This window comes from Martes martes, assembly GCF_963455335.1.
Source record: "Martes martes genome assembly, chromosome: 15".
NCBI lineage: Eukaryota > Metazoa > Chordata > Mammalia > Carnivora > Mustelidae > Martes > Martes martes.
The window spans coordinates 59,239,719-59,383,897 of record NC_137903.1 but is presented as its reverse complement, the minus strand read 5'-3'; the positions used below and the strand labels follow the sequence as shown (position 1 = coordinate 59,383,897).

The 144,179-nt window shown below is 42.6% G+C and overlaps 1 protein-coding gene across 8 annotated transcripts; it reads left to right on the top strand.

Moving 5' to 3' along the window:
• The first annotated feature begins 36,416 nt into the window (after positions 1 to 36,416).
• On the top strand, positions 36,417 to 143,805 carry DRC8 (dynein regulatory complex subunit 8). Of its 8 annotated transcripts, XM_080824352.1 has the most exons (7): positions 37,204 to 37,436; positions 90,251 to 90,335; positions 121,791 to 121,863; positions 138,243 to 138,322; positions 138,909 to 138,951; positions 139,055 to 139,121; positions 142,995 to 143,805. In XM_080824352.1, exons 1-7 carry the CDS (start codon positions 37,406 to 37,408, stop codon positions 143,108 to 143,110), a joined length of 495 nt encoding a protein of 164 aa, XP_080680478.1. In that variant the 5' UTR covers positions 37,204 to 37,405; the 3' UTR covers positions 143,111 to 143,805. The 8 variants fall into 8 exon arrangements, 3 of the variants coding, with proteins under 3 accessions (XP_080680477.1, XP_080680478.1, XP_080680479.1); XM_080824353.1 differs by lacking the exons at positions 37,204 to 37,436; positions 90,251 to 90,335 and adding an exon at positions 120,305 to 120,485 and having other exon boundaries at positions 142,995 to 143,770; XR_013968014.1 differs by lacking the exons at positions 121,791 to 121,863; positions 138,243 to 138,322; positions 138,909 to 138,951; positions 139,055 to 139,121; positions 142,995 to 143,805 and adding exons at positions 102,613 to 102,748; positions 104,798 to 105,475 and having other exon boundaries at positions 36,417 to 37,436.
• Positions 143,806 to 144,179: the final 374 nt, after the last annotated feature.

The window sequence follows — 144,179 nt, the reverse complement described above, 5'->3', positions numbered from 1 at the left end:
GGAATCATTGCTAACAATTTTAGAGGTAGTAATATGACCAGATATGGCTCTGTTAGAACTCTGTATTTTAGAGATACGGTGCTAAAGTGTCTGTGGATGAAATTATTGGACACCTGAAATTTGTTTCCAAATGATCTCGTTGAGCTGGTGGGAGAAGGTAGATGTAACACAGATGGAGTGAGACTGGTCTCCTGCTGGTAATTATGGAGGTTGGGTGATGGGCACCTGGCGGTGGGTGGGGGTCCCTGTGTTAGTCTCTCCAGCTTTATACCTGTTTGAAAATTGCATAACAAATACTTGGAAATTTATTTTAAAATGGAAAGCACCCTAGAAGGGAGGAGCCGAAGGGGAACGGATTATGGAAAAGCTACGGCAACTCCGTAGATGAAGTCTTGCCCAATTCAGAAATGCGCTCGCCACCTGCCAGAGGCTAGTAGCAGAGTGAGAGGGAGGACCTGGAGTGCTAAGCAAGAATGTTACTACCTTAGTAGTAGGAGTATCGTGTTGTTTGTATTGGATTGTGACTGAGGCACACTGCGGGCCTGTGCCAGGTGCTCGAGTGCATTGACGTCCTGTGATCCTTATTTATAACTTAATGAGAGCCAGACTTGAGGGGAGGGGAGACTGACAGCTGTTCTGCGCAGGGTCATCCTTCCTCCTCTGGTCCGTAAGCATCTACTGAGCATGCGCAAGAGGCTCTCACTCTCCTCTATCTCTCTCACTCTCTCTCTCTCTCTCTCTCTCTCTCTCTCAGAGGTGCTGGGGTATGGTGAGGAGCAAGACACGTTTTTTTAACCTTCTGGTAGCTTATAGCCTCCTGGTGCCTGACACTCTGTGGGGTTCGGGAGGCTATTTAGGAGATAACGGGTTCAAACTCAGAAGCTCATGGAACCTTGGTGACACTTCCTTGTTTAATGCCGAATTGGAAAGAGCAGGGAAGCAGCAACCCCAAGAAGGGGCCCTCCTGATGCTAGAGTTTCCGAGGTGAGCCTCTGAAGGAAGTTGCCTTGTGGATCCTGTGACTTCACAGGATGACCCTCCACAGTGGGGCCAGTTGGTTCCCGTCCCTCAGGACGCCATTGCTCATCGCTGGGCTAGAATATTCTCTCTCTCCTGCTGGGTTCTGTTCACCCTTTACCTCATCTCTGTCTAGGCTCTCAGTGATCTCCTCTTCTCTGAAATCTCTTATGGGTCGCCCTCGTCAATTGAGGACTTAATTCTGTAATTCTATTCTTAATTCTATACAAGGCATAATTCCGTACCTCGCTTGCTGCTTACCAGCTGCCTGTGTACGTTGTGCATCTTTGTTTAAATTGTAAATATTTGGAAGACAGAGACTAGGTCCTGTACTTCATTGATATTCCCCCAGCCAACCCCAAACCGTGGAGTGGGTACTCACTAAATATTATTTAAACGAATAAATTCTGTTTACAACGGTCCAGTGTATGTTAGATGGCAATATGTGGAATGATTAAGAGAACAAGCTCTCTCTCTCTCTCTTCTTAGCTGTGTGCCTTGAAGCAAATCTTACATTCTTTATGCCTTAGTTTTTTCCCTGTGAAATAACGAGGACAGTATCTTCTTCGTGCATGTAAATGCTTAGCACCGTGCCTGGCACACAACAAATATACAGTATATATCAGACCCAATATATGTATTATAAGTAAGGTTTTATTACCTAACTAGAGCACTTTTTTCTACATGTGAGGTCAAATTAAATCAGAAGTAGTCTGCATGGTTTAGTTGGCCGGGGAAGTTGGGGGTGTAGTGGAACCAGAAGGGGCGCTAAAGCTCACCAGAATTCATAGCTCACCTTTGACCCTGGCTGTGAGACCTTGATATTTACAAGGCTCAAATATAAAGAACCTCTCCCAGAGCTTAACACAAAATGGATCTTAGATAAACCATTCTGTTAATATCATCAAATCTATAGTGTCCCCTCTCTATAGACACTATGTCTGCTTAGTAGCTGAGACATTTGTGGTTGTTCACTGACCCCTCTTTTCTAGAAAGTTCTAATCCTCTAGACTGTTATATCTCTCTCCCCCTGAATTCTTGGTATTTAACTATACCACTTATTGCTATGTACTCCCAGGACACTTGATAGATGTAGGCACTTATTGAATTTACATTGAGTGACTTAGAAATTTCCTTTTTCCAGATGCATGTAGACCATCCCCCCTCAACCTCTCAGACCCTCAATCTACCGATGACTAAACTCATCCATTATGTTTTTGTGCTTCTTAATTTTGTTCTCAAGGGGGTAACCTTCATATCTGTGTTCCTTTGTTCCAACCACAGGTAAGATTTTAGATCAGATAGGAGAGAGCATCCCAGGCTGGGGTGAATGATGTTTTGAAGACCAAGTGAATAGTACCTGGAACCAAGAGTACAAAAGGGAAAGAAATTTGGAGAGAGATAAGATAGGGAGGGTGGAGAGAGGTCATGGAGAGACTTCATGGTCAGGCTGAAGAATGTGACTTGACACATTAGGCTATTAGAAAAGCCAGGTGATTTGTTTACATAAGTTATAATGATTTTTTAAAAAAATATTTTATTTATTTATTAGAGAGAGAGTGGAAGAGAGCATGAGATGGGAGAAGGTCAGAGGGAGAAGCAGACTCTCCATGGAGCTGGAAGCCCGATGCAGGACTTGATCCCAGGACTCCGTGAACATGACCTGAGCTGAAGGCAGTCACCTAACCAACTGAGCCACCCAGGTGCCCAATAATGATTTTTAAATTTAATGTTTCTACTTTTGTTTAAAGAGTCAAAAATGCTATTGACTTAGAGGGGCACCTGGGTGGCTCAGTGGGTTAAAGCCTCTGCCTTCGGCTCAGGTCATGATCCCAGGGTCCTGGGATCGAGCCCCGCATCGGGCTCTCTGCTCAGCAGGGAGCCTGCTTCCCCCTCTCTCTCTCTGCCTGCCTCTCTGCCTACTTGTGATCTCTCTCTGTGTGTCAAATAAATAAATAAAATCTTTTTTTAAAAAATGCTATTGACTTATAATGAAAACAGCAGTCTCCTGCCCCACCTCTCCCAACCCCCTGCTCCCTCTCCACAGAGGCAACCACGTTTGAGTCCTATACCTGTCTCTTTTGGTTATTTGAATTGATTTGGTTTCTTGTATGAGGGATGATTCCTGACTCTTGCTGCATCACCTTCCCTCCATCTTCCTAATATATTCATGTCATAATTTATGCTAAACCAGTATTTACCATTTACATCACTCTGACTATATAAACACTGTTCACAACTAATTAAATTTTTTCCTATATAGTTTTTTTTTTGTTTTTTCCTAGTGTTAATTATTGCCTATTGATTTGGGCAGATACTTTGCCCACTTTGCAAATACTTTGCCCAATTAAGCTGATAAACAAGCTAGGATGGTGAATGCAGGAGCATATAGAAGGACATCAGGATGTTGTTGGCTGTTGAAGCAGTTAGGGGCTAACATTAAATTACACCCCCCAAATAAAGTGGAATCATTTCTGCAGTATACCTGTTCTATTCCTCTCCTGTGCCCTAGCACATAGGCCACTATTCGGTTCCCTACAGGCAATGGATAAACAGTTCTTAGCAATGTTCCTGACACAAAGTGACTAGTAAATAGCACTTCTCTATTTGTGTAACACCCATCATCTACTCGGAAAAGTTAATTTTCATTCCAGCTTTCTAATGACCTTTGTTACGGGGAGAGTTTGTATGCAATTGCTAATTTTTGCAAATATTTTCATATTCATTATCTTCATTGAATCCTCAAAGTGTCCAAACTATTAGACCAACTGTTTTGAAGCCTGCCGGAGTGTTTACTAAGCTGTGTGTAAGTCACCTAATTTCTCGTTTTTGTCAAAGCAATTGGGGATCACCTCATGGGATAGTTGCAAGAATTAAATGAGATAATCTATGTAAAGTGCCACATACATATATTGACTATTGTTATTGAGGTAAAGCATTATAACCTGTTTGATGGCGAGACAAACCAGTACAAAGAAGCTGAGCGACTTGCACCGTTTGCAGAGTGCTTTAGTAGTGGCAGCCCTGGGCCTAAAGATCAGCCCTGACTGAATCACAGTGCAGTTGTCAGGGAAGAACTGATTTAACGTCTTGGTCACTGCTGCATCCCAGTGTCAGAAATAGTGTCTGGCAAATGATAGGCACTCCTAAACATGATGAATACATTAATGTAAACACAAAGTTTTAGGCCTGGAAACAGTTCAGAGATCATTTATTTATTTATTTATTTATTAAGATTTTATTTATTTATTTGACAGAGAGAGATCACAAGTAGGCAGAGAGGCAGGCAGAGAGAGAGAGAGAGGAGGAAGCAGGCTCCCTGCTGAGCAGAGAGCCCGATGCGGTGCTCAATCCCAGGACCCTGAGATCATGACCTGAGCTGAAGGCAGAGGCTTAACTCACTGAGCCACCCAGGTGCCCCGCAGAGATCATTTATTTAAATGAACTGATTTTTGGGGTGCCCACGTGGCTCAGTCAGCTAAAGTGTCCGACTCTTGGTTTCAGCTCAGATCGTGATCTCAGGGTTGTGAGATCAAGCCCTGGGTTGGAACCTGCTTAAAATTGTCTGTCTTCCTCTCCCCCTGCCTCTGCCCCTCCCCCTCCTCTCTTAAAACAAAAACAAAAACAACAACTGATTTTTCAAGTAGGGCAACTAAGGCCCAGACATTTTAAATGAACCAGGGGCATGTTTTATTTTTTTGTTTTGTTTTGTTTCTTTGTGTCTGCACAGTGTTTTTAAGAAAAATTGAAGTAGTTGCTAAATTAAGTTTGGCCGCGTATGAATAGAAAACCCGAATTAGTGGCTTAAATACAATAAAGGTTTTTCTTTCATGAAAAAGAAAAACTAAAGACAGGAAGTTCAAGATGATAAGTCCAAGACACAAGGCACCTGTCTTTCTGCTCCACTCTTCTTAACACAGGGCTTCCATCCTCATTACACTGTTAAGATACAAAGTGGCTGCTGGGGCTCCAGCCATTTGGAAGGGAGAGCCAGAGGAAATAGAGGAGGCCCACAAAGGCTGGATTGAGGAGAAAGAAGGGAGTCGATGTCCCCAGACGTGAGGAGTGATGTGGAGTTTGGCATTCTGGTCTGATAAAATTCATGGTTTGCAGTCTGGTAATAGTGTGGAGGATGGGGTACACTGGAGGAATGCAGAAAGAACAGGTAGGAAGCTATCGCAGAGATGCGGCACCATATGATGAGGATCCGGAGCAGCAAAATCCATAGAAACGTAATGTGTAAGTGCCACGTGTAACTTTTAAATTCCTAGTAGCCACATTAGAAAGGGAAAAAGAAACAGGTGAAACTGACTTTCATAGCAGATTTCACTTTTTATTTTTTTAAATTTTTAAATTTTATTTTTTAAAAATTAAAAAAGGAAGATTTTATTTTTTTAAGGAATCTCTAACCCAACGTTGGGCTTGGACTTAAAACCCTGAGATCAATAGTCTTCTGTCTGAGCCAGCCAGGCACCCCTGGATTTCACTTTTCCCATATGTCCACAATATTATTATCTGAACATGTAATTAATATAAAAATTGTCAATACGACGTTTCACATTCTTTTCCTGTCTTTGAACTCCAGGGTATATTTTGCCCTGACAGCACATCTCAAGTCAGATGCCAAATTTTCATCAGTAACAACGTGGCGCACAAAATAAGAGGACACAAAACTTACAACTGAAAAATTACATTCACATACCCAATTTATCCCAGATATATTGAACAATTTTTCTGACAACTGAATTGAGTGTTTTAAAATTTATGTTAATTAAAATTAAATGCAGGTAAAAATTCGGTTCCTTGATCACACTCACCTTCTTCCAACTCTCAATGGCCACCTGCAGCCAGTAGCCCCATATTGGAGAGAGAAAAAGAACCCACTTTGAAACATCTGGCTCATAAAAGTTCTCGTCAACAGGAACTTCTGGACAGACCCATAATATCGTCTTACGAAGCGTTAAGCAAAGCGTCACCATTTTGCCCATTCCCTAGACTTGCCAGCTTCTTTTACGTCTCCTGTCCCTCCATCTAGAATGCTTTTCTCTTTCTTTTTCCTCTGGAAAATGTCCACTTATCTCTTAAGTCTCCATTCAGACATCATCTCTGTGAAATCTACCCCAAGTCCCTCAGGCCCTGTTAGTTGTCCCATCCGATTTTATGCCTTTGTGGATCTGTAACGTTCTTGCAGTAGGGAACCATTTCTTGATTGTCTCTGAATCGCTACTACAGAGCAAGGACCTTCTAGATTCTCGGTAAAGGTTCCCGAATCAGGGCGCCTGGGTGGCTCAGTGGGTGAAGCATCCCAAGCATCCCTTGGTTTCAGCTCAGGTCATGATCTCATGGGTCATGAATCGAGACCCAAGTCGGGCTCCCTGCTCAGCATGGAGTCTGCTTGAGATTCTCTCCCTCTGCTCCCCCCCCCCACTGACTCTCTCTATCAAACAAATAAATAACCTTAGGAAAAAAAAAAAAAAGGTGGGGCTCCTGGGTGGCTCAGTCCATTAAGCGTCTGCCTTCACTCAGGTCATGATCTCAGGGTCCTGGGATCAAGCCCCATGTCAGGCTCCCTGCTCAGCAGGGAGGCTGCTTCTACCTCTCTCTCTGCCCCTCCCCCCATTCATGCTCTCTTTCTCTCAAATAAATAAATAAAATCTTTAAAAAAAAAAAAACTCACTGAATGAGGAAAACCTTGTGTTTAGTCTGTACCTTGCTTCCCTGTTGGTACTTTGGTCTGCTAGATTTTTTGAAAACTAATCCCTATGCCCAATGTGGGGCTGGAACTCACAACCCTGAGATCAAGAGTTGGGTGTGCCATCCACTGAGCTGGCCCAGGGCCCCTTTGTTCTGATACCTTTTGAAAGGACACGCTCAGCCTTCTTAATTCAGTTTTTGCTTTGTCAACCTGAATTATCACTGGACGTGACCCTTCCAGATAGCACAAAGGATGATGTCTAACTTTATGCTTCCATACATAAAATCTGCGCGGCGCGGGTTTGTGTAAAACTTTCATTTTTTAAGGCTTAACATCAGTGCATACGGCTGCACTAAATAATGCATTTGAACTTAATACGAGTGTCTTTATGACTCTCGCCTTTTATGCGGACAGACTGTAGCACACAGCAGCTCTAGACGACAACCGCAGGGACTTCTCCAAATGTACAAGGGATTGATTCTGGTGTAACCTGCTTGAGCAAGGCTCCCGATCCAGGGCCAGCATGACGAGACACACCTTCACGCCCCTGCTGATGGGGAATAGGTTCCATCAGATATTACGAACTTGGGCACAGTCGGCCTCACAGCAATGGAATGACCCACCTTCAGTGCAGCCAAATCCACACTGCCATTCTTTTGATAACAAGAGACGTGAGCCCCAGATGATCTCAATGGATAGGGAAGCAATTTGGCCACGTCTATTAAAATTTTAAGTTCAAGGACATCTGGGTGGATCAGTTGTTAAGTATCCGCCTTTGGCTGCCTTTGGCTCAGGTCATGATCCCAGGGTCCTGGAATCGGGCCCTGCATCAGGCTCCCCGCTCTGCGGGAAACCTGCTTCTCCCTCTCTCACTCCCCCTGCTTGTGTTCCCTCTCTGTGTCTCTCTCTGTCAAATAAATAGATCAAATGTTTAAAATAAAATAAAACAAAATAAAATTTTAAGTGCATGTTCCCTTTGACCCTCCAAATTCTACTTTTAGGAATTTATTATACAGGAATATTTGCATAAATATATTATCATGTGTGGAAGAAAGGAGACTGTTGGACTGTTGTATTGTTCTTTGTTATTTTGAAAATTTGAAACAGTCCCCACATCCATTGGTATTAGATGGTTAAATAAAATGTACTCTATCCATACAATGGATTACTATGCAGCTGTTGGAAAGAACAATCTTTCTCTATATATAAATAAACAGATATATCTTTCTCTTTCCCTCTATATATATTTTAAGCATTTATTCATTTATTTTAGAGGTGGGGGGCAGAGGGAGTGGGAAAGAATCCTCAGGGAGACCCTCTGCTGAGCAGGGAGCCTGATGTAGGGCTCAACTCCAGGACCTTGAGATCACGACCTGAGCCAAAATAGTCAGATGCTCAACCGATTGAGCCACCCAGGTGCGCCCTCTCTATGTATTTCAAAAAAACACTTTTTAACTAAACTCTACATAACACATGGGGCTCAAACTCATGACCCCAAAATCACACTCTACCGACTGAGACAGCCAGGTGCCCTCTCTCTGTCTACTTTTTTTTTAAACATGGAGAACTATTCATGATTTATTGCTGAATAAAGAAAGTTCGAGAATATACTATACTAAAATAAATAAGCAAGAATATTACACTGACAATTTTAACTGTGGTTTTCTTTGGGGTATTAAAATGGGAGAAAGGATGGGTTTTCTCTCATGCAAACATTTGTTTTTATTGTTTGAGGTTTGTTCAATATGTACATACCATATCTACAACATTAAAATATATTTTTAAATATATCAGGATACCAGGAAAGTAAAGAAACAAGAAAATGTCTCCACAGCAGAAAATCCAGGCAAGCCTGCCAGGAAACCATGACCGCTGTAACGGCCTGGTCGTCTCATTCCCTCCTCAGGAGTGAAAGCCTTGACACCCTGCTTTAGTGACATGCTCATACTACTAATCCACTTTCTTAGATTCATTTTCTTTCCTTTTTTTTTTTTTTCCAGATTGTGTTTATTTGTTTTGAGAGAAAGAGAGAGAGCAGGGGGAGAGGCAGAGAGCCCGATGTGGGGTGCGATCCCAGGACCCCGAGATCATGACCTGAGCCAAAGGCAGACACCTAACCGACTAAGCCACCCAGGTGCCCCTCTGATTCATTTTCTAATGCCTTCTCTCCAGTTTACATAAAAAATTCCCCAAGATAAATGCTCCTAATTGCTGTTAATCTGGATTATCCCGTTGGGTGTAATTCTCGCACTCGGCCACCTCCTGGGCCCGTAGTCTCCCTTGATAGCTCACTAGCTTTCGCTAGAGCTGTTTCACAGTTGGTCGTGGCCAAGTTTGCAGGGTTATATGACACAAAGCAAGGTGACAAGCACAAAGCATACCTACATTTTGGAAGAAGAATGTGAGCAAGACATATGTCTTGTACGTCTATACACGTAGCATACCATGGACCACCCAGTGTACACTCCCTCTGGCTTCATACAAGCAAAGACAGAGAGCATAAGCGGAATCAGCAGTCATCTATGTTGTTAGGAAAGCCAGCCAAGAACCCCTTTTAAAGATGTCCTTGTCAGTTGGGAGGAAGCTCGTCTCCCTCGGATTTTCCTGGTGGGTCAGCGTGTGTTCCTTGGACGGCCAGTTTGCACTATGCCTGCTTATGACCAACAGCAGATTCCAGAAGCAAGCTTTCTGCACTACTTGGAGTTCTCTTTGCACTCGAAGATTGATTGAGTGATGGAAGGTAAGCAAAGAAAAAAGGAACGAAAAAGAAAAAAGAGAAACAGAAGAAAAAGAAAAACCCAAAATCAGTGTTACTGCTTCTGAAGGGATGACAAAAGTCGCAGTGTTCGTAGAGATGAAAATGCAGATAGGATTTTTATAGAATCTGGGATTCCTGTAATGCTGTATTCTGGAAATATTTCAAAGCCCAGTCTGAGCATCTATTTTTAAACTTTAAACGGCAGGTCATTCAAACCTTCCAGAATAAGGGAAAGAAAGCAAAAGAATCGACATGTCCTAGAAGACTGTAGGGGCAAACACTTCCTTCATGATATTTAATCTAAAAGTAGACATCTTCAGGCCACTAGGAATATTGTTAGTCTTTTCTTGCTGGCAAAAGGGCCATCTGTCTTTGAAAACCTCTATAAGCTATATATGTATTTATGATACTTAAAGGCAAGTAAGTTTCCTATCTCTTACGGAATGTGGTGGCAATTATGGAAGACAGCCTGCCCCGGAGCAGGGAGACCGATTTGCCAAGGTACACTTGGTGGAACGGTTGGCTCAGTGAAGTTTTATTATACAGAGTCTGTCGCACATTCTTCATTCCTAGTGGACCAACACCCCTCCCCCCACCCCCGCCGCCGAGTGTCTAATATGATCTTGCATGAGGATTTCAATTTATTTTTATTTTCTTTAATTTTCTTTATTTATTTGACACAGAGAGAGAGTGAGTGCACAAGCAGGGGAAGTGTTAGGCAGAGGGAGAAGCAGGCTCCCCGCTGAGCAGGGAGCCCGCTGTGGGACTCGATCCCAGGACCCTGGGATCATGACCTGAGCTGAAGGCAGAGGCTTAACCAACTGAGCCACCCAGGCGTCCTAAGGATTTCAATTTATATCAAGCAACTGACTACTGAACATCTATCTTGGACCAAATGCCGTGTTGGGTGCTGGGACGCCAGAGGAAGAAAGATATATTTCCTACCCTAAAGTTACTCATATCTAGCAGGGAGAGCAGCCCTGTTAACAACCAAATAGGAGGCGATACAATGTGTTTCCTGCAGGAATGCACAGCCAGCTACCCAAGGCCAGGGAAGGGAGCAGGTACCTTGGTCCACCAGTTTAAAGGTGAGCACTAACATTTCTGCAACCAAGATGCCTCTTGTGATTCATGGTGTCTCACAATTACTATTTTTTTTTTACAGCTGCTCTTTTTAAATTAAATTAAATTTAGTTTAACTTTATTGTTTATTGACATATAATGTATAATTTGTTTCAGGGATACAAGTCTGTGAATCATTAGTCTTACACATTTCATAACACTCACTATAGCACATACTCTCCCCAGTGTCCATAACCCAGCCCTACCCCCCCAGCAAACCTCAGTTTGCTTCCTAAGATTAAGAGTCTCTTATGGTTTGTCTCCGTCCTGGTCCCATTTTGTTCCATTTTTTTTCCCTTCCTACCCTCCAGAACCCCCCACTCTGTCTCTCAAATTCCTCATTTCCGAGCGATCATATGATAATTATCTTTCTCTGATTAACTTATTTTGCTTAGCATAATACCCTCTAGTTTCATCCACATCATTGCAAATGGTGAGATTTGGGGGTTTTTTTGATGGTTGCATAGTATTCCATCACATATATATCTATCCTACATCTTCTTTATCCATTCATCTGTTGATGGACATCTAGGCTCTTTCCATAGTTTGGCTATTGGCTGTCTCACAATTATTATTGGCAGGTGTTGCTTCTTTGTTTTTCCTTCATGACATACAAAATGACGGCCCATCTTACAATCTATGGCACCCTCAATACTTGTGGGTATCCTTGGGTCACACCGAAGTGAAAGAGATTCTTGAATTAGATCTGTGAAGAATGAGCAGGATTCTTGCTACGTGGAAAAGCAACACACGAGGGCAAAATCCACTGATTGTGAGCTTTTGAGTCGGAAGAACGAAGTCCTAATTTCCGAGGCTTGGGGCTGTTTCTTGGTTAACAGCAGGAGTGTTACGAAGACAGTAAATACAGCCGACCCTTGCTAAGTGTGTGCTGTGTGTCTGGCGACATTCTAAGGGTTTTAAATAAATTAACTTCTTTAATCCTCAGCACAAGTCTGGGAGGTAAGATACTGCTATTAACTCATTTTTTAAAATGAGGACTCAGGGCACCTGGGTGGCTCAGTCAGTATAGTGTCTGACTCTTGGTTTTGGCTTAGGTCATGATCTCAGTGTCGTGAGACGGAGTCCCGTGTTGGGCTCTGTGCTCGGTGCAGAGCCGGCTTGTCCCTCTCCCTCTGTTCTTCCCCTCCACCCCACTCTTGCACAAGCTCTCTCTTTCTCTCTCAAGTAAATAAATAAAATCTTTAAAAATAAGTCAAAATGAGGAAGCTGTAGCAGTTAAATGAATGGCCGGGATTACACAGTCTGGCTACAGCTCTCCATCACTGACACTCTCAGCCCAGTGTTGGCCAGAATGTTGCACAAATGTTAGTCATTATTTAATGCAACGAAGAGGGCTTTTCAGGTTAAGGGGACAATAGGAGCAGAAGCCACAAGATGTTAAAGCATTTAGGCATTCCTTTTGGCTGAAGGTTTGGTGGGGAGGAAGGGTTGAGGCAGGCTGGGGTAAAGTATCTCTAGACAGGAAGCTAGAAAGTTCTACTAATGTCAGATTATAGCAGGCTTCATGGAGCACTTGGGCTGTGGGACTTAATCTATAGACTACAGAGCACTGTTACATATATTTTTTAAAGATTTTATTTTATTTTTTTAAAGATTTTAGTTATTTGAGAAACAGAGATGAGAGAGAGCGAGCGGGAGCAGGGGGAGGGGCAGTGGGAGAGGGAGGAGCAGACTCCCCGCTGAGTAGGAGCCCGATGCAGGGCTTGATCCCAGGACCCTGGGATCATGACCTGAGCCTAAGGCAGACGCTTAACCAACTGAGCCAACCAGGCGCCCCATCACTGTTAAATATTTTTGAGCTGGGGAGTGACTCAACCCTATCTGTGATTTAGAAAAACAGGCAGCCCTGGGGAAGATGCACTCACGTGGGGCAGGACGAAGGGCAGAGCCGTGTTAGGAGGCTGAGCGTTGGGTGTGGGCCAGTCAACAGACAACGGCACTCGGGTGGCAGCCGTGGGCAGGCCGAGCAGGGGCCGGCTGAGACACAGTTCGGATGGAGGGCTGAGCCGACTCTGACGAAGATGCGAGTAGCTCTCCTCAACCAGCTCATGGGAGGGCAGGTGCCTATCATGGGAGGCAGGCCAACCAGCCAACACAGTGTCGCAGGGCAGGGGTTTGGAAACCATGTCCTGGTGGGTGAAACTGACTCCTTCATCGTGACATCCCACAGAGATTGTTTAAAGTTTGGTTTGGCTTTGGTTTGCTTCTTAACAAGCAAACTCTTGTTTGCTGTGGGACACAAAGCAAAGCTTTCATCATGACCATACGTTGCCTTGCGTGTTTCTCAAGCCAGCTGGTGTGCTCATGGGGAGCTCATGGCTACCGGGGACCCGAAAGCGATGGAGGGGACTGGCCCGAGTTGGTGGCAAAGACCTCCATTTCCAGAGGGGTCTGGTGAGAAGAGATTCCACTGACAGTCAACAGCACTGAGTGTCCGCCGTGCCCGGGACACGAGCGAGCAGACCGAAGTCCTGAGGAACAAGGTAAGCTTCTTGGTCAGCAGGGAGGTCAGAAAGGGAACACCTGGAAAAGCGCTTTAATCAGCAGATCAAACAATGGGAGGAAAAAATGATCAGTGATGTCAAGCTGCGCATGCCGAGCGAGGCCACAGAATGCTCTCGGGCCAGCTCAAGCTTCATGGAGGCTAAGTGGCCGTGGGAGTGGGTTGGGGCCAGAGCACCTTCCCGAGATCTGCCTCAAGGTTTGGTCCAATGCTCATACTCCCAACAAGAAAGAACACGACAGTGTCCTTCAGAAGCTCTGAATTTGGGAATGTCTCTCTCCAGCCCTGTGCTTCTATTCATTAAGTTCTGTTCCACCCGCCAGGAGCTGGGCTCTTCCCCCCCTGGAGAGCCCTTCCCCCACCCTCTGACCTCATGGGGCGGTGAGATGATGTCATTCTGTATCAACCTGGACACGCGCCTGCCCTCGGATTACCCCCAGAAGCCTAATGGGAGTTCTAGAAATGCCCCATCAGGGATGAGACACGCACCACCAGGGGAAGGGTACCAGCCAGGCAGGACGGGAACGGGACTCCAGGTAGTGCTGGGCAGACTCCCAGGAAGGGGACTGACCTGCAGACGCCCCAGGGGGTGGGGCAGGCAGGGTCCCTCCCCAAACCCACACCTCAATTTTAAGTAGTTTTTTTTTTTTTAATTTTTAAAGATGTTTATTTTAGAGAAGGAAACAAGGTGAATGAGGAGAGAGGCAGAGGGAAAGAGAGAGAGGGGGGAGAGAATCTCAGGCTGACTCCCTGTGGAGTCGAGAGCCCAGTGTGGGGCTTGATCCGAGGACCCAGAGACCATGACCTGAGCTGAAATCAAGAGTCAGATGCTCAACCGACTGAGCCACTCGGGCACCCCAATTTTCCAAGTAGTTCTAGGAGCTTGCTGAATTATAAGAGCAGAGGGGAGGGAGGGCATGGCGTTTTCTGGGGAAGTTGCTTTGCTTCAACCAGAGACATCTCATGGAAATACAGTTTCAGACATGGAGGTCATCCAATCAACGTTAGCGGCCGTGTTATTAAAAAGTTAAACGAAACACGCAAAAGTATTATCATTTTAACAAGTAATCAATATAAAATCTTATTAATCAGGTATTTTACTGAGTTCTTTTGCATGAGTCTTCAAATTCCAGCACTCGTTTTACTCTTCTATCTCAGCTTGGAATAGCTACATTGGAAACACGAGCCAGGCGCGCATGGGCACGCGTAGGTCTAGACACCACCACTCGGGGTAGCTGAGTGAAAGCACTGGACACGTTTTGTCTGGTTCCCCAGGGCAGGGGCTGGATTCTTCACTTCCCCATGTCTCCTTCAGCTTAGGGGGGCTCCTGGACGTTGGATGGTCTACATCCCTCTCCTGGGGTTTCCCTCCACTCCATGTTTACCAGATTTGGAAAACTTTCTTGGAAGACTGAGTGGGATTTGATTTGATTTGATTTACTACTACATATTATATTATATTATATTATATTATATTATATTATATTAATTATATTATATATTGCATATAATTTTTAAAAAACTTTTCCACACTTGGCATATCCAGGTCCTTCCCTGCAGGATTCAGGGTAGGGGCTCCTCTTCCTCTGGTCTAAGGCTGGCACTGGAGCTTGGTAACATTATTTCAACCCCTGGATCAAGCAAAGCCAAAATCCAGTTCTGCTTATAGACACTTGCGGTCTGTCCTCTCTTCTCATTGAGGCAGTTTAAGAAGGGCTCCTGGTCAAGTACAACGGAAAGAGTGCTAAGGGGATACAAGGTCCAAAGTCTCCCTTCAAAGGCCTAGGGTGGGATGATCATTGAGGGCCTCGTCAAAACCCTCCTGCTGTTGGGGCTATGCAGACAAGCTCCTTTCCAAATGTCAATGATCCTGTGATTTCTCTAATTGTAGGTAAACCGACAAATTGGACCACATCCAGTAGGAAGTCCCAAGTTTGTTCAGCTTTTTAGACAAATGCATATGTTACCAACATTCTGATTTTCACAGCATTCTTCACGTCCTCCAGATGCCTGTTAAACCCATAAAACAGTTCCTCTGAAGCACTGGTTAAAAAAAAAAAAAAAAAAACAGTTATCTCAGGAATATGAAAATTCCTGAACAGAAAGAGCACATTACTGTTTTATTAAAATTAGTTAATTAATTAATTATTTTCCAAAGATTTTATTCATTTGACACAGAGAGAGAGAGAGAGAGAGAGACAGTGAGAGCAGGGGAAGCGGGAGAGGGAAAGCAGGCTTCCTGTGAAGCAGGGAGCCCGATGCGGGGCTCAATCCCAGGACCCTGAGATCATGACCTGAGCCGAAGGCAGACACTTAACGACTGAGCCACCCAGGGGCCCCTGTTACCTTTTTTTTTTTTTTCTTCAAATGGAATGTTTCTATACACTAACAGTGAACAATTAAAAAAGGAAATTAAAAAATTTTTACTTACGGTAGCATCAAAAAGATTAAAATATTTAAGAGTAAACCCAACCAAAGAGGTGAAAGACTTATATGATGGAAACTATAAAACATTGCTGAAAGAATTTAAACAAGACACAAAGAAGTTGGAAGGAAACCTTGTGTTCATAGATTAAAAACTTAATCATGTTAAGATGTCCATATTACCCAAAGCAATCTAGAGATTCAATGCAATGCCCATCAAAATCTCAATGAGATGTTTTCCAGAAATAGAAAAAAATCCTAAAATTCATGGGGAATTGCAAGGGACTCTGAAGAGCCAAAGCAATTTTGAAAAAGAACAAAATTGAAGGATTCAACTTTCTTATATCAAAACTTATTACAGAGCTACATGTTACACATCGCAACAGTGTGGTCCTGGCATAGGACAAATACGGACCGATGGCATGGGACAGAGAGCCCAGAAATAAACGCTCACATATACGGTCAAATGATCTTCAACAGGATGTCAAGTCCACTCAAAGGGAAAAGAGCAGTCTTCGACAACTGGTGTTGGGAAAACTGGCCATCCATCTAGGAAAGAATGAATTGGAGTCTTGTGTCAACTGGGAATGACCAGTTGTTGTTTAATGGATATAGAGTTTCACTTCTACAAGATGCAAAGTTCTGGAGATCTGTTGCACAACAATGGGAACATCCTTAGTACTATTGAACTTATGCTTAAAAATGGTTAAGATGGTAAATTAAAAAAAAAAAATGATGTACTCTGGCCCTCTTCCTTCCTTGATGCATCTATGGTTCATTCAGATACAGATTCTCCCATGAACAATGTTACCTCCTATTCCAGCAGCAGAGATACCCAGTGTCCTCAATTCGTGGTCATGATCTGAGATTGTTTAATAACCATAATTGTCAATAACCAAAATCTCTGAAAGGAGATCACACTGAAAGGGAAGGGGAGGGATGACACAGGATGTGACTAAGAGACGGAGGAGATCATCGAGGAGCATCTTAGAGGCTGGACCCATCTTCTAAAACGGCAGCTCTAAGCACTCATGATCGTCATGCTCTTTACCAGAGCTTTTATGAGAGACTTCAAATAGCCAGTTCATAAGGTTCTTACCACTCACAGCTCAGTGTATTATGTAATTTGTTCAGGGTCACAGAACAATAACCATAATTAGATCTCATAAGTCTTAACCTCCTAGGTGTTCTATCCGACAGGGTTTGTTTTTTTTTTTTTTAAACTATTACATGCAAATCATCTTCTTATTTCACATTTATGGAAAATCAGCGATGTGCTTTATGGCACCATGTAGATTAACGGGCTTGGTAGCAACTGTTTTCTTTTCATATTTTTCCATACGTGTAGTCTTCTTCATATGCCAAATTGGTTTGTTGGAGTCAAAACCCAAACAAAACACACATATTACATTTGGTGGTTACATCTCTTTGGTTTCTTTGGGTATAGAGTGATCTTCTTCCCTCCTCCATACCTTTTTCTCAATACCATTGAGTTATGGAAGACACTGGTCTATTTGTCCAGTACAATAGTCCACATTTGGGATTTTCCCTCTAGTGCCATTTAACTCACTGTTCCATTGCCTCTCCTGCTCCCTACTCCCATTCCCTGTAAATAAAAGCTAGCTCTAGAAGCTTGATTAGAGCCGGGTTCAATTTCTTGGGTGACAATATTTCATATCTGGGTGATATAGTCATTGGTGATTTAAGAAAAATTCCTACAAAATCAAGCAATGTTGGATTATTCCAGGAGGCACTCGAGATCTCTTCTGAAGACACAGTGTCGTTGGGCATAAGAACCCCCAAAGTCCAGCCACTGACTTCATTTTTTTCTGCTCCTTGCTAATGTTTGCTAGCATTGAATACCTAGTTTTGTCATTGTCTAAAGCAGAGAAAACAATCCAAGGGCCTCATTGAATATGGAACGTGCTGGGAATGAGCAGGTATGAATCCTTCCGGTTCTGGGTTGGAAGCCACAGAAATGAACTCTGCCTAACTCATTAAAAGTACTGTATTCAAAGATACAAGACAGATTATAGAATCTGTAGATAAGCTGGAGAACCAGGTTCAAAAGAAGGACAGAACTCTCGGGAAATGAGGCAAAAGCACCCACAACCAAGGTCATCCCACAGGAACCTTTTGGATGGCCACTGCCCCTAGATCTTACTCAATGAAGGATTCTTAATGATCTCTTTATCTTTGTGTCACATGTTCAAGATCCAGAGTTCTGGGCAGGGGGACAACTAATTTGCCATCCTGGCTCACGTGTCCATTCCCTGCTCCCGAAGCGTTGGAAGAGGAAGCATCTGAACACTTAGGCATACATAGGGGAACACTTTGTCTCCCCCTTACTACTTCTAAAATGGGAGATCAATCTTCATTGGAAACTGTAGCCAGAAAACTAGCAAATATCAAAATGGATTGGATGAACGGTTGGATATGTTCAAAGGATAGCTGAACGGAATCACTGAGAAGAAGGAAGGTTTCCAAACCTAATGGCAATCGAGATTTTAGGCCAAATACATCTGATCACCTGCAGTGGTCATCGTGTTTGAGTGTGCATTAGAATCACCTGGAGGGCTATCGAACAACAGAATGCTGGGCCCCACCTCTGCGGTTTCTGATTCTGTAGATCTGGGAAGGGGTCCAAAGGCTTTATATTTCTGACAGATCCCAGGTAGTGCTGGTGCCACTGGTCTTGAGTCCGCATCCTGAAAACCACAAGTTTAGCTTCCAGATCAATAACTCTGGGTTTTGCTCTGGTTTGGATATGTGTAAAAGAGATCATCTGTAATTCGAGCTGCAGAAGGATGGGTGGAGGAGGATTCTTCCAACTGTGACTCTCTGGTCCAGGAATAAGCTGCAAATATGATTTCTTTCCCATACACTATTCAAGTTCTCGAAGCTAGCCATCATGTTTCCCCAAATTATCGGTTTCTGGACTAAAATCCCTGGTTCCATCACTATTCATCATGTGTCACAGACTTAATTCTGCTCAGTGACCCTTGTCACTTTCCTGTGGATTTTTTTCAGGTCCCTATTGTTTCTTTTTAACACGAGGGACCCAGAGTTTGAAACATATTCCAGATGGAGACTGACCATTGTAGAGCAAACCCAAGAAGTACCCTCCCTTATGTTGCTCCCTAACTGTCTATTAATTTCATTCAGTAGCTGAATCTTTTGAGGGTTTTTTTTAAAAAGAAGATTTTATTTATTTATTTTATTTTAGGGAGAGAGAGAGCACAGGAGCAGGCGGGGGGAGGGGCAAAGGGATAGGGAGAGAGAGAGTCTCAAGCAGACGCCACATGAGCCTGCTGTGGGGCTCAAACCCATGACCCTGAGATCATGACCTGATCTGTGATCAAGAGTCGGATGCTTAACTGACTGAGCCACCCAAGTGCCCTCATGTTGAGATTTTTATCCATGAAAATACAAACCACCTCCCTTCCCTCTTTCCTTCCCTCTCTCCTTCCTTCCTTCCACATTTCAAGGCTCAATGCCCATGTCTTCTCATCCAAAATTCTTCTCATTGTGAAATTGATTATGGAAGTCTAAGTTTAAGATTTAACATTTATCTCTATTAAATTTTATGGTTTTGCCTTGACCTATCACATTTGCCTATTATATTTTAATCTTAAATTTCCTGTTTGATATGATTCTTGTGGCTTGAAACTTTGTGACAGCTAAAGTGATGATCAGCACAGTACAAAAATGTATTCATTCATTTATTCAATAAGTTTACCTATCCTACCATATTATAGTCACTGCTCTGCTCCCAACCATTAATAAAATGTTGATCAGGACAAGGCCAAGGATAGAACCCTATTGTTCTATCTAGAATAATACATTGGCTGCTAATCCACAGTTTGAAGGTTTTGGCCATTTTATCCGTTCTCACTTTACCTAAATCTATTTTCACCGAGTTTCCCTGGCCATAATTTGTTTACAAATGGATCTTCAGGTTTCCAGCACATACTTCGATGAAATGAGATCTACACCAAACAATGCGTCCTTTTTCCAGACTAGGAGATTCTGTGTTTCCAACACCGTTGTGGGCGGTGACTTGGGTCATTAGGGCAAGGTGTGCACCCCAGGTCTGTGCTTAGCACTGTGAACCAGTGGCAAGTCTTTTCGACCCTTGCCTTTCCCATCTCCACAAAGGGCAACAAAGCTGACCTCACAGGGTTGTTATGAGGATTAGACATGACGTATTTATTTATTTATTTTTAAAAGATTTTATTTATTTATTTGAGAGACAGAGAGAGAGAGCATAAGTGGGGGGAGGGGCAGAGCAGATTCCCCGCTGAACAGGGAACCTGACGTGGGACTCGATCCCAGGACTGGGACCTGAGTCAAAGGCAGATGCTTAGCTGACTGAGCCACCCAGGCGCCCCCAGACATAATGTATTTAAAGTGTCCAACACATACTACTTTTTTGAATGTGGTATCTAAAAAAAAAAAAAAATTATAGGAAGAGAAGATTTTCCGGTGAGGGGAAATTAGATTTTTTCAAATCCTATATAAATTCATGGAAAGCTTTGGTTCAAGGATTTGTAAGTCAGAATACAAAGCAGTATATACAAAACTTAAATTATCAAATAATCTAAAAATATTTTATTGCTATCTTTAGCTTGAATGAACTCATTTTCTACTTAGTTAAAATATATAGTATAGTCATTTGGTTCTTTCTCTCATCATCTGTGACAGGGTTTACTTCATTGTCATCATATTACTCTGCAATAGAAGACTTTCCCCAGGCTCAGAGAAAATAAGCAAATTATTTTCTCTGGGCTTCGCATGTAAAATAAAGGCTTCGTGTAGAATTTTGGAAGGATTATATGCTATGACATTTTCCTGGTTTCCTAGTTATTCTAGAAGGAAGGTAACAAGACATTCATTAAATAATATAAATATTTGCGTGTGGTTTTTAAAAAGTAGACAAACACAAAAAACCTGCTAACCATATCTAGAGGGAGATTTTAGGCGGGTGGAAAACAGGGAGGGAGACTTTCTTTTCACTATACAGCCTTTGTACCTTTTGAATTTTGTGCTCCATGCATATATTACTGATTCAAAAAATAGTTAATCCTTTTTAAGGAGTGGAAAAAGAATTTTAAATAACACTATCCTTTTCACTGAAAGCTTCTTTTTATAAAATCTCAAAGCTGAGATAACAAAGAAACCAAAGTCCCTGAAAAGTCCCATTAAAGTCTGATAACATGTATGCGTTAAGCCAGTTACATGAACCACATTAAAATAGATTTACTTTATAACGACCTCTAAACACGGCCTCCCAGCCATTCCAATTAACAATAAATTATTTCTAAAAAGGTGCCTGACCCATTGCAAAAACTTTACTGAGAACATCAAATTTTAAAACACGGACACTTTAAAAATATAATGAACAGGATAGTAAGCTCAATTGAGATGTTGAGGTATCAAAATCTAGTTTTTCAAAATATTTTGGGCAAATGTATAACTTTTATATATAAGATATTATTGTGGTTTTATATTTGATTTTTGTTGACAAGATTGTATTCAATGAACAATCAACAATTCACATGAATCCTGACTACCTGTTTAAGATAAATAAAACAAGAGTGTTCCAAAGAAAATTGTGCACAAGAGGGAGACGTTAAAAATATCAACCGTCCCCACGGCACCAGGCCAGCTCAGTTGGTGGAGGGAGCAACTCTCCATCTCAGGGTGGTGGTGAGTTCAGGCCCCACGCTGGGAGCAGAAATTACTTAAAAATGCAATCCTGAGGGGCACCTGGGTGGCTCAGTTGGTGAAATGTCTGCCTCCAGCTCAGGTCTTGATCCCAGAGTCCTGAGATCGTGTCCCATATCAGGCTTCCTGCTCAGGGGGGAGTCTGCTTCTCCCTCTGCCTCTGCTTCTCCCCCTGCTTGTGCTCTCTCTCTGTCAAAAGAATAAATAAAATCTTAAAAAAAAAAAAGTACAATCCAAGAAAAAAAAAATCCACCATCTCCAAGGATGACTCATAAAGTTTTATAACACAAAATGAGAGCCCTTCAGTCTGTGAAATTTTATGCAAAAATAGTTGCATAGAAAATGTTTCCGTCTCGGGATGCCGGGTTGGCTCAGTTGGGTAAGCGTCTGCCTTCGGCTCAGGTCATGGTCGCAGGGTCCTGGGATCGAGTCCTGCATCGGATGCCCTGCTCACCTGGGAGTCTGCTTCTCTCTCTGCCTGCTGTCCCCCCTGCTTGTGCTCTCTCTCTCTCTCTGACAAATAAATAAATAAAATCTTTAAAAAAAACAAGAAAGAAAATGTCTTTACGTATGAGCCAGTATCATGGAAATGTCCCTTGTCACAGCAACTGCCAGTAAAGCAGACATTATGACAGAGCCCTGTATTAGGTGATTTGGCAAATGCCAGAAAAATGAAAACTGAAATCCTTGTGCTGGAGGAGTAGATAAGCACCCGGGGATGTAATAACTGCTTGAGAAAGTCTGCTAAGACGTGCAAAGCACTAGGGTTGCCTGGGTGGCTCAGTCATTAAGCATCTGTCTTCGGCTCAGGTCATGATCCCGGGGTCCTGGGACCGAGTCCCACATCAGGCTCCCTGCTCAGCAGACAGTCTGCTTCTCCCTCTCCCTCTGCCTCTCCCCCTGCTTGTGCAAGCACTCGCTCGCTCTCTGTCACAAACAAATAAACAAAATCTTAAAAAAAAAAAAAAACTTTGCTTTTCTTTTTCTTTCCTTTTTTGAAGATTTTCTTTTTAAGCAATCCCTACACCCAGGGTGGGGCTTGGACTCATGACCCTGAGATCAAGAGTCCCATGGTCCAATGACTGAGCCAGGCCAGGGGCCCCCAAGAATGTGCTTTTGCAGTACAAGAGGTTTCATGCTCAGCAAACACAGTGGGAGGAAAATCTTCCCCTTAATGTACCTGGTGCCACGGTGTTATCTCCCTTGTGAAATCCCTGGCAGAATGGTAGGTTCTCAAAATGCAAGACCTCTTGCCTCCTTCCTCACCAAACTCCGCAGCGTGTCTCCTAACGCACCTGCCCAAAACTAGAGGAGCTCTATCAGTGTCTCCTAACAGGACGGTCCAGTCGCAGACAGTAGAGGAGACCATTCATAAGGGGGTCCGGGAGCAGGAATAGGCAAACCACGGCTGTTGTCTCAAAATCACCGGGTGTAGCCGCAGCCCACTGAGCAAAGCTCCACCGGCCCTTGACCCAGAAAGCATCCCGTCGGTCTCCCAGAAGACATGACAGGGATTCCGAAATCTCGATTCTGGAAACCGAGTGGTTTTAACCCAGACCCAGTGGGGTGTAGACACAGGAGGCCAGGATTTTCCCCTATTGGTGTGGGCGTACATGGCTGTTTCTTTCTGAGCTGTATTGAGACCAAGCAGGCCAAGAGACACCTGCTCAAAGCTAATATTCTGTTAAACAATTACCAGGACTCCCTCGTAAGGTTCCAGCAGATGTCCGAGGACTCCCAGGGGCAAAAGGCCCCAACTGAAAGGGCTGGCGGTTGTTCAAATGCTGAATGGGGTGATCACAGCACCTTCCTGCCCCGCGGATGGAGACTGCCCAGTCAAAGAGCCCCAGAGGCCGCTCAGTGAGCATTTAACGGATGTGTTTTCTGAGCTCTTTGATCTTTTCTCTTCTAGGATGAAAAGGAACTCAGAGTAATAGAAAGCAACAATGCCCACATTTTAGGGTGCTGCCGTTTTGTGTCAGACACTATCCAAGTGGCTGATACACTACACCACCCCGGGATTTCTTCACAACTCCTGGGCTCTTTTCCCATTTGGCAAATGAAAAGGCTGAGACTCAGGCTGCGGAATTTGCTCAAGTCACAGAGCGAACAAGTGACAGAGACAGAATTTGAACTCCGGACCGCCAGGCATCAATCCCCGTGCTCATTCCACTCAGTACACAGCTTTGCGATTACACAATGTGCTTGGGAAGGCAAGAAGTCTCTCGTAACACAGGATTTTTTTTTTTCTTGAGTATCACATGAGAAAACATTTGAAAGCAGCAGCCTGTTGCCTCTCTTACAGCAGGAATTCAGTAAAAAAAAAAAAATTTTTTTATATCATTATCTTACATCCCAGAACATGTACGGTGTGGTGGGGTAAGCATGCAATGGTCTTCTCTGGGGCTTTAAATGGGTTGCAGGGACAGATATTATATATTTAAATTTAGCAACACTCACATGGCTCTATAGTAAATCAGTTGGCCAAGTTAAAAATAGATTCTAAACATAGCAGGAGTAGAAATTCAATCTAATACCAAGTCACTGAAAGCAGTGACAGTGTTTGCAACAGAAAAAGAATAGGAGGCCTAAACCGATTAAGCATTTGTAGGCGATTCTCCACTTCCATTTCAAATTCCGTCTAGCCCTTCTGCCGCAGAAAACACGTACACGCGCACACATGCATGTAAATACACACATATGCAAATACACGAAGAGGACCCACCCCTCCTTATTTATCTGTAATGGCATCCTTTGCAAAACCGTCATTCTGAGGCTTTGGTCCTTATTAACACATCCCAGATACACTACAACCCTATGCCTTTCCTTAAGCTTTTCAAGTGGAGGAGAGAGGACTGTTCGTGTCTAAAATGCATGGGGCGCAGGGGCACAGCATGGCAAGACTGGTAGGTAACTAGAAAGGTTGGGGCGCAGAAGCCACATTGAGAACTATTCCCTCTGCGTTCAGCGAATTTACAGTGGCAGGCTTAGAAAGTTGGGTTCCTGCTCTGTTGCTGTCATTTGAAACCCTGGGAGCTGGTATGTCAGATGAAAACTTCAGTTTCTGTGCCAAGGATTCCTTCCCCAGAAGCACAAATGACTTTCAGAAGGCCGGAGCTTTGGTTCCTCTTCAGTCCCCTACTCTAAAGATGTTTCGAGCACATAATTTGCTTCCTTGCAGTTGCCAGAACGTCCCAGCTGTGTGCGTGATTGTTCAGGGAGGAAGCCATGAAACGTGTGTCCTTAACTCACATAATCTTCTTCCGTGAACAGCAAGAGGGGAATGACAGATGGGTGTGTGTTATCACTTGAAATAGAGCATCCCATCAAGCAGAACTTCCCATAAAAATACAGATGTAAAGATACATTTGAGAACTGAATTCTGGGGCGCCTGGGTGGCTCAGTGGGTTAAAGCCTCTGCCTTCGGCTCAGGTCATGATCCCAGCGTCCTGGGATCAAGCCCCGCATCGGGCTCTCTGCTCAGCGGGAAGCCTGCTTCCGCCTCTCTTTCTGCCTGCCTCTCTGCCTACTTGTGATCTGTCAAATAAATAAAATAAATCTTAAAAAAAAAAAAAAGAAAACTGAATTCTTGGGGTACCATATAAAGGATTAAAAAAAAACTTACAGAAGGACTCACCATTATATTGACTTATCAATTAAGGGACAGTAACCCTTTTCCTTAAGAAAAGGTTTGAGAGAGGTTTATCTGTAAAACATGAAACAAAATAGGATTACTAAGAGCAAAAACACAGGAAAGTGGTGAATTGTGTGGATTTTGAACACAGACTAGCTGGGTTCATAACTCACTTTAGTCAATACAAGCTCTGACTTTGCTTCTTTGGATAAGAAATCTCACTTCACTAGGCCACTGTTTCTTAGAATGTCAGGAGGGAATAATCATAGTTTATACCTCATAAGGTCAGTGTGAGGGTTAAAAGTCCTATATGGAGTTTTTGGCCTAGCACATAGGATTCTAAATATTAGTTATTATTTTATAAAAGTACCACTAAGTACCTGGGATAAGCTGTTTACCACAATCAAGGACTGATTTTTCCCAGAAGCTAAAGGAAAAAAAAAAAAAAGGTTTTTTTTTTTTTGGCAAAGAAGCCAATAGGCATTTGTCAAGGAAGTCAACCCAAACTTAAAGAGGAGATTATTGTTATTATTATTTTTTAAAATTTTTTATTTATTTGAGAGAATGAGAGAGAGTGAACAGGGGGAGGGGCAGAGGGAGGGAGAGAATCTCAAGGAGGCTCCACGATGAACGCCGAGCCGGAGGCGGGTCTCGATCTCGTGACCATGAGATGACGGCCTGAGCTGAAATCCAGAGGCGGATGCTCCACGGAGGCAGCCACTCAGGCGCCCCTTAAAGAGCAGAACATTAACTGAAACTTGGAATACAGGACGTTGCGTGGACCAGCAGATATCCTCCAGGACCAGCTTTGCACACCGCGGAAACAGTCGTTCGAGGCAGGCGCCTCCTGACGGCGCTCGGAAAGGACTCCAGCACCAGCCTGTGACTCTAGCGGAGAAAGGAGACACGCTCCAAATTCTTCCCCTTACAACTCACGGACGTAGGACAGGGACAGTCTTAAAAAAAAGGGGGGGGGGGACATGACATTTCAGAATACTGGTGCCTGAAGCATGCCTTTAGCAGAAGTGGATCACGGTTCATTCATAACTTACCTACCTATATCTTTGGTCCAACAAGTATTGGTTTCAGGCATTGGGTTATGAAGACCAGTGAGATGCATTACCCTTTTTGGACTTAGCTGTTCCACATGTGGATTAAAGAAAGAGCCACAGGCTTTGGCTACTGGAAAATTCATGTACACATGAGTCAAATGTCTCCTCTCCTCCTCCCCAAGGGAAGCCCAGTGGGGTTGGTGCCCTGGGGATGATGAGGCTGCCTCCAGCCACATCCCTGACGGCATTTGACTGGAGAAAGCTATGAATGAGCTCAAACCCCAGGATAGCTTCGGCAAGTGAGTACGGCAAGTTACCGGCCCTAGAAGACGAGGAAGTGATTATGGCCTGAAAAACTTTAAGACAGGTTTATTTATTTATTTTTAAAGATTTTCTTTATTTATTTGACAGACAGAGATCACAAGTAGGCAGAGAGGCAGGTAGAGAGAGAGAGAGGAGGGGAAGCAGGCTCCCGGCGGAGCAGAGAGCCCGATGTGGGACTCGATCCCAGGACCCTGAGATCATGACCTGAGCCCGAAGGCAGAGGCTTTAACCCACTGAGCCACCCAGGCGCCCCTAAGGCAGGTTTAATCAGTCCTTCTCTCTACTCAGAGGTTGGCCCTGTAGACTTTGTCTAATTTCCAGAAATATCAACGGTGTTTTGGATTTAGATTTAATTGCTCTGCTCCCGCACCTCTGGGCATTTCTCCATTCTAGTACCTTTCTTATTGTACTGTTTCCCCCCTGCCAGTGCTGAGGTACTGCTCATTAATTGAGCCCAATTATCTAGAGGGCGCAGATTCAAGAAGAGCTCAGGGACGAGGCTAGCTTTGACACAGTTTCTTGAATGGGTTCATTCATTGGTGAATCCAGTGTTCCCAAACTTTATTCGCTTCTGGTTTTTGTCATACCCATGTTACTGGTACAATTAGGTAATATTTCCTCTAATTTGACACCAATTGAATAATTTTTAAAATTCAGTTTCATCTTAAGCCATTTTTGGGAAATCATGGGTTTGAGGTACTAGACTTTAAAGTACATATTTAAAAAACCCAACTATGTAAATGAAAAAAAAAAATTATGAGCCACCTGACATAGTCTGCCACTCATTTGGGCAATAGGGGATTAATAAACTAATGAAATTTTGGACTTGAAAGTCCTCTTTTGGCTTTTCTAATCCAACCAAGAGTTCCATGGAGGTTAAGAGATTTGGTCAAAGCCACCTGCCAAGGGGACAGTTAAGAACAGAACCTTGGGGGGCGCCTGGGTGGCTTAGTTGTTAAGCCTCTGCCTTTGGCTCAGGTCATGATCCCACAGTCCTGGGATTGTGCCCCACATCAGGCTTCCCGCTCCGCAGGAAGCCTGCTTCTCCCTCTCCCACCCCTGCTTGTGTTCCCTCTCTCATTGTATCTCTGTCAAATAAATAAAATCATTAAAAAAAAAAAAAAAGGACAGAACATTGGTCTGTAGTTTAATGTTGCAAATTTAGTACTTTCTTTGTCATGTTTGGTTGCAAATTGTGCCCCCAAACCACCTGATTAGCTATTTAAATATGGGAGTTTCCTCTAAAAAGATAATCTCAGTCTCGGTATAAATGGTATAAAAGTACTTCCTCCGTAGTAGCTAATGGGTCCAACTGATTACGATCACCAATACTTTTCCTATTTGCCAAAGCAATAACTGTCTCCAATTTTTAAAATATCAGAAAATTAAAAAAAATAGGATTACATTAACAGAAAATTTTAATGATGGGGAAATGGTGGGGGAGCCGAAAAGAGGTCTATGGGAACTCTGCTTAATTTTTTTGCTCTAAAAAATAGTGTAGGGAGGGGCACCTGGGTGGCTCAGTGGGTTAAGCCTCTGCCTTCGGCTCAGGTCATGATCTCAGGGTCCTGGGATCGAGCCCCACATTGGGCTCCTTGTTCAGCAGGGAGCCTGCTTCCCCCTCTTTCTCTTCCTACCTCTCTGCCTCCTTGTGATCTCTCTCTCTCTCTGTCAAAAAAATAAATAAAATCTTTAAAATAAATAAATGAAAATAAAGTCTATTAATAAAAACAAACAAAGAATGCTATTGAGGCTTAATTCTCTTAAAAAAAATTTTTTTTTAATTTAGGGGCACCAGGATGGCTCAGTCAGTTAAGTGTCTATCTTTGGGTCACATCATGATCCCACGGTCCTGGCATCGAGCCCCATGTTGGGCTCCTTGCTCAGCAGGGAGTCTGCTCCTCCCTCTGCTTGTGCTTTCTCTCTGACTCTGTCAAATAAATAAGTAAAATCTTTAAAAAAATAAAAATTTTTATTTATTTATTTGAGAGAGAGAGACAGAGCCCAAGCAGGGGGAGGGGCAGAGGGAGAAGGACGAGCAGACTCCCTGCTGAGCAGGGAGCCTGTCATGACTTGGGGCTCCATCCCAGGACCCTGAGATCATGACCTGAGCCAAAATCAGATGCTTAACTGATTGAGCCACCCAAGTGTCCCAAGGCTTAGCCCTAGTTAAAACTGGGATTTTATGGGGCACCTGGGTGGCTCAATCAGTTGCAACCGACTTGATTTTGGCTCAGGTCACGATCTCAGGGTCATGAGTTCAAGCCCCACGTTGGGCTCACACTGGGTGTGGAGCCTGATCAAGATTCTCTCTCTCCCTCTTCCTCTGCCCCCCCACCCCTACTCACTCTCTCTAAAATAAATAAACAAATAATATAAAAATAAAAATTCATTAAAAAAAATAAAACTGGTATTATATCTAACTGACACTATTCTTTTTTAAAATTTTTATTTTTTTAAGTTTCTTTTCAGTGTTCCAGAATTCATTGCTAACTGATATTATTCTTGTTTGCTTTATTTTTTTTCTTGATTGCTTTAATGTGGGGTTTTGTTATGGACCATGAAGAAGTATTAATTGTCGGCATAGCTCAAGGTTGGACAGACAAGAGTGTAACAGTCTTGGATGTCATGTAGGTGTGTAGACCCTGGACTGGATATGAAATTTGCCTTTAACATTATCAATATCCTGATCCTAACATGTGTTTTTTTTGTTTGTTTGTTTTGTTTTTTTTTTTCTGATCCTAACATGTTTGATCATCAAATTCTATTTGTGTTGTCACTAGGTAAGTGATACTTCATGGAAAAGATAATAATTATCATCTTAAGACTTCAAAGCATACACGTAATCAAGTGGGAAAGATACTGTACCCATTTTAAAGACACAAAGGTACAGAGGTCTGGTAAATATTCCACAGCCATTCCAGCAGTAGATATTCCTGAATAACATCAGAGAAAAAAAGAAATGGAATTCAGGATTCTAGAGCTCTGGCTTTCTCATTATGCTGTTCATTGTTAAAGTGATCATTTTAAAAAAAAATTAACAGAAAGAAAGACAGGGTCACAGTTTTTGGGTGCTCACAGGTTGAAGACAAGGGCATTAAAAAGAGATATACATAAGCCTTCATTCTGTGCAGTTATAGTTATTTAAGATTCAGGGAAGGTTTTATGTTTGTGGGCATTAATTTTAAAAGTATTTATTATATTCTCCGGGTTTTTTTTGGCACATTGTTGTGTGATTAGAGCAAATACAATACATAGCCCTCTCCACTATGAGATAACTATAATTAGTATTATGTTTCTACTTAATATTCTACTCAGTTAAAGGTCAATGAATTCAAAGGCCTTAAGACCCATTTGAGGCACTGTAATAAAACCATCTAGTGAACAGATTTTGTCAAATTAAATTCACAATCTCCTGCTCTTCACGTGGAGGTTTAATTCACCTCTTACCTCCTGGAGAAGGACACCATTAGTCTAATCTAATGACATCCTTTTTTTCCCCCTCCCCACAATGACACACTTTTTTTTTTTTTTAAGATTTTATTTATTTATTTGACCAAGAGAGAGACCCCAATAGGCAGAGAGGCCGGCAGAGAGAGGGGAAGGAGGCTCCCTGCTGAGCAGAGAGCCCAATGTGGGGCTCAATTCCAGGACCCTGAGATCATGACCTGAGCCGAAGGCAGAGGCTTAACCCACTGAGCCACCCAGGCGCCCCACAATGACACACTTCTATGGTGTTCTGGATAATTAAGAATTGATCACACACTACAGATACAAGCCACTATGGCCGCGGTAAGGGTATAATATACACTATGCATCATTTGAAGGAGGAAGTAGCTGTGCTGGGTGAATATTTCAGTTTTGTGGGTCAATAATAATAAATTTGAGACAAACAAACAAACCAACAACCCAGCCATGGGATGTCTGGGTGGCTCAGTCAGTTAAGCAGCTGACTTTGATTTAGGTCATGATCTCAGGGTCCTGGGATGGAATCCCTCATCGGGCTCCCCACTCAGTGGGGAGGCTGCTTTCCCTCTCCCTTGGCCCTACCCCCCACTCATGCTGTCTCTGTCTCTCAAATAAATAAATCTAAAAAAAAAAAAAAATCCAAATTCAAACCAAAACCCAAACAAAAAACCGCTAGCTTCAAATTACCAGGTCAAAAGGGTATCTCAGCAAACAGAGAGCAGGTATCAGCTGTCACGCTGGTGAAATCCCCATTGTGCCTAACAGACTGTCCTGCACACAGTAGGCCCTTGTGTTTTCTACAGTGAGTGAATCTTCCTCCTCTAAGAATGGAGAGGAAAAGTAAGGTGAACGAGACGATGCCCTTGGCCTACATCACCCCCCACCTCCCACCCCAAGCATTTGGGCCAACTTTTCTGGCTTGGTGGAAAAGGATTAGGAGTATGTGAGAAGACATAAGTGGGACTAAAGGAGTAGTCAGCCATTACCCAGGTAGTCAGCCCTCCCTTGGTGCAGGCTGCACCTGTCCCCTCTTCCCTCGTGTGTGTGTGTGTGTGTGTGTGTGTGTGAGAGAGAGAGAGAGAGAGAGAGAGAGAGACAGAGACAGAGACTTTCCCTTCCCACCCAAGCCTTCCTAAAAATAACTTCCTCTCTAACCTCTCTCCAGCTGCCACCATTCACTCTTCATCTCACACCTTCCCTTACTTTCTTGAAAATATAGCTGACCTGAAAAAAGAAAAAAGTATGAAGAAAAACCCAGCAAAACCTGAGAAGATTTTTTTAATCTTTGCAGGTTTGTCTTGTTTTGCTTAGCGGTAGAGTCTGTTGGGGGTGGGGGTTGCAGATCCCTGTTCTGGGACAGTTACTAGGGAAGGTGGGGGGACGGAGAAGCAGTTAGTTTCCAATTCACAAGAATGTTGAGTCTCAACTGAATGTTATTTGCGGGTGTCTTAGTAAATGGCCGTCATCATGGGCCAGGCCTGTGCGGGCAAGGTGAGGCACAACACGGAGCCCATTTCTTCTCGATTCTAAGGCTGCCAATGGCATTGGAATTGTCAATAATGCAGAAGAGTAATACCATATACTGCAATTAAAAAATCCGTATGTACATACATCTAGAACAATTTATTTATCCTTTAGGCTATTTTTCTTTTGTCCTGTGAGAGCCACACAGAGTGGTGTTCATCTGTATCAGGTCTGGGGAGGAAAATGAATTATGGTAGCCGTAGCATGGAAACAGCGGCGGGGGGCGGGGGGGGGGCGGGGAGGAGAAGAGCTCCATGGGCCAGGCATACCCTCTTACCATCTCAGGGACTCAGAGTCGTGAACTTTACGAATCAGCAACCACGTCTCTAAAAAATTGCTGGGATTCCAGGATGCGTATGCTATCCCCACCTGTTAATTTCATTATCCTGTCTCTTTCCTCATAGATCACCAGTGAAACCCTTAAAATTAAAAAAAAAAAAAGTTTACACGATCATATTTAAGGGTAGCAAGGACGGTGGTGCTAGAGAGAGAGGGATGTTCCAGTTCCCCTTGCCCCATTCGAAGACAAGGCCTCCTTCAAGAGAGGGGAGAGCAGGCCAGTCCCTGGGAGTTGGCAGAGGGAGGAAATGAAAAATCCGGGAAGATCAGGAGAGCCTTTGGGGCACAACACTAGAACACTGACCTTTCTTCTCAGAGAAGCAATTTGGGCATCTTCACACCCGGGTCTCTTCATCTTTCATATGGGTATCATACCGGCCACCTTCTTACAGGGGTATTGTGATGATTAGGCACGATCGCCCCTGGAAACTGCTCAGCGAAGCTCCTAGAACGCCGTAAGTATCTCTACTGGCCCGGGCGCCATTGAAGATCAGCCGGCCATGGCCAAAGAAATGAAATCAGGCCAGAAGGCAAGGGAGCTGTAGTGGTGGCTTCAGGTCCCAACTGGCCAGTCATCTCCTTATGTCCCTCTAACTTCCCGCATAACCTTGGGTGGGGAAACAGGTTCTGGAGGAGAAAGAACATGTCCAAAGTCAACTAGCGGATGCGTAGTGCAATTCGAGCCTGGGTCTGTTTAATCTCCTGTTAGCTTGATTCTTCTATGCTGCATTATCTCCTTATGTAAATGTTGACATAAGTGAAAGTTAATTTTCGAAGATTTATTTTTTGGAGAAGGAACTGAAAAATCATTCCCAAGTCAATTACCAGCATCGTTCCATGCTCTTTCTCTGTTTTTCACACTTCTGGCGGCGGCGGTGGCGGTGGTGGTGGTGGGGGAGAGGTTATGTGAGCAATCATAAACATTTACTGACTCTCTGGGTCAGCTCCAGCATCCTTCATCCCTCTGGTCTTATTTTCAGTGAAGAAAGAACAGAGACTCCCCAAAAGTTGCTTAGCTCTGAGGGTCCCTGAAAAGTGCCGCTGAGGACAGGAAATGTTTAAGTAATGAATTAAACAGTGACTTGCCTTGTCAATGTGTGTTTTTGAAGTGAAACAGAAAGAAACATGTGCTTTTGAGCAACACAGGGCCGGGAGCGTGAGTTTTCTCAATGCTTTAAGAGCTGTGGTTTCACATAACATTTACTTTCTAGCTGCCCACAAGTGCTACAGCCCCGGCTTCCTGCTCGGGGTCTCCCTGAAAAGCCCGGAGGAGTTCTGACTCTCAAAAACGCTCTTGTCTGGGGCCAAGAAGTTAACACAATTCTTCCTCGTTCTCCAGAGGCCTGAAATTGCAATCTTCGGGGAGGAGGGGAGGGACGAGAAGATGACCAGACCACTCGCAGAAGAGTGAGTTTTTTCTCCTCTTCTGTCATCAGAAGGCCAGGACCTCAAGTCTTTGTCCAGATGGGGGCAACGTGTACGGCATTATCTGGTTCCCTCACAGTCCCTAAGAGTCTCTGCCCCGTCGTTTTGGTTGATGTTTTGCAGTGGTTAAAAAAAGAGTCGGGGAGGAAGGTGACTAATCCTGCCCAGGACTGTGGCCCTTCTCTAAATATTCACGTTACTAAACAGGATATAACAATGGTCTAGTTATTAAGAAGTGGTAGAGCACAGGGGCTCTGGAATCAGAACTAGGCTCCTAGCCAGCTCCCCTGTTGACGGAGACCTTCAGCCGGCCATTAATGGGAAGATGTAGCTTTTTCATCTGTGAAAGAGGGATACCAGTATCAGCCTCATAAGGATGAAGAGATAATGTATACAAAGTAATTAGAAGAGTTATTTTTATTGCTGTAACGTAATGAAGCCAAACCGTTATTCTGTTGTATTCTGATAAGGTTTTCATTTTGAGATCTTAGGGTAAGGACACTCCCCTACAGGTAGGGCTAGTATCTTGAAGGACTGGACGGTTTTTTGTTTTGGGGTTTTTTCCCATGATTTTATTAAGTCATCTCTACACCCAAAGCGGGGCTCAAACTCAAGACCCTGAGATCAAGAGTCACGTGCTCTCCCGACTGAGCCAGCCGGGCACCCCGTCGCTGGACCTTCTTGATGTGAATCATCTAGGGAAGGGTTGTAACCTTTTTTAGGAAACTGGAATTAGACAAACCAGGGAAAGTAACTGCCTCCCTCTCATTTCCTGGGTCTAGAGCTCAAGGAGTCGAGATACGCTTAAAGCCACTTCTACTTGAGGTTTAAAAATGGGAAGGTGGAAACCAGGAAGGGGCCGCACACTGAAGATGCCAAGCTCTAGAATGTGGACTCCAGATGTCATGCAGGGTGCAGGTTCTCTAACTGAAGGGTGTGAGGCCTGGAATCAGATCACCTCCTGTTGTGTAGGAAAGTCCTGGAAAAGCAAACTCTCTCAGGGGAAGCTGAATCTCAGGAAAGAAGCTGGAGTTTGACCTCAGAGGGCTCCTTCCTACATGGAAATGGGGGTTTATCTCAAAGAAAGTGGATTTCCTTTCAAGTTCTTAAGCTTTCAAAAGCTTGCAGTTACATCTATTGGGTCTCATGAAAACTCCAAGATAGGGAGTTTGGCCATTGCCATTTTTTCCTGAGTTAACAGCGTTTTTGTTTTGTTTAAAAGATTTTATTTATTTGACAGAGAGAGAGAGAGAGCAGGAGTGAGGGGGGCAGGCAGAGGGAAATGGAGACGCAGACTCCCCACTGAGCAGAGAGCCTAGGACCCTGAGATCCTGCCCTGAGCTGAAGGCAGACACTTAACTGACTGGGCCACCCCAGGCACCCCGTGAGTTAACAGTTTTATTTATTTATTTTACTTTATATTTTTAAAAGCATTTTATTTAGTTTAGGGAGAAAGATTGGAAGAAGAACAAGCAGGCTCACCCTGAGCACCGAGCCCCACTGGGGGGCTTGATCCCAGGACCCTAAGATCATGACCTGAGCAGAGACCAAGAGTCAGCTGCTTGACTGAGCCACCCAGGCGCCCTGAGTTAATGGAGTTTTAAAGAGATGAAATAAATGACTTGCCTAGGCTCATGTCAGTCCATGGTAACAGCCAAGGAAAATCCAGTTTTTGTTTTTTCAATTATTCCTAATCCAAGGAGGTTTCAATTATCCCCAGAATAGGAAAGTAGATAGGGTGTGAAGATTTTTTGACTATGATTTTGCCTTACTCACACAACTTATCCTTTCCATTTCAGCCACCTCTTAGGTAACTGAGTCAATTGTATTCAGAAGAAACATCTGTGTTCCCTCACTAGCATGGAACTGGCGCCCGTGTGAACAGATTTAACTCACTATAAATTCAAACATGCAAAAGGACATAACCTGGCCCCACTGAATAATTAATCAAGCATGTCATTGTCTAAAACTATGCCCTTGTTTTGTTTTGTTTTGAATAGGCTAGTAGTTTGATTTAGCCCCAAGATTGTATAATGTCTGAGTGGGACCAAAAATAATTTTCCAGTTTGGAATTTCAGAAAAACTCAGAAAAATCACTCAGAATCGTAAGTGAAAGAGCGCTTGAGTGCTCAAAGCCATAGTTCAGAAACAAATTATATCCTAAGGGGAAAAAATGGCCGTGGTTAGTTTGCTGTTGTCCAAAACAAGCTAATAATATTTTAAAAGAATTAAAATCGTAACATAATCAGAAGTCAGTTTTCCACAACCAAAGACAAGTGGAAAGTCAAGTCAGGTAGCATAATGCAGATAATTACTCACTGGTATTGTGGGCCTCTATTTTGTCATTTGGATTACAAATGACAAAACAAAAAAAGTATACTTTTTTCCCACTTTGTGGAGTTTTCCAGAATAATGATACACTTTTATGTGTAATCAGCTAATTAGTCAATTGAAAAATATGTATTAATCTCCTAATATGTATCCCAACTTAGGTGATTAACTGTGAGTACATAAAAAATTTGTATCATCAGGCTTCTGTCTTCAAAACCTAACTGGAGGGGAGGGGTTAACAAACACTGCTTTTTTACTCATCCCAATTTAGAGAAACAGTATGTTCTTAAATCTGCTGTGGAAATTCAGAGTAGAGATTAATGTGGTTTGGAATAATCTAAATAATCATTTCTTAATAAGTCATTGGAAAGACTAACTCCAGTCTTAATTTTTTAAAACATGTATTATTTCAGATGCAAGAATTTAAGAATTGTTGTAGGCACTGGGGATACAGGGACAAATAAAGTGTTTCCTGCCCTCAAGAGCTTACAGTACAAGCAAATATACAAAGTCATTGCAAATCAATGATAGAGGCTCTAGAATGTGAGTTCTGGACTTCTGTGAGCAAGAGCTTGACCCGGAAAGCTTCAAGGAGCAGGTGACCTTCAAGGAGGTCACTGACAACTGGGAGGGAGCGGCCACAGTGTCTGTGGGAGGGTGAAAGTTGGGGCAGGGAGGGGGTGGGGGAGGGCATTCCAGAAAAAGGAAACTGCAAACAGCCTATGAGAAGGCACAGTGAGTGAGAAGTCAAGCAGGGCCCAAAGCTGAGGTTTTCCTACGTTTATTTCAAAGCCCCTCATTATCTATATGCGAAGAGGGCGTCTTTAAAAACAAACTACTAGACTATAATGACTACGAAATTTAAATATTATGTCAATGCTAATGATTACTTTCCCACATTCTGGGAAGTCCAGAATTTGCTGTAAACAACCGTATTCGTTTTATGTAAGTACCTATTTTCTAACAGAAGCCATTTTGTGATGATTCAATAGTTTCTCATCAGTTTCAAAAAGAGAATGCTGGTGACAGCACCAAACGAGTACATTCTATAGAGAAAGGTTATTTTAATTAAGAACAGTTTGCTTCCGGGCTTACTGAGAAATCACAGGACCAGAATAAAAGGAGCATGTTAAGAAAGTCATCACATACTAGCACCTTGTACTCTGAAGGCTTCAACATTTACAGTTAACAGTTCATACATTTTCACATAATGTCCTTTAAACTAATAGGCAAACACTTAAAAATCACCCAAGATTAGCTTTAAAATCGTGTATTCGTTTGAACCACGTAATTCAAGAAAATTAAAAAAAAAAAATTCTAGCAGAATGAGCTGATCCTTAAACCCAGACAAAAATGGAACATCCTGCGACAATCACGAAGCTTTCGAAACGCGGCAGGTACAACTTTTCCGTAGTAACCTTAGCTGGAGGTCACGTCCAACCTCACGAGCTAGGGCATTTAACGTCGGGGTCGAGGCGGCCCGGCGGGCCCGTCTCCGTTGCCATGAGAACCTTCCAGTCCGTGTCAGCCACAGCCGCCTTGGCGACGCCACGTTTGCGCCGCCGGCCCGGCTCGGGGGTGCCGGCTGGGATGCCCCCCGTGCCCGCCCGGCGTCCCGGCCTCTCGCACCCCGGGGAAGCCGCGAGGTCCGCCCCCGGCTCTCCGGCCGCGCTCTCAAATCCGTCGTACCCACGGGCGGGGAGGGAGCCGGGCCTGCGAGTCCCCACGCGGGTCGGGAGGAGGGAGAGCGGGGCCCGTGGCTCGCTCACTCCCTCGACCCCCCTGGCCGGAGAGGGCCGCGCTCGGGCCGCGGGAGAGGGGCGGAAGGGGTGGGGGCGCGAGCGCGGGGGGGGGAGCGGGCGGGAGAGGGGCAAGCGCTACGAGCCTCCCCCCCGCCCCCGCCCCCGCCCCGGGGTCTCCCGCCCTCGGGGTTCGGAGCCGCCGGTGCCTCAGACCAGACTCGCGCGGGGGCTGGAAGGGGCAAGGACGCCACGACCTAGGGTGACGCCAGGCATCTCCCGGGCGACGGCTCCGCAGCAAGATGGCGGACGGTAAAGAAAGGGAAGGCACAGGTAAGACCCGGGCCCGCACCGGGACGCGCCGGACGGGGTGGGCCGCCCTCCAGCGGAGTCGGCCCCGCGGGGAGAAGGCCCCCAGGGCAGGGGGCCACTGACGCGCCCTGCAGCCGGGCGCCCGCAGCCTCCCAGCCGACGCCTGAGCCCCGCCCCGTCCTCCTCCCTCCCTCCTCTCCCGTCTCCCCCCATTCCCGCTCCCCCTCCCCCACCGCCTCCCTCCCCGGGAGCTCCGAGCCGCAGCTCCGGCGGGCGAGGCCGATAATGGCGTCCTTGTTCGTCGCCGGCGCCGACACCCCGCCTCCACAGTCTCGCCCCGGCCTCTGTGCCGCAGGCGCCACGCCGGTGGCTGCCGGGCTGCGGGCACTCGGTCCTCCCGGGGGAGGACCGGCTCCGGCCGCCCGCGCCCGGCGGACCCTCGGGCCGGACGGCAGCCCCGCCCGGCGGGAACGCGCCCGCCGCCTCCATTTTGCCTGCTCGGTGGGGACGTGAAGGGGACGTGGGGGGACGTGGGGGGACGGCCCTTCGGGCTCGCGGGCGCCCCCCCCCGCGGCTGCGGCCTCCGAAGCGCGCGCCCGTGGGGGGCCGGTCGGAGCACCGGCGCGCGGCAGCGTGAGGAGGGCGGGAGAGCTGCCCGCAGGCGGCGGCGCTGGGAGGCGGGCGCGCGGGCGGAACCCTGGGCGTCCACGTTGCGCGGCGACCCTTGACGTTGTGTCCGCGCCAGCCCGAGCCCCGGCCCGTTCCTCGGTTGCTCCAAGGGAACAGCCTGTACGTGTGTGCCCAGGGGCACACTCGTGGCAAAACCCCGTCCACCCGTCGAGGTCAACATCCTGGAAATGAAATTACATTTCGTCCTTGTTAACTGGCTGGGGAGCGGCAAACACCGTGTCACGTGTCCCTTCCCTCAGCCTGAGGCCGAGTGTCACCAGGTTCACATTTACAAGTGCAGAAACCAGCCCTGAGGTAGTCAGCCACTCGCGTGGCTAAAATCACAGAAAATCGGCGGAGAAACCGTGGAAACTGGGCCGAAGATGTGCCTGCCTGTGGATAAGAGGAATACGATTTCGTTTATTTTTAGGACTGTTAAGTCTGAAGAGTCGGAAGTGTGTTCTAGATGTTACTTTTACGAAGATGGCCTCATTTTTTATTGCGCTGCTTTAAAAGTAAAAGGTACATCCGAAGGAAGTGATTACCTTTTTTTTTTTTAAGACTGATTTTAAAGGGTTTTATTTTTAATTTTTGGAGTTTGTTTATTTTTGTTTTTTTAAGTAGTCTCTACACCCAGTGTGGGGCTCGAACTCTCTAACGGGAGATCAAGAGTCACGTGCTCTTCGGGCTGAGCCAGCCAGGTGCCGCTTTAAGACAATTTTTTAAAAACTGCCCCAGAAAACCAAATGATTTCGTCGTTATTTATTATTTACACAAAAGTGGAACAAGATAAATGAACATGTTAATTATGGATATTTATTTTTTTAAGGTTGATTAGGTCAGCACGAGAACGCACTGGATCGTGTCTCAAATCCAATTTTTTCTTTACTTTCTTTAAAAAAAAAGCTTTTCTGATGTTTCACTTTTCAGAAGTACTTTCCTATTTAGAATAAATCCAGAGGGAGAAACAGTTCTGTCCATAACTATAGAAGTAATGACAAAGGCTGGATGTCATTGATTCTGTTGACATATGTTAAATGCCTATGGAGGGTGTTCTCCTTAGGTGAGGATTTTGAAGGAAAAAAAACTTGACTTTCAAGAAAAGTGAGATCAGGGCACTGGGTGGCTCAGTTGGTCAAGCCGCTGCCTTAGGCTCAGGTCATTGTCCCAGGGTCCTGGGATCCAGTCCCATGTGAGGTTCCCCGCTCAGCAGAGAGCCTGCTTCTCCCCCTTCCTCTGCCTCTGCCTGCGGCTCTGCCTACTTGTGCTCTCTCTCTGTCTCGCTGTCAAATAAATAAATAAGATCTTAAAAAAAAAAAGAAAAGTGAGATCAGTAAAGGAGATAAGACATCCATGGAGGGGAGAGAGCAGTTAGCTGGGCTGAGCAGCCTGTGTGCCAGACCAGTTTCCTGGTGTGTTATATCCCGTCCTGGTCTGTGGACAGCAGCCTGAGCATCCCCGGGGGCTTACCAGAAATGAACTGCAGTCCCTGCCCCTGACCTGCTGAATCAGTCTGCATTTTAGCAGATCTGTACGGGATCCGGATGTATGTTAAAGGTTGAGAACCAGTGTTATATGGTATATCTTATTTATTCTTAACAGTTTTACAAGTTGATTGTAATTGCAGTTGGTAGGACATGATGAAATGACGCTATGTTGCCTGAGGGTAAACTAGCAACTCATTTGGCAGTTATCATCTTTGGACATAACTGCACTCCTGTATTTGATTCTCAGCTCTGAAGGTTGAGAAATTACATCTCACCAATAATCATAATTGATCAAGGCTTTGGGGTTTCACTCAAGCTAACTAATTAATTTTAAATTCAGTAGGGGTATGCTGATACTTTAACCAGAAAGCTGATCTCAGCAATGTAGTATTTTGTTTTATGAGTATTAAGCTTTTGGGGAGGGTGAATTTATATTTCAAAAGGTCCTTGATGAGCATGGAATCACACAAAAGAAAGGATAGTTTTGGAGCATATATCCAGTACCCTGTTAGCTTTAAGAGGAAAGGACCATTTTTAAAAAAATTTTTTATTTGCATTCAATTTGGTTAGCGTATAGTGTATTACTAACTTCAGGGGTAGAGTTTAATGATTCATCAGTTTCATATGACACCCAGTACTCATTAGATACGGTGAGCTCTCCTTAATGCCCATCACCCAGTTATCCCATTTCCCCCCACACCTTCCCTCCAGCAACCCTCAGTTTGTTCCCTCCTTGTGGCTTGCCTTGCTCTGTTTTTTCTTATTTTATTTTTCTTCCCTTTCCCTATGTTCATCTGTTTTATTTAAATTCCACATTTGAGTCAATCATACGGTATTTGTCTTTCTCTGGCTAATTTTGCTTAGCATGGTACCCTCTAGTTCCATCCATGTTGTTGCAAATGCAAGATTTCATGCTCTTTGATAGCTGAGTAATAATCCATTGTATATATATACTACCACATCTTTATCCATTCATTTGTCGATGGGCATCTGGGCTCTTTCCATATTTTGGCTACTGTGGACATGGCTGCTATAAGAAAGGGGACCATTTTCTGATCTGTTACACTCAGTGTCTTGAGGAGGTGCCCAGCACATTGTAGGAGCTCAATATTTATTGAATAGAGAATATTTGTATTAATTAAAGATATTTATATTTTAGCCAAAACATTACTTGCTGTAAACTAAAAATCTATTCTGTACCCAAAACTACATACACTAGTTTTGGTTTTTTGGGTTTTTTCCCCTCATTCTTATAGGTAAGCAATAAGCTTCTATTACTTCTGGCTCAACAAACATATTTTTAAAAAGATTTGTTTGTTTATTTCAGAGAGAGAAAGAGAGGGAAGGGGCAGAGAAAATCTCAAGCTGACTCCCCACACTGGCTCGATCCCATGATCCATGAGGTCATTACCTGAGCTGATACCAAGAGTTGGTCCCTCAACTGAATATGAGCCACCAGGTACCCCTTAACAAGTATTTTTTGAGAGCCGAAGTATTCACTGGCCTGTCTTTAAAAACAACTACTACAAAAATTCTCTTTGTAGAAACATGCATGTATTTTCTTTTTAAAGATTTTATTTACTTACTTGACACAGCACTAGTGGAGAGGAGGGTCAGAGGGAGAGGGAGAAGCAGACTCTCCGCTGAGCAGGGAGCCTGATGTGGGACTTGATCCCAGGACCATGAGATCATGACCTGAGCCAAAGGCACACACTTAACTGACTGAGCCACCCAGGTGCCCCCCTTCAGTGATCTTCATATATTTTAAATAACTTATCTTTAATCTTGAGAAAGTTTCAGAAGAAGTTTAAGCTTCTAGATTTATATCCTATCCAGCTTTTCTTCAACATTTAGGGATTAATCTTGGTTAAAGTACAGAGGACATTGGTAACAAAAATTAACTATGACAGGCTATTATGTTCTATTTATAAGTTTCCTATAAGATTATGTACACTGAAGTTCTGTTCCTTTGTAGCGTTTTTGTGGTTTAACATAATTTATTTTTTTTCCTAGGGGCACATAGGTGGCTCAGTCGATTAAGCTCCTTTGGCTTAAAACGTCTTGACCCCACGGTCCTGGGATTGAGTCGCGCATAAGGCTCCTTGCTCAGCAGGGAGCCTGCTTCTGCCTCTGCCTGCTGCTCTCCCTGTGTGTGCTCTCTGACAAATATATAAATAAAATGTTTTTAAAAATAATTTATTTTTTCCTAGATTAAAAAACGTATGTAGTTATGTTAGCTAACAAAGAAAGGAATTTAAATTTTAGAATCAAGTTAATTTCAAAAAAGAGCTAATTTTGTTTTACTGAAAGAATATTTGAAATGGGATAGCAAAAATTGTTTTTTGAAATTCTATTATTTCTTTCAAGTTTGCTCAGCCAGAACACTTTTTTCCTTTTCCTTCTGTTTTGTTTTGTTAGAGAATCAACTCAATTGTCGATTCTTTGAATCTTTTAAACTTATTGTCTCTATCTCCTCGAGAATTTTACATAGGACTGCAAGGAACTCTGTTTGTAATTAGAATCATGTCTAGGAAACAAACTGCTTAGGAATAAAATCCTCTAACTTGGCAGGGCAAGGAGCTTTGGAAGGTATGTCAGTTTTTTTCAGTAAGCCTCAGATATTTAAAGCTCGCTTTAGGATTTACTATTTTTGTATAAAAATATTGTTTGTTTCTTTGCATTGGTTGGTAAAGTGCCTCTAATTCAACTATCAACTCCTAAATGGTAGAGTTTTACAAGTTTTTGTTTATTTCTTTGTATTGTGCCTTTCCTCTGAAAACCCAACATTTGAAAATCTAAGGTAAAAAACAAACTACTTTTTAAAAAGGAAACTGTTGGTAGTGCAGGGCATACAATGGAGTAGTAGAAAAGTGGGGTAAGACCTCAATTTCCCCAGGCTCTGTCTGATCTTAGCCAAGATGCTAGACCTCAGGAGCCTGTAGTTCCTCAAATGTGAAGTGGGAAGAATTTTACCTACTTCATAATGTTGTTGTAATGGAGATGGTGTGGTCTCACTCATCTTTATATCCCCAGTACCCACCGTGATGCCTGGCAGTAAAGAAATGCTGAATGAATAGGAAGAAAAGTGCTTGGCACAGTCTAGGAAATACGTAGCTATCAGTATATGTGTGGCATGGAATCTAGGAGTTAAGAAAAACTTAAATCTAAGTCTTACCAATTCTTGATCACACATGATACATCCATGCCTATTTTGAGGACCATTTAGCAGTTTTCTCCTTGTTTTAGACAGATAACAATCGACATAGAGACTAACTGAAGAAGAAAACTAACTTACTGACAATTTATGTCCTCTAATTTAGAATAAAACTTGGAGAAAAACTGGACTGAAATTTATCTTTGTACTTACCTATCAAAATCAGTGAAGAAAATTCATAGCTTAAAAAGTCAAGTGGACAGTGAGATAGCACGTCACACCCCTTAGGATGACTACGGTAAAAAAATTAGCACTGGCAAGGTGTGGAGAAACCGGAGGCCTCGTGTGCTGTTGATGGGCATGTAAAATGGTACAGCTGCTGTGGAAAATAGTGTCGCAGTTCCTCAAAAATTCAGATACTGAATTACCATATAGGTTCAACAACTCTACATCTGGCTTTATACCCAAAATAATCGAAAGCAGGAACTTGAATAAGTCTTTGCACACCCGTGTTCATAGCAGCATTATTCACAGTAGCCAAAAGGTAAAAGCAACTCAAGTGTCCCTCAGTGGATGAATGGTTAAGCAAAATGCAGTGTGATCATACCCTGCAATATTATCCGTCTTTAAAAAGGAAAAAATTCTGACTTAATGCTACCACAAGGCTGAATCTTGAAGATACTATTGTAAGTGAATTTAACCAGTCACAGAAAGACCAGTACTGTGTAATTCTACTTACATGAGGTGCGTAGAGTAGTCAGAGTCAGATTCGTAGGAACAGAGAATTGAATCATGGTTGCCAGGGGGAAGGGGAAAGGGAGGTTGTTAGTTAATGGGAATAGAGTTTCAGTGTTTGCAAGATGAAAAGGGTGCTAGAGATGGGTTGTACAACAATGTGAATGTACCTAACACTACTGAACTGTGTGGTGCTTGAGTTGGTTAATTTTTTAGTCTGTTTTATCACAATTTAAAACAGATCAAATGGAGATGTTGAGTACATCTGAAATACTGTTAAGTGTGAGAAACTCCCCCAGAGCCTGTAGTCCTCGGAGATGCCACCTACTGGCTTGGGTTTTGCTTCCAGAAGCCTACCAGGTCATCTGGTAAAGAGCCCAGAAAGACCCCAAGTTGCTCTAGCAGAGGGAGGGGGAAGATAAACATTTTGAAGTCTCAGAGCATTCCGCATAACAAAGACCCACCCTTCAGGTGGAAAAGACTTCCCCAGAGCTTTGTCCTCCCTTGCCTGCATTTAACCAACTCCAGTCCCCTGTAGCAATCCTATCTCGTCTGAGGGGGCAGAGAGAAGCCAAAAAACACTTGTGAAGGTCACAACCCAAAGACAAGTCCAGTAAAAGACTGAAGTTTAATTATGAGGTAGAATGCTTTCCTTCGCTTAACTTTACCACCACATCACAGAGTTGTAGTACAATAATCGTGGATTGCCGCTGAACTGTGTGTGGCGCACATTACTTCAGGAGTACTTAGAGGAATCTGGCACCTAAAGCTATAGCAAAGATTAAATACAGCTCTATTCTTTGCCAAATTGTTATGAAGTCTCTTGACTGACTGTCTTAGTTCCTATTACTTGAAAGGTATGTCTGGCTTTCAACAAAAAATTAGAAGGCATGCAAAACCAAAAACACCATTGGAGACCAAGTAAGCATCAGAACTAAACTCAGGCCTGTGATACATATCTTGGAATTATCAGATTGAGATTTAAAAGAGCTAGGGTTAATATGTTGAGGGCTCCGATGGAAAAAGGCAACATTCACGAACAAATGCATAGTGTAAGCAGAGACGCGGAATCAAAGGGAAATGTTAGAAATTCAGTGCAGCGGAACAGAAGAATACCTTTGGGGGGCCCCTCAGCAGACTCAACATTGAGGAAAGAATGACCGAATTTGATGATTTCAATAGAAACTTCTCAAACTGAAATACAAAGAGAAAAAAGAATGAAAAAAAAAAAAAACCAAAAACCCAGCATGAGAGCTGTGGGACAGTTTCTTGAAGGTGTAAAAGACACAATGGGAATACCAGAAGGAAGAGAATGAATGGAGCAGAAGAAATATTTGTAGTGGTAATGGACAAGTTTTCCCCCAAACATCCCAAGATACCAAAGCAGATCCAGGAAACTAAGAGAACACCAAACAGGGTAGATACCAAAACATATTGCCTGGGCATCTAGTCAAACTGCAAAAAACCAAAGATGACAAGAAAATCCTAAGATGCCAGAGGAAAGCAGTCACCTTACCTGGACTTTGTCAGAAACCATATAAGCCAGGTGAGAGTGGAGTGAAATCGTTGAAGTGTTGAAAGATGTGACCGAGTTATTTGTTTAAATAATCAGTATTGAGGAAGGTACTATCCAAGGTCACTAGCTATGTGGAGAACCAAGGGCTCCATTCAAGTCCGATTCCAAAGCCAATGTCCTTAGCCTCTGTGTCTCACATACAGAAGTCAAGTGGAAATTTATATAAGGAAGAAAAAATGATAATAATAATAATAAAATAAAAATAAAATTTACCCATCATCTCACTATCTAGAGCAGTACCCAGACTGCAGTGAGGGTCAGATTCACCCAGAGGGTTTGTTGAAACATAGATTGCTAAGCTCCCAGGCCTGAATTTGTGTGAGAATTTGTGTTTCTAACAAGTCACCATAGGATGAGGGTGCTGTTAAAAACCATTGATCCACAATCTAGAATAAAGTTGGCCGTTTTAACGTATATTTTTACTTGGCAGATTTGTTTTTCATTTGTTTTCTATAGTTGATATTGTATATAGTTTTATATCTAACTTTTCCACTTAGCTTTCTCATGTCATTAAGTGTCTCTCAGACACATCGTTTGTAATAGCTGCGTTCATCATTGTTTATGGAACGTGTGAGTTAAGCTTTCTCCAATTGTCGGCCGTTTCGATTGTTTCCACATTTTCCGTGCTGTAAATAATGCTGCAGTTAGTGTCGGTCCACGAAGATCTTTTGACCCAGCTTTGATCCCCATCCTCTACCTCCTTTGGAAAAATAATTTCACTTAATCTCACCCCTGTTGGTTCTTACTAGGTACTAACAGAGGGTGATCCAATTTCTAAATTCTGTGAGTACCTTGTGATCCTTTTATACTAACTACATTAATTCTTTTTCAATTTTTTGTAATCAAAGGCACATAATTGCCAGAGTTTATGATCAGTGTAAGATACGTATTTGCTTAGTTGTCTATCCTATTATAGTAGAAAGTCCATGAAATCAAGAGACTTTGTTGCATTTACTGCTGAATCCCTGGAATTTGGGACAGTGTGGAGGATATAGTAGTCACTGTAAAAACGTTGAATGAATGAGTGAACCAGGAGTAACACATTGAGAAATTTAATGTCACCCTTCATGGTCTCATTGTGGATAAATGTATTTTTCAGTTAACCTTTAAAAAACATTGAAAATAGCTCAGAGCTACCCCCATTACCGTTTGGAGAGGCACTCAGACTAGAAACATTTAATCTAACCTCATAAAAAACTAGAATGACACATCTGCTTCACCATGGTGATTGAGCACACATGTTTATTTTTATCCTTCTTGAAACCCAACTAGAATGACAGTGAAGTAATTAAAAAAGGCCATAGACGTTACAAGGGTAGGGAGAGTGGGAGAGAAGATAATAGCATTTTGTAAAAAGACATTAAGAGAAGGGAAAGCAAGAGATTAGGAGAGGGCATAATTATTAAATGGGTGGACGGTGGCCACTAGCCTAGCAGAAACAAAGGAAAGAAAAGTGTAGAGAAAGGAGCCCAAAAGGAACAAACCAAGTGGAGCTGTACAACCCTGTACAACCCTCAGGATTGGCAGCAACAACCATCTCTGAAGGTGTGTGTGAGGCTAATTCTGGGAGGTTTGGATTGAAGTCCTAGGCAAGTGATTGGATCTCCCATTCCTTGGAATAACCAGGTGATCACTTCCCTTCCATCCATTCAAGAGACTCTGATTATTATTCTTTTTAGAGAGGTAGGGAGGGGCAAAGGGAGAGGGAGAGAGGAAATCTTAAGTAGGCTCCCTGCTCAGCACGGAGCCCGCCACGGGCGGATCTCATGATCCTGAGATCAAGACCTGAACAGAAATCAAGAGTTAGATGCTTAACCAGCTGAGCCAGCCAGGTGTCCCTCCCTGATGGCCTCAAATCAGAGAGATGGGTTTTAGGGATGCCAGCACTGTGGATGGTAGGGGGTGATATACCATCATTATTATTATTACCATGTTTGATACAGTAGCTGAAATATTATTAAAATTTGTGTGAAACTCAAGTATTGTCATCTAGATAAAATCTTCTGAGTAGGACCCAAGATAATAAACCTGAAAAGTGGTAGTATGTTGAATAGGTTGTCAAACAGATGGGGGGGTTGAAATTCTCGGATTTGCACTGATGATTACATTATAAAGTAGTTCAAGTACTAGAAACTTCAAATGAAAAGTGAAAGGGAATCCAGAGTTTAAAAGACTTCAAGTGAAATCAGTAAATAAAATGAAATTTCATATGAAACTGGGATATAATCAAATGTGAGGGAAGTTATCTCCAATATGGCCTCAGTTTCAATGACTTTGATCTGTTACAATTTGGCGGCCCACTTCCATAGCTAAACCAGAGATGCCCTAATCTAGAGTGGTGGTACCTCTGACATCTTAAATTTTAGTCTCGGGCCTCTAGTCTCTCATCTAGAGCAGTCCATCAGTCTTTGTCTATCCTGGCCCTGCTTGCTTCAGAAAGAGTTTGGGTTATCTGCATGACTTCATGATGTCATCTCTCTAATCCCCTCACCTACCTCCCTATTCACTCTGCAACCCTTTTGTTTCGTATATGGCAGAGAAGATACAAGCCCTAAGATAGAAATTCTCTCAATTTCCTGACACATACATATTTATCTGTATCTACCAGATTGTGAAAGGCTCTGAAATGGTTTACTCCATTTCTCATACTGAAAATCTGGTTATCTGGTTATGAATCCTCTAACCTAAAACCCTGTACTGTTTTCCTGTTGACTTAGGGTGGACTAAACTTCAACAGAGCAGACTAGGATGTTTTGTTTCTCCAGGTCCGTTTCTGATCTCCTGTTTGGCACAACTCTCCGTGCATTCGACCCTTTGTCATAATGAACAGTTGGTTGTTCCCATCACAGCAGTGGTGGACCTGTGCACGTGTTTCCCCAGTGTGGGCTTCATTTAATAAATTGTGTTGCTTCGTGGTTAAGAACATGAAATCTAGTGGCACCGGGGTGGCTCAGTCGGTTAAGCGCATGACTCTTGATTTCAGCTCAGGTATTGGTCTCAGGGCCATGAGTTCAAGCCCTGTGTTGGGCTCCACCCTGGTTATGGAGCCTACTTAAAAACAAACAAATGGGGCATCTGAGTGGCTAAGTTGCTTGATTTTGGCTCAGGTTGTGGTCTCATGGGTCATGGGATTGAGCCCCGAGTTGGGCTCTGCATTCTGTAGGGAGTCTGCTTGAGATTCTTTCTCTCTCTCTCCTCCTCTCCTTGCCCAGCTTGCTCTCTCTGTCTCTCAAAATGAATGGATAAATCCCTAAAAACAAAACCATGAAGTCTATAGTAAATCTTTACTGACTCAAATTCCAGCTCTGCCACTTAAGAGCCGGGTAACTTCAGGGTAGGTACTGATCTATTCTAATTTCTTCACAAGTCAACTGAGTATAGTGGAACCTTCCTCATATGGCAGCAAAGCAGGTAGCAGAGAGCGTCACGTGTTAGCAAAAGCTCGACACATGTTATCCGTCATTACCTGCCATGCCAGGCTCTGTGCTCTACATTGGGGGAAGAATTAGATGGGGGCCTTGCCCTCTTAGAGATGATATTACTGTAGAGGAGAGACCCGTAAGAACATAATTATTTAACTGCATTTTGGATAAGTACTTCCAAAGAGTTCAGGGTTCCAGAAGAGAGACACTTAATTTTTTCTTCAGGGGCTTTGAGTGTGGCCCTCCCTGTTACTAGTGTTCAGTGGAAGCAAAGCAAATTCAGAAGGCTGAAGCAATAAAGAAGCCTGGCTTATCAGAGGCATCGAATGAGGGCCAGGGTAGCTGGAATGGAGTGACGTGGTGAGGAGTGACGGGAACTGAGGTTGGCAGAGTAGGCAGAGGTCAGGCCTGTTTGATGACCAGGTTGGAGGGGAGTGGGTGCTGACCTCTATTAAAGAGGAAAAGGAAGCCATCGCAGCATTTTAAATAGGGAGATAACACATTTGGTTTATGTTTTTATAAACGCATGAACAAATATTTTTGTTCAAGCCTGGTGTCTTGAACCAGGGGCTCCTGGGTGGCTCAGTCGGTTCAACTTCTGCCTTCAGCTCAGGTCATGATCCCAGCTCAGGTCATGATTGAGCCCCATGTCAGGCTCCCTGATTGGTGGGGAGTCTGCTTCTCCCTCTCCCTCCGCACCCTCCTGCACCTGCTCCTACTCTCTGTCTCTTTCAAATAAATAAATAAAATCTTAAAAAAAAAGCTGAAAATTTGCTAAATGAAAGCACAAATGAAAGCTAGATGAGTAAATACAGTATGGCAGTTTAAAGCCTGGTGTTTTATGGTACAGTGTCTTTGGATCAAGTTGATTATAAAATAAGAATTCATTAAGAACTACTACCTCCCCTCCTCCAAAAAAAACCAAAAAAGACGAATTGGGTTCTTGGCTTTTTAAAAACAGAGTATCTCTGGAATAGGTACTGGCAGTACTTGAGACAACAGAACAATGGTGTTATTTGTACTTCTTGTTAATTAACCTTAGGGGCATTTCTTTACCTTCTTTGCTGTATGTTTTATACAGTTCTCATGGGAAGGATTCCTCTTGGGACTTATTATTTCATGTTAATTTCCTAGGTGGGGCTTTGATCACCTGGTTAAATATTTAAATATGTGTAAGACGTCTTAGCTTTAGGAAAGAACTAAGCTGTAGTATTTGTTTAAAACTCCACTCTATAGAGATGCCTGGCTGGCTCAGTCGTAAGAGTGTGTGACACTTGATCTTGGGGTCATGAGTTCAAACCTTACTTTTTTTAAACAAACAAAATACTCCACTCTATAACTGTAGGTGATGTGATTTTTATTTTGGTTGTGACAGCTCCTTTTGCATTTATTATCATTAGTTTCTTCTTTTGAAATTAAGTGTAACTTTTTTTTCTTTTTATGGTTTAATTTTAATTTGGTATGATAGCTAATTTTAATTGAAAAACAAATATGTCAAATTGTTGGTTTTGGTAGTATCTAATATGGAATTTTTTGAAATTAATTTTTAATTTTAATTTTAATTCCAGTATACTTAATATACAGTGTTGTATACAATATAGCGTGTACAATATAGCGATTCAACACTTCCATACGTGTACAATATAGCGATTCAACACTTCCATACGTCACCCTATACTCCTACGACAAGCGCACTCCTTAGTCCCCATCACCTATTTCTCCCATCCCCCCACTCACTTCCCCTCTGGTAACCATTGGTGTGTTCTCTATAGTTAAGAGTCTGTTTCTTGATTTGTCTCTCTCTCTTTTTTTCCCTTTGCTCATTTGTTTTGTTTCTTAAATTCCACATGTGAGTGAAATCATGGTATTTGTCTTTCTCTGACTTATTTTGTTTAGCATCACACACTCTAGCTCCATCTGTGTTGTTGCAAATAGCAAGATTTCATGCTTTTTAATGGCAGAATAATATTCCATTATACACACACACACACACACACACACACATCTTTATTCATTTATCATTGGACACTTGGGCTACTTCTGTAATTTGGCTATTATAAATAATGCTGCAGTAAACATAGGGGTGCATATCTCCCTTGGAATTAGTGTTTCTGTATTATTTGGGTAAATACCCAGTAGTGTGATTGCTGTGTTGCAGGGTAGCTCTATTTTTAACATTTTAAATAGCCTTCATACTGTTTTCCAGAGTGACTGCACGAGTCTGCATTCCCACCAGCAGCACGCAAGGGTTCCTTTTGCGCCGCATCCTTGCCAACACCTGTTGTTTCTTGTGTTGTTAATTTTAGCTGTTCTGACAGATGTGGTCATTGTGGTTTTAATTTGCATTTCTCTGATGATGAATGATGTTGAGCATCTTTTCATGGGTCTGTTAGTCTTCTTTGGAGAAATATTTGTTCATGTGTTCAGCCCATATTTAATTGGATACTATTTTTTGAGTGTTGAGTGGTATCGGTTCTTTATATATTTTGGATACTGTTTATCGGATATGTCATTTGCAAATATCTTTTCCCATTCACTAGGTTGTCTTTTAGTTTTGCTGATTGCTTCCTTCACAGTGCAGAAGCTTTTTATTTTGATGAAGTCCCAATGGTTTATTTTTGCTTTTGTTTCTTTTGCCTCAGGAGGCATATCTAGAAAAATGTTGCTACAGCCAATGCCAGAGAAATTACTCCCAGTGTTCTCTTCTAGAATTTTTATGGTTTCTAGGTTTTATGGTTTACATTTAGGTCCTTAATCCATTCTGAGTTTATTTTTGTGTATGGTGTAAGAAGGTAGTCCAGTTTCATTCTTTTGCTCGCTGTCCAGTTTTCCCAACACCATTAGTTGAAGAGACTGTCTTTTTCCCATTGAATATTCTTTCCTCCTGTGTTGAAGATTAATTGACCATATAATTATGGGTTTATTTCTGGGCTTTCTGTTCGGTTCCATTGATCTATGTATCTGTTTTTGTGCCAATACCATACTATTTTGATAACTTCAGCTTTGTAATAACTTCAGAACTCAGACTGTGATACCTCCAGTTTTGTTTTTCTTTTCAAGATTGCTTTTGTTATGTGGGGTCTTTTGTGGTTCCATACGAATTTAAGGACTGTTTGTTCTCGTTCTGTGAAAAATGCTGTTGGTATTTTGATAGGGATTGCATTAAATATGTAGATTGTTTTGGGTATATAGACACTTTAACAGTATTTGTTCTTCCAAAACATGGGCATGGAATGTCTTCCCATTTTTTGTGTCCTCTTCAATTTCTTTCCTCAGTGTTTTGTAGTTTTCACAGTACAGGTCTTTCACCCCTTTGGTTAGGTTTATTCCTAGGTATCTTACTGGTTTGGGTGCATTGTTAATGGGATGGTTTTCATAATTTCTCTTTCTGTTGCTTCTTTGGTAGTGTATAGAAAGGCAATAGATTTTTGCATATTGATCTTGTAGCCTGCAACTGAATTCATTTATGAGTTCTAGTAGTTTTTTGGTGGAGTCTTTAGGTTTTCTTTATATAGAGGATTATGTCATCTGCAAATAGTGACAGCTTCACTTCTTCCTTACCAATTTGGATGCCTTTCATTTCTTTTTGTTGGGAGCACCTAATATGGGATTAAGGAGAAAAAGGAATTGCTATGTAACGATGTAACTTGCCTCTAACTGGAATTTCACCAAACGAAGTGCATTTTATATTATATTGATATATTAATTTAGTTACTTTTTTATAATAAACAAGTCTTCTGTATGTTTATGTAACCTAATGGAGTAGGAACAACTAAAAAATGTAAAGAACATATGTTTTTTTAAAGTTTTTATTTATTTATTTGACACAGAGAGAGAGATCAAAAGTAAGCAGAGAGGCAGGCAGAGAGAAAGGGAGAAGCAGGCTCCCCGCTGAGCAGAGAGCCCAATGTGGGGCTCGATCTCAGGACCCTGAGATCATGACCTGGGCCAAAGGCCGAGGCTTAACCCACTGAATCATCCAGGCGCCCCTGTAAAGAACATATTTTTAAATGAGTCTAAAATATACACTTTTATTTACTATTTGAAGAAAGATGATTTATTTAACCCAATACAATAATACAGTATTAAAATATATATAGTGTTATATAGTAACTACTATAATAATACATAGTATATGGACCCTCAACTCTATGGTCAACTAATCTTCAACAAAGCAGGAAAGAATATTCAATGGAAAAAAGACACTTCCTTCAGTAAATGGTACTGGGAAAATTGGACAATCAAATGCAGAAGAATGAAACGACCATTTGCTTATACCACACACAAAGATAAATTCAAAATGGATGAAAGACCTAAATGTGAGATGGGAATCCATCAAAATCATAGAGAAGAACACAGGCAGGCAATAACCTCTTTGACCTTGGCTACAGCATCTTCTTGCTACATATGTCTCCAAAGACAAGGGAAACAAAAGAAAAAGTTAACTATTGGGACTTCATCAAGATAATAAGCTTCTGCACAGCAAAGGAAACAGTCAACAAAACTAAAAGGCAACCTATGGAATGGGAGAAGATATTTGCAAATGACATATCAGTTAAAGGGCTGCTCTCCAAGATCTATAAGGAACTTAACAAACTCAACACCCAAAAAACATAATCCAGTCAAGAAATGGGCAGAAGACATGAACAGACATTTCTCCAAAGAAGACATACAAATGTCCAACAGACACATGAAAAAATGCTCTGTATCACTTGGCATCAGGGAAATACAAATCAAACCACAATGAGATATCACTTTACACCAGTTAGAATGGCTAAACTTAACAAGACAAAAACAACAAATGTTCCATGGAAGTGGAGAAAGGGGAACCTTCTTCCACTGTTGGTGGGTATGCAAGCCGGTGCAGCCACTCTGGAAAACAGTATGGATTTTCCTCAAGAAGTTAAAAATAGAACTACCCTATGACCCAGCAATTGCACTGCTGGGTATTTACTCCAAAGATACCGATGTACAGAAAGAAGGGGCAACTGCACTCCAATGTTCATAGCAGCAATGGCCACGATAGCCAGACTGTGGAAAGAGCTGAGATGTCCTTCAGCAGATGAATGGATAAAGAAGATGTGGTTCATATAGACAATGGAATATTACTCAGTCATCAGGAAGGATGAAGACCTACCATTTACATCAATGTGGATGAAACTGGAGGATATTATGCTAAGTGAAATAAGTCAGTCAGAAAAAGACAATTATAGAGTTTCACTCATGCGGAATATAAGAAATAGTGCAGAGGATTATAGGGGAAGGGAGGGAAAACTGAATGGGAAGGAATTAGGGAGACAAACCACAGGAGTCTCTTGACTCTGTGACTCAAACTAAGGATTGCAGAAGGGAAGGTGGGTGGGGAGATGGGGTACTGGGTGATGGGCATTGGAGGGCACGTGATGTGATAAGCATCACTGTTATACGCAACTGCTGAATTATTGAACACTATTTCTGAAACTAATGATGTACTGTATGTGGGCTAATTGAATTTAAATTAGGAAAAAAAAACTTAGTTTCTCTCAGTCAAATCTGTATACCTTACTTTCCTGAGATACTGAGCAACTTTCCCAAATTAGAAAAACTTAGAAATTATGATGGGTAACTTTGATTGAAGATTACTGGAGTTCCGATAGTACCTTTCAAAATAAACTTGTGAGATAAATATTCTTGATACTGTCTTTTTTACAGGTGAGAAAAATGGAATATCTGAGCAGTTAGGTGATGTTTTCAAAAGGTTACAGTGCTAATAAGTGGTGGATCTGTTCTTTAAGCCCACTCTGGCTCCAGAGTGTATGATCTTAACCACACTGTGCTGCAATTTGGAAATGGTGGCAAAATTTGTTCAAAGTAAGGTGTTAACAAAGTGGGTTTGTTTGTTTGTTTGTTTGTTTAAGATTCACTAAAGCCTATACTATATGGTACCCGCGTATCTCAGTCCATTAAGCCAAGTAAAGTAGTTTTACCTGCTTGCACTCTTTTGAATCCAGCTTAGTCTTAGTAAAAAGAAAACAAAACAGGGGCACCTGGCTGGCTCAGTTGGTAGAACGTGTGACTCTTGATCTTGGGGTCGTGAGTTTGAGCCCCACACTGGGCACAGAGATTACTTAAAACAAAACAAAACAAAAACAAATAGAACAGTACCTGACACATAGTAAGTGTTCAACAAATGTTACGTGCTATCGTTGTCATCTTCAATATTTTTCTTACCATGGGCGCCTGGGTGGCCTCGTCGTTAAGTGTCTGACTTCAGCTCAGGTCATGATCCCAGGGTGCTGGGATCGAGTACCACATTGGGCTCCTTGCTTAGTGGGGAACTAGCTTCTCCCTCTGCCTGCTGTTCCCCCTGCTTGTGCTCTCTCTCTCTCGTTCTCACTCTCTCTGACAAATAAATAAATAAAATCTCTTTTAAAAAGCCTGTGCTTTATTCAGATTTCCTTCATTTTTACCTAATGTCCTTTTCCTGTTCCAAGATACCATTTGGGATAGTATGTTACATTTAGTTGTCTCCCTAGGCTCCTCTTGGCAGTTTCTCAGACTCTCCTTGTTTTTGATGACCATTTTGACAGTTTTGAGGATTAGTGGTCCATTAGAATGTCCCTCTGTGGGAATTTGTTTAATGTTTTTTCTAATGATTAAATCAGGGTTATGGGATTTGGGGACGAAGATCACAGAGGTAAAGTGCCATTTCCCCTAACATTATATCTAGGGTACAGACTCTCAGTTTATGCCACTGTTGATGTTTACATGGATCGTTTGGCTGAGGTAAGTGTTTGTCGGGTTTTTCCACTGTAAAGATACACTTTTTCCCTCCTTCCCATACTATAGTCTTTGGAAGGAAGTCACTATGCAAAGCTCATACTTAAGGAGTGGGGAGTTATGCTCTGCCTCCTTGAGGGTAGAGAATTTACGTAAATTATTTGGAATCAATCTGTGCAAGAGATTTGTCTCTTCCATTTATTTGCTTACTCGATCATCTATATATGTCAGTATAGACTCATGGGTATTTATTTTATACTGTGGGTTATAATCCAGTACTACTTTGTTGTGTTGCTCAGACTGTCCCAGTTTTGGCTATTGGGAGCTCTTTCAGTTGGTTCCTCTGTCCTTTTGATATAGTACCATCAATGTAATTTTTTAAAAAAAGATTTATTTATGTATTTGAGAGAGATGGCCAGTGGAGAAAGGGGCAGAGGGAGAGGGAGAGGGAATATCTCAAGCAGACTCCCCACTGAGCACAGATCCCAATGTGGGGCTCGATCCCAGGACCCTGAGATCATGACCTGAGCTGAAATCAAGAGTCAGAAGCTGAACTGGCTGAGCCACGCAGGCACCCCGTATTGTTTCTTTTTCTTTCTTTCTTTCTTTCTTTCTTTTTTTTTTTTTTAAAGTATTTCCTTATTTTCTGGCAACAAGATACTCTGGGCTCATCCTTTTTATTTTTTGCCCTAGTCCTAGGACCAACCATTTCTCAAAGAGCCTGGTTCCCTTTTTTTTGGAGAATGGTACTAGAAACCAACATCTGACTACTAGGCTTGCTCACTGCTACAGGAATGTTACAGCTTCTAGGTGCTCCCTGCTGACCGATCAATAAAATACGTGTTCCCACTAACCTATGCCTATACGTACGTCTATAAAGATTTATCTCTGTGGTCATCAGTATCGACATTTAGCTGAACATGAGTTCATAACGATATCTCCAGCTCCAATCCACGATGACATGGATCATTCCAACCTACCATTGCTTAGCAGTAAATTTCCACTCTGGCAGCGAGAAACATGGCTCTCACCACACACCTAACATTTATTTTATTGTTCAGTTCCAGTATCTATGCAGGGTCAAAATTGTTAACTCATACCCCTGTGACAAATAGCATTATTAACTAGAACACAGTGCTTATGCACAGTTCCTTTTGCCTTTAGTCGTACATATCCCCGCTCATTTCCAAAGTTACTTAGGTCATCGTTTCCCTCCACCTTTTCCTTCAGTGACATTGTTTCATACATTCTGTCATACAGGTAGTTTCTTGGGACTTGGGACTGCTTGACCTTCTAAATGATTTTCATTTTAATTGGCATACCTTAAGGTTCACTCTTTGCTCTGTGGGTTCTAACAAATGCAATATCATGTATCTATTGGGGTAGTAGAATATAGAAGAGTTTCATCACTCTAAAAAATTCCATCATATATTCTTGTTATCTTCTGCTTTACACCCTTGACAGCTACTCATCTTTTTCTTGCCTCTATAATGTTGATTTTCCAGAATGTCACATTATTGGAATTATACAGTATGTGGCCTTTTCAGACTGGCTACTAGCAATATGTAGTGTTTCAACATGTCTTTTCAGGGCTTGATAGCTCTTTTTTAATCCCTGAGTAATACTATAATGCATAGATGGATCACAGTTTATCTATTCACCTATTGACAGATATCTTAGTCCTTTCCAAGTTTTGGCACTTATAAGTAAAACTTCTAAAACGTTCAAGTGTAGGTTTTTGTGAGGACAAAAGTTTTCAACTCAAGTGGGTAAATATCAAGGAGTGTGACTGATAGGTCATGTATGTTAAGACTATGTCAACCATTGTAAGAAACTGCCAAATTGTCTTACAAAGTGGCTACACCATTTTGCATTCTCACAGGCAATGATGAGATTTCCTGTTGCTTCACATCTTTGCCAGCTTTTGGTTTTACCAGTTTTTTGAATTTTAGCTCTTCTAATAGGTGAGTAGTGGTATCTCCTTGTTGTTTTAATTTTCAGTTGCTTTTTTTAATTTAAGATTTTATTTATTTATTTGACAGAGAGAGACACAGCGAGAGAGGGAAGACAAGCAGGGGGAGGGGGAGAGGGAGAAGCAGGTACCCCGCCAAGCAGGGAGGCTGATGTGGGGCTCGATCCCAGGACCCTGGGACCATGACCTGAGCCAAAGGCAGACACTTAACGACTGAGCCACCCAGGCGCCCCTAATTTTCAGTTCTTGAATGACATATGATGTTGAGCATCTTTTCATATGTTGGTTTGTCATCTGTATATCTCCTCCGGTGAGGTTCTGTTCAGAACTTTTGCCCATTCCCCACCCCAGCTTTAGTGAGGCATAGTTGACAAATAAAATGATAAGGTATTTAAAGTGTACATTGAGATGATTTGATATATGTATGCATAGTGAAAGGATATTTCTCATCTAGTCAGTGAACACCATTACCCCTTAACATATGTGCGTGTGCATCTGTCTGTGTGTACATGTGGTGAGAATGCCTATTTTTTCCCCCCAAAGATTGATTTATTTATTAGCGAGAAAGTGAGTGAAAGAGAGAGTGGGCTGAGGGACAGAGGGAGAGAGTGAGAAATCCTCAAGCAGATCTCCTGCTCTACATGGAGCCCCATGCAGGGCTTGTCCCCAGGACTCCAATATCATGACCTGAGCCAAAATCAAGCATCAGATGCCTAACTGACTGAGCCACCCAGGCACCCTGAGAATGCCCATTTTTAACCTTGGGTTAGTTTCCTTCTTGTTGAGTTAATAAAATAATTTTTAATGGATGATTTCTTTTTAGTATTAGTCTTCCTGGTAACCATTCTGGTTGCATCTATTGAGAGTTTGTTTACTATGAACCAACTTTATGATTGGTTCCTTTTTTTAATGGTAATCCTTCTATGTACATTATTACATTTATCTTCATAAGAACTCTATGAGGTATTGTTCTCAAAATAGACTAGTAAGAGGCAGGGCCTGTTTGGTCAGCATTATCCTATTACCTGCTACTTAAACTTAATGTTCCAAGTTTCTGGAAAATTATGTAAATGTTTTAACATTGATTTAAAATCAGTAAACAGGAATCCATAAGGAAACTGTGTTTCTTCAAATTTGGTGTTTTTCAAGTCATTTTCGTGTAGTTTATAGAAAAAAAAGAGTTTTTTTCCCCTCCTGGTTTTCATGGTGCCGAATGTAAAAGAAAGTTATGAACATTGTTAAAATCTGTTGGTTTTCATAGAAGGCCATTCATATTTTGTGACTGTGTGTTTCAAAAACTATAGAAAAAACAGAGCTAGGAAAAGCTGATGGGGAACTGAAAACTGTAATAAGCTCTCTCCTAAACCATAGAATGTAGTTGACAGACATTTTTTTATAGACATGTCTGTGATTGTACACTTTTTTTAGGCTTGAAAATTTTTTCATCGAGGAAAACCTTTCTGTAATTTACAAAAGCTGTTTACAGTAAAATAGCAAACTATTACAAGACAGAAACCTACCCAGCTCACTTTGGAGCTCTCTTGGACCACATTTCCATAAAAGTGTAGACAACAGCCACAGTAGAACACAATGAAGCCTTTGTTTAGCGAGGAGATGTTTTCAAATACTACTTCTAAAATAATTTTTCAAACCTTGACTTCTTTATAAATTTGAGAAAGTGACAAATGCAGATGAGAGAGGAGAGGAAAAAGAAAACTAACCTGATTTAGCAAAATTCGTTAAACAACTAGGATTACAGAAATCAAGGAATGAGTTTGACACAGTCCTTGAATTTGTTAATGGTTACCACGCAACCAGTTACCCCCAAACCAGAAGCTTAAGCCACCAAACACTTACCATTTCACACAGTTTCCAGATGTAGCTTTAGTGGGTGATTCTGGCTCAGATTTTCTTACAAGTCTGGGGCTCACTGACATGGCTGTTGGCAGGAGGCCTCAGTTCCTTAATGGTTGTTGGCCAGAGGCCTCAATTTCTTGATACATGGGACTCTCCACAGGCCATTTAAATGCCCTTGCAACCCGGCATCTGGCAGAGAGAGTCAGCTGAGAGACACCAAGATGAATACAGGTCAAGACAGAAGCCACAGTATTTTGTATAACCTAATTTCAGAAGGGACATACCGTTATTTTTGCCATATTTTATTGGTGACATAAACTAACACTGATAAAACATTGAAGGTGACTGCGCAGTAGTGTGAACACCAAGAGGTCGGAGTCACTGGGAACCATCTAGGAGGCTGGCTAGCACAGTCTTCCTTCAGGCTCCCAATGATCCACTTCCCTCCCACATGCAGAGTACACCCACCGACTTCCAAGGCCCACCAAAGACTCATCCCGTTACAGCACGAGATAGGAGTCCAGAATGCCGTGTCTAAATCGAGTCTTGGGCATGGATGAGGTTCCTTGGCTGCGGCTACTTAAGTATTGCCTCTTGACGGCTTCTCTCGAGCAGTGGACCTGTGAACCAGAGAGACAAGTTATTTGCCACTTACCACCCAACGTGCAATGGCAGAGAAGGTGAAGGATAACCTCCATAGACAATTCTCCCCAAAAAAGGGGGGGGGAATAGGAGGCACACAGGAGTTACCGGTGCATAAAAGCCAACTGGGCAAATGTTGGAAGGGTCTTGACCAGGACTTGATTCTACTGTTCACAAATGATTCTAGGTGGCTTTTAGCTCTACTGTCTGGGCTCTGTCTACCTTCTCTCTGCTTTATGAGAATTAGTACATGTTTTCAGCTGACTACTTTTCTAAACCTGTTTCCTGCTGATAGAATTTTGGGGAGTCCAAAGACTTTTTTTTCATTTTGTATTGTGTATCCTCTGTCGGTCCAAGCTGGAGCTGTCTCTGGAAATATAATAATCTTAGAATCTTCATGGGTCTCCTGTGAATCTTGTCCTTTAGACAAAAGCCCATACCCAGCTTTATTTGAGACAAGCCATTCTCTCCCTTGGGCCTTTGCTCACACAGCGGAGAAGCATGAAACCCTACTGCTTGATCAAAACCATCTGTGGGACACGCCCTCGAACTCTTGAAAAAAAATTTTTTTTTCCATTTTGCTTGGTGCCCCGAGACACTATGTTTGATCTTTCTGAGGTCTTAACAAAGGATTTTATAACCAAATACTCTGTTTCATGTTTAGACTGTGTTTTCCTGGCATCACCCCAAATTCGATCTTTGCCCAGAAGCCATTTCTTATCTTAGCATCTATTGCCATCTGGAGAGGCAGGGAATTTTCACAACTAGCAATTCCTGGCTCCTTTTTATTTAACAGGTTTTCCTTTGGGTTATCTTCCTCCTCTTGCATTTTATTACAGGCAGCCAAAAAGGACCAGGGAGCACCTTCAATACTTTTCCTAGAGATCCCTTTATCTAGACCAGTAGGTTCATTGGGTGTGTTTTCTACTTCCCATGTTAATAGGAATTTTTTTCTGCAATTCATAAAAACGGTCCCCCTTTGTAGTTGCCAGTGTGATTTTTCTCACTCGCCTTTAAGCTCTAACAGCCTACTCAAAGGCCAGCACTACCTGACTCCAAAGCCTCTCCTGAATTTTTAGGGTTTGTTTTGGTAGCATCTCACTTGCAGGTACCAAAATTCTGTACTGTTACTGTTATCTATTAATTATTAGAGATAGAGATTGAAGGGAACAAAGAGAGAGAGAGGTAGACAGTAAGACAAGAGCCTAACATCAAAAGTGATGTACCATTACATCTGCCATTTTCTATTGTCACATGATGAGCCCCGGTATAATGGGAAAGTTTGTTTGCCCTGTTCCTCCTGCCTTTAGGATTTCCATAGTCCAGCAACTACTTATCAGTGCCTGCAGGTTCCAAGCATCATGTGAGACTATCATGTGCTGTTCATCTTGTATATATGCCCCTGAAAGGAGCTGCTACCTCCAATTGAAGCTTAAAGAGATCAAATAGCTTATTGGAGAACTCACCAGAGAACACAGATTTTAACCCAAGTTTAGGGGGGGAAAATGACTTGGGAGCCTGGGGCCTTGGGTAAGAGAGTGGATAAATATTTCATAGGATTATTGTTTTTGTTTTTAGGCATGAATTTTCTTCAGTATACTTATGTTCAGCTGTAGCTATGTGACTTCTCTTTCATATGGGGATGTCTTTGGCCAATTATATTTTCTTGTAGTTCCTTCTCCATGTGGCTCTGAACTTCTTTACCTGGCCTTTCCCATCCTTCTCCCGATGTTCTTCTTGTCACTTTCCATGGAGTCCTTTGGAACTTCAGACTTAGTCTGATGTGAACAAACTTCTTTACAAATCCTCTTTCTAGAACATTCCCTTCATCTCTTTTCTTATTTAATCCTGGCATTCCTTCTGGAACACCACTTCTTTTAGTGCCGTCTTGAGTAAGGGCTGTTCATTTTCCCATATCTTTTTGTCTTCATGTAATAAGTTGAATCAGCACGGTTCTACTTCCAAATTACTGCTCGCCTATCTATCTATCTATCTATTTACTTAATTTTATTTTATTTTGGGGGTTTTGTTTTTGTTTTTGTTTTTTTAGATAGCACAAGCCAAGAGAGGGGCAGACAGAGAGGGAGAGAGAGAGAATCTCAAGCAAATTTTACACCTAGTTCAGAGCCCAACGCAAGACTCAATCTCATGAGCCTGAGATCATGACCTGAGCAGAAACTAAGAGTCTGACGCTTAACCAACTGAGCCACCCAGACATTCCTGCTCTTTCATTCTTATATAAAAGTTCTTTTTCTTTGACATTTATCCCATCTTACCCACCTCTCTTTGTCACTGTCATTTGTCATCTCCCTCTAACTTGCTCTTTGTTGAGCAAAGCTTTTGGTACTTCCTGAACAGTTTTCTCTTCATCCCAAATTCCACCATCATTCTGGGTGAGTTCAGTGACCAGCTAGACCACTCATCCAACACACTAGTTTCATAATTCCTTGTTCTTTTCAACCTCAATGACCTTAATTCCCACTCCTTTTCAAGATCCTACTCTCCTGGCTAAATCTTATGAGCCACTTTGAAATCTTTGCTCTTCCTTTCCATCAATTGGCTACGATCTCCTAGATTTCAGGGGTGCTCTGCTTCCTTACATATAAAATCCTTGCTGTTGGGGCACCTGGGTGGCTCAGTTGGTTTTGTGTTTGACTCTTGTTGTTGGCTCAGGTCATGATCTCAAGCTCATGAGATCGAGCCCCATGTTGGGCTCTGCACTGGGCATGGAGGCTGCTGAAGATTCTCTTTCTCCCTCTCCCTTTGCTCCTCCCCCCTAAAAAATTAGTAAAATACATGCTATTGAATCTTACCAAGATCTCTAGTTTCCTTGATCCTTCTCCTCTCTTTCCCACTCCCAGTTTATCAAGCAAAACTGATTCTAGCTAATGTAAGAAGAAAAGAACTTATCAGACAATAACAAGGAGCTCACAAAACAGGCAAGAACCAAGAAGGTTCAGCATTCTGTACTACAGCTAAAATAATGCTATAAGGGCAGTCTAGTTACTATGCCACTGCTGGAACCACTGCCCCGGACCACTGCCACTAAATTCTTGCTGTTATTGCTTCCATCAGCCCCATAGGTAATTAAAATTGTCCCTCATTTTTATATTACCTCCTTAAGATTCAAAATCCTGCGCAAGAACATCTGATTGGCTGAGCCTGGTTCACATGCCTGTTGCACCAGAAGACCGCGAGAGCGAAGATCTAGCCTCTTGAGCTTACTTAGTGAGAGGACATTGTATTCAGCTCACATACCCAGCGGAGTCCACCCAAATAGGAAAGATATTTGGATCCTGAGTGCCAAAGAAGTGAAGAATGAAAAGGAGAGGAAGGAAAAGGAGAGGAGAGGGGGAAAAAAAAAATGGAGGAAAAGGGAAGAGGAAGAGGAAAAAGAGAAAGGGACGACATCCCTGGTTGTCTCCTTTAGCCCCTGCTGGCTTGGGGACAGGGTCGGGGGGTGCTGTCTCCTTAAAGCTGTCTGTTCCAATGTCAGCCTCCTTATTATCAGTAGATGATCTTACATTGTATTTCAAAAATGGTAGCCGTAAGGCCCAGACCCCTCAACTTGTTGCTTCTACCTTTAAAACATATCCTCAACACTCTCCTTTCCTGCTGTCCTTTTTATTTCAGTAAAAGAGCTGGCTGTTCCTGCTCTTGTTCAAGGCTGATTGTCTCATTTGTATTCCTGATCTCATTCACTCTTGTCTTCTCCAGGACTTTTCTTCAGTAATTAAGACTTTCTTTCCTCTCTCTCTTTTTTAAAAAAAAATTTCCTTAAAGTAGTCTCTACGCCTAAAATAGGGCTCAAACCCATGACCCCGAGATCAAGAGTCACACGCTCCACTGACTGAGTCATCCACATGCCCCCCATCTCTTTGTTAAGATTACTTAATAATATCTATGCCAGACATTGTTGAATGCTAGAGATATAAAGATGTATTTGATGCAGTTTTGAAGGAGTTAGTATTTAATAGGGGAAAATAGACACAAAGAGTTGGTTGCAGTGCAATTATTTAATCAGAATTATTTGTGTAACTTGTTCACTTTCTGGTGATCCATTGGAACGTTAACATTCCTTTGTTCTCTGCTGTGTCTTCAGCATCTGGAACACAGTTGGTGCTCAATAAATATTATTGCATGAACAACGAGAAGTAAGCACAGGGCGCAAGGATCACAGAGGCTGGGTGGTTGGCCCAGCTTAGAGAATGAAAGAGGGAAGTTTGGGGGCTCGGGGTGGGAGGTTCGGTGTGGGGGAGGCTTCAGGAGCAGCGTCTTCAAGGTTTAAGGTCAGCAGGGAAGAAACAAGCTGAGAGTATGAGGCAGAGACGGCAGCAGGAACAAAGGAGGGACTGAAGAGGAGGTGGGCGGCTTGAGCAGTTAGGTGTTAAATGGTTCTTAACAGTTAACATTTATGGAGTGTTTACATACGTATTCTAAGTATTCTGTGAGTAAGGTATGATTCCCATGGTAGAGAAGAAAAATAACCTGGATTCTTAGGGAAACTATGTAACTTGCACAAGGCCACTTAGCCTCTAAACGTTAGAGCAGGGATTTAGTTTGGGTTCTTTCTGGCTGCAAAGCCTGGTCTTAAAACTACCCTGTTAGACTAATGTGGTTCTCCAACTTGGCCACTCATTAGATCTCCCGAGGAGCTTTGTAAAAATGCAGATTCCTGGCTCTACCCAGGATACTGAATCCAGACTTCCAGGGGGCAGAGCTTAGAGATCCCTAGTGTCATCAAGTTCTTGGGTGCTTGCCATACGACTGGCCTGGTCCTGCCTCTGGTGTCAAGAGCCAAGTCATCGATCAGACCGTGGAGATCTGGTGTTCCTACGGGTCTTTGACTTCATCCTGTAGGGGATGGGGGGAGTGTCTGAAGGATTTTAGCTGGAAAGTGACGTCTCAGATACCCAGTTTTGCACCCCACTTTGGCAGCAATGTGGAGGATAAAGTTGAGGGTACAGGTTGCAAGCAATAAGAACGTTTATCTTTAGATTTCTGCCGCAACTGATTCCTTCCTTTCTGCCCACAAATATTCTCAAATCTCTATTTTTTCCCTCGTAGTCTTGCCAGTCTTTCAATTATGTGAATTTCCTCTTTTTCCTTGCTAAATTCTTAAAAGAAACAGCTGTACTCAATGGCAGGTTTCAGTCCGGTAAAGAAATACTGCTTCGTACGTTCTTCATTCCTGCCTCACCTTTAAAATGCAGCTTCTGTTCCATTGTCCTCTGCTCTCTCCAAGGTCATCTTTCATTCAGTAAATACTGAATGTTATTTGCAAGCTGGTCCTTTCTCAGATTTTGGGTTGAAATGATAATACCTGGGATCTAAGAAAGGGATAAAGGAATGAGTGTATGGGTCAGCGGCAGAGTAATCAGTCCACAGCGTCGTGTGCCAACCTGTTCCCGGACCGGTGGCACGTGCAGATGGCCACACGCAGTTATAAGTCAGAGGATCCTCCATCTGAAGGCGGATGGGGGATCCGATGGAAAATTACTTTGGTTTTGAATAGGCTGAGTTTGCGGAGAAGAGATTTGTAGTGGACATACAGACCTGTCGCTTGGCTGACAAGGGGTTACAAGCTAGACAAACAGATGTGGTGGGTCACAGCGTGACGTGGTAAGCCTCAGTGCCTTTTATGCATTAAATTCACGAAGTGTTTCTTTAATAATTTGTACCTTTGTAGTTGTTTATATCTTGAGTCAAAGTCTTCTGTTTATGATAAATATATCATGAGGGGTTTAGTTTATCTTGATGTACTAGAGTTTAAAACGACACAAGGATTCAATCTGACTTTTAGATTTGGATCATAATCGTATGAGAACCTCTCAAATGGTTGCATTTTAGTAGACTAAAAAAATACTCTTTTTTTGTATATTTTATGTACTCCTTCCCCTCATTTTCTGTTTTCTTTTTTTTTTTTTTAATATTTTTATATATTTATTTGACACAGAGAGAGGGAGCACAAGCAGGGAGAGCAGCAGGCAGGCAGGCAGGCAAAGGGAGGAGAAGCAGGAGAAGCAGGCTCCCTGCCGAGCAAGGAGCCCGATGTGGGGCTCAATCCCAGGACCCTGGGATCCTGACCTGAGCCAAAGGCAGCCGCTTCACTGACTGAGCCACCCAGGCACCCCTCTGTTTTTCTGTTTTCAATTCAAGCTGTATGTCCCTCATTTTATTTTTTTCTGCTCATGCTATTTTTCTTTTTATTGGTTTATTCCCCACTAAGTTGTCTCAATAAAGAATGAAAATCAACCTATTTTATTTGTTAAAGTTTTGCATCAAATTTTTACTGCTTTTGGTTCGTTTGTTGTCGTTATTGTTACGAAATGTTTCCTGAAGCTGGGTAAGCAGAAATACAATCAGACTTGTTTGCAAACCTTCCTCTCTGGGTAGAACTCATCAGTATCATTGCATGACCTATAAGTTTTAAGACCCTACGAGGGGAACATACTGAAAATAGGCCATAAAACTGGCCATAGTTGGGGCAATTATCTAAAGTAGGAAGCAAAAATTTAGGATGCCCACGTCCTGTTTTATTATGTGCCACTTATTTAATGTGAAGTTTAACAATTCTTTGTGCCTTTTTTTTTTACAGCTATATAGAAGTATTAGGAAACTTATAAACATTTCAGAGATTCAAAGCTTTTTATGAAGAAGTTACATATATATCAATTTTAAACGTCAACTCTATTATATATGGTATTTATAATCCAAGCAATTTTTTCAAAGTGATGAGAAGCAGCATAATGTAGTTAAAAGAAGCCATGTGGACCTGTGCTTGAATCTTCAATATCCCCCTTGCTAGGTACTTTTCAAGTCACTTATCTGACTTTCTAAGCCTCAGTCACCTCATCTGTAAGGCTACTAACAGCTAGTCCAGATGATTTTTGTGAGAAGGAGGAACAGCGGCTCCCATCTCATGAGCATTTCTATGAGCCACAGTCAGTGTATGCCTTGTCTCTCTTATCCTCACAGAGACCTTGCAAGGTAGCTGCTAGTATTATTATCCCAACATTATATGTTGATGAGGCAACTAAGACTTAGGGAGATTTGGTAATTTGGTCAAACTACCAAAATTACCAAATTTGGTCATTTTATAAGAGTTTGAGTATTGAAGGTGCCTGGGTGGCCCAGTCAGTTAAAAAATCAGACTCTTGATCTCAACGCAGATCTTGATCTCAGGGTCACAGCATTGGGAGTTTAAGTCCTGCGTTGGGCTCCATGCTGGCTAGGGAGCCTACTTTAAAAAAAAAAAAAAAAAAGAGTTTGAGGATTCAATCCGTTTTGGTTTTGGTTTTGTATTTTTTGGGGGGATGCAATCAGTTTTGTCCAACTTTAGAACTTTATTTTTTTTAAAATATTAATCACATTAAAATTTTTTTATTTATTTGTCAGGGAGAGAGAGAGAGAGCACAAACAGGGGGCGCAGCAGGCAGAGAGAAAAGCAGGCAGAAGGGGAAGCAGGCTCCCCATTGAGCAAGGAGCCCAACATGGGACTCCATCCCAGGACGCCAGGATCATGACCTGAGCCGAAGGCAGATATTTAACTGACTGAGCCACCCAGGTATCCCTAGAATTTTAATTTTTAAATGAAATCATCCCAGATGTCACAATTAACCTTGTGTCTGACATACAGTACAAGTTATTACATTGGTTTTTCAAACCTGTTCCCCACACCCATCCTGAAAATGAAGCTGATAGCCCATCTTTCACATCTTAGGATACAAAGTAAAGGTAATCTCCAAGTTACAAGTTCTCAACATAATAAAAATAGCCTATGTTTTTAAGTTATTGCCAAGTACTATGCACCAAGCACTTTACACGTAATATTTGATGCTCGCAGGGGCCCTATAGTGTTGTAACTGTCATTAGCATCATTTGACAGATAGGAGACTCAGGCACAGAGAGATTGAGTAACTTGCACGAGATCACACAGCACCCAGCAAAGCTGGGATCTGAGCAATGAGTGCAGGGCATATGGGCCACATTATTTCTATATGTTTTGTAGACCACAGTGCCTCGTGGCTGCTCAACAAATATTTGTTCATTGAGAAAAGGAATGAATGAACTAATGAATGAAGCAAGCATGACCTCTCCTTTACACTTCTCACAGCAGGCCTTCCGTTAGTAACTAACTTACTGGTACCACGATCGGAAATGATCCGAGCTACTGTTTCTTCCCCATGATCCTCTTCCTTCTGTCCACTCAAGAATTATGTAGTTGCTATATCCGAGCTCTCACATATGGCCAAATACGGTGGTTTGGTCTGTTGTTGAGGGGCTTGGGAGAAGGAGGCCGGGAGCTTGCCCTGGGCTCTTGTGGGCAGTGCTTTGTGGGTATTCACACTGTGGAGTGTCCCTGTGGTTTATTCATTTATTTCCTTATCATTTGATCATATAACAACTTTTATTGAGCACTAAGTACTTGCTTTGTGTCTGCTTGGATGCTGAGGATGCTAGGTATCCTAGTGATATGAGAGTGTTGAGAACAGATGAGGCCTCTGACTTTATTGAATTTACGGTCTAATAAGGGAGGGGGAAGGAAACAGTCCAGCAATTCGGACGCTTTGGGAAGCAGAGGGTGCAGTGGGATGCAGGCGTCCTCTCCTCAGGATCGCTATAGGAATCCCCTAACGATCTCTGCCTCCTGCTGAGTTGCCTTCATACCAGCAAGAGGGAGCTGCCTTGATTATAAATCTCGCCAGGCGCTCCCTGCTTTATAAATCTTCAGTTGATATCTGTTGCCCTTAGGATAAAATCCAAATTCCTTTAATGTGTCTCACACAAAAAAAGATCCTGTCCCTACCTTGCATTTATAGCTACCTATCGGTATAAAGATGTTTAGGAGCTCAAGCTTGAACTTCTCCTCGTGTTTTTTAGTTTCTTTTTTGGAAACTGCATTGTAGTAAAATTTGGTACTTTTGTACAATTGTACAATTTTGCTTTTTATAATTTTGAATTATTTTTTAAGGAAGAGAAAAAATTGATCAAACTAATGTAAAGGATATAATTTTTTTAAGATTTATTTATTTGAGAGAGAGAGCGAGCACGTGAGCAGGGAGAGGGGCAGAGGGAGAGGAAGAAAATCCTCAAGCAGACTCCCCGCTGAGCACCGAGCCCCATGACCTTGAGATCACAGCCTGAGCCAAAGTCTAGAGCTTGCTGCTTAACTGACTGAGCCACCCACGTGCCTGTAAAGGATATAATTTTTAAAAGCACACTTAAGAATTAGTACCTTGCAAGCACCGCCCCCCCCCCCCCGAGAATGTTGTGGCGGGGAGTCCACAATAATCAAAAAGTCTTCCTGTTTATTAACACTCTCAAGAAATACTTTTAAGATTCTAATCTCATCAAAATAGATAAACCTTCAGTCAGTATACTTAAAAATTTATAAGATCGTCTGACATGAGGCCTGCATCACGGTGGTTCTTTCATAAACATGTGCTTGCTAACCGGTGTTTCTGGTATAATTTCACCATCTGACCATCTTGTAAAAGTGCTTATTTCCACATATGGTCATTCCATTTTCTGCTAAATGGGCATTCTGTAAAAGGTAACGTTTTGTAGAACACCTGCTGAACATGACATATCTGTGAAATTTAATATGTTATTGCTAATATTTTCCGCCAGGCTTGGCAAAATTGCATATACCTTACTGAAACCTTACATACTCATTTCCACTGTGCTTAATTTGTGATACTCATACTGAATTAGATGTAACCATGAACTAAATAGACAGAATTGCTGGGGTTTTCAACCAGTTATTTTCTCATATATGGGAAGGTTGTAGTTTAAACATACTCGGTGGCAAAAAATTGTTATTTCCAGAGCACATTTATTAATTATGGCTTTATTTCTATCAACATGTTATAACTTAACAAGAGTTAAATATAAATAAGACTGTGCTTTGTGAAAGGGACAGAGTATGGATTTTTAAAAAATTTGTTAAAACTTCGGTAAATGTCATTAATGGTGCTTATAGTCAATACAGTGCTTCCTTTTTTTTTTTTTTTTAAGATTTTATTTATTTATTTGACAAAGACAGACACAGCAACAGAGGGAACACAGCCCACATTGGGCTCCTTGCTCAGTGGGGAATCTGCTTCTCCCTCTCCCTCTGCCTGCTGCTCCCCCTGCTTGTGCTCTCTCTGTCAAATAAATAAAATCTTTTAAAAAATGAATATAAACAGGCTTTTTTTCCCCCCCATGATGAAAAATGTAGTTAAAGAAGTCAGGGACAGTTAAAAAACAAAGACAGAAACACTAGCCAGAAAAGGGGAAAACAACGCTTTAGTTTGCTTTGGCTTGCTGGTTGGCTTAACTACCTGCAACTTTCTCAGGTGTTGAACCGATCTTGCTCGTGTTCCTGGGGTTAATCCCATTTGGTCATAGTGGACAGTCCCTTTTATATGTGGCTGCATTTGGTACACCAGTATCATGTTGAAGATTTTTGTGTTTATACTTATAAGAGATACTGGCCTGTAGTTTTCTTCTGATGTCTTTCTTTGCTTGGATCAGGGCAATATTGACCTCATAGTAGATGATTTGGTTTCCGCCTCTTCATTTTTGGAAGAGTTTGTAAAGGATTCAGGTTAGTTCTTCCTTAATCTATGCACTTTAGATGTGGCTCCGTATATATATTTGCAGCTTAAATTTATGATTTGCAGCATATGGCCCCAAAATGTATTCTACATGATAAGTAGCACGAAGGAGACGGGGTCTACAATATGGTATGTAACTTTTCTTTCTGTGTTGGAAAGGTAGAGTAGAACGCACATACAGAATTCTGATGAGATTATTTTTCTCAATTTACTGGTTCATTGCAGGGTAGCTAAGAACCGCTTACAAGCCGTCGTACAGCAATTTTTATTCAGAGCTAATATCTTTTGGCTGCACGTATATTAGCAGATGATAGAAGGGCATGAAATAATGGCACTATATTTACCACATAGTATTTTAGAAAACTCTTTCTCTCCTATACTAAGGCTTTTGAGTATAGTTCTACCACTAAATTCCTGCAATCCACACAGGTTTTCTAGTTAAGCAATCTGGTTTGGAAAGGTTAAGATTGGGAAAGGGAATTATCATAGACAGGGTTGAGAAACTTTGGGCTGTTAATGCATTACAACAAGCATTATATCACTACAATTTTTAAAAAATATCACTACAAAATTTTAAGCAAACGTTTTCATGTTGGAATTACTTGCCAGGGAAGTGAATGTCTGGAAATCCACCACTGAGCTGCTAAGATGCTGCCAAATAAAATGTTTATTTTACAAGGATGTGTTCGATTTAATGCCAGTGTATATATTGCCATAATAAAAAGGATTGCTTGGCCACTCTGCCCTAACAATGGGTAAAAAGCTGAACGCATTGGAAGAGTAACAACTCTTCTTGCATCTGTGAGAGAGAAGTCACGGGGCCAGATTGAAAAGGCAGACAGGCGAGTACAAAGAGGCACGGCTTAGGACTCCAGGGCAGAGACTCCTAAGTAGAAGCTGCTGTGGGATGGAGTCCAGGGTTAGGGAAACCGGGACTGTAACTGATGAGCTGCTGGAGATGCAATGTGGACAAGTCACACTTTTATGAGTTTTACCTCCATGAGTTCGACCAGGTTCCTAGAGTAAATATCAGAGAAAAATCCCCTTGTGCTTTCAGTAAGAGGAGGGAAAAAGGAATCATTTTGGAATCCCCCAGAGCACTCCGTTCTTAACACAAAGAAGCTAGTTAACAAGAACCCACGCTGCTGGGGAGTTACCAGAGCTTAAGCTGACCTGGGGGAAGGGAAATCCCCAACTCAGCTCACTCCAGCCATCTCATCCCATTGTCCCACCTAAAGGGAGAGGAAACAAGAGAGAAACACTTGTGAAGCTCCTAGTCCAAAGACATAGGCTCCCTAAAAGACCGAGACCTAACTGCAGGACTTCTAGAACCCTCCCCCTACTCCACACCTTACTGCTACATTACTAAAGGCCTACCTATTGCAGTTCCTTTTACCTGGTACACCATGTCCTGCTATAAAGAAAAAATTCAAGGCATCCTAAAAGGCAAAAATCATCACTGGAAGAGGCAGAGCAAACATCGGAATCAGATGTGTGCAGGGATGTTGGAATTATCATTCACAGAATATTTTGAAAAACCGATTAATATACTAAGGGCTCTAATGCATGCAAGAACAGGTGGGCCATGTAAGTGGAGAGATGGAAATCCAAAGAAAGAATCAAAAAGAAGTGCTGGAGGTTAAAAACACTGTAGCAGAAATGAAGAATGACTTCAGTGACCTTAGTAGTAGACACAAGGAAAGAAGAACCTCAAACTTGAGGATGTATCAATAAAAACTTTAAAAAGTGAAAAGAAAAAAGAGAACAGCGACTCAAAAAAAAAAAATCAGAAAAAAAAATCAGAATAAGGACAGTGGAGCAACTACAAAAGGTATAACATACACATAATGGGAATATCAGAAGGAGAAGAAAGGAAGGAACAGAAAAAATATTCGAAACCAATGACTGAGAATTTCCCCTAAATAATGTCAGACACCAAACCACAGATTCAGGGAAGTTAGGGAATACCAAGCAGGATAAGTCCCAAAAAACTATCCCTAGGCATATAATTTTCAAACTACAGAAAATCAAAAATAATGAAAAAATCCTGGAAGAAACCAGAGGTAAAAGACACTTCACGCATAGAGGAACGAAGCTAAGAATTACGTACAGCTTCTCCTCAGAAACCATGCAAGCAAGAAGAGAGTTGAGTGAAATATTTAGTGTTCAGCGAGGTCCCCCACCAACATAGACTTCTTTATCCTAAGAAATGGAAGAGAAATAAAGTCTTTCTCAGACAAAAATCAAAGGAACTTGTTTTTAGTAGATCTGCATTGCAGGGAATGTTTTAAACAAGCTCTATAAAGAGAAGGAAAATGAGATAGGTCAGAAACTGGGGTCTATTCTATATAAAAAGAGCACTGAAGAAAAAATAAAGTAAAATATGACATTTATTTAATAGATAGATAAAATAGATACAGTTCAAAATTATAGCAACAATGTTTTGATTATGTATGCTTATGTATGTGTCTTAAGTATGTATGTATATGATTGTTTATGTTTGCCTATATAAAGATGAAATGAATGACAGCAATGATATAAGGGATAGGAGGGAGAAATTTGGATTATTTTATTATTATAAGGCACTCACCTGTGAAGTGGTAGTATTATTTGAAAGTGGACTTGGGTTAGTTGTAAATGTATATTGCATACTCTAGGCAACCACTAAGAAGAATTAAAAAAAAAAGAAATATAATGTATATGCTATCAAAGGACAGAACATGGAATCATATAAAATGCTCACTAAAAACCATGAAAGATGGGAAAAGAGTGGAAGACAAAAATAGGAACAAAGAACAAGGGCCACAAATAGAAAACAGAAAATATGGTAGCTCTCAACACAATTATATCAATAATCACTTTGAACGTTAATGGTCTAAATGTACCAATTAAAAGAGATTGTCAAGGTGTATCAAAAACCAAGAATTATATGTTGTCTTCAAGAAACCCACGTAGAAAGACACATATAGATGAAAAGTAAGTAGATGGGGAAAATATATCATGCTAACAGGAATCAAAAGAAATTGGGAGGGGGGTTATGTCAATTTCAGACAAAGGAAACTTGAAAGCAAATGATCAGGGATAAAGAAGCACATTACATTAATGATAAAGGGGTCAATTCTCCAGGAAAACATAATAATCCTTAACATGTATGTGCCTAAAAAGTGTGTCAAAATGCATGAGGCAACAACTAACAGAACTGCAAGGAAATAGATGAATTGGGGCACCCGGGGGGCTCAGTTAAGCATTCCACTCCCGGTTTCGTCTCAGACTGTGATCTCATGCCCTGAGTGAGACTCTGTGCTCAGCAGGGAGTCTGCTTAAAGATTCTCTCCTGCCCCTCTCCCCACTCGCTCACTCTCATGCCCTCTGTCTCTCTAAAAGAAATCTTAAAGAAAAAAAAAACACCTCTCAGTAAGCTAGGAATAGAGGAAAATTTCTTCCACTTGATAAAGAATATCTATAAAAATGTACAACTAACATCATACTTAATGGTGAGAAACTCAAGGCTTTCCCACAAAGATCAGGAACAAGGTGAGCATCCCCTCTCATCACTCCTTTCAACATGGCACTGTATGTATTAGTGCTACGGTCTGAATGTTTGTCCCCCCCCCCCAATTCATATGTTGAAATCCCACCCCCCAAAAGGGATGATATTAGGAAGTGGGGGCCTTTGGGAAGTGACAGGGTCAGATGAGGGTAGAGCCCTCATGAATGGGGTTAGTGCTTTTATACGAGAGACCCTAGGGAGCTCTCTTGCCCCTTCCACCACATGAGGATACAGTGAGAAGAGTGTAACCTGGAGGAGAGCCTTTGTCACCAGACCATGTGGGCCACCTGATCTCAGACTTCCTGCTTCTGGAACTGTGAGGAATACATTTCTGTTGTATGTGGCATTTTGTTTCACAGCCCAGACTAAGATAACTAGACCAGGAAAGAAAAATAAAAGGTATACAGATTGGGAAGGAAGAAATAAAATGGATTGCCTTCACACATAAAATGTATTATTGGGATTCTTCTGAAGCAGTTGGCGTATTTTTTTTTCATTTTTCAATAACTTTTTTTAAAGACATATACACTACTCAATAGAATAAAGAAAATATTTCCTTCTGTAATTACCTTCTTTAAGAATTATAATATCCCTCTCCTCTTTTTTATAACAGCTTTATTGATACACAATTCACATGAATACAGTTCATTTTTTTGAAGTGTGCATCCAGAGGTTTTTAGTCTGTTCATAGGTGTATGTATGTAGCAATCCCCACTGTTAATTTTATTTTATTTTATTTTATATTTTATTTTATTATTTTTTTTTTAGAGAGAGAGAAAGTGCAGGCATGCATGTGTGCACACACACAAGCGGGGGAGGGGCAGAAAGAGAGGGAGAGAGAATCTTAAGCAGCTTCTACATCCAGTGTGGAGCTGATCTGGGGCTTGATCTCAATCCTGAGATCATGACCTGAGCCGAAACCAGTTGTGTTGTATGCTTAACTGACTGAGCCACTCAAGCTCCCCACCACTTGTCAATTTTAGAACAATTTCATTAGAGAGGTTAGTTATTTAACTTCATTCTTCTTTTTTTTTAAATTAAGATATATATAATGTATTATTTGTTTCAGGGCTACAGGTCTGTGACTCATCAATCTTACACCATTCACAACACTCACCATAGCACATACCCTCCCCAATGTCCATCCCCCAGCCACTGCATCCCTCCCTCTCCCCTCCAGCAAAACCCTCAGTTTGTTTCCTGAGCTTAAGAGTCTCTTATGGTTTGTTTCTCTCTCTGGTTTTGTCTTGTTTCATTTTTTTCCTCCCTTCCCCTATGATCCTCTGTCTTGTTTCTCAAATTCCTCCTAACAGTGAGATCATATAATTGGTTTTCTCTGATTGACGTCATTGCAAATAGCAAGATCTCATTTTTGATGGCTGCATAGTATTCCATTTTGTGTGTGTGCGTGTGTGTGTGTGTGTGTGTGTGTGTGTGTGTATGCCACATCTTCTTTATCCTTTCTTCTGTTGATGGACATCTAGGCTCTTTTAACTTTCACTCTTTATACCCTTTTTTAAACCATTTTAACCATTTTCAAGTGTGTAGTTCAGGGGCATTAAGTACATGCCCAATGCTCTGCAACCATCACCACTGTCTATTCCCAGAACTTTTCATCGTTCTAAAAAGAAACTCCCCATGAGACAATAACTTCCCGTTCTTCCCAGCTCCTGGCAACCACCACTCTACTTTATGTCTCTATGAGTTTGATGATTCTGAGTACTTCCTGGAAGTGGGCTCATTCATTATTTATCCCTCTGGATCTGGCTTATTTCGTTTGGCTGAATGCCTTTAAGATTCATCCATGTCATAGCATGTCAGAATTTCCTTTCTTTTTAAGGCTGAGTGATATTCCACTGTGTGTGTGTGTGTGTGTGTGTGTGTGTGTGTGTGTGTGTGTGTAAACACATTTTGTTTATTCATCCATGTGTGGACTTCCGAGTTGTTTCCGCCTTTGAGTTATTGTGAATAATGCCTCTGTGACTATTGGCATACAAGTATACAAATTCTTTTGGGTGTATATCCAGAAGTAGAATATATATATATTCATAGATCATATGGTAATTTGATTTTCAATTTTTTGAGGAACTTCCGTACTGTTTTCCACAGTGGCTGTACCGTTTTACATTCCCAGCAGTTAATATACAAGGGTTCCAGTTTTTCCACATCCTTACCAATACGTGTTATTTTTCACTTTTATGATAATAGCCATTCTCATGGTTGTGAAACGGCATCTCATTGTGGTTTTGATTTGCATTTATCTAATGACTAGTGATATTGAATATCTTTTCATGCACTTAGGAGCCATTTGTGTAACTTCTTTTGAGAAATGTCTGTCGAATTTTTTTGCGTATTGTTAAACTGAGTTGTTTGTTTTAGTTGTTTAGTTATAGGGGTACTTTATACAGTCTAGATGTTAATCCCTTATCAGATATATGCTTTCCAAACGTTTTCTACTATCTATGGGTTGTCTTTTCACTCTCTTGATAGCATCTTTGATTCACAAAATTTCTAACTTCGATGACATCCAGCTTTTTTTGGTTGTTGCCTATGACTTTGGAGGTCATATCCATTGCCAAATCCAATATGATGAAGATTTTTCCCTGTTTTCTTCTAAAGGTTTTATAGTTTGAGCTCTTCTATTTAGGTTTTTTATTCCTTTTGAGTTAATTTTTGTGTCTGGGGCAAGATAAGGATCCAACTTCACTCTTTTGTATCCATATACAGGTTCCCCAGTACTGTTTATTGAAAAGACTGTCCTTTCTGCATTCAATATTCTTGGCACCCTTGTCAAAAATCAGTTGACCATATGTGAGTTTATTTCTGTGCTTTCTATTTTTTCGCATTAGTCTATATGTCTCTCTTTATGCCAGTATATTTGGTTACTATAACTTTGTAGTAAGTTTTGAAATCAGGAAGTATGAGTCCTTTAACTTTGTTCTTCTTTTTCAAGATTTTGGGTCCTTTGAGATTCCATATGAATTTTAGGAACGGATTTTGTTTCTGAAAATAAAACAAAAAACAAAAACCAAAATACAAACCACCACTGGAATCTTGACAAAGATTAGACTGAATGTGTAAATTGCTCTGATAGTATATTAATTTTGCTAGAATTGTTATAACAAAATGCCATAAATTGCATGGCTTAAACAACAGAAGTTTATTGTCTAACAGTTCTGGAGGCTAGAAGTCTGACATCAAGATGTTGGCAGGATTGGGTCCCTTCTGAAGGTTGTGATAAAGAGTACTTTCCCATGCTTCTCTCTTATCTTATGGTGGGTTGCTGGCCAGTTTTGCTGCATCACTCTGATATCTGTATTCATCTCCGCATGGTGTTTCTGCTCTGTATCTGTCTCTCTGTCCACATGTCCCCTTTTTATAAGGACTCTAGTTTTACTGGGTTAGTGACCCACCCTGCTTCCATATGACTTTATCATGTCGATAATTACAATTGCAATGACCCTATTCCAAATAAGATCACGTTATGGGGGTAGAGGGTTGGGACTTCAACATACAAATTTTGGATACCACAATCCAGGTTTCTGGTAAGTAGCTTAACTTACCAATATTAAGTCTTCCAGTCCACGGACATAGGACATTTTTCTACTTATTTATGTCTTTAATTTCTTCCAGCAAAGTTTTATAGTTTTTAGCACACAGGTCTTTCACTTCCTTGGTTATATTTATTCCTACATATTTGGTTCTTTTCATTGCTACTGTAAACAGAATTATTTTTTAAATTTTCTTTTCAGATTGTATATTGTTATCAATAGAAATGCAACTGATTTTTCAGTGTTGGTTTTATGTCCTGCACCACTGTTCATTTCCTTTATTAGCTTCTGATAGTTTTTCTCATGATATCTTAGGGTTTTCTATATGTCATCATGTCATAAGCAAACAGAGATAATTTTGGATTTCTTTTATTTCTTTTTCTTGCCTAGATCCTCTGGCTAGAACATCCAATCCTGTGTTGGACAGAAGTGGTAAAAGAGGACATCCTTGTTTTGTTCCTGATCTTAGGGGAAAAGCTTTGTCTTTTGTCATTGAATATGATATTAGCTCTGGGTTTTTCATATATGACTTATATCAGGTTGAGGAATTTGTCTCCTATCCGTGGTTTTCTGATTATTGTTATTATTATTAGATGCTGAATTTGCCAACTACTTTCTCTGTTTCAGCTGTAATAATTCTGTGGACTTTTCCCCTTCATTCTATTATTGCAGTATATAACTTTTTTGTTTGTTTGTTTTGGGGTTTTTTTTTTAGTATGTTTGGCACAAAATATTACATTCGTTTCAGGTATACAGCATAGTGATTAAACAAGTCCACGTATCATACTATGCTCATCCCAGCTGTAGCTACCAGCTGTCACCAGACAATGCTATTACAACCCCACTGAATATATTCCCTATCCTATAGGTTTTAGTCCCATGACTTATTCATTCCATAACTGGAAGCCTGTATCTCCCACTCACCCTCACCACTTTTGCCCATCCTCCCCCCCTTCTGGCACCCATCCATTTGTTCTCTATATTCATAGGTCTTATTCCACTTTTAGTTTGTTTATTCATTTCTTTTGCTTTTTAGATTCCACATATAAGTGAAATCATATGGTATTTGTCTCTCTCTGTCTGACTTGTTTCACTTAGCATAATACCCTCTAGATCCATCCATGTTGTCACAAATGGCAAGATCTCATCCTTTTTTATGGCTGAGTAATATTCCATCATATATATACACATATATATACACATATATATATGTGTATATATATATGATGGAAAAATATATATGTGTATATATATTCGTATCTTGGCTATTGTAAATAATAATACCATATACATAAGGGGTGCATGCATCTTTTTGAATTAGTGTCTTTGTTTTCTTTGGGTAAGTACCCAGTAGTGGAATTACTACAGTAATGTGGTGGATAACTTTGATTGATTTTACTATGTTGAACCAATCTTGCACTCCTGGAATAAATCCCTCTTGATTATTTTAATACGTTAGTGAATTTATCAACCACTACATTTTACTATATCTCATTTTGCTATAGTACCTTAATCCTTTCCTTGCCAATTTCTTAGCAAACAGATCATTCTCTTGTTATACAAATTGTTCTATAATGTAATAAACCATTAAACACCACCCAGTTCCATTATGTGAAGGAAATAATATAACTCTGGTAATAATAGCCAATAAAACACCAGAAAGGGAAAACTATGGAATGTCTCTGTGCATACAAGGCATGGATTATCTCATTTCCAATTATTAACTACTTAGGAAGCATTTATTGAACTTCTAGTGGGTTCCAGGCACTGTCAAAGTTATTCTGAAGGTGTTTACAAGTATGAAAAGGGAAATAAATAAATTGCTACCTACCATAGAGTTCAGTACAGTACTATGATAGAAATGTCCATCAGTGCTACGTAATTACATTAGAGGGTATTTTCCTGAAAAAGAGGATGAAGTTAGCCTTGAAAAAATTGTGTTACTCTTAAATTGCCTTGAATGATGGGTCCTGGAGTTAGCCAGGAAAAAGAAGAGTTTCATACAGAAGGTCTGTCTAGAAAGCGACACTGTGAAAAAGCATAATGATTGGAAAACTACAGAGATTTCCAAATGGGAGATCTGTACAAGAAAGTGTTACAAAATGACATTTTTGAGATAGGTGGGGCCCAGTTCATAAAGCATTTTGTGGGTTTGGTTAAGGAGTCTGAGTGTATTTTTTAAAGACCCCAGGAATCACTGAAAGATTGTAGAGCCGCATGAGCAAATTTTTATTTTAGGAAGATCACCCTACCGAAGTGTGGACTATGATTTGAAGGGTGGAATGGGAAGGGAGGGAGAGGAGACTGAAGGCAGAAAGGCAGTGACTGTGTTAATCCCGGCCGGAAGTGATGAGGGACTGTACTTCAGCGTCGGCAGCAGGAATGGGAGGAGAGAGACACATTTCAGAAGTGCTTCATACAGAGAATGAGAGGCTGTTGATGATCAAGTAGGACTGTAAGGATGGGTTGTTGCAAACTGAATTAGTTGGGGTGTGAAGTTTGAAGGACAACGATCAGGGAATCGATAGAAGACAGCAACGAGAAGGAGTCAGTAGTGGTTGTCCCGAAGGAATGAAGCTTCATGAAGTAGTAGTTTTTAACAGGGTAGAGCCAGGGAGCTCTCAGGCAAGCCTAGCACGTAGGGCGTCTTGGAAGACATTGCATTGCCTGGTCTCTTCCAACTAATTTCATGGTGGAAAGGAGAGGAATTTAGGGAAGGATGGGGGGACTGTTTCACTTTGGAAGAGACCAAAATAAATAAATAGATAGATAGATAAATAAATAAATAAGTAGGTAAATAAACCAAAACCAAAACCAAAACCCAAATGCAGTACACAAACTTTGATTAGAGTTTAGGTTGAAAAAACTCTTAAGCGACAATTCTGATACAGCTGGAGAAATTTGAAAATGGAATAATTGTTAGATCTTAGTGAATTTTTTGTTAATTTTAGAGAATGTCACAGTTATACTGGAGTTATGTAGGAGAATATCCTTATTTTTAGGAGATGCATGCTGAAGCATTTAGGGACGAAGTATTGTAATGTTTACTATTTATTTAGGGGCAGAGACAGAAGGAGGTTTACCAAATGGCAAAATATTAACAATAGTTCAGTGGCGGTGCTGGGCATAAAGCTGTTTACAGTACTAAGCTTTCAACTTTTGTGGGTTTTTTTAAAGTTTTTATTTTAATTCCAGTTAGTTAGCGTACAGTGTTATATTAGTTTCAGGTGTACAATATAGTGATTCTGCACTTCCACACATCACCTGGCGCTCCTCACGACAAGTGCACCCCTGAATCCTCATCACCTGCTTCACCCATCCCCCTACCTCAAGCTTGCGGTTTTTCCTCAATGTTTGAAATTTTTCCTAATTAAAAGACTTGGAAAAAATATGACAAGCTAGGAGTGGGGGACTGTGAGCAGCAATGGGGAGCAAAATGTTGTTAATATTCCTTAAATCCCTGAGATAGTTGATGGGGAGAATGAGTGGTACATTCTCAGAGGACTTACCTTAAGGTGATGACCTTAAGGTAGTGATTCTCAACTTCTGTCACTTCCAAACAGGAGCATGGAAAATAATATTTGTATGGCGCACTGGGGTGACAACTGAGGCATCCACATGGGGCTTAATGAAAAAAAAAATCATTGCATTTCCTGTATGATTTTTATTTTATTTAAAAAAATTTTAAGGTTTTATTTATTTATCTGAGAGAGAGAGCACACGAGCATGGGGAGGAAGAGGAAGAAGCAGGCTCCCCACTGAGCAGGGAGCCCGACCTGGGGCTCAATTCCAGGACCCCGGGATCATGACCTGAGCCAAAGGCAGACACTTAACTGATTGAGCCACTCAGGCGCCCTTCCTATATGATTTTTAAAAGAAAATAAAATAGTATTAGGAAATTTGTAAGTGATGAATTTATATATATATAAAAGTTCCGGGATGCCTGGGTGGCTCAGTTGGTTAAGCCGCTGCCTTCGGCTCGGGTCATGATCCCGGGGTCCTGGGATCGAGTCCCGCATCGGGTTCCTTGCTCGGCGGGGAGCCTGCTTCTCTCACTGCCTCTGCCTGCCTCTCTGCCTGCTTGTGTGTACTCTCTCTCTCTCTCTCTCTGGCAAATAAATAAAATCTTAAAAAAAAAAAGTTCCAAATGTATTTAAAAATTTGTAATGAAGAACTTGAAGTGTGGGGCTTGAATTCAGGACCCAGAGATCAAGAATTGCCTGCTCTACCAACTGAACCAGCCAGGAGCCCCCCAGAATATTGTTTAATATCAGATTTTATGCTTCAGTTTTTGAGTCTACCACCAATGAGAAGCTTTGTTCATACAAAAGTGTAACTTTTGTATATTCTCAACTATTAAATTATTAAAAGTGTTCTCAACTATTAAAAAACAATAACAGTTGAAATTATATTTAGATGGGAGCTCCTGGGTGGCTCAGTCAGTTAAGCATCTGCCTTCGGCTCAGGTCGTGATCCCAGGGTCCTGGGATGGAGCCCCACATCAGGCTCCCTGCTCAGTGGGGAAGCCTGCTTCTCCCCCTCAAACTCCCCCTGCTTGTGTTCCCTCTCTCGCTGTCTGTCTCTCTCAAATAAATAAAATCTTAAAAAAAGAAATTACAGAATCTAAAAATGTATCCTTTAATTGACAAATACAATGTAGAAAATATTGTAATAATGCAAGTTGTTTTCTAACTCATTTGAACTTTCTCCTATCAATTTATTTCAAAGTAATGATGAAGATTTAATTTATATAACAAGTAGGTTTTGTTAGAGGCATGTAGCAAGTTACTAAAAGAGCACGTCAGCTGCAGAGGGACAGAAGTAGACTATTTATGTGAAGATAAAGATTTGGGGCTGCTACCTAGAGCCATGGCAACCCTCAGTCCCTGATCACACACTGGGTTGCACACTATGCTCCTTGGACAAGTGGAACATGAACTTCTCCAGCAGCCCTATGGTCCTTTGTCCTTAGTGGACAGCAGTGCATTTGGTATATGGCTCCAGTGGGAGCCCATGTGGTAGATCACCTTCTTGGCAATGTGGGGCAGTGGGCCTCTGATGGCATTTGTGGTGCTTGCCACCTGTGCAGACCAAGGGCCACGCTGTCAGATCCTGCACTCCTCTAAGCCTCCTTCTGGGAAGCCCTGGAATAGATACTCTCAGCTGCGTGACCTCATCCGGCCACAGTGAAAGATGAGAGGATCAGTATTTTTGGTGCCCCTGTCATCCATTCACATCTTGCTAATGTCCAGTAGGTGAGGATTCCTGAGTTAGGGAAGTCCCAGATTTCAATTAAGGCATGAATTATTCCTGGCGGATCGTAACTGGAAAAAGGAGATTGCATGATCGAGTGCATTTGGGAAATGCTGTGTAAAGTGAAGAGGTATCTTTGCTGTAGGACATCCTAAGACTTCAATGCGAGAGCACACACTGCAAGTCTCCAAGAGGAGACTTACAATGTTCATAGTTGCCCAGAAATGTTAATCACTGGAGTCTTTTATCGAGAAGGCTCTTGAGGAGTGGGTGTGAGACAGAGCACACTGCAGAAAATGTAGAAAATACCGGAGAGGGTGGTGAAATTAGTGCCCGTTCTTAATATGCAAAGTTAGATGGAGAAGGAAGGACACTGCTTTCAGTTGCGATACATGTTTTGGGACACAAGTCAGCACCAGGTTTGCTGGTCAAAGACCGGTACTTGAATCTATTTAATAGTAATAATGTTTTTAAAAACCAAAAATTATCGTTACCACTTTATGCATTGAAGTGACTTTGGTAGTCAGTCAGTGCTATGAATCATGAAGAGGAAATAAAAAGTATAAATTTTGGAAGGAAGAGGGGTCCCTGGGTGGCTCAGTGGGTTGAACCTCTGCCTTCAGCTCAGGTCATGATCTCAGGGTTCTGAGATCGAGCCTCACATCGGGCCCTCTGCTCAGCGGGGAGCCTGCTTCTCCCTCTCTCTGTTCTCCTACCTCTCTGCCTACTTATGACCTCTCTCTCTCTCTCTGTCAAATAAATAAATAAAATCTTTAAAAAAAAAAAATTTTGGAAGGAAGAGACAAAATGTGTTATCAGGAAATGTAAATTGACTAAGAAGCAATTATTTTTTTTTAAAGGTTTTATTTATTTATTTGATGGAGAGAGAGAGAGATCACAAGTAGGCAGAGAGGCAGGCAGAGGGGGAGGGGGAAACAGGTTCCCTGTTGAGCAGAGAGCCGGATGCAGGGCTTGATCCCAGGACCCTGGGATCATAACCTGATCCGAAGGCAGAGGCTTAACCCACTGAGCCACCCAGGCGCCCAAGAGTAAAATGTATTTTTAAATTTTAGAAAAAAATATAATTGAGTTTTCACCAAGTCTCCAGAAAAAGGATGATTTTCTCCCTCCCCCTTGGTCCCTTCACAGTGTAAATTCCTTTCCTTTCCGTTTTCCTCTCCTTTCTTTTCCTTTCTTTCTAAATGTAATTGGAATGTTTTCTTCACACCCTTTGAACTGTCTTGCATACACACTGGGGTACAGGTATTTTTTATTTAGATGCAGATTAAAAGTTAGAATAATTCACCTCCAAAGAATTTTTGGATAGTATGAAAATCACTTGTATTTGACTTAGGGATGTGACGCCGGTACAATATAGAGCAAATTTTACACGAGAACTGTGTTCAGGTAGGCTGCCCGTGGCAGAGGTGGGGTGGGGAGCAGGTAGTGAGTGGGGGGGCTCTCTGTGGCACAGAGCTCATCGGGCGAAAACTAGAGAACCACACATCGCGCATGTTATAGGAAGAATTCACAACTCCGATCAGGAGTTGGACTGAACCTTCAGCGTTCCGCCTGAGCTTCTAACCCAGGAACAGATAGGGCGAGGTATGAGGGCAAGTGTGCACAGCTTCTGTGCCCTCTCTGGGTGGGCCTCTGTCCCAGGACCTCCACATGGAAGGTTCACGAAAGGTAAGTTTCAGAAAGTTGAAGGATAAGAAGAAAACTCCTTGAGGCACCTGGGTGGCTCAGTGGGTTAAAGCCTCTGCCTTCAGCTCAGGTCATGATCCCAGGGTCTTGGGCTCAAGCCCCACATCGGGCTCTCTGCTCAGCAGGGAGTCTGCTTCCTCCTCTCTCTGCCTGCCTCTCTGCCTACTTGTGATCTCTGTCTGTCAAATAAATAAATAAAATCTTAAAAAAAAAAAAGAAGAAAACTCCTTGATGTGACTACCTAAAAATAAGAGATAATATCCTTTTTAAATGATCTTAAAATTAAACAACGTCATGATAAGAAAAACCCTCCACAAAGTAGGTTTAGAGGGAACATACCTCCACATCATAAAGTCCATCTGTGCAAAACCACCGCTAATATCCTAAATGGGGGAAAACTGAGTGCTTTTCCTGTGTGGTCAGGAGCAAGACAGGTATGTCCACTCTCACCACTGTTGTTTGATACAGAACTGGAAGTCCTAGCCACAGCAATCAGATAGCAAAAAGAAAGAAAGGCGTCCAAATCAGAAAGGAAGAAGGGAAACATTCCCTATTTGCAGGTGACATGATACTTTACGTAGAAAACCCAAAGGACTCCACCCCAAAACTGCTAGAACTGATCAACAAATTCAGTAAAGTCGCCGGACACAAAATCGATGTGCAGAAATCTGTTGCCTTTCTATACACCAATAAGGAAGCAGCACAAAGAGAAATTAAGAAAACAATCCCATTTACAGTGCACCCAAACCAGTAAGATACCCAGGACTAACCAAAGAGGTGAAAAATCTGTACTCTGAAAACTACAAAACACTGACGAAAGAAATTGAAGGTGACACAAAGAAATGGAAAGACATTCTATACTCACGGATTGGAAGAACAAATATTGTGAAAGTGTCTGTACTGCCCGAAGCAATCTATACCTTTAAAGCAATCCCTATGAAAATACCAACAACATTTTTTCACGCAGCTAGAACAAACAGTCCTAAGCTTTGTATGGAACCACAGAAGACCCGGAATAGCCAAAACAATCTTGAAAAGGCAAAGCAAAGCTGGAGACATCACAATTCTGGACTAGGAGTCATACTACAAAGTTGTAGAGATGAAAACAGAATGGTACTGGCACAAACACAGACACATAGATCAATGGAACAGAACAGAAAACCCAGAAATGAACCCGCAACTGTAAGGTCAATTAGTCTTCAGCAAAGCATGAAAGAATATCCAATGGGAAAAGACAAATGGTGTTGGGAAAACTGGACAGCAGCATGCAAAGGAATGAAACTGGACCACTTTCTCATGAAAAAAAAAAAAAATTGAAATTGAAATGGATTAAAGACCTAAATGTGAGGCCTGAAAACCAGAAGAATCCCAGAGGAGGATACAGGCAGTAACCTCTTTGACATTGGTTGTAGCAACTTCTTTCTAGATATGTCTCCTGAGGCAAGGGAAACAAAAGCAAAAATAAACTATTGGGACTTCATCAAAATAAAAAGCTTCTGCCCAGAGAAAGAAACAGTCAAAGGAAATAAAAGGCAGCCTACGGAATGGGAGAAGATATTTGCAAATGGCAAATGATTTCACTCTTATGTGGAACTTAAGAAACAAAATAAACAAGCAAAGGGAAAATTAAAAAAAAAGAGAGCCAAACCAAGAAACACACTCTTAACTATAGGGAACAAACTGTTACCCGAGGGGAGGTGGGGTGGGGGATGGGGAAACAGGTGATGGGATTATGGAGGGCACCTGTCACGATGAGCACTGGGTGTTGTGTGACAATGTTGAATCACTATATTGTTATTCCTGAAGCTAATTTATCACACTGCATATTAACTAACTGGAATTTGAATAAACACTTAAAAAATAAATAAAATGACCCTAAATTTAGAAAGCAGACATTAGCTTTGTGTGCTGGCAGTGTTAAAACCAGTGAGATTTTCCCAAGACAATATTACAACTAGTTAGAACTTCCCCAATACCCTACACAAATTCAACTATATTCAACTCATTGTATTTCAGTGCGATAATAAGACAACATCACAAAGATGAATTGGGCAAGATTGTGCACTAAAGAATAATTATAACAATGGAAAATTGAAGACAACGGAAATGTCTGCAATTAGAGGGTTGGCTAAGTAAATTATGGTAAAACTCTATAATGGAATACCAAGCAGTCACTAAAAATGGTACTGTGATCGATATTCTTTTGAGAATGAAAAATGCTCCCAATTTACTGTTGAATGAAAATTAGATTAGGAGACAACAGTGAGAGTAGCTAACTCTGCATGGTAGGATTCAAAGTGGTTTTTACTTAATCTAAACTCTTCCTTACATATCCTTTTTTTTTTCCTCCAGTAATCATGTATAATATTGGTGATCAGCAAGGATATGAAACTGGTTTTATTTAAAAAAAAAAAAAGAAACGCAAACAACTGATTTGAAAAATTGTTTGCAGTAATTATGACACGGGGTTAAGTCGTTATTTAAAGAGCACATACATCAGGGCGCCTGGGTGGCTCAGTGGTTAAGCGCCTGCCTTTGGCTCAGGTCATGATCCCAGAGTCCTGGGATCAAGCTCCACACCCAGCTTCCTGCTCAGTGGGAAGCCTGATTCTCCCTCTCCCACTTCTCCTGCTTATAGTCTCTCTTTCTCTCAAATAAATCAACAAAATCTTAAAAAAAAAAAAAAATAAAGAGCACATACAAACTGCTAAGAAAAAAATGGAAGATCCTAGTAGGAGTGAGCAGAGAGCAAGAACAGGTAGCTTACCTCGTAGAAAGCAGAGATCACATACAAGCGTATGGATCATCATTCAGAGTCACTTGTAATCAAGGAAGTATAAAGTTAAATAATGAGATAACAGGCTTTCTTTTTCTTATTAAATTAGCAACAGTGGTTCAATGCCATTTTTTAAAAATTTATTTGACAAACTTTAAAAAAAAAATTTATTTGACAGAGATCACAAGTAGGCAGAGAGGCAGGCAGAGAGAGAGAGGGGGAAGCAGGCTCCCAGCTGAGCAGAGAGCCCAATGCGGGGCTCCATCTCAGGACTCTGGGATCATGACCTGAGCCGAAGGCAGAGGCTTAACGCACTGAGCCACCCAGGCGCCCCTGCCATATTTTTAATGATAAAAATTAATATCAATAAATTGTGGTATATCCCTTTGGTGCTGTTAAAAATTGAAGGTTATGTAGGTTATGTTGTAGCCTGGAAGAGGATAACATTTGAGTGAAGAGATGAAAAGTTAAGGTTTTTAAACTAATGAGGACTAGCAGTTATGTGGTGGTGGTGTGTTGGGGGGATAGAGTGTGGGAAAGAACAGGATCCCTCCAGTGAGAAAGATCTGGTTCAGTCTAGTTCTGCTGCTTGGCAACTCTGCTCTGAGCTTTATTCTTTTTTTTTTTTTTTCAAAGATTTTATTTTATTTATTTGACAGACAAAGGTCACAGGTAGGCAGAGAGGCAGGTAGAGAGAGAGGAGGAAGCAGGCTCCCCGCTGAGCAGAGAGCCCAATGCGGGGCTCCATACCAGGGCCCTGAGACCACGACCCGAGCGGAGGGCAGAGACCCAACCCACTGAGCCACCCAGGCGCCCCTGAGCTTTATTCTTTATTTGTTTTCTTTTGTTTGTGTTTTCTGAGAGAGAGAGAGAGGGAGCCTGAGTGAGGGTAGGGTCAGAGGGAGAGAGAATCCCAAAGAGGCTCCATGCACAGTGTGCAGAGCTTGAGGGAGGGCTCGATCCCATGACCCCAAGATCATGAGCCAAGCCGACATCAAGAGTCTGATGCTCAACCAACTGAGCCACCGAGGCACCCCAGACCTTTGTGAACTTTGACTGATACATACCTTTCTGGTTATAAATGTAGATACAGCATCTGGCACAGAATCTGGTACGTAATGTTTCATTCAGTAAGATTTCGTTGAGTGAATGAGTAGTAGCTCCTAAGTGATACATATAAAAGGTTGTGTATGAAGAAAGATTGGAGGAAAATATAGCCAAGTGATTAGTGGTTCTGTTAGGGTAATGGGAGTATGAATAAGCTTTTCCCGTTTTCTACAATTTGATGGTATTGTATTTATAATCAAAATGAGTATATGAACTTAATCTCTTCCTTTTTGGGTGTCCTATGTTACTATTTGAAAAATAAATTTTAAGACTTGATTGCATTATTTTTCCTTTTATTCCACTCAGCCAAACACCTTGGAGTCAACCTCAAGCGCTTTCTTTTCCTCTGCATCTAACATCAAACCTACCAGCAAGTCTTGTTGGCTCTGCCCTTTAGATTATATCCAGAATCCTATCATTTCTCACTGTCTCCGACTGCTTCCATCGTCGTCCCTGCCACCATTCGACTCTCCCTAGAACACCGCAGTGACTGGTCTCTCCTTCCACCCTTGTCCCTTTCTGGGATATTCTTAAGATTACAGCTGAGGTGACTATAAAAGCCAGGCCATGTCACGTCACCGCCTAGAACCCTCCAGTGGTTCATCCTCTCATTTAAAGTAAACGACAGAACCTTTAAAGCACTATACAGAGACCATGTAGAACCTGTCCTCTACCCCCAAATTCACACCTCTCTGACCTTATTTCCTACCATTCTGCCTCTGCCGCGCTCTTTGGCTAAAAACTCCTGCAGAGTTTCATAAAGCTGGCTCTTTCCCATGTGCAAAAATCACCTTCTTACTAAGGAGGTTTTCCAACACCAACCCCCCCACCCCTTTCTCAAGACCCCGCCCCCCAAGACTCTGTACCTTACCTGCTTTATTTTTTCCAGCACCATTTGACTGACAGTGTATTTTTACCAAATATGTATAAGCTTATATATCTCCCCCAATAAAAACAGCTCCATGGAGGTAGGCATTTTTGCCTATTTTGTTCCTTGCTATAATGTTAGCACTTAGAATAATGTCTAGCACCTAGTAGAGACTCAATAAATTTTTTTTTAATTTTTTATTATTTATTTGTTAGAGAGAGAGCGCGAGCGAGCACAGGCAGACAGAGTGGCAGGCAGAGGCAGAGGGAGAAGCAGGCTCCCTGCGGAGCAAGGAGCCCGATGTGGGACTCGATCCCAGGACGCTGGGATCATGACCTGAGCCGAAGGCAGCTGCTCAACCAACTGAGCCACCCAGGCGTCCCGAGACTCAATAAATATTTATTGACTAAATGACTTATTAGTTTCTTTCTTTCTTTCTTTTTTTTTTTTGAAGATTTTTATTTGACCAAGAGACACAGCAAGAGAGGAAACACAAGCAGGGGGAGTAGGAGAGGGAGAAGCAGGCTTCCCACTGAATGCAGAGCCTGATCCAGGGCTAGGGCCTAGGACCCTGGGATCATGAGCTGAGCCAAAGGCAGATGCTTAACAACTGAGCCACCCAGGCTCCTCTTTGTAGTCATTTCTCATAAGTAAATCTTAGTCTCAAAACTAGTTTGAAAGCCTTTTGAGAGACTGTCTCGTGTTGCTTTTGCCTGCCTCCTATCCCCAAGGTCAGCCCTCTGTAAGTGCACAGGCAGACACACCAGTGAGCCACAACCTACCCATAGAGCTGGATTCCTTCTGCCTCTTGGGCTGGGACTCTGTCCAGACTACTTGAGACAGAAGATAGGCTGTGTTGGAAAGCATTCTGTGTCTTGATCCACGTGGTGGCCCCAGGACTATGGACGTTGTGTACTCAAGAGCAGTGCGTCTCTGGTACTGTGTTGTGTGTATCTTGTGCCTCGGGAAACGAATGTTCGTCCGTGCCTCGCTATCCCTAGAGGAAGATGAGCTGCTGCATGTGGCTGAGATCAGGAAAGAGTCCTGCACGCTCTTCCTCATTGAGAATTTTTAGCTTAGTGGTTGAAATTTTTGTTTTTGCATTCAAAGGTAAGTAAACACTTTTTATTACTTTGTCTTTTGCAGAGCTATTCATAGCAGAATATCACAGAAAAATCAAGGAGGCTTTTGAAGTGTTTGACCACGAGGCGAATAATACAGTGGATGTGAGGTTTGGCAATGTTTTCTTTGTCCTAATTCTAAATTATTGATGCAACTCATGCGGTAGAAGAGGCCTCCTGTCTTTGTTTCAGTCCTTGGATTTATTATGCTATCTATCTATCCATCTTTGATTTGAGAGAGTGTGGGGGAGGGTTGTGAGGAGGGGAGGGGGAGAGGGAGAGAATCTTCAAGCAGACTCCCTGCTGAGTGCAGTGCCCAAAGTGGGGCTCGATCCCTCAACCCATGAGATCATGACCTGAGCCGAAACCGAGAGCTGGACTCTGAACCAATGGAGCCACCCAGGCACGCCACTTATTATGCTATTTAAATTTTTTATTTTCTGTGCTCTGTGAAAGGTCTTTACTAACTATTCTTCAGATCAATCTTGTTTCTTATTTTTTATAGTCTGGGAAAAGAATATCCACATTGCCCACTTCAACCGTAGGCTGTCAGTTCTGCGGGGGAGGTGAACTCCGCTGGATCATTAGTGCTAGAGACTTAGCTGGTGCTCAGTAAATAATTGTTGACTGAATGAACAGAATTTGCTTTTAAAATAAATAAGTATAGGGCACCTGGGTGGAGCAGTCTGTTGATTCTCGGACTCCTGGTTTCAATTCAGGTTGTGATCTCAGGGTTGTGAGATCGAGCCCCACACTGGGCTGGGCACTTAGAGATTCTCTCCTCCCTCTGCCCCTCCTGCTTGTGCGCTCGCGCTCTCTCTCTCTCAAATAAATAAACAAATCTTTAAAAAATAAAATAACTAAGTATGTATTATCAAGCCGTGAATTGGAAAGATTAATAATGCTTAAATGATGATGTGCTCCCCAAGTAAAATAACAAAAAAGAACCCAAGCCAAAGAACATATGAGAGAGAGAGAGCCATGAATACGGGTAGGTCAGGAGCAAAGGAGACGGAATGGTTTGAGACCAGAAAGAAAAAAAAAAAAGGCAGAGGGAGACTATCCGGGAGAACAAAGAAGTTGTAGGGTCCACGCCGCGCACGTCCCGGAGCAGCCATGAACCCATTCTTCCAGGAGAGCGAGCGCGATGGTCCCATCCGGTGGGCCCGCAGCCTCAGCACACAGCGGCCAGCCTGGCTGCGGGAAGGGACAGGGAAGGAACAGTCGGAGGCTCATGAGCAGGTGCCCTCACTTCCAGGACTAGGCAAGGCTCCAAGTGCTTCAACCCGAGCTACGCTGGAGGGGCAGCCTGCGATGTTATTTTATTTGCGACAGATTGTCACTACACACGTTGTTTCGTTTCTTACATCTGGAGGCACGAGGTATGACTGCAGGAGAGGAGACGGAGAGGCGCAGTCCAGTTCATACTTTGTACTAGCGCCTTATGAAGCTGAGTTTTGTACCTCGTCTGTGTTTATGGGCCTTACAGCAGGGGGTGAGGCTGAGAATTACATTCTAGAACCATCGCCATAGTCAGCCCTGTATGAGCCTTGGCTCAGCTGTTGCCACGGACATGTGCGGGTCACGTGCTGGGCTCCGGGTGCTCGGGCCACAGCGCAGGCTGCCTGAGTGACCCCGGAGTGGGAGCATCCTAGGAGGAGAATGACTGGGTCGGGCGGCGGTGGCGGTCATAGGGTTTGGGATGGGGTGGGGAGCCTGCGACATGCGTGACCGAATCCCCGGATGGCCTTTGCCGCAGACCCTCGCTGAAGCCGCAGGGTTCTCCTGGGGGCAGGGAGAGAGGGATTGTGCGAGAGGTCAGGGAAAGCCGGAGGGAGAGCCGGAGAGCTGTCATGAGAGAGGAGGGGAGCCGAGCCGAGAAGCCCGCGTGTACCCACAGCTTGCTGGCCGACAGGAGACCCGTCGCTGGGGGCAGGGAGCTCACGTCCATGACCTCATCTTCGTCTTTTTATTTGTGTGCTGAGAGTTGGCATCTCCAGTGTCTGGAAACATGGGAAAGGTTTGCTCAAGGTCCTATCAGGGTTTTAAAATTCTAGGTCTCTGCCCGCTCCCTCCTCGCCCCCCTTGACCCCTCACCCTTCGCCGGAGGCCCCCCTGGACCTGTCTCTGGCCTTTGGGCCTCCTGACAGAAGCAGTGAAAAGAAAGCCTCCCAACTCTCTTAGAGCACTGATGCCAGGTCTTTTTTGGGTAAAAGGGCTAATTTAGGAAAAACAGACATGCTTATGGGATGCATCCTTCTCCCATTCAAAATTTTAAAATTTTACTGCAGCCCCAAGGGAAAGTATGTATTTTTACAATGTAAAGTCTACTTCATTATGTAAAGAAGGTTACAAAGAAAATTGGCATTATTTTTCTCACTCAACTATTAATGCGATGCATATTCGAATAGTAGCAAGAGGGATGGATGTAGCTTCCTAATCTTTATTCCTTCTGTTAATTTGCATAGTGCTCTGAAGTTCATCACGAGTGTTCTCATGCAGCTGGCGTCATTACCACGCGCCCTGTATGGGACAGAGAAGCCAAGTGACTTGCCCAAGAGGGCACAAGGGCTGAGCAGCAGAGGCGATGCTCAGAATAGTTCCCTCTGTTTGGGCAGCTGCCTGGTGGCCCCAGACGAGACCCTGGGAACGCAGGGATGAATGAGATCCAGTCCTGCCTTCCCTGCTGGCCACTCTTTATTGTAAAAACAGTTAATCCAGCTAGAATTTATTTTGGCACTTGATTAAAAGTGAAAGTCTAAACAGACTTTTTTCCTCTCCAAATTGCTAAAGTTTATTTTATTTACATCATGAATTGTTACACCTACTTTATAATATGCTGCATTTTCTATAACTGAATCTAACTTGAGCTGTGTATTCTAGTCTATGGCTTTACCTTTCAGTCTTCTATTAGATTAGTCCAATCCTAATTGTTTTTTTTTTTTAAAGATTTTATTTATTTGACAGACAGAGATCACAAGTAGGCAGAGAGGCAGGCAGAGAGAGAGGGGGAAGCAGGCTCCCCTCTGAGCAGAGAGCCCAATGCGGAGCTCGATTCCAGGACCCTGAGGTCATGACCTGAGCCGAAGGCAGAGGCTTTAACCCACTGAGCCACCCAGGCACCCCAATCGTAGTTGTTATAAATTTAAAATGTGCTTTAATATCTGATAGAACTGGGCTCTTTATTACTTTTCTTTTTAAATATTTTTAATTAATTGAGAAAAAACCAAGACATGGAAATAACCCAGTTGTTCATCGACGGATGAATGGATTAAGAAGTTGTGATATACAGATATAGATACATGTATCTCTATCACATAATGGAATATTATTCAGCCGTAAAAATGAGGAAATCCTGCTGTTCGTGACAGTATGGTTCAGTCCTGAGGGATATGCTACGTGAAATAAATCAGAGAAAGACAAACACCTGTGATTTCGCGTATATGTGGAATCTAAACACAAACAATGAGAAAAACGAACTCGGAAGAAGAGATCAAACTTGCGGTTACTCAGGTGGGGAGGGTGGGGAGGAGGACTTGGAGGAGGAATGGGAGGAGCCTGGTTGAAAGGTGCGAACGTTCAGTTACAGCCCAAGAACTAGCGATGTGCTGTGAAACAGGGAGACTATAGCTGATGGTGCTGTATGGGCTCCAGGAAAGCTGGGAGGAAAGTAAATCCTAAGAGTTCTCAGCACGAGGAGACCTTTTCTTTCGTGTGTGTGTGTGTGTGTGTGTGTGTGTGTGTAAGAAGATATGTCGCTTGAACCTCTTGTGGTCATCATGTCCCAACATCGATAAATCAGACCGTCCTGCTGTATGCCTTCAATGTACACCGCCATTGATACACGTCAATTTTTTCTTAAGAAAACTGGGGGGAGAAAAAGAATCGAAGGCAGAGTTCTATGTAAAGAGTGGTGTCGAGAAGCGTTGGATGGAGTGAGAGTCCAGAGACAGAGATAATGGCTTGGTTTGGGCAGGAGAGAGCTGTCCCTGGAGAAGCTTCTAGCACATTTGGCTGTGTCTCCCCTACCCTGTAGGTATGGCGCCATTTTCCTTGTAGGACAGACCCGGGCCCCCTTACAGATGAGTTTTGTGGCTCTTACTCTCCCTTCTCCCTACCTCTGCTTTGCACAAATTGAAAGATCGAACTCGAAACTGTACCACTATGTAAAACCTCACAAAGTGGGTCCCTGCGGCTGTCTTCCTGGCTCTGAGGGGCAACCCTGTGGTCCAGAATCAGACCACCTGGGCTCCACTCCTGGTTCTCTGAGTAACTTACTTTTCTCCTTCACCTCATAGGAAGGACCCTGTCAGGGGTCTGGGAAGTCAAAACTATTTTTATAATAAATCTAAGTCAGTATTTGCTATTTTCATTCTCATTTTTTCACAAGTATGTATTGGAGTATTTGAAAAGCTACATGATGTGTGATATCCCAACAGATTGGATGCCGAAACCGATAGGAGATTCCAGCTGTCTTCTGTTAAGCCAGACATTACAGAGATTTGCAAACATGTAAAATGGTGCCGTTCCTCTAATTAAATTTGTTCTTGTGGAAAATACAGTTATTTTTCATAAAATTATGTTATTAACATACACTTGTAATGAATTTATTTATTGTTATTTCTAAATGAAATTTTTAAATATTTAAAAAAATTTCCAAGTGAATATTTTAAAAATTGTTTGAGTTCTAATATGGCAAATACAGATAAAACAACCCACAGAAGGAAAGGCTTTCTGAGGATCTCTATTATTTTTAAGACTGCAAAAGAAGTTCCGAAACCTCAAAATATGAGAACCAGTGTTGTCAGTGGACATTTTTAAAGCTCTTAGAACAATCTCAGCTCAGAAAAAACTAGCTTGGGATTTAAAACTTAGAACAAATTAGGTATTATTAGTAGTAGTACACTTTATATTCTTGAAATAAACAATTTAGAGTTGTTTTTCCTGTATTTTCTCTGGATTAGTAATTATACATAACAAGCCTCTCATAAGAATTTTTTACATAGGGGCACCTGGATGGCTCAGTGGGTTAAAGCCTCTGCCTTCAGCTCAGGTCATGATCCCGGGGTCCTGGGATCGAGCCCCGCATCGGGCTCTCTGCTCAGCAGGGAGCCTGCTTCCCCCTCTCTCTCTGCCTGCCTCTCTGCCTACTTGTGATCTTTGTCTGTCAAATTAATAAATAAAATCTTTAAAAAAAAAGAATTTTTTACATATTTCTGTGCATTCTGTTTTGATCTTTTAATTTTTGAAGCAGTTCATTTTCCTTGTTGAATAGTGTTTGCAAGTTGGCACCTTGAAAAACATCGAGGCAGGTTTTTAAAAAATAACACTAACTGGGGGCATTTTAATGTTGCCTCATATAAAACCTAGAACATAATACATTTTGACTTACGTACATTTTCCTGCTCTGTGTTGAGATTTCAATCCATAAGCCTGATTGAAAGTGAAGTTTTTGAATAGATAATATATAGACCCAGGATAAGATCCTTAAGGTACAGAAAGTAGTGTTGGATACATCTTTTTACCTCTAACTCATGGCTATCCAGTTCCTCTGTTTTCTTTTTAAGATTTTAGTTGTTCGTTTATTTATTTATTTGAGAGAGAGAACATGTGTACAAGTGGGGGAAAGGCGTGAGGGGAAGAGAGAGGAACAAACACATTCCGTGCTGAACGTGGAACCTGATGTGGGCTCCCTCTCAGGGCCCTGAGATCATGACCTGAGCCGAAACCAAGAACCAGACGCTGAACTGACTGAGCCACACAGGCGGCTATCGTCTTTTTAAAGGCAAGAGTTGTTACAGGGTTTTTCTAGAGAAAGTCCATGCAAATACGTGTGTGTGTGTGTGTGTTTTATTGTGATAAGTATATACAACATAAAATTTAACATTTTAACCATTTTTAAGTGTATAGTTTAGTGATGTTAAGTATATTGACTTTACTACCATCCATCTCCATATTTTTGCTGAAGTTGCTATATTGACAGGGTGTTCTCTTCATTTTATGAGTGTGCCTGTTTCCCTACGATCTCAAACAAAGTTAATTATCAACCTCTAGGATTTTTGCTAATGTGTTATGTGAAAAATAGAAACTCAGTGTTAATTTTCATTTCTCTAATTATGGACATCTTTCTGTATGTCTAAAAGTGATTTGTATTTCCTTTTGTTTGAACTGACGGTTCATGGCCTTTCCCATTTTTTTATTGAATTGTTTACCTTTTTATATATTAAAGATCTTAGCCATAGCGCGTGAAATGTATGCCATCTGTCTTTTGACTATTTTTACTTTCTGGTGTTCAGAAACTTTAAAAAAATGGTTAAATTACACACCATTTGAGTATGAATTTGGAAACAAACAAAAGTCATCAGAGTGGTTTTAATAGAATAAATTTAAGTTAACCTGAATAAAACTAGTATGGTAAAAAAGAAAAAAAACACAGCATTCCACAAAGAATGTCTCTAAAGTAAAGAAGTGAATTAATTTTTCCATGTAGCTGATGAATTTAATTTGAATGCCACTCAAATCTGAATCACAAACCAATCTAGTTTTTTGTAATGTATGTTCTTTCATCTTTGACTCTTAACGATAAAAGTATAGTAGAAGTTGGTAGAGCCAGTTGCTGGCTCTATGACTGATTTTTTTTTTTTACCTTATTACAATATTATTGACTAATTCCCTATGCTGTTCTTTTCATTTGTTATTTATTTTATAGCTGGAAGTTGTACCTCTTAATCTTCTTTACCTATTTCATCGACCCTCCCTCCTCCTTTCTGGCAGCCACCAGTCTGTTCCCTGTATTTAAGGGTCTGTCTGGTTTTTGTGTGTTTGTTCATTTCCTTTGCTTTTTAGATTCCATATATAAGTGAAATCATATGGTATTTGTCTTTCTCTGTCTGACTCATCTCACTTAGCATAATACCCTTGGGTCTATATCCATGTTGTCGCAAATGGAGAGATTTCATTCTTTTTTACGGCAAAAAAATGTTCCGGTGTGTGTGTGTGTGTGTGTGTGTGTGTATCACATCTTCTCTATCCATTCATTTGTGTTCATCTATCGATGGACACTTGCGTTGCTTCCATATTTTGGCTGTTGTAAAAAATGCTGCAGTAAATATGGGGGTGTATCTATCTTTTTGAATTAGTGTTTTGTTGTCTTTGGATAAATACCCAGTAGCAAAACTGCTGGAACATATGGTATTTCTATTTTTAATTTTTTTGAGGGCCTCCATTACTGTTGTCTACGGGGGTTGTACCAATTTATATTCCTACCAACACTGCATGAGGGTTCCCTTTTCTCTTCTTTTTTGCCCACACTTGTTATTTTTTGTCTTTTTGGGATTAGCCATTCTGATTGGTGTGAGGTGGTATTTCATTGTGGTTTTGATTTGCATTTCCCTGGGCACCTCTTCATGTGGATGTTGGCCATCTGGATGTCTTCCAGGGGAAAAAATGTCTGGTCAGGCCCTCTGCCCATTTTAGTCAGATTATCTGGGTTTCTTGTTTGTTTGTTTTATGTGTATGTGTTCCATTGTATAAACACTCTATATATTTTGGATATTAACCCCTTACTGGCTCTATCTTCTGTCATTCGGTAGATTGCCTTTCTGTTTTTGCTGATGGTTTCCTTTACTGTGAAAAAGCTTTTTGTTTTGGTGTAGTTCCAATAGTTTATTTTTGCTTTTGTTTCCCTCGCCAGAGGAGACAGATCTACAAAAATGTTGCTAAGGGCAATGTCCAAGAGGTTACTGCCTCTGTTCTCTTCCAGAAAGAAAGGTTTAATGGTTTCAGATCTTACATTTAGGTCTAATCCATTTTGAGGGCGGTTTTCTTGAGTCGGTGTAAGAAAGCGGTCCAGTTTCATCTTTTTTTGCATGGAGCTGTCCAGTTTTCCCAGTGCAATTTATTGAAAAGACCGTCTTTTCTCCATTGCATAGTCTTGCATCTCTATCCTGTTCTACTGAGGCATGTGTTTGTTTTGTGCCAGTACCATACTGTTTTGATTACTATGATTGGATTTTTATGTACCACCCTCTTTTTATTCATTTTCCTTATACCTGCCTCACTTAAACCACAGGAGTGTCAGGAGTAGCAAATGAAAAAGCATGAAAGCATTTTGAAAAGTATAGGAGGTCAGATCAAGTTATATATATATATATATATATATATATATTTTTTTTTTTTTTTTAAAGCCTTTTGCCAAACAGTCAGCTGCCGTGGACTAGCTCGATCCATTAACTGTTTTTATTCACATTCAGGTTATATATGTTTTTAACACTCCTTTCTCATCAACTCCGGAACGGATTGATCCTCAAAATGTGGTGAACCAAGATGATGTACGTCCAATCCTGGAATAAAAATGCTGGTCATCCCCTTTCCCCCAGCTACACCCATTTGTGCCCTTGCTATGTTTCAGTGCCTTTGCAGAGGGACGTGATTGGTATTCTAGACTATTCTATGTTTACTTTACTCTTGCCTCCACTATAGGAGATTTTTCCCAATCTAGGTGTTTTCTTCGTCTTTAGGCAAACTTTTTGCAGCCCAGCGGCCCCCGGTGTCCTGCTAATGCGGTGAGTCTCTTTTCCAGGACTTCCACCTCAGCTCAGCGTGAGTCTCTGGGGCGCACAACACCCACTGCTCATCTTTTACGCCGATAAGGGGACTTGAGTTTCTTAAGCAGTTGGCAGGGACTCGGAGTGTATTAGGTCTTGTCTAAAATTCAGTAAGAAGTAGGTAATAAGAACCTCTTTGTGATGGATTAGGAGTCACTCTTCCAAAGAAGACTGGAGATACCATAAATGTGATTTCTACCTCTTCGGATTTAATGCTATGTTTGAAGATAAGTTATTAACAACCCTTCACAATGCGTTTAATCAGGTAGTAAAAAACAATTACTACCTGAGAAAGCTTGAGACTCAAAAGAGCTTTGAAAAACTGTGCAGGTCAATAGATCTGTATCTGTGCAATGGAAAAACAGTGTTAAAGAGGAATGGGATTGTTGGACCCATAGACCACTTCGTAGGGAATGAATCATAAAAACCGAGGTCCGTTTATACATAGTTCACACATATGAGCGAAATGACTGATGAATTAGACTAGAGGATAACTTGGATAAATTTCAAGAGCAACGTTGAGTTAAAAATAATTACAGGGGGCGCCTGGGTGGCTCAGTGGTTTAAGCCACTGCCTTTGGCTCAGGTCATGATCTCAGGGTCCTGGGATTGAGTCCCGCATCGGGCTCTCTGCTCAGCAGGGAGCCTGCTTCCCTCTCATTCTCTCTGCCTGCCTCTCTGCCTACTTGTGATCTCTCTCTGTCAAATAAATAAATAAAATCTTTAAAAAAAAATAATTACAGAAGGAAGCATATGTTCTGATATAATATATATAAATTTTAAACCTACAAAATAATGGTGTCTTTTGTTTATGAATACAGTGACATGCATGGAAATGATAAATATTATCCCCAGAATAGTGGTGTCATCTGAAGACAGAGGGGGAAGGGATGGAGAGTGGGAAGTGGGACTTTAGCTGTTTTCTGCCATGTTTTATTGTTCAGGAAAAAATCTGGAACAAATGTGGCAAAAGGTTAACATCAGTTAAATCTCAATATTGGATATATGGCCGTTATATTTTTTCTGTACTTTTTCTGTAATATTTCACAACTATTTGTAAAAATAAATATTTTTTCTCAAGAGTGGTTTATACATTGTCTTTCCACCATCTCACTTTCCAGTTGCTTTGTAAAAAATAGGTTTGCTTAAGGGGTTCTGGGTGGCTCAGTTGCTTGAGGGTGTAGACCGACTCTTGATTTTGGCTCAGATCTTGTTCTCAGGGTCTAGGGATCAAGCACTGAGTTTGTGTGTGTGTGTGTTTGGTGGGGGGAGTGTCCCTGCTCACCCGGGTGTCTGCTTGTCTCTCTCTCCCTCTGCCCCTCCCCTAGCCCGCCAGTGCATGCGGTCTCTCTCTCTCTCTCTCTCTAAAATAAATAAATCTTTAAAAAATTGGTTTGCTTACAACAACCCTTTTGATGAACTGTAATTATAACTGTGATTAAATAATCTCTTAAAGTTTAAAAAAATCATCCCAAATCCTACCTCCTGAAAGGACAGTTGTTCATGTTAGACAAGTGTAGCTCTAGATGTTTTTCTTTTTTTTTTTCCTAAAGATTTTATTTATTTATTTGACAGAGAGAGAGATCACAAGTAGGTGGAGAGGCAGGCAGAGAGAGAGAGAGGAGGAAGCCGGCTCCCCGCTGAGCAGAGAGCCTGATGTGGGGCTCGATCCCAGGACCCTGGGATCATGACCTGAGCTGAAGACAGAGGCTTTAACCCACTGAGCCACCCAGGCACCCCCTAGATGTTTTTCTTACCCATGTGTAATAAGGTACATGGCTAGAAGGGTGGGGAGTTGATACAAAAGGAAGAAGGAGGAATGGGAAGACAGGAAAAAAGGAAACATGTGGAAGAAAAAAATCTAGAATATAATCTCCCTGAGGGAGGACCTTCTGTCTGTTTTGCTCTCTGCTGTATTTTAGCAACTAGGACAGTGTTTGCTGCATAGTAGGTCCACAGTATACATACATTTATTAAATGCATGAAGGAGAAGACTATCCTGTAGAAATAAGATCACAATACCCATTCTTTAAAAAAATAAAAAGTATTAGTTTAATTTTACTTGAATTAACAAAAGAAAAAAATAAATTTAAATTGAAGAAATTGTGGAATCTCAAAGGTTTCCTGGTCATGAGCAACATTACTTTAAATTCAGAGAAGATAATGAGGAAAACATTAAGAGTTTATAAAATGAAAAATTTTGTAATTGGATAAGGTGAAAAATACAATTTTGGGGGGTGTCTGGGTGGCTCAGTTGTTTGAGTGGCTGGCTCTTAATTTTTGGCTCAGGTTATGATACCAGGGTCCTGGGATTGAGCCCCACCTGGAGCTCTGCACTCAGCAAGAAGTCTGCTTCGGGATTCTCTCTCTCCCCCGCCCCCCTTCCCTGCTTGCTCGTTCTCTCTCTCAAAATAAGTAAATCTTTTAAAAAACACATTTTTTTACATAGATAATGTATTTACATGGTTAAAAATTCAAAGAGAACAGAGTACAGAGAAAAGTCTAACTCCCTTCCACAAGCCACTCAGGACCCCTCCAAAGTACTCGTTACTCAAGTACTAATTCCTAGGGATCACTCCAGAAATATTCTGTGTATACATACACATTATTTTCTTACCCCACCCTTACATTTTTCCTCAAATGGTTGCATGCTTTCGTTGCATGGTACTCTTCCCTTGGGATGGGATCAAGCCCGTGCTGAAGTTCATTTTAATGACGTCTCATTAGCGTTCCCGAGTCCAGAATAGATGTAGCTTTCCAGTTTATTCTTTTTTCCTCCCAGTTTATTCTTGGTCTATGTACATAAATGCACTAAGTTTTAGTGTATTGGAGGGCATCAGAAAGCCCCATAAACCATACCCCAGACTTTATAAACGGGAGCCGAATAGGATACACGTGACAGACAAATAACTCTTGGAGTCCGACTACCCTGTTGGGACACTTAACTTGCTGTGTGATAAAGAGGATGTTTTCTGTATTTAATAGCTTTGGAGGCCGACTCACTTGACTCTGGATTATAGCTATCTGTCTGTTGTGTTTACCGTATTGTCTGGATGAGTGGCGAATTTTGGTGTATGGCCGTGAACATCGGGAGCCAGAGGCTGGGGACTGGTGGTCTCAGAGTGTACTTCCTGGGGCCTCTGGGTGTGTACCCTCCGTGACTTCCAGGTTCATATTCCTGCAGCCTCGACCTGGTCTCCTTAACATAGGAAATACAATATAATGAAAATAAAATAAAATAATGACAGAGCAGTGGGCTAATGATACAGTGTCATAGGCTGTCTGGTGTAGGCCCATGGAGAGAGATCATGTTTGATTAAGTTTCCATCTCCGCTTAAAACAGCTGTGCCCAGGGAAGCAGGTCAAACGGTACAAAGCAGCACAACCTGTATGTTAGGGAACTCTCACAAGGATTGCTCTCTATCTGGTACAGTTACTCCCAAATTCTGATGAGGGTGTATTAGGCCATTTCAACCCAAATCTTGGCCAGTATTGCTACTAATTCTCCTCGTCCCTGGCAGTGCTAGTGATTCACACCACGGTGGTTGACTGTGGTAGAGATTGGGTAGTCTAATTTTATTACTCTTCCTGAGTGTATAACTAAGCTCAAATTCACGCACTCCCTTGAAGATAGAGGGAGGCTGGGAAGTGGGGTTTAGCTAGAGTTCTGGCTGGTGGAATGTAGGTGGCAGTGATGCATGTCACTTTTAGACCTGATGCTTAAAAACCTATCACGTATAGTCCTCCGTGTTTTCTCCCCTTCCGGCTGGACGCATACAAGCCGAGTGACGCTGGAAGCCGTGTGTTGAAATTGATGGAACCACAGGATGAAAGGAGCTGGCCCCCGAATGAGTCTTTGGAGCAAAGCCATTCTTCGATCAGGAAGACTCATTTTGGATTTAAAAGAAGCCACTTCCGTAAGTGTAGTAAGCCACTGGATGCTGGCGTTTGTTGTAGTGGTGTTCGTTATCCTTGCAGAGCGGCATTATTGAATTTTCTCCTCTGGAACCCAAGGAAGGATTTGGGGACCCTAGATATCTAACAGGCTATGTCCTAGGTTGTGGCTGGTTGAAGAGGGCTGATGGGGACTAGGGGAGCAGCCATCATTGTTTGCTACTCCTGTCAAGCATGATGTAAAAAATGTCTCCCTTTATGACTTACCCTACAAACCGCAAGCTATGGAGAGCAGATACATTTGTGGTTGCATAAAAAAGCCTGGGAGTTGTTTGAAATTGCCCCAGACCTCCGTGGGGGGCAGTGAGGAGGGCAGTAGGGGTTAGTAACCAGTGGTTCCGTGTCGTACCCAGTGCAAGGGACTCCATCCCGACCACAGTTCATTGTGGCCATGGAATCCAGGGTCCTACAAGTTGTACACAGAGGGAGTGGTAGAAATGTCATCCATTTCATCTATAGATATGGCCAGATGTCTAAATCTGGTCTTTCCCTGGGGGAGGTGAGAAAGACGGGACTGTTCTGGATGCTATTCGAGTGGTTGTGAAAGAGAGATTCGATTATGGGAGCAGGGTCCCAAGGAGCATAGGAATTCATTAGTTGGGTCTTTGAGGGACTCCAAAACCAGTGTTTGGAAGTGTCACTGCATAATGCTGTGATGAAACTGGGCCAGAAGCCAGGCTGCTCGTGCCATAATTCAAGTCGGCTTCTGGTTAATTTAAAGGCTTGGTAGCTACACCAGCTCCTAACCCGAAGTCACCTTCTGTTTCATTTTCTGAATTACTGAGACGTGACACTCAAATGTCTGGTGGTGGTGGTGGTTGTTGTTGCTGTTTCTTCCCTGAAAACTCCCGGTGCATTTTGTAATGGTTTCCAACCTTTTCACTGAGAGCTCATTTTGGCCATCTTACCTTTGCTCACCCAACTCTGGAAGTATTCTTGTTTTTTGCTAAGAGCTTCTTTCCCTTGTGTCTCCTGAGTTACAAGTGTATTGAAGACAAAATGTATTGAATGTTTGGGTTCGTTGTTGTGCACAACATGGTCTTTTTCTATATTCAATGCCAATGATATTAGCAGAGGCTATGTTACTCATTTGCATTGTTATTGGAAATGAATGTGTAAAGGTGCGTGGGGCTGTGCAGGGAATGGTCTTGTTTGTGCCCTGCGAAGCCCGGATGCTGTTACCTACGTAGACAGCGGAAATCCTCAACGCAGAGAAGTAACTAACAGATTTGGGCTTTTAGAAAGAAAATGTAACTCTGGGAGGGTAGGTAGGTTGACACGTAGACCAGAGCAGTGGTTTCCAGTTCTGAGGGCACACTGGAATCACCCGGGACCGTCTAAAAAAAAAGCCCCCCACCGAGAGACATGAGCAAAGACTTGAACAGGGACTTCAGCAAGCTCCAGTGACATGAAATCTTTCAGTAGCTGCTACAGACAAGGATATGGGGCAAGAGGGATTCCCATGCTCTGCTCAAAGGAATCTTAATTAGAGGTTGGGGGGGAAAATGGCTAACTGTGTGTGTGTGTGTGTGTGTGTGTGTGTGTCTGTGTCTATGGTGGCCTTACAGAGCTGCCCCATCACCCAGAGGGCCCAAGACTGCACACGGGAGAGCAGAGAACTGCAGCTCTCCAAGCCCTGAGAGCTCTCCGTCCTAAGGAGACCCAGCGGCTATCCTGAATCCATGGCCTAATGCAAACCGGAAACAGGAAGTCTGCGCAGGGGCAGGCCTGGACAGTATGAGTGCCTAGCCATGCATTCACGAGTGAGTCAGCTTCCGTTGGCATTCACCCCGATCTCTGTATTGTGCTGAGTCCTCCTCTCGCTGAGGCACTGAATGTGGAATGCGCTGGCCACCTTGGTTGGGGGGAAAACGGTACCATGAATTGGATGGAAAGGTTTTCATTATCATTGCAAAATATCCCACAACATACATGTCTTTCACGTAAAACAAAAAAACTCCGACCCAATAAAACCCCTGGCTAATGCCCTGTCATTGTCTTTCTCTTCATAGCTAAGAATCTCGGTACGAAGGAGAGTTTGTTTTGATTGAGAACCTTCCCTCCGTTCATTCTTCATGTGCAATTGGTACTTTGACTTCTACCTCCAACCCAATTCCCATTCAACTGTGGTCTCCTGAGGTCACCAGTTGTCTCTTCCCTTGTCTTCCCTGAGTTCATCTGCTGTTTCCATCCAACGTCTCCAGTTCTTCCTTCTCGGCTCCTTTTGGGGACAACTGGGCCTCTACATGACATATTAATGTCCCCAGAGGTTCATCCCCATCCCTCTTTTCACTTTATACCCTTTCCTGGGAGATCTCATCCACATCCACATCTGGAGCTCAATCTGGAAAAAAAAAATTTAAGAGTCTACAACAACTCTTAGGTCGAAGGGGAAATTTTAGGACAATGATATTGAAAACTTCTGGAAAGTAACTGTAATGGAAATGAGATATGGAAATGGAAATGGCATTAGAATCCATGAGATACAACCAAATCAAAACTCATGAATGCCTTTATCAAGCAAAACAAAAGCATTAGAAGATGAACAGAATATTCAGTTCAAAAAGCTAGGGAAGAAGAGTAAGCTGAGAGGAAGCAGAAGGGGGATTGGTGAAGATAACAGCATAATGGCCCCAGGAAACAGTAGGAACTAATAAATAAAATGAAAGCCTGGTTCCTTGTGAAAGGTTAAAAAAAAAGAAAAGTCACTGGCATTTTTTTGTTTCTTTGAGAAAAGCACAAAAAGTCACCTATGACTGGGGTGAAGTAACAGTCAAAACAGAGAAAACTTAAACGTATCATGAGAGTAGTTTGTACAACTCTGTGCAAGCAAATTTGAAAATCTAGCTGTGAAGGGCAGCTTTCTAGTAGAATATAATTTGTCAAAACTCATATATGTGGATTGGAACACTTATTATCGTTAAGCTGGCAATACTCCCCCAAATCAACAGATTCAGCATAATCCCTATCAAAATCCCAGCTGCCTTTTAAATTTTTTAAAATTTTATTTATTTATTTGACAGACAGAGATCACAAGTAGGCAGAGAGGCATGCAGAGAGAGGGGGGAAGTAGGCTCCCCACTGAGCAGAGAGCCCGATGCTGGGCTCGATCCCAGGACCCTGAGATCATGACCCGAGCCGAAGGTAGAGGCTTAACCTACTGAGCCACTTAAGTGCCCCTAATTTTTTTTTTAGTAATCGGCAAGCTGATCCTGAAATTTGTACATAATTGCAAGGGACCTAGAATAGCCACAAACATTCTCAAAAAGAAACAAAGTCGAACTCACACTTCCCAATTTCAGTATTTAAACAAAGCTATTGGTGGGGTGCCTAGGGGCCTCAGTGGTTGAGCATCTGCCTTTGGCTCAGGTCATAATCCCAGGGTTCTGGGATCGAGCCTCGCATCGGGCTCACTGCTCAATGGGAAGCCTGCTTCTCCCTCTCCAGCTCCCCCTGCTTGTGTTCCTTCTCTTCCTATCTCTTGCTGTCAAATAAATAAATAAAATCTTAAAAAAAAACCCCAATAAATAAATAAATAAATAAATAAATAAGCAAAGCTAGGGTAATCAAGACTCCGTGATACCGGCATAATGGCATGAGGCTACCCACGTCCTTCAGTGCAACAGAGTTGAGAGTTTGGAAATAAACCTTTACATTTACGGTCAACTGATCTTCAACGAAGTTGGCAAGTCAATTCAATGGAGAAAGAATAGTCTTTTCACCAGATGGTGCTAGGACAGCTGGGTATATCCAAGCAAATAAATGAAGTTGGTCACCTGCCACATACATATGCAGAAATTATCTCAAAGTAGATAAGAGATTACATGTAGGACCTAAAACTATAAAACTGTACAAGAACACCCGGGTGTAAGTCTTTGTGACCAAAGAGTAGGCAGTCGTTTCTTAAATATGACACAGGTTATCAAGCACAGGTCATTAAGGGAAAAAAATAGATAGATTGGACTAAATCAAAATTAAAAACTCATTTTTTACCATAAAGGAAAAAGAAAGTCAGAAGGGGAGAAAACATTTGTAAATCATCTATCAGCATCCAGAATTTACAGAGAGCTCTTAATAAGTCAATAATAAAAATACAAATAGCCCAATTAAAAAGTGGGTAAAGGATTTGAATAGACATTTCTCCAAAGAACATATTTCATGGCCAACATGCACATGAAAATATGCCAAACATCGTTAGTTGTTAGGGGAACACAAATCAAAACCATAAAGAAATACTACTTCAGATCCCCTAGAGTGGCTATAATTTTTTTTAATGTAAAATAAAATATGTTAGTGAGGATATGGAGAAATTAGAGCCCTCATATGCTGCTGGTGGGAATGTAAAATGATGCAGCCCATTTCAGAAACAGTTTTGTAGTTCCTCAAGAAGTTAAACAAAACACAGAGTTACTCTGTGACCCAGAAATTTCATTCCTAGGCAGGTACCCAAGAGAAATGAAAAATTATGTTCACACAAAAACTGCACATGAATGTTCATTATTCCTAATAGCCAAATAGGAGAAACTCAAGTGTCCATCCACTGATGAATGAATAAACAGAATGTGGTGTATCTATACACTGGAATGTTCTTCAGCAAAGGAGAATGAAGGAACTGGCCCGCGCAACAAGGAGAGTGAACCCGGGAGACATTATGCCAAGTGGAAGACGCCAGACACAGAAGGCCATGGTGGTATGACACTTCCGGGAAGTGTCCACAGTCGGCATCCATGGAGGGGGCAGTAGTTAGTGATCCCACAGAGGTGAGGGGAGGGCGAACGAGAAGGGACTAACAGGTCTAGGTTCCTTTCTGGGGTGACAGAAATGTTCTAGGATTAGGTCATGGTAGTGGCTGCTTACCATGGTGAGTTTCCTAAAAACCACTGAGTTATACACTTAAAAAAAGCTAATTGACAAAAAAATAAAGCAAAACAAATGAACAAAAACTGGATCCCCGCGAAGATAGAAAATCTAAACATACTCACTTCGACAGAATCGATAGGGAAGCTTTCAAACAGCTCTCCCACTGAAAGCCTTCCATCCAGATGCTTTCGTAGGAGAATTCTGTCAAACCCGAAAAAAACTTTTGTACCAAGTTCTTCTCAAAAATAAGAAATGAAGGCAAACTTCCACATTCTTTTTCGGAGATAACTATAATACAGATAACAATAACTTAATTTAAAAAAATCCTCCAGAACAATCCTACTTTTTATGAATATCTGAGTAAAGATTATAAGTGAAATCCCAGTAACAAAATGCGAGATCATATTAAAGCAAAATGGGATTTATTCCAGGAGTGAAAGAATAGTGCTAGGCTGGGAGGGGTATTAATATATTTAATATTATATTCATAGATCTGAGAGGAAATATCATAGGATCATCTCTATAGACACTTAAGAGGCATTTGGCGGAATTCAACACACATTCATAATTTTAAGGACTCAACATGTCAGATTCTGCAGAGAAACAGAAGCAATTGGATATGTCTGTATCATCGATACCTACATCTGTATCTACATCTGTATCTGTATATTTATATATAGAGAGAGAAGATAAGGCGATTTATTATAGGGATCGGCTCACACAATTATGGAGGCTAAGAAGTCCCATGACTACTGTGTGTAAGCTGGAGAGCCAGGAGAGCCATTGATGTAATTCAGTCTGAGTCTGAAAGCCAGAGGATCAGGGGAGCCGATGGTGTAAGTCTGAGTCCAAAAGCGGGAGAAGCAGGAGCACCGATGTCCAAGGGCAGGAGAAGGTGGGTATCTCAGTTCAAGCAAAGACAGTAAATCTGCCCTTCTTCTACCCTTGTTTTCCTGTTGGGGCCCCGATTGGATTAGATGATGCCCACCTGCATGGGTGAGGGCAGTCTTCTTAGCCTGCCATTCAAATGCTAATCGTGTCTGGAGACAAACTCACAGACACGCCCAGAAATGATATTTTACCAGCTCTAAGGGCATCCCTGAAGTCCAATCAAACTGACATATAAAATTAACCATCACACTCAATAAAGTAGATCTGAAAATATGTATATCTTTGCATGAAATATGTCGTATCTCAGCCTAAAATCCAATTTCTTAATGAGGAAGGACAATCAACATTTCTGTTAAAATCAGGAACAAAATGAGAATATCCATATTTGCCATTATTATTTAGAATTTTTTTAAGTAGACTCCATGCTCAGCATGGGGCCCAACACGAGGTTTGAACTCACAACTCAGCCAGACCTGAGCTGAGATCAGGAGTGGGACGTTTAACTGACTGAGCCAACCAGGCCCCCCAAATTTAGTATTAGAGGTTTTAGCTAACACAATTAGACAAGTCATACTGGAGGCATAAATATCAGGCATGACATGGTAGAAGGTAGAAAAGATAGAAGAGAGAATGACAACTATCCCTATTTGCAGATATGAAATCTCTAGTTCACCCAAGAGACCCAATGGAAAAATTACCTCAGAAAAAAAAAAAAGTCCAATAAAGTAGTAGGAAATAAAACTAACGCACAGAAATCAAGAGCCTTCAACTATATAATGACCAGTCAGGTGATATAAAACAGAAGAAAAGACCCATCTATAAGCTAAAATTTACAGACATAAATATAACCAAAAAATTACAAATGCTAGCTTAGGAAAACCTGAAAGATACAAAAATAGAGTTGAACAAATGGGAAGATATAGCATGTCTGTGGGAAAGGAAGACTTGAACTCGTAAAGATGTCAAGTAATCCTAAATCAACTTACAAATTCAACACAGTCACAGTTAAAATACCAGTAGATCTTTCCTGGAGATACACAAGTGAATTTCATGTTCATATAAAAATAAGCAAGAATAGCCAGGAAATTGCTGATAAAGAAGAGAAAGGAGGTTAGTTTAGCTTTATTTGATAGTAAAACATTACAGATCCTTTACAATGAAGAGAATGTGGCATAAAAGACAATGAAATAGAACAGAAAATCCAGAAATACCCCAAGTGCATATGGACAGTTCACTTATGAAATGGGGAAGAAGTCGGTTAAGTGTCAGACTCTTGGTTTTGACTCAAGTTGTGATCTCAGGGTCGTGAGATCGAGCCTCACGTTGGGTTCTGGGCTCGGTGCTCACCACAGAGTCTGAGAATCTCTTTCCCTCTGGCCCTCCCCCATGTGCTCTGTCTCACTCTCAAATAAATAAATCGTTTAAAATACATATATAGGTGAATTTCTTTATGAACTTGGAATGGGGAAAATGACTCACAACGAAATCCTAAAGTTAAAAGATTGGCACACTCAGCCACATCACAAAAATTTCAAGTAAAAGTACCTTCAAAGAAAAGTGAAGGGGCGCCTGGGTGGCTCAGTGGGTTAAAGCCTCTGCTTTCAGCTCAGGTCATGATCCCAGGGTCCTTGGATCGAGCCCCGGGGCTCTCTGCTCAGTGGGGAGCCTGCTTCCTCCTCTCTCTCTCTGCCTGCCTCTCTGACTACTTGTGATCTCTGTCTGTCCAATAAATAAATTTAAAAAAAAAAAAGGAAAAAAGAAAAATGAAGAGATGAGCGACAATCTGAGAAAACGTTATATTGCAAAATGGCTAATATCTCTGAGGTGTAAAAGTGGTAAGTCTTTAAAAATATCTGATTAACCAGAACTCTCCATTCTTTGACCACAGAGAAAAAAAAAGCATAAATTATTATTTTAAAATAACTTTTTATTTGAAAAATTTTAAATAAAAGTTATTTTAAAATTTAACCTCAGTGTTTCTAAAAACATTTTATTTTGAAATTAATTTTAGAGTTCCAGAAACACAAAAAACAGGGCCGGGCATTCCTGTGTATCCTTTGCCCACTTTCTCCTGATGGTCACGCCCCAACTAAACGTGGCACAATTATGGAAGCGAAGATCTGGGACTCTCACCGGCTTTCCCGCTCCTTTCCTTTCTCTCTCCAAGAGCCAACACAGAATCCTGGTTGAATTTAATTGTCGGGGTCAGTCCTCCTACCTGAGACAGTTCCCCAGTGTTTCCCTTTTGTGACCTGGATACATTCGAGTTAAAAGTCCTGCTCAGTGGGGCACCTGGGTGGCTCAGTGTGTTAAAGCCTCTGCCTTCGGCTCGGGTCATGATCCCAGGGTCCTGGGATCGAGCCCCGTGTTGGGCTCTCTGCTCGGCGGGGAGCCTGCTTCCTCCTCTCTCTCTCTCTGCCTGTCTCTCCCCCTACTTGAGATCTCTGTCTGTCAAATAAATAAATAAAATATTAAAAAAAAAAAAAAAAGTCCTGCTCGGTGATTTTGTAGAACGCCCTTCAGTTTGGGCTTATCTGATGTATTCTCACGCACAGATCGAAGTAATGCATTTTGGGCAGGAATGCCGGAGGAATGATTTTGTATTCTTCTCAGAGCAGCACGTCAGGGGCTCTTGATGTGGTTAGGTTTCATGACTGGTGATGTCAACCTTGTTCACTTGCTTAATTTTCCCACTGTGGGGGAAAATACAGTGGGTTCCCCACTATAAGCTTATTATTTTTCCCTTCGTAACTAGTAAATATCTTGGGGCAGATACTGCAAGACACTGCAGAATTTCCCTTCTCCTTAAACTTTGCCCACTGATTTTAGCATTCATTGATTGATCTTATTCGTAACAAGGATTACTGTCATGTTTGCCAAATGGTGTTTCGGTGTTATTTTTTAAAAAGAAGAGTCCAGGACAGTGAGCTTTTTGTTGGTTTTGTTTGGACAGTGAGCAGCCATTTGGCAATGTAGAACTTGGAATGACTTAGACCTTTCACAACAATGGAAAAATGTTTTTGTTAATGAATCTTGTAAACATTTATTAAGCCCTTATTATAATCAAAAGGTCCACGAGAAGTATTCAAAAGCCATGTTTGTTCTGTTCCACATCCGGGTCTTTTTCTCTGCCACTACTTTTCACCTCAAATCACATTAACCACCATGATTTGTCCTAAGACAATGTTACTGCAAAGAGTCCCGAGCAACAGACTCTCAGGAGTCGGACAGTAGAACCAACTTCCAGTTTTGCTCCTTATGCTAGTTATGCTGCTGGAGGGTGAGTCAAATGCCTTCTCCAAGTTCTAGTTTCCTTATATTTAAAATGGGGACTATAACACGGATTGATGTGAGAATTGCATGAAAGTTATTTTTAATTGAAAGGCATTTCTCAACCTGTAAAGTGTTCTACAAAGTCACGTATTATTCAACAGATGTATACTGAGTCCCTATCAAGTGTGAGTCTGTTTTAAGTGTCAGAATGTAGCAGTGAAGGGCCTCTGTCTGCATGGAGCTTACATTTTATTTTATTTTATTTTTTTTAGAAAGAGAACGGGGAGGGGGAAGGGAGAGGGAGAGAGAGAATCTTAAGCAGACTCCCCGCTGAGCACGGAGCCTGGCCTCGGGCTCGACCCCACAACCCTGAGCTCATCGCCTGAACCAAGCTCCCTGGGGCTTACATTTGAGGGAAGAAACAGACAATATCCAAGCAGACAGATTTCAGATAGTAACAAGTGCTACCAAGTAAATAAAACAGGACAGTGTCGCACATTGCTGTAAGGAAGGTAGAAGATGACATGTTAGCAAATGAGGGCGTGGTGATGTGGGATGAAACTGTGTAGACCTCTGGTCAGGGCAAGCTTCTCTGGGGGCCATTTTTGAGTTAAGATCTTTACGATTCGAAGGAGCCAGCCCGGGAAGAACCGGGGAGCAAATGTAAAGGTGCGCTGAAGGGGCCAGGGGTTCGTGTGTGGGAGATCAGCACGGGAGGGTGGGGTGCCAGGTGGGCGGCTGGAGGCCCCGGTGTGAGCCCAAGTCGGGGCAGCCGGCAGGTCCGGCTCAGGCAGAGCCTCCCAGACATCAGTGCAGTGGGAAGCCACCGGAATGTTCTAGGCAAGGGAATTCCGTACTATAATTTTCATTTTTTAAAAGATTGTTCTAGGTGCTAAGAGAGGGGACGCAGGTGGCTGGTGAGAGCCGAAGTGGTGACTACATAAGGGTGACTGCTGTCCGAAGTGGTGGCCACGAAAGGTGGTGGTGGACACGGGGAGAAGGCGGCCGTCTGCGAACCCAGGGGAGAGGCCTCAGAAGAAAGCCGCCCTGCCGCCGCCATCTCCCTCCTGGACTTCCGGCCTCCAGAGCTGTGAGCAAATAAGTCCCTGTGCTGTCAGCCCCCGAAGGCTGTGGCCATTCGTTGTGGCTGCCCCATCGGACTCACGCGGTTATCGTAACGATGATGGTGGCCGTCATTTCTTCATGGTATTTCCCCCTGCCTGAGGCTCGCACATAGACCTGTGTATGTGCACGCTCTCTCCCGCACTTGGTTGCCTAAGGCAAAAGTAAAGATGCCCCTGAATTACTTATTTATTATCTGCATAATGTCTGGTATTTTATAGAGACTTTTTCCCGAGATACACCGAAGTCCGAATTCTTCACTTGGGGGCTGCACACTCTAGCACATAGGACGGCAGGAGAAATAATGCCGTAACAAGTTAGACCCCGGGGCTTTTTGGAAAGCATCTTTCAGCAGTGGAAAAATGATCCGCACTTGATTAGAGGGACCTTCAGAAAAATAAGCACCCCCCCCCCTTTTTTTGAGTAGAGCCTTTGTCTGAATAAGGAGGTTTAGCCATTATTTCGGTTTCATTTCAATGAAATGAAAAGAAGATCAGTCTCCGACGGCGCCCTCTGCCAGGTCAGGGTCCTCCTTTTGTTGTCTGCTGCCCAGTAAATGGTACCTGGCGCGTGGTAGGGTTTGGCAAATATTTATGAAACAAATGAAAAACATTTTCAAATCCTGCTTTTGTTCCTTCTTAGACATTTTTTAATTGCTTTCAACATTCTCTTATACTTAGCTGAATTATCAGCTGTCCCGTAGAGGAGGTAAAGTACTTTGCCTGCTCTTCTCTCTCTCAGAATTGCGTCCGTCGCCCTGAGTCACGTCTTCACGGGGGAACGGTTTTGACCTTAGACTGCCCTTAAACGGCGGACTTTCCGCCTAGCTCCGTGGCACGGGCGCCACCTCGTGTCAGGACCGTGATGCTGCGCCCGCCGAGGGCCGGCGGGGAACCAGCCTGGCCGGCCCCTCGAGCTGTGCACGGATTCAAGGAAGATCCCTCTACTGGGCGACTTTCTGAAGCGATTTTGTCCCCGTGTTTACTACGTTATCGATAGTGCACGTGCGAAGCCGATTGTTAGTATCGAACCGTAAAGACTTCTGGCGTCGGCTCGCAAACACTCGCTCCGACAGAGGGAACGGCTCTGCGGGTGTTACAGACTTTATGTGAAATGGGGTAATTGAGGCGTCAGCGATTAAAAAAGAAAATCCCATGAGCTTGATTGAGAAGAAAATAATTTTTCCCGGGGAGGGGTGTGTGTGTGTGTGTGTGTTGTTGTTGCTATTTTTACAGGGAATGTATTTCATTTCCATTCTGCGTGCGCCGCGGAGCGCGGAGTGGCTTGTCCCGAAGGTGAGCCTGTCCAGGGACCTGAGGGCCAGGAGCTGTCTCTACGCAGTGGAATCAGTTTTGCAGCCAAATCACGCTGACTGGCCACCAGCTCACAAGAGCCGACGGTTACGCTTTCGGGAATTCTGCAAGCCAGGTGACTGATTTCTGTAAAACGTAAATTGCATGAACTTACAAGGAAATCGTATTAAAAACCCAAGGCGCTCCCTCGGGCGGCACTCACAGTGACATCGGACCCGCGCACAGATTAGCTTGACCCCTCCCTGCACGAGGACGACGTGCAAAACTCACGCAGTGACCGACAGGTTTTCAGGCTGTTCTGTATAAAATGCAACACGAACGTGTTTATTATGAACAATGGAAAGGTACTAAATACTCAAAGTTGACCGCTTCTAATTGCAGGTCAATGTATTTGACTTTGTGCTTGCGAGGCAGTGAGTACGCGTGTGCGGGGGCCAGGCAGGGGCGTGGGGACCCCCGGGGGCCTCTGTTCCCATCCCCTCCCCCAGCGGCTGCGCTTGCGCGGCTTGAAGTTGGCCCCGGGTGGGGGACCGTGTAGACTCGGTGGAAATGCAAATACTGCTCGTCAGGGCTTCTCCCTCCTGGGGAGCCGGTTGGTAACAGCCCAGCCACCATTGTACGCAAATGAGTTTGTTTCTGGCTTTTCCCTGAACTCTCTTCCAAAAACACTTTGGAAGGAAGTATTAAAATCCAAAAACTCTTTTAGTTTTATTTCACTACATTGATTTCGGGAAGTTCCTAACTGGTTGCTTTAAAAGGCTGCTTTAATAATTGTAAATACTTTAATGATTTTAAAATGTTACAATCGTCGTAAAAGTATGTTTACTATTTTTTTAAGATTTTATTTTATTTATTTTTAAGATTTTATTTATTTACTTGACAGAGAGAGGAATCACAAGTAGGCAGAGAGGCAGGCAGAGAGAGAGGAGGAAAGCAGGCTCCCCACTGAGCAGAGAGCCAGATTCATGGCTGGATCCCAGGACCCTGAGATCATCCCCTGAGCGGAAATCCAGAGTCAGATGCTTAATTGGCTGAGACACCCAGGCGCCCCTTAAAAGTTACTTTAAAATAATTTTCAATCATTTCACTTGATTCAAAATCCCATTTAGTAGACGTGAAATAGATCAATCAGTCCTAATGTGGGTAATTGTGTTGCTTTATTTCATAATTTTGTTTAATGTCCCAGTGGTCTACTCTCTTCGTTATTTCTTATTTCTGAACTTCTTTTATTTTCATCGTGAAGTTTTGGGTTTTCCAGTCCTTGTCTCTGAAATCTACAGTTTCGCCTCCTTCCTCCCTTTTCCTTTTCAATTCTCCTTTCTAGACCCCTGTCCCTTTCTCAGGAACTCTCCACCTCACGCTTTTCTGGCCTATGGTCTTCCTTGCCCTCTCCCCCTCTCTGTTTTTCTGAGCTCAGCTTTAGATGCCTCACCACTCCTGAGGCTGCCGGGTTAGCTCTGTGGTGTCTTCCTTCCTGGCCGGGACCTCAGCCCTATCCTGGCACCATCTGGGGTGCTGGAGGCCCACGTGACCCCTCCACCTGCAGTCCTGGTTTCTTGACCAGAATCCTAGCCAGAGCAGCTCTTGGGATCGTCGGCCGACCGGGCCTCTGGTCTTGTATTTCGAAATGTGTAAGAACAAGAGGAGCTCAGAGGCGTCTTTGCTTCTCCTGTAATTTCCCTCCTCTCCCTCCCCCTGTCCTGCCCCTGCCCAGAGTGGTTCACGGCGCTGCCCTCCTCACCGTGGGGTCAGGGGCGAACCGGGCTCCCTCTTCTCCAGATATTTTACCTGTTCTGAAGCCAGAATGATAGACAGTATGTGCCTAATGGTTTAAATAGTTTATATGAGGCGGGATTTCTGTTATTACTTCTTATCACTTTGGTTTTCATTCTCAATGTGCTTATCTTGTTTGTTTGTTTTTAAAGGACATTTATTTTTTAGTGATCGCTACACCCAGGGTGGGGCTCGAACTCATTACTCCAAGGTCACAAGTCGTGCCCTCTTCCAGCTAAGCCAGCCGGGTGCCCACTCTTGCATGTTTTGTTTTGTTTTTAATGAAAACTTTTTATTTAAAAAATTTTACACTTACAGACAAGAGATGCACTGGTTATGAACATTTTGCCACATTTGCTTTTGCTTGTGTTCTCTCTTTTTAATACACACACATACATTTACACTCTCTACACATTTTATTATTATTTTAATTTTGCTGGGCTATTTGAAAGTAAGCGGTGGACATTATGACCTTCCCCCGCCAATACTCCAGTGTATGTCTTCTAAGAACTAGAACCTTCACTGACATAAGCCACAGGTGTGTGTGTGCGTGTTTGAATATAATAGAATCAGAGCAGCTGGGGAGAACTTTAAGAGGTCATTTGGCTCCTTCCCCTGCCTCTTGCAGATAAATGCCTACAGTAAATGACTGTTTTCCAGGAGTGATAAACCCAGATTTCCACAGGGACCAGGCCCGTGACCTGAATGTGGGAGGCGCACAGGCTAGGACACTTCTGAGGACATGTACCGATGGCCCACCTAGAGAATGATGCCAGCACTTAGGCTGAACATAACCTGATCTGCCGGCCAAGTCTGTCCCTCGGGTCATCACTTTTGAGCCCTGGATCTGTCCTCACGGCTCCCACAGGGTGGAGCCTCTGGTTTTCTTGGGAAGCACCTTGTTACACTCAAGTTCACCTGTAGGTCTCCTGAAATCCTCGGCCAGGTTTCTGCGAGGGGGAGGCGCACAGGGGTGAGGAGGGTGGGGTCCCACGGCCACGACTTCCTAGGATCCTTCCTAGGGAAGTTGCCTAACCCGGTGCTCCTGTTTTCCTCCTCCGTAGAATCAAAGCAGGCACCTTCCTCCCCGGGCTGTCGTCAGGTGTCAGCGGGTAAGGACATTTGAAGCGCGAGGGAGAGCAGAGCCAAACCCTTGCACGGCTGCATGCGGCCAGCGCCCCCCTGCCCCGTGGGAGTGCGGTGGGAGTGAGCTGCGGGGCGATTCCTCCGACTCCCAGAGGAGCTGTGGGTTCCCAGCCAGAAGGTCAGTTAGTCTGCTGTCTCGCTGTCCTGCCTCCGGGTTCGACCCGCAGCCCCGGCCTCCTGCTCCTGGGGGAGCCGCTGCTGGAATGCTGTGTGTGGCCCAGGGCAAGTTACTGAATGTCGCGGGGAAAGGAGAGAACGTGGTGCACCCCCCCCCACAAGGGGCTGCTGCGAGGAGTAAAGGGGTCCGTGGGGACGGAGTTTGAGCACAGAGAGTGCTGGCCAGGAAGGGGGGGGGCGGTGTGGGTTGGGGGTTGGGGGGGTGTGCCCCTCTAGAGCTGTGGGCTTTCTTATTTATTTGTCAGAGAGAGCACGTGAGCAAGAGCAGGGGGAGCTGCAGGCAGAGGGGAAGCAGGCTCCCCACTGAGCAAGGAGTCCAATGCGGACTCGATCCTAGGACTCTGGGATTGTGACCTGAGCCGAGGGCAGCCTCTTAACTGACCGAGCCACCCAGGCTCCCCTCTGGGAACGGTTTTAACAGTGAGGTCATGTTGCAACCGGGGGTCCAGGTTGGGGGGCCGTTGAGGGGCCGTGGCAGGCAGAGAGGATGGAGAGGCTCTCAGAGGCAGGACAGACTGACTGACCGGCAGAGAGCTGGGCATGGCCGGTCCGCGGCGGCTGGGCCTGGAGTGGACGGGTGGGCAGTGGGCTGACTGCTGCAAGAGGAGGAAGTCAGAGCCAGGGCTGGGGCGGTGACCGAAGCGGGGCGCGTGCCTGGGGTGTGGTGAGGCACCTATTAGGAATGTCTTCAACATGAGGAAGGAAGATAGCTGAACATTTTAGGGCAAAAGAGGAAGCAGCTAGTAGAGGACAGGATGAAGGTGCCGAGCGGAGGCGCGTGTGCCCAGAGTAAGAACCAAGACTGAGGGGCTTAAAAGTACACTTAGCAGGGTGAGCGCCCAATAGTGTCTGTAACCCGTGGAAGAAAGAGCCAAGACTGGAGCTCCGAGACACCAAGAGGGGCCAGCTTTCTTAAGGAAGGGCGTTTTTTGTTTCTTAGAGGCTAAGAGGGACAGGAAGGGAGGGATGTCCGGACTTCTAGAATGTACACGGGCAGGGTCTGTCACGGCAGTGCCCCCCACCAAGGGTGTGCGTCCCTCCCCAATTCATAGAGGAAGCCCGAACCCCCATGTGTTTGGAGGTGTTTGGAGGTGGGCCTTGGGAAGTGATGAGGTTTCGATGAGATCTTGAGAGTGGCACCCCATGATGGATTAGGGCCCTTAAAAAAAGAAGACAGAGACCCAGAGTGGGCTCACTGTCTGCCGTGTGAGGACACAGAGAACGGGGGCCGTCGCAAGCCGGGGTTCTCACCAGACACTGACCCCGACGACGTCTTGGCCTTGGACTCGGCAGCCTCCGGAACTGTGCGCAGCAGTGCAAGGCTTTCATCCGCCCAGGCAGTGGCGTGGAGCTCTGCTGCCCGAGCTACCCTGGCAGGAGGGGGACGGGGGGTCAGCGGTGGTGCCCAAGCCATCGGCGTCTGTTCGGGGACATAGTGGGTGGGTCTGAGGGCTCTTCCACTGAGATGAGGTGCGTCTGTGGTTTGGACCTTGTGGCAAGAGATGACAGATGGATAGAGCGAGCGGAGTGGAAAGTTAAGGGACCCAAATCTGCGATGGGGCAAATGGCCATTTTGAAGGGTTGACTGAGAATACGGAGCAGCCGGGTGTAGAGGAAATGACTGCTAAACACAGCTCGCGGGCCGGTGTGTAGGGGTGCAGGGGCGTTCTTGAGTTACTGTGTCGTTCTTTAGGTCACTGTCGACTCGTCCGCCGAAGAAGCTTTGCCTGTTCCTCTTAAGTCCGTCAGGCCTTCGTGTTTCAGGAGTAGAGAAAGGAGCAGCTTGGTTCTAGCTGGATTCACTCAGAAAAGGCAAGGAGGGCGATTGGTCCTTCAAAGGGGAACCGAAGGGGAGAGAGAGGAGAACTTTCTAGGCAGAAAGGAAGGACCTGCCACCCTCTGACTCAGAGCAGCCTGCTGCTGCCGCTGCTGGTGGGACCTGGGTCAGGGGTGGGGGTGGCTGTGTGCACACTGAGCACCGAGCACCAGCCCCCCCACCGCCCCTGGGGAGCCAGGCCCATCCACATCCAAGTGCGCTCCCCTCTCTCTGGTCCTGCAGAATCTTCCTTGACCCCGTGTCCCCTCCAGTCATCCCTTCTTCCCCCTCACTTCACGCATCCATCCCCCCGGACCCAGGGCAGTCTGGTTTCTCCACTGCCTTCGACAGCAGCTTCCCTCATCAAAAAAATCACCACTGATCTCCTTTCCTAAACCCAAAGGGTGCTTCTCAGAACTCACTCGATGTCTCAGCAGCACGTGACACCAAGATGGTGCCCACTTTTCCCCATATGTGTCCTCACTCCCTGGACACGGCCCTCGGCGGATCCGTGGAGTTCTCGCCTAGCGCTCTGGCGCCTCTCCTCTGTGTCTAAGGCCGGCCCTTGGGCCACTGGGTCAGGGCCGGGCTCTGGAAGGTTCTTCACTGGACCCTTGGCTGGTGGCTGGTCTCTTCCCGCCAGCACACTCTTCTCATCGGAGCCCTTGTGCTGATGTGGCTTTGTTCCCAGAGCTGTCTCTGGCCAGACCTTCTTCCCAATCACAGTGTCGCAGGTGTCCTGTCAGGGGAGATCGGGCCCTACCCACAGCTAGCGCCATAGCCCTTCCCATGTCCTGGGCTCAGGACAGACACCAGGGGCATCGATGACCTTGCTGACCCGGTGCAGAGTAATCATTTTCTCTCCATACCTCTCTTCTCACACGCTGACTCGTGATGGCAGCTATTCCAAGCCATTTCCAGAAAGAGGGGGTACTGGTAATGTTCTAGTACAGTTAAAATGTTCTAGTAACCATATTAAAAAAAAGATAAAAGAGAAACAGCTAAAATTAATTTTAACACTATGTTTTATGCAACCCCATTGTCTAAAATAGAGTCATTTCAACATGTGTCAGTTGAAAAATTATCAGTGAGATATTTGACATTTTTTTCGTACTTAGTTTTTTGAAATCTGTGTGTATTTTACACTTAGAGTCTGTTTTCACTTGGGCTGATCGCATGCCCGGTGGTTGGTGGTCAGACGGAGGTGGGGACCACTGTCCCACACACGTGCCTGCAAGAGCTTCCGGTCCCTGTCATGCAGGGTGACGGCCTTTCCCTCTGATTCTGGACTTCCTGTGCTTCTCTGATGCACACAGAGAGACCTAGAAGGTTACGGAGGGGCTAGATCTGTGAATACAGACCAAGTCGTGCTTTCGTCTGTGCCTCGTTAACCCTTGGTTCTAACGTACACAACAGGAGTCTGATGTCCAATGATCTATTTACTACAGTGCTGTTTGCCAGATTCATGGGACATCTTTGGGGACTTCTTGGAAGTAGAGTCTTACAGAATGCTTCAGCGTCTCATCCCACCTTCGTGTTCACATCCTGCCTTCATCAGGGACGGGGGCATGAAAAGCAGTGCACAGGTGTTAGGACTGAGGTGGTCCGGCAGGCAGGGAACAGGAAGCCATTACATGTTTACCTGGCCCTCGTTTTTGATGAAGGGGGACCAATAAATGAAAATTAATCCTCCGCAGTTACTGACTTTCGGCTTTCCTATTGATGTTCATCCTTCAGCCTCTGTAAGTGAAGAACCTGGACATTCTTCTTTAAAAGGTTTTGTCAGTAAAATGTGAGTCAATATAACACCATCGATACTGTCCAGAATGATAAAGAAATGAATTCAGTGAATATTTGTGAAATTAAGTACACGTCCCAGTACTGCAACTTTAATTTTAGTAATTTGAAGCGGAAATATTTGATAATCTATTGCAAACCCTGTCTTAGCATCTAGAGAATACCGAATGTAATTCATACACTCCTTAGGCTATTTGCTAATTAAATTACATTATTACAGGGGGCAGGGGAGTAACTAATATTTATGGGGGGCTACTCTGCCAAGAGCTATGTTTTATATTATGGTAGTTTGTATTATTTTACTCTGAGGCTGTGCCCAGCCCCCTTCTAAGTATTTGAAGAAAGATGCTGTGTTTTCCCCACCAGGTCCGCCTATGTAGCCAGAGATTAGCCTGCCTGGCCTCGAGCTGGGATCTGACTCTAGTAATCGGACACTAGAGGCCACGCTTCTAAGTACTCTGCCCTTAATGTGCACTTCAGCACAGACCTCTGTCCCCATTTTACAGATGCAGAAACTGAGGTGCAAAACAGTTAACTAACTTAAACTCACCTAGTAAGTGGCTGGCATTTCTTTTTCCTACCCCCCAACCCTTTCTGTTTTCTAGAACTTCCTGGGTTTTGGCTCAGGCAGGGCTTGCATTTGCTAATCAATGCAAACACTTATTTCTTCTCCCTTTGGTTTGCTTGGCTGCCTTTTCCTTTCCCTGGAAAGTATCTCCTGTCCTCACAAGGCTTGCGTATTGAGTGCACTGTTTGCTGGCGGACCTCCACCCTGAAGACACCGCGCATGCTTTTCCAAGTTTGTATTCTGAAACTTCTGACCATTTTTCCTTGCAGAGAGATCGGAACAATCATCAGGTCGCTAGGCTGCTGCCCGAGTGAAGGAGAGCTCCATGACCTGATTGCAGAGGTGAGCCGGGGGTGGGGTGGGGGGGTGGGCAGCAGGGCTGTGTGTGTGTGGGGGGGCTCTCTGCTCCCCCTTGCTCCTTGTAGCTAAAAACCCTTACCTGCAACTGGGCAGGTCCTAAACTAATGCGTGTGCTTGACGAAGACATTGGGGCTGCTTTGCGGATTGGCCAGACAAACATTCTGAAACAATATCAGATCTGCAAGAAATGGCTTTGACCCAGTAATGGAATGGCTCAAGTAAGGAGCCCGCCTTAGACATTATTTACACTCTTTAAAATGAATTATGAAGATGGATACCTGGGGGCTCAGTCCAGTTAAGCATCAGACTCTTGGTTTTGGCTCAGGTCATCATCGCAGGGTCATGGGATCGAGCCCCGCATTGGGCTCTGGACTCTGCAGGGAATCTTCTTGTCGCCCTCCCTCTGACCCTCCCCCTTCTCATCCTCTCTCTCTCTCTCTCTCTCAAATAAATAAATAAATAAATAAAATCTTTTAAAAAATAAAATTAGTTGGAGAAAGGCCAGCAGATTCAGGGGACTAACTCTGTGCCGAGAGAACACTGACAGGTGAAAGGAATGGGTTGAACAATGTCATCTGAGAGGGGAGAGATAGGGAAGTAGATACTGGAGAAAATTTATGTTTATTGGAGGGAAATAAAACTAACTTTTAGAACAAGTAGTACACATATAATAATAATAAGATAAGATAATAAGATAGTAAAATAATTAAGAACGAACTTGACATTGACTGAACCGTCCAAGAATTGTAAAAATGGTTATTTGTAAGAGTGTGGATGAGTGTCTGGAGAGAATGATCCCATAAAGCAGTGAGATCGGAGAGTTTCATGCCCTGTTTGGTTTTCCAGAAAAGTGTCTGGTCTCATGTCAAATGCAGCTTTTGGTTCGACAAAGCAGAAGCCCGAAGGGACCAAAGCTACCTGGGCCCCCACCAGGAGACGAATCTGTTCAGAACTGCTGATCTAAGCGTGTGGGTTTAGATGGAGGCCAGGCTTCCAGCGGGAGGAGATGGGAGGCAGCAAGGAAGTGGGATTTGGTAGATTTTTGTGCCTAATTGGGCATGGACTCAAGGTGAGTCACCTAACCTCTGTGTCAGTTTTTCCACGATGATCCTCCCTCAAAGAGAAATGAAATAATGTATTAGAAGACGTGTTTTGAATATAGCGTGAAGGAGTAGAAGATGGAAAGTTGACTCTGTTGCCTGTGTATTAGCATCTTTGTAACTAAAAGGCAGGACCGATTTTTCATTAGCATTTAAAAATATTCGGTAAAGCACAGAATATTTACATTGTTTTTCCATTTTGGGGTCCAATAAAGCTATTTTTACTCAGAGGAGAAGAACCTTATTTTTTCCTGAGTTGGTCCTTATTTTAAAAAAAAAAAGGTGTTGATCACTGCTCAACAGTGTTTATCGACAAAGCTAGAATTTGTGCTAGGGAAAGAGGAAAGTTGGCGCTGTGGAGCAGATAGGAACAGAAAGGTGAATTTACAGTGAAATCGTAATTATTGCATATAATTCAGTAAGGTAAGTGGAGCAGCAAGTAAAAATGCCTCTGGAAGGATAGAAAAGTAGAACCTGTAGAGCCTAATTCCTTCTGTCTGTTTTAATCAGCCATCCACAACCTCTGGGCCAAACCCCATCCACCCCGTGTGTTTATAAAGTTTTATTGGAACACAGCTAAACTCATTTGTTTACATCTTGTCTCTGGCTGTGTTCTCACTACAAGAGTGGAGTTGAGTCCTTGTGATAGACGGAAACTCTATGGTTTCCGTATAGTCACTGTCTGGTCCTTGGCAGAAGAAGTTTGCCAACTCTCGATCTGAAAGTTTTTCTGGCAAAGTAGAACAGACACCACATCTTGGGTCAGGCGGTCTGTGTCCAAGTCCCAAAGCCCCCACTTACTGCTGTGCGGGCTTGGCAGAGCAGCCGAACCTTTCAAAGCCTGGTTTCCGCAGCCACAGAAGGAATGCAACGACAGCGAAGTGTGTCTTTATGAGGATTAAATGTGATAACGGTGAGGATTCACGTGTTACTTGGTGGGCACCCAATGCATATTTGGTTTTGCTTGCTCTGTAGGTGGCTGTCTACCAAAGCGACCCCATGGGTTTGGGCAGTTGATCATAGTAGGTGCTCGGGTCCCAACGTTTTACTTTGTCTTTGGCCTTCCTTAGGTATATTGACGCAACCTTGGAAAATTACACACATTTAAAGCAGTTGGATCAGTAGAGATCACTGCGCTGTCGAAGCCCTATACACATTTTGCCTTACGCACATAAATTGTCCTTGCGTATAATTTATTCAAATTAGAGCGATATGCGTTAGAACTTTTGGGCGTGACTCTCTTTTTTGTGGTTTCCCAAATGAGTGAGGGGAACAAAGCACATAGGTATTTATAGGTATTGAATACATCTAGAAAATCAGAGCTCCAGAGAGTAAAGCTCGAGGGGCAAATGTCCTATTGCTGAGTGCTCTGTGGTAGTTTCAGAAATGAAACGATTTCTGCTTTTTTTTGCTTTAAAAGGCAATAATGTGACAATGCTCTAAAATTCAGTAGAACATCAAAACCTCTGTGCAGGTCTCTAGTCACCATTTGTTTGAGTTTTAGTCCAAGTAAATACTAACCCTCAGCCCCTTACTTTGGAAGAGCGGTATGAAATCTGAGGTTGCTCTTGAAATAGATCATTTAAAATCACTCAACATTGATCCCTCCACTTCATATTCTACAATTACCAACTTGCCCCAGATAATCTTGGCACTTTTGGAATATCACAAAACTCGACAACTGTGACAAGGGTTAATACCCACATTTTATTGACATACAGGTTACCAAACAATTCTTCCTTTACTATGAAGTTCTCTCCTTCCAGGATCTTCCGTGTGGGAGCTGGGAGGACATGACAGTGTCTCAGTACCAGTAGGAAGCACGTGGAGAGGTCGACAGCCTTAGAAGTTCAAACCTAAGTACAATTGTAGAAAATTTAAAGTAATTAGAAAGGAGAACTGAAAGAACTTTGGAAAATAAGATCTATGTTGGTGAGATTTTGACATTGTACAGTGATTTTTTTTTTAAAGTTCAATTCATCAGAAAGGTATAAAGATTTTAAATGTCTGTCTACCTAATAACGGAGCTTCAATGGACATGAAGCAAAAAAGGGCGGATGAAAGGGAAAAACGGACAACTCTTTATCATAGAAGAACTTCTAACAACCCTCTCTAAATAATTGATAGAACAACTACATGAAATATCAGCAAAGACATAGAAGATCAACTATCAGTCACTCTGGCCTATTTATAGGACACACACCCACAAATGCAAAATACGTGTTCTTTCTAAGTATACGTGGAATGTTCAATAGGATGGATTAAGTTCTGGACCATAAAACAAGTCTCAGTAAATTTTTAAAGATTAAAATCATATAGGACATGTTCTCTGATTTTAAAGAATTAAGGGGCACCTGGGTGATTCAGTCAGTTAAGTGTCTGACTCTTGATCCCAGCTCAGGTCATGATCTCAGGGTCATGAGATTGAGCCCCATGTTGGGCTCTGTGCTCAGTGTGGAGCCTGCCTAAGATTCTCTCTCTCCTTCTCCCTCTGTCTCTCCCCACTGTGCCTGCTCTCTTTTTCTCTCTAAAAAAAATTTAAAATATTAAAGAAGGAGTTAATTGAGAATAAGATATTTAGGAAGTCCTCACATATTTGAAATTAAGCAACCTACTTCTAAATAATTCATGAATCAAAGAAGAAATCATAGGGGAAATTAGAAAATATTTTGCCCTGAATGTTCATAAAAATACAGCATGTCAGACTTTGTGGGATACAGGTAAGCAGTGCTTAGAGGCCAATTTACAATTTAAATGTTTATACTGGAAAAGAAAAAAAAAAAGACCTAAAATTAATTATCTAAATTCTCATCTTAACAAGCTGGAAAAAAAAGAACAACATAACCCAGTATAAGTGGAAGAAAGAAAATTATGAAGAGCAAAAATCAGTGATATAAAAAATAGAGAAAATCACTGAAAGCAAAAGATTAGTCTTTTCCAATAAAATTGATAAACCTCTAGCTAAGGTGATCAAGACAAATACCAATATCAAGATTAAAGGAGGGTTTATCATTATCTTTCAGACATTTTAAAAGCTAATAAAGGAACAGCTTCATGTTAATAAATGTGGCAATTTAGGTGAAATGGACAAATTTCCTGAGACACACAAATTACCAAAACTGACCCAAGAAAATCTGGAGAATTTGAATAGCTCCATATCAATGATGAAAATTAAATTTATAATTAATAACTTTCCCATAAAGAAAACTAGAAGTTCAGGTATCTTTGCTAGCAAATTCTCTCAAACATTTATGGAAGAAATAGTACCAATTCTACGCAAAACTCTTTTTGGAAACGTCACAGGAGATAACACTTTCCAGTCTAGCATTACTCTAATATTCAAGCCAGACAATCATATTACAAAAAAGAACAGACCTTACTGACATAGCTGTAAAACGTCCTCATAAGATTTTACCAAACCAATTTCAACAACGTGTTAAAAAGGATAATACATTATGCAAGTGAAGTTTATCTCAGGAATTGAAGGTTGGCTCACATCAAGCCATGTACTTTGTTATTTATTACATCAGCAGAACAAAATAGATAAACCATATGATCATTTCAGTAAATACAGGAAGATCATTTGAAAAAAAATACAATACCCACTGAAGAGAAAAATACTCAGCAAATGAAGAATAAAAGGAATTTGTCAAGCTGGCCAAGGAAAGCTACGAAAATTCAAGCCTTAACTCATACTCAGCGTTTTCTATTTAAAATCATGAGCAAGGCACAGATGCCTGCGTTCATCACTCCTTTTCACCATTTACTTGAAATCCTAGCTAGTACAATAAGGTAAGAAAAAATAATAAAAGATACGCAGTTTGGGAAAGAAAAACTGCAACTCTTTCTGTTTCGGACAGCAAGATTTTTCATGTAGGAAGTCCTGAGAGATTTACCAAAAAGCTGCTAGAACTAATATGTGAATTTAGCCAGATCACAGGCTACATGGTCAACATGAAAAATAAATTGTATTTCTATACTTAGAAATCAACAGTAAGAAAAATGAAATTAAGTAAATGCCATTTAAAAAGCATAAAAATAGAGTAATGAATAAATTTAACAAAATAAAGATAAGACTTAACCAAAACAGCAAATACTATAGAGAGAAATTAAGAGTTAAACAGATAGATATACATGTTCGTGGATTGCAAAATAGCAGTTAAGAGGGCAGTTCTTTGATTAATAGATTTAGTACATTCTCAATCAAAATCATAAGAGGCTTTTTGGAAGAAATTTATGAGCTGATTCTGAAATTTGCATGGAAAAGCAAAGGAGCTAGAATAACCAGAATAATTTTGGAAAAGGAGGGCCAGGGCGGACTGTTATGACCTGATTGCAAGATTTACCATGACACCACAGTAGTCTTGACAGAGTGACATTTGTGTACTGAGAGACCTATAACCAATGGAACAAACTGGAGGATCCAGACATAGAAGCACACTTCTGTCTTCAACAGAGGGGCCAAAGTAACTCAACAAAGAAAGGATCATCATTTCTATAAATCTGAATAGAAAGAAAACAAACTTCAGCACTCTTTTACTCCACACATAAAGTGGATCATAGACCTGAATAGATGAGCTAAAACGATAAACTTCTGGAAGAAGACAGAGAGAAAACCATGTGATGTTGGGTTAGCCAAACATTTCTTAGGTAAGACACAAAAAGCATAAACCATTAAAAAAAAAATCACAACAAATAATGATTTCCTTCATCAATATTAGAAAATTTTGCCCAAAATGACACAGTTAAAAAACCAAACAAACAGGGGCGCCTGGGTGGCTCAGTGGGTTAAAGCCTCTGCCTTCGGCTCAGGTCATGATCCCAGGGTCCTGGGATTGAGCCCTACATCGGGCTCTCTGCTCAGCAGGGAGCCTGCTTCCCCCCTGCCCCGCCCCCCCGCCTGCCTCTCTGCCTACTTGTGATCTCTGTCTGTCAAATAAATAAATTAAAAACAAAAAAAAAAAACAAATGCAGATCAAAGATTGGGAGAAAATATTTGCAAATAATTTATTTGACATTGTATCCAGAATACAGTAACATCTATTTTAATTAATATTAGGAAGGCAACAACCCAATTTTTTAAAAAGATTTTTATTTATTTATTTGACAGAGAGAGAGATCACAAATACGCTGAGAGGCAGGCAGAGACAGAGAGGGGAAAGCAGGCCCCCCGCTGAGCAGAAAGCCGTATGCGGGACTCGATCCCAGGACCCTGGGATCATGACCTGGGGCAAAGGCAGAGGCTTAACCCACTGGGCCACCCAGGTGCCCCACAACCCAATTTTTAAGCTGGCCAAAGATTTAAATAGACATTTCACAAAGGAAAATGTATTAATGGCCAAGAAGCACACAAGAAATGATGAATATCTCTACCCATTGGGGAGCTGGAAGTGTTACTACACAACCATGAGAATGGCTACAATTTTAAATTCTGAAATATTAAACGCTGGCAAGGATTTAGCGCAGCTATAATTCACACATCACTGGTGGAAATATCACTTTGGAAAACGGTGCCAGTGTCTTATAAAGATAAACATACACTTATTATACAGCCTGGCAATCCCACTGGTAACTATTTATCCAAGAAAAATGAAAGTCTACGCCCACATGAGATTTGTAACCAAATGTTCTTGATAGCGCTAATCATAATAGCCAAAAGCTGAAAATAACCTAAATGTCCATTGACTGGGGAATGGATAGATAAATACTATGGACCATTATTCTACTCAGTGATAAAAAGGAACAAAATACAATACACACATGACATGGATGAATTTCATCAAGAACGTGTTGAGCAAGAGAGGTCAAACATGGGACTTCCGGGAAGATGGCAGAGTAGGAGGACCTTAAGCTAACCTTGTCTCGCAGATACAACTAGATAACACGCCTATCTGCGTAATTAACCCAGAAAATGACCCAAAGACGGTAGAACAGACTCTCCTTAGCTGGACAGAAGAGGCCACATCCAAGAGGGTAGGAAGGGTGGATACATGGTCTAGAGCCAAGTGGAGCTGTGGGACTGACCCTGGGAAGGGAGCAGACCCCACCCTCAGGAGCCCAGGTACAGGGGACCCGGGCGAGGAAGATGAATCCCCATAGCATGTGGTTTTGAGAACCAGAGATTGTAAAATTGGACTTTAAAAAGATCCGTTATACGCTATACTGACTCTGAACCCTGCCTTCAGCTGACCCCTTCTCACCACTTCCATACCCATTACCTTGGTCCAAGCCACTGTCCCATCTCCCTGAACTATCATGGCGGCCTTTGAACTCTCTACTCCTGCCCCTGGTCCCCTGCAGTCTACTCTTCACACGATGGGCAAAAAGGATGCTTTTAAAAAAGGTTAAATCAGAGCTCACCACTCCACTCCTCGGAATCGTGCTGCTGAGGTGCCCAGCTCACTCAGGAGAAAAGCCCAAAGTGGTGTCACTTACCATAGCTGACAAAGCCCTAGCTAGCTGGTCAGGCCTATCACTTCCTGCCATTGTCCCTGATCACATACTGGCTTCCCTGCTGGCTCCCACTATGTCCCGCATACTTCGCTCCAAGTCTCTCTTCTTGCCCTTACCCCTGCTCTGGGCTGCTTGTCCTCCAAGTACCCACGGCACTTGGAGACCTGATGTTCTAGATCTGGGTCACAGTGAGTCCTAGTGTGGCAATAAAGCATCTCAGAGATGACGTTGTCGTCCCGAACTGCCCCATGTCTCACCTATGTCTTGTGACTCTATATCCTTGGAGGTTTGATACTAGGTAAGATCTCTGATTCTGGCCATTCTGTTTGACAAGTACAACCCTTTGTGTTTTGTCTGTAGTGTTCAACATAATCTGTAATTACCGATTTACTTCTGTCTTAAAACTCGCTTCTGTCATGAAAAAAACTCTTGGAAGGCATGGAGTTTATGTTTTGTACATCAGCACTGAGAACAAAGCCTGACATATTGGGGTTCAAGGACCTGCTGTACCATTTCCTGTGGGCCTGAGCAGTATTCTGGTTATAATTACGTTTCTTACACTGTCTCTTCTTGCTCTTGCGAAAACTAGTATCAGAATAGTGGAAAATTTGTGCTTGCAAAGTACTGCAGACATAAATGAGAGAAGAGTTTTTACAATAGGTCTGATTCATGCGCTCAAAAATCCTGTTTCCAGTAAGTAAAAGCAATTAAAAACTGTTGTGAGCTGGTAATCATTCATTCATCAAATAATTATCAAGCATTTACCATGTGCCAGGTACCAGGCATTCAGAGACACAAGGAAACTGGAAAAAAAAAATCCTAATTTGGCTCAAGATAGTTTCAAACACTTCAAAATTGTGAACATCAAAAATTTAAATACATAGGCATTTAAATATTTGGGATCGCGTTCAGTCCTGTTCATTCAGCAGAATGAAGAAACTCACCCACAAAGGAACGTCCGTCCAGTTGCATTTTCTGTGGTCAGTGATTTAATGGTAAATGAATGGTGGTGAGAAGCCTCTATGTGGTCAGTACTGTCTGGTAGCCAGCCAAAACAACGTAATGGTTCCACCGAGTCATTTCATCTTGGATGAAAAATGTCAGACCACACCAGACATAACCACAAGCCCCAAAGATCCCAAATCACAGTTTCTCGGTATTTTTAATTGGTTAAGTAGTCTCAGAGATTTTGTCTTTGAAACGCCAGAAAGAACTGCCTAATTAGTAGAGCAACATCGGCCTTACCCACATGCTTTGTCCATCCGTCTGAACTGTAACTGCGTCATCCTGGTTCCAGAGGAGCCCTGAGATGTCACAGCATTCAGAACCCAACTGTGCCAAGCTTCTTAGAAGACTGGGACAGTGTGGGGGTGATTACGTTCTGATATTGAAGTAGCTGGTGATGCGACATATTGTCGTCTGTTATTTTTCCTAAGTACCCCGGCGTTGGAGAAGGTGGGAGGAGGGAGAAGTTCTGTTCTAATTTGTGCTAATGTTCGATGCTGTCAAAGAATTGTAGACTGGTTGGGGTGCCTGGGTGGCTCAGTCGGTTAGGTGGCGGACTCTTGACTTAGGCTCAGGTGGTGATTTCGGGGTCCTGGTATTAAGCTCTGCACTTAGCAGGGAGTCTGCTTGTCCCTCTCCCTCTGCTCCTTCTCTCACTCTCAAATAAATAAAATCTTTTAAAAAATAAAGAAAGAAATAAGCACTGTAGATCAAGAGGTACTTCGGAGATTGCTACTAGCCATGACTTCCGAATGCAAATAGGTAAATGGGGGGAGGGGTGTTGGGATTGTGTTGTAGAAGGAAAATATCTGCAGTTAGAAGAAAACCACTAAATGGTGCTAGACCAGCAATTAGGAGCAGGAAACAAAACCCACGGAAATCTGTAAAAGTGGCTTTCCCTCTCTCACATAAATACATAGTACTTATGAATAAATGTATTTCATAATTTTATGTAAAATAGCCATAACAGGAGACTAATACAAGTTTTTATTTCAAATTTTTATGGTAATAAAGTAATATATTTTGGAATTTTTTTTAAAAATAGAGAAAAGTCCTTTCCAATAATGTGTCACTGTAATGTGATCATTGTAATACTTTAGTGCACTTCCTTCCATATTCTTTTCCTCTGCATGTTTTCAACTTGACCATAATCTTATAGTACAGTTAGTTTAGCAGGAAGCTCTTGGCTTCTTCCCCCACAAGAGGATAAAATAGGGAAATTAATGGCTTGATCGCCACCGATTCCCCCATAGCTTCAAGGTGTAGAAACTCACATTTGGCGGGGACATTATCAGTGGTCTGCTTTAGCCACCTGTTGATTCTTAGCATCTCCGATGGTCCAGCCGAGAGATGATTCAAAATTTTTTGGGTATTTATATTGATAAGGGACTTCTAAGAAACCTGAAAGAATCACACATGTTCGTTTTTTTTTACAACAGCCTCTGGAATGTTTGTAGTAAACAAATTTTCTAAAGTAGGTGACTTTTAAAATTTCCGATTTGGGGGCACCTGGGTGGCTCCGTCTGTTAGGTGTTGGACTCTTGATTTAGGCTCAGGTCATGATCTCAGGGTCCTGAGATTGAGCCCCCTGTTGGGCTCTGCACTGGGCGTGGAGCCTGCTTAAGATTCTCTCTCCCTTTCCCTCTGCCCATCCTTGCTCATGCTCTCTCTCTCGAAAAAAAAAACAAAAAAACAAAACAACAACAACAAAAAAAGATTCTTCATTTGTAAAGGTAATTTTTTTTGGCAAATGCCAATGAACTTTTGTTATTATTTTATGCCATCCAAGATAGAGAAATAGTTTCTAAATTGTCCTGTTTTCATTTTGAAACATGACTTACGTCAAAATTTGAATATGTGTTATTTAGAGTCTAACTTGAAATATCTCATGGCTTATTTATTATTATTTTTTTTAACAACAAACAGGTAAAAAATGTTATGTGTATCTTATTTGGTGACCTGGAACTAGTTGAATGTAGGTGCTTTATAAACCATCTTAACTACTGATATTATCTGGTGTTTGTGAAGCATGAAATAGTTCAATCTCTTGACTGAGGGTTGTGTCACTGGGGAGAAATGAATTTTCACTGTGTGTTTTATTGCATCTACTCAGTGACTTCGGCATTAAAATAAATAATGCTTTAATGAGAAAAAGGATGGCCTGATGACCTCCCTGTGAGACTGGAGGTAAAGAACCCTGGGCCGTGGTCCCATCAAAACACCTGACCCAATCACGGACAAGATGGGCACTTCACCTCCCTGTGCCCGACTTCCTGCAGAGGCCAAAGCAGATTAAGAAAATGGACTTTTGCCAAAGTGGACTGAGAAACAGTACTTGCGTCAGGCTTTGAGTCTTAGATAAACGTTGATATTTTGAGAAATCCCACACCGTGTGCATTTACTAAGCCACCTTCATGCCAGGAAGCGGGGGGAGGGGCAAGAGACTGGGGGGCTGCTGCCGAAGCTACTTGCCAATTATTACCTCCTTTGCAGCACCTTATCCCTCCTGGTGGCTGAAGCAAACCAGATCATAACTGTTGGCAGTAACCAGATCTATTGGTTTGGCTTGGTTTTGTCTTCTGAAGAGGAGGGATATGTTTGGTGGCTGGCTGGTACGACCTCCCTACCCCCATCAGTCAGTCCAAAGAGGCACCAAGGGAGACAGCGGAGGGGGAGGGCATGCCCTGTCCTCTAGGCCGGGGGCGGAGCCGGGCACAAGGTGTTAGATCTGTCCGGAAATGGAGTACATTTTCCCCACGCGCGATGTGGCATTTGCAGACGGATGGCAGGACCACACTTCTGTATGAGCAGGTTAGGGTCACTGGGTGAGTCAGGGAGGTTGTGTTGGAGATTTGAGCCCCAGAGATTGATTCTTTTAGGAGGAGGTGTGATGGAGATAGAGATAGAAAACCAGACGTGTGTGCGCTAGAAAGCATCATAATCATAGCAAGAGACTCGCGGTTCACGGGACCTCATGTCACGTCTCACGTGAACTTCACGGCAGCTGTGGCGGGTGGACCTGCCGCTCTCCCTGTTACAGAGGAGGATGCGAGGGGGGCAGGTTGGTCAGTTAAACCGTTCTTTGTCCCGCATGGTGACTGTATTGTGGTATTTTTCCATGAGAAAGGCAATGCCTATTTTTTTTTTTAAACTCCCCAATACAGAAGAGAAGTGGGTTTTCCCAGGGCTTTGCTCAGAGTGGAGAAATGGCCATGAATTCCCAGTCTTTTCCAAGATGTCCGCTATTACCTGGGGGTCTTTCTTGAGTTCATTTCATTATAAGTCGGTTAATTGAGTTTTCTCTCAGAGAAAGCAGGTCTGAGCTGCATTCTTTTCTGTGTATCAACTCTTGCAAAATCAGTTCTGAATTTCCAGTATCTGCTTTGTTAATCTTCAGTTGGTGAGTGTAGGGACATAAGCTTGATAGCAATTCAAAGTCTTTGGGTTACAATGAGTCATGCATGCTTAAAATATGTATGTGTGCATATATATGTACATATATGTATATGTACGCCTCTGTGTGTATGCGTGTGTGTGTGTGTACCTGTGTGTATGTTTGGTTGGGCTGCTATAACGGAGTACCACTAACAGTAGCTTAAACAATAGGAATTTATTAACCGACATTTCTGCAGGTTAGAAGTAGAGAGTCAAGGCATGGGTGGGGTTGGTTCCTTCTGGTGTCTGTGAGGGACGGATCTGTCCCAGGCCTTTCTCCATGACTTGTAGACAGCTATCTTCATGCTCACGTGGCTTTCTCCCTGTGTGCATGTCTGTCTGTGTTCAAATTCCCCCTTTTTATAAGGATTTAAGTCATTGGATTTGGGCCCACCCTACTGACCTCATTTTAACTTGATCACGTCTGTAAATTCCCTCTCTTCAAATAAATCACATTCTGAGGTACTGGGGGTTGGGACACCAATATACAAATTTGGGGAGGACACTCTCAACCCATAACTCACTCTCTCTCCCTCTATCTATGTATATATCCCCCTTCTACACATACACACACACAAACACACATGCGAATATAGTTCAATATGTGCTATATTTATATTAAATCTTAATGACATATTAATATGTGGGCCTAATAATCATTGAGCCATTGTTGCATAACATTTCTGGAAAGTAGTGTTTTTGTCCAGTCTTACTATGGCCTCATAAAGTTGACTAATTTGTCTGCAGCAGAAATAATAGAATCACATCTTATCCTTCCCTGTCTCCAGTCTTGTTTCCAGATGCTCAGAATCTTGTCTCCTTGTGATGATAGAGGAATTACCATATTTTAAGAATGACTTTTTAAAAAAAGATTTTATTTATTTGTCAAAGAGAGAAGAGAGCACAAGCAGGGGGAGCAGGAGGCAGAGGGGGAGCCCGACACAGGACTCGATCCCAGGCCTCTGAGATCGTGACCTGAACCAAAGGCAGATGCTTAACCTTGCATCCCTAAAAATGACTTAGAAAAACAAATGGAATCCAAATAGAGCGTGGAGTTCAGTAGATTCTAATGTATTTATATCACTTCATTAATTGTGACAACAAACAATAAAGTTGTACCCTAGTGATCTAAGGGTTAACAACAGGGAAAACTGGGTGGGCGGTGATGGGAACTCTGCGCTGTCTTTGCAACTTTTCTTTCTTTTTACAACTTTTCTAAATCTAAATCTGAATCTAGAACTATTCTAAAATAAAATGCTTATTTTTTTTAAGATTTTATTTATTTATTTGACAGACAGAGATCACAAGTAGGCAGAGAGGCAGGCAGAGAGAGAGAGGAGGAAGCAGGCCAAGCAGAGAGCCCGATGCGGGGCTCAATCCCAGGACCCTGGGATCATGACCTGAGCCGAAGGCAGAAGCTTTAACCCACTGAGTCACCCAGGTGCCCCTACAATGGTTATTTTTTTTAAAAAAGATTTTATTTATGACAGAGAGAGAAAGCACAAGTCGGGCAGGGAGGCAGAGGGAGAGGGAGAAGCGGACTCCCCACTGAGCAGGACGCCCCACTCCATTGGATCCCAGGACCCTGGAATCATGAGCTGAATGAAGGCAGGTGCTTAACCTACTGAGCCACCCAGGCCCCCCAAAAGGTTAAATACTAAAAAACCTTTTATGATATAAAATATTTTCACGTATATATTAAACAGGTTACTAACACGGTAGTAAGAATGGTCATATAGTTTTACTGTTTTTATGCCATCGCGTATCTTTTCATACAGAGGAAGGGATTAGATGTGGCCTCTAGAGGACAGTGTTGGGTCATAGAAAGATTTTCACGATCTGCCTGAGATGAAGATGGATTTACTTATTTTTCTTCTTCCTTTGTAACCACAAGCCCTCTGTTGATTCATTATTCCTCTTTGACTTTCAAAAAAAGTCAAAGAGAATGTATGCCTCCTCGGCTATCCTGATCAGCTGGAGATCTGCTTTCACTTGCTGTTTTTGTGCCGTTCGGGCTCTTCACAAATAGATGGGGCCAGATGCCATTTTCACCCCCGCGTTCAGAGCACTGGGGGCTCGTGGAAGTCCTGTGGGAGCCCGGGGACACTACAGGGCACACACGACATGCTGCGAATTCTCGAATGGTGGAGAGAGTGCTTAGAGAGGTGACTTCCCTTTGGAAACACTACAGACCGTTTGTAGATGAAGATGCTCATAAAACACAGGGGGGTTTCGATTTCTCAAGGTCAAGACTGTTTGCTCTGCAGTGATTTGTTGGGGGTGGGGGGTGGCGGTAGAGAAGGAAACAAACCATTTGCCTAGCTTCCGAAGCACATTTCTGGAGTCATCAGCATAGAAACTCCCCATTTTAATTTAAAAATTATCCCTCAACAATGAAATTTGTTACACTGAAAAGAAATTAAATAAAAATAAAAACGATCCCTCCAAAGGTCATCTCATGGGATTGACATTTTATTTTTAAGAGGCTCCAGGGGTAGGTAGGTTACAGAGTGTGACTCAAGCACATCAGGGCCGGATGAACATTAATTTGCAAAATCATGCCTCATATGTAGAGGCAGCTGAAACAATTGTTTGAGGATTGATGGGCTCAGAGATTGTGGAGGACCATTCTGTCATTCGATGGATGACAATTTCTCTCCATAGTGGAGTCTGAGGGCTCCCCTTATGCTAGGTGAGAACATCCAATATAAATACTGAAAAAGAGTCATTTGGACAACAGCATGTTCCACTTAGCGGCAACTTACAGATTTCTTATTTTTTTCTCAAAGAATAAATCTGCTAAAAGGTCCACTGTTGAATTGGGATAGATGAGCCTTTTAATAGAAATTTTGAAAGGGAGTGGAAATTTACGGCTCCTTGTAAATAGCCTGACATGAACGTTCAGATCAATAGTGTTTTATTAAGCCACACCATCGAAGCTGAACCAATGGGCAGGAGTCTCTCCTCCTCATCTAATAGTGCTCGGTACCAAAATTTCTTTCTCAGGTCTAGTGTTCTCTTATTTAGTGGTAGTGTAACAAAGTTCCCTTAACTGTGTAGGCATTTAGTAATTATCACAGTGATTCGATAGGTATTTTGGTCCTTGATATATGATTGGTTCTCTAACCTCGTTCCCCTCCCCCCCTTTTAAAGATTTTACTTATTTATTTGGGGGAGAGAGAGAGTGAGAGAGAGCATGAGAGGGGAGAAGGTCAGAGGGAGAAGCAGACTCCCCATGGAGCTGGGAGCCCGATGTGGGACTTGATCCCAGGACTCTGGGATTATGACCTGAGCGGAAGGCAGCTGCCCAACCAACTGAGCCACCCGGGCGCCCTCGAACCAGGTCCCTTATCCCATGTTCCTTATCACAGGAGAACATCACTCCATCCCATTTGTGCAAGTCAGAATCCTTGACCCCTCTCTTCTTTCTCGTCCTTGCCCAGAATTGATGGAGCACCAGGTTCTATTGCCTTTTCTTTTTTAAGGTTTGCAATTTTTTTTTTTTTGGAAAGAGAGAGCGAGAGAGCGTGCATGCACACATGACCAGGTGGAGGGGCAGCGGGAAAGGGGGAGAGAGAAAATCTCCGGCAGACCCCCCGTTGAGCGTGGAGTCCCACACGGGGCCCATCCTCACGATGCTGAGATCATGACCTGAGTCGAAGCCAGGAGTCGGATGCTTAATGGACTGAGCCACCCAGGCGCCCTTGGGTCCGCTTGCTTTTACTTCTTAAATATTTCTTGAAACCGTCCACTTCTCCCTCATGGCCACCACTCTAATCCAAGCTCCCTCACAGCTGCTGAGCCCACCACAGAAGCCACCTCGCCCACAAACAGTGTGATCGTTTACACGCACATCTACCAGACCTTCAGGGACCTCCCGATGCTCTTAGGATAACAGCCAAAGTCACTTTCATGGACCATAAGATGCTGCAAGGTCTGGTGTCTGTCTCTCCCTTCAGCCTCATCTGGAAACAGTCTCCTCCTGGCTCGCTATGTACCCCCAGCCTCCTGGCCTCCAAGGGCACTCAGTTTCCTCTACCTGGGTTCTCGAACCTGCTGGCTTCTACGCACACTTTGTAAATCAGCTCCGGTGTGATTTCCTCATGAGTGCTTTTCCTGATCTGGCCTAGAACTTTCCTTTGCTCTACACTCTGATAGACCCATGTACTGTCACTTCACTGTGTTTGTAATTAGACACTCAGCTCTGTTGTTTTTTGGTTAATCTGTGTCTCTACTACCAAATAAAAACTGTGAGCAGAGACCATGCCCCAAAATGCTCATTATCAAATCCCTCGCCCTTGGCTTGGGGAAAAGGCATTGCTCGGTTCACTCGAAATAATCAGTGGCTTTTTTTTACTGAGTGTTTAGGTAGAGGAAGAAGAACCCACCGGATACATTCGATTTGAGAAATTTCTTCCAGTGATGACCGAAGTACTGCTGGAAAGAAGGTGAGAAGGTGCATGTAATTGTTAAGGTGAAGTAGTGATTAGAATTATGTTAATTTCAAAACACTTGGCCTTTTCACTCTGTGTATTATACTCAGCCAAATATTTATCCTGGGATCACTTCCCTCTGACTTTTCGCTATACTTCTGAACTGCCAGGTGAAGTGTGCTTAGAAATATCAACCACGTTTGTATTAATCTCATAAGCAAAGTGTGATCACAGAGCAAAAAGGCCACACAAATCAACAATGTATGTATTATTTTCTATTGTGAGCTCTCAGTGAGAATTCACCCTAATTCTTTTTCTAAGGAACGTGTAGTGTTAGCTCACCACAATTGGTTTATTGTAGAGACTTTGTTTCCAAATATTTTCACGTAGGCCAGTGAATTTGAACTCAGTATCTCCTGTGGGTGTGGAGTGCTTTCAACTTCCAGAAATTTCTTCAACTTCTAGAAATCCAAACATGTTTCAGTGAGGGAAGGATTATTATCCTTGCATATCTGTAGGCTTTATTTCATTTTATGTGACCATTTGTTGTGTAGAGACTGAGCTAAATACTGTGGCGTTTCTCCTTTTACCACATAATTAGATACAGACCAATTCCAGAAGATACCCTTCTTCGAGCGTTTGAGGTGTGTAAGCTCCAGACTTTACGTATATTTATATGAAAAATTCATCCTGTAGAATATATTCACCAAGCAAAAAATAGAATATCTACCCTTTCTTTTCTCTTAGGTGTTAGATCCGTCTAAACGTGGATTTCTGACGAAGGAAGAACTGATCAAGTATATGACTGAAGAAGGTACGAGGCATTTATTATGCATTTTATAACTGTGACTTATTTAAGTGATTAATAATTTAACAACAATTATGGAAAAATTCTAGGAACACTTTTAAATCAATCATTCAGGTTCAAAGAGTTATTTATGGTTCCTATTATTTTGGTATTGGAGCAGTTTCTGTTTTGTGGGGTAAGTGGACAACGGGTAGGTTAAAGAAAGATTGATTTTTGCCTTATAGGATTTTACAACGTATAAAGATTCTGCTGTAAATTGAAGTCACTCCATTCAGTTAGAGTATTTTTCAGGATAAAAGCCATGCCGCTTGGAAAACATGAGCTGTCAATCAGTAGAAATCAATGCCTGTTACTAGATTGAAGATTTGAATTGGATTATATGAAAATTCCTTTTTGAAGAGCTTTTCAGTTGATGAACTTACAGATACTACAGCCTCCATTGAATGGAATCCGCACAAAAACTTACAGCTTTTTCTGCTGGTGGAACTCTGTATCTGCTTTGACCTTGACCTATGCACGCACACACACTTAGCCGTCATATTGGCTCAACTCTCTGTGCCGCCATGTTTCCTGGAGGCGCTCGCTCTCTGCTTCGGCTGATGGGTTTGTTTTCCCTGAATGTCAGTGGCCTAATGGGCGTTCTCTTGAAACCGCGCCCCTCTTGGTCACCTCCCCAGTCTCCCATCCTCTTCAGTTCGCTGGTTTCTAGATCGAGCCCAGTGTGACTCAGAGTTGCAATCACTTGAGGCGGAATCAAAAGTGCAGCGAATTGTGAGGAGGAGACGAACGCCGCGTCCGCCTGCGTCGCTGGCTGACCATGTCGGCCTGACCCACCGCGATGTGGGGCCACCGACAACGAGGGCAAGAGTGACATGGCCGTCACAGCCGCCACCAAGCTCTGGGACGCTGTAACTGATGTCTTAGGGGTTCACTTTGATGGGAAGGCAATGGCTTTCAAAGCATCAACCTCTTAATCCTAAAGGTTAATTAAGGGGAGTGAATCCTGGATTATATGAGGCAATGTGAATTGAGTCAAAATGGCCAGAAAGAGTTCATTGTCATTAATATGGTGACCTGCTGTGTGGAGGTAAGCGGCGCTAAGGGCAGTGAGAGGGACTCAAATCTCTATTTCTCTGGGGTATTAGACTGGGGGAAAGAAAGGTGACGTGAGACAATTCACAGAAGACAGTGGATTCTCGGGACCGTAGGCTTCATGTGGGTGGGTTATTGGGAGCAGCGCTGAAGTCTTATATGTTCCAGCGCCCGCCCAGTCAGTCTCAACAAGTCTGTGTTGAATGAAGGAATGAATGAATGTGCCGATGAACGAAGAATGTGTGAGGCGCCTGATGGAGAGAGATGCCCTTGATCACACGGTGTGAACAGTAGCAGGGAGCCGGGGTGAGTGTGACACTGTTATATCGTGGAGTCTGTGAGGGGAGAGAACCCAGAGGTCTCGCTGGCAGCCAGCAAGAGACAAATCTGGGGACATGTGTGGGCTGGCCCACTGAGGCCTGGGCCCGGGGGGCTGGAAGTCACCATGTGGGCACCGCAGAAGCCTTGTAGGGTGCTGGGCCCATGGGCCTCACGGTGCAGGAGGGGATGTTGGACAGAAAGAAGTGATAGCCACAGCAGGACCGTGTGCAGCAGGACCCGTGGGTCTCGGTGAGTCACGGAGTGCGGGGGACAGAGGTGGGCGCCAGGGCGGGAGTGACGGGTCTTTGACCTTGGTGATGGGATCGAGGTGATGCTGCTGACTGACACAGAGAAATCAGGAGCAGGCTGCCGTGGATACAACGTGGCTTTTCACCATATCCACACATTACTAGTCAGGTTGGGATGATGCATTCTGAATGCCCAGGATGTCACGTGATGAATGTGGCAAACCACGTGGACTCAGATTCCTACAAGTTGTCCAGGCATGTGTATGGCATCAGACAGTATTTAGGAACAGGGAAGGTCTCAAAAAAAAAATTTTTTTTTAAACAAACCCACATTGCCACCCACGTGCCATGCAACATTCTAAGTGATATTTCAATGATAACATTTATCGCGCTCATAACAACCACATTCAGTAGGCACTTTTTATTATCACTTCATTTTACAGACAGGAGAACTGAGGCTCAGAGAGTCGAAGTGACTTGCCCAGCTTTTGAACCCAGGCAGTCCGCCTCCCAGGACTGTGCTCTTAATCATTAAGCTGGTCGCCTTCCAACCTTAATCAAATGCTGCGTATCTTAATCAAATGCTGCGTATCTCCTTCCTTGCCCGAGGAAGCGGCATGGCTGCCTTCTGGATTTTGCTGTGAGCAAGGCCTTGTTCTGAGCAGTCGAGTGTGGTCCTTGAGTTCGTGGACCTTGAGCTGGACGGCGCCATCCAGATCCCAGCTCTGCCTCTCACTGGCAGTGGGGGAAGCAGCCTCGCATCTGTGTGCTGGTGTCCTCTACTCCTTCTTCTTTTTCTTTTTAAGATTTATTTATTTATTTGAGAGAGAGAGCAGCGGCGGGGGAGAGGGGCGAGAGGGAGAAGTAGACTCCCCACTGAGCAGGGAGCCCGATGCGGGTCTTCTGTGGGACTCGATCTCATGACCCCGAGATCTTGACCTGAGCTGAAATCAAGAGTCGGATGCTTAACAGTTTGAGCCTCCCAGTGCCTCTGGTGTCCTCTTCTGTAAGTGGGGTAGCAGTTCTTACTTCTAATGAGGTGGCTGGGCGGTTAACTTAGTGAATGTATCTGAAGCACATAGGTCAGTATCTGGAACACAGCAGTTCTCGAGAAATGCTTGTTACTAGCATACTTTTAAGGACTTCCGTGGTGCCCATCAGAATTCATTGGCAGTGGATTTAGCCGGGTATAAGAGAGATTCAGAATCATCTCCATAGGCTCTGTAGCATTCTTTTCTTAGGATGTAAGGATGGTTTCAAGGACTTGACACACTCCCCTTGTTTGATCATCTATCAATATTGTTGTCATCACGATCCCCACGTGAATAATTTCTGTGGCATGAGCTGACTTCCAGCCTAGAAAGGATTGTTCACAGGGGCAGGTGACAAGCTCAGAAGGTGAGCTATCTGCAGACCTTGGTAACTCACCTGCTCAGAGAAGACTCTTTAGGGGGAAAGCGGCGATTTGGATGTTTCTGTATTTTTGCTTAATATCAGGACAAAATTCTTTCTTATGTCCTCGGCGACATTTCCAACATTCCTCCTGAGTTTGCTTCTCATCTTGGTGAAACCGATGCCCGAGATGGTCTTCAGCTGCTCTCTGAATCCAGCGAAAGCCACAGATTTTCTGTGCCGCTTCTGGTTCCGTTTGACAGCAACACTAGGCCAAAGCTGTAACAAAGAGGGCCCTTTAGACATGGTGGACGAATGGCATCTGTCCCGGGGCTCAGCTGGCGTCATGAAGTGGCCAGACCTGGTTGGGGGTATTCAGAGATACGGTGGTTGCAGTTCGAGCCTCCGCTCTTCAGCAGTTTTGCATCGAGACCGGGTGTTCCCATCCTCACACCCTTGCGAACATAATGATTAGACGCCCCAGAAAACTGGGACTTCGGGTGAATCCTTAGGCAATCCCAGGTAGCCTTAATTTAAAGAAACAGCCTTGTTCAGGACTCCATGATGTTCTCCTGCTGGGTTGGCTCAAGTGATCGATTTCATAGGTTGCTTGAGCTACGACACCCACACGGTAAGTAAGTCCCAAATCTGCCAGGGGCACAGCAGCACACTCTTGGAATCTCTGGGTTGACATGCTGACCCCAGGGCACCGGGAACAACCCAGCGGGGACCTGGGCAGCTCCAGGGCAATGAAGTTGGCTGATGGAAGGAGAACAAAATGATCAGAAGATTGTCAGTGATGAATCTCTCTTCTTGTCCATCCCAGGTGAGCCTTTTTCTCAGGAAGAAATGGAAGAAATGCTGTCCGCTGCCGTTGACCCAGAATCGAATTCCATTCATTACAAGGACTACATAGCCATGATGGTGGTAGACGACGGCTAGGTACCCTGGAGACTCATTGAAAGGACGACTGTAGAGATGGCCTGTCCTCATTAATTTCACATCTTATAATTAATGCCCAGTGACAACTATTTTGCAATACTTTGGACTGTAAAGATGAACACAAATTTATTTGGTATGTCTAGCCTTATGGAATGACCAATGGCTAATTATTTTAAAGCTTATTCTTAAAAACATTTTAACACTATCTGTGGATTGTTGTGTATTTTCTACAATAAAACCCCGGTGACCTTCAAATTCATTATGCTGACAAAATGAAGAACAACCAGAATGACCCCAGGTTGGGCATGGAAAGATCTTGGGAGGGGGCAGAGTGAGCACAAAGTGAGGGCCAGTATCAACGTGCTGAAACAAGCAACAAACAACGAACCTTCAGCATCTGGATGGGAGGGGGTCGTTGAAAGGAATATTAATAATTAACCCCTTATGAGTGTCGGTTACAGATCTCATCTGAAATGTTAGTAACTTAGTGTGACAATGTAAGCGTGCTGATCCAGTGTGTTACCATTTGTAGAGCAGCTAACGGAGTTGAGGTCATTGACTCTAGAGACAAGAAGACTGAATGGAAATTGACAACGTAAGGGAGTGGCCGTACTCTTCCGGTCTTTCGAATTCTTAGCTGTTCTTATCGAATTTAAATTGAAAAATAAACAAAAAAAGAATTCTTAGTTGTTCAGAATAATTGCCGTGAGAATATCGTTCTGAATACTGAATAAGAATATTGAGAAATTGTGTGGTACGCATGAGCTACAGCAGTGGGAAAAGCAGAATGAAGTCTGAGCGCGAGGAATTACAACGGAGAAAGACCCAGGGACTCAAAGGCAGAGGGGAAAATAAGGTGAAGGAAAATGAATAATGTCCCATAACCTGTGTATCTGACAAGCGTACACGGCGATCCCTATTTGAGATGCTTCCCCCCAACATTTGATGTTGCTCATGATGCTTCCTTCTAGGCATGCAGGACGGGGGCTGCTACTGAAGAGATAATTTGTCACGGTTTGTTCCTTGGTTCATGAAACATTTCCTGAGTATTATTAGGTACTGTGTTAGG

What these genes read in the sequence shown, in the direction of transcription:
- DRC8 (XM_080824351.1), top strand. Translation starts at nt 36,718, where the DNA reads ATGGAACATCCTGCGACAATCACGAAGCTTTCGAAACGCGGCAGGTAC.